Source organism: Leucopleurus acutus (genome assembly GCF_964270905.1).
Source record: "Leucopleurus acutus genome assembly, chromosome: 4".
Taxonomy (NCBI): Eukaryota; Metazoa; Chordata; class Mammalia; order Artiodactyla; family Delphinidae; genus Leucopleurus; species Leucopleurus acutus.
In genome coordinates, this window is record NC_139146.1 from 52,628,411 (window position 1) to 52,771,686 (window position 143,276).

Here is a 143,276-nt window from a genome sequence, read left to right on the forward strand (position 1 = left end):
TTTTTTCTTCTTGCACATTTATTCCTTTTCTTTCTTTCCCCCCTTTTAATTAAAATGTTTTAAATTTTGAACAGGCAGTACATGTGCTTGGTACAAAATTCAAAGGATCCAAGATAAGCCACCTCTTCACCTACATCCTCCAACAATTGAGTCCCTTACAGTGAACCAGTCACTGTTACAGTTTGTCCTGTGTACTTCCAGAACCCTTTTAGATACATATAGGCAAATAAGTATACATTTATCTATCACTATTTTGCACCTTTTTTTAAAAAAAAATATTTATTTGGTTGCACCAGGTCTTAGTTGCAGCAGGCAGGGTCCTTAGTTGCAGCACGTGGGCTCCTTAGTTGTGGCTTGTGAACTCTTAGTTGTGGCATGCCAACTCTTAGTTGCAGCATGCATATGGGGTCTAGTTCCCTGACCAGGGATCGAACCCAGGCCCCCTGCATTGGGAGTGTGGAGTCTTATCCACTGCACCACCAGGGAAGTCCCTTGCACCTTGTTTTTTTAAACTTTGTGATCCTTCCACATAAGCACATAAAAAGCAGCCTCTGCTTATTAACAGATGCATACTATTCAATTCTATGAATATATCAGGGTGGTTTTCTTTTTTTAATTAAATTAAATTAATTTATTTTTGGCTGCATTGGGTCTTCATTGCTGTGCAAGGGCTCTTCTGTAGTTGTGGTAAGCGGGGGCAACTCTTCGTTGTGGTGTGCGGGCTTCTCACTGTGGTGGGTTCTCTTGTTGCAGAGCACAGGCTGTAGGCGCGTGGGCTTGCTTCAGCAGTTGTGACATGTGGGCTCAGTAGTTGTGGCTCATGGGCTCTAGAGCGCAGGCTCAGCAGTTGTGGTGCACAGGCTTAGTTGCTCCACGGCATGTGGGATCTTCCTGGACCAGGGCTCAAACCCGTGTCCCCTGTATTGGCAAGAGGATTCTTAACCACTGTGCCACCAGGGAAGCCTGGTGGTTTTCTTTTAATAAGACATCTCTTCATCGACATTTAGGTTGTTACCAGTATTCTCTACTATCAATAATGCTACAATATACGTACAGGTTGTTTCACACACTATGAGTTTATTTGTAGGATAGATGTCTAGAAACGGAATTGTAGGATTAACAGGTAGTGATAAGTTTTATCACAATGGTTTTCATAAAGATTATACACGTTTTCACTCCATTAGCAACACATGAGAATACCTGTTTCTTTATATTCTGCCAATAGTGTTTTGTTTCCTGAGGTTCTAGGATGGAGAGTAAAGGAAACCCTTCAAGTTAAGTATAGGTTCATCTACTGGTCTAACTCAGGAGTAAGAATATTTTTTGCAAAAAGTCAACACAGGTGTTTGCTTTGTAGGCTCATTTCTCCTCTGCAGGCAAGCTGGCATTGGGATATTCATTACTGCTCTAACCTCGGTATTGTTCTGAACCCTAGAATGCTTCGTGAGTCTTCAGAATCATTTCTACTCTGTTCTAGAAGTGGAAGACATCCCATTCATTCTACAAATACTTACTGAGCGTATATCCTGCACCAGGCATTGTTCTGGTGGCTGAGGCGTGGACAATGAACAAAATAGAAGTCCCTGCCCTCATTAAGATTGCATTATAATGGGGGGAGGCAGAGAGTAAACACAATACACAGATATGATATATGGTATGTTAGTTTACGATAAGTGCCATGGGAAAAATGAAGGAGGGAACAGGGGGTATGAGGAGTTACTTTCGTGAAGGGTGGTCAGGAAAGGCCTTGCTGAGAAGGTGACATTTAAGCAAAGACCGGAAAGCAGTGAAGGAAGGATCTTTAAGGCATCCGGGGGAAAGAGCAAAGGTAGGAGTTGAGGGGGTGCCTGGTATGTCTAGGAACAGCAAGGCAGGCTGCTGCTTAGGGCTCAGTGAGCAAGGGGAAGAGGTGAGATCAAGGAGTTCAGGAGGTCTGGGCGGCAGGCCTCATAGGAAAATAGGAAAACCACTGGAGGGTTCTAGAGGTGACTCTGAATGCTCTACTGAGAACAGACTGAGGGAAGGCAATAATGGATGAAGGCAGAATGAGTTAGGAGACTTCCTGAAAACCAGGTAAGAAATGAGATGGGTTAGGCTGGGCTGGTTGCCATGGAGGTGTGGATGTGTTTGGACTGTGGGTCAATTTTGATGGTGGACCCAGCAAGATTTTGTTAGATTGGATGTTGGATGTGAGACAGAAAGGAGATGAGAATGATTCCAAGGTTCTTAGCTTAAATAAGTGGAAGAATGGAATTATTTACTGGGATGGGGAAAGAATGCAGGTAGAGCAGGTATTAGGGTGAAGGTGAGTTGTGATTTGACTTGTGGTTACCATGGCTCTCTGTGGCTGGGGCTCTCAGATGGCCATGGTTCCAGATGCAATTAATGGCCTAGACAAGGCCATGACTGAAATGCCTTCTTGGCATGAAGGCTCAAAGGAATGTGTGCCCATGGGCATCATTCTCCTCCTGGTGCTAGCCTATTCCAAATCAGCCTTGCAGTGAGATACTGCATTAAATGTTCTTGCATCTTCTTTTTGTGAAATACTTAATCAAAGGGATATGCAAATGCACGCGCACACACACACAACTAACCTTGGAAACAACTAAAAAACTTGATTTCTTGTCCACTACATAACTAGCAGAACATGAACCCTTATTAAAGGACTCACTGTTCTCCGAAAATAAAAAACTCAATTCAACTCTACATTTGTGGGTCTACGATATCATCAAGACACCAGTTCCTAGACAATGCCAGGCTAGGCTGGTTACAGAAACCACACCAAGGCAATCTGAAATGTGCCTGGTTGAAGAATGCAAACCGGAATTCACTGGACAGATAAATAAACCAAGAAGGAATGCACTTAAAACAGCTGTCACTAAAGCATCTGATGAAACAATACCTAAAATTTGGAATGAATATTTCAACGAACACATAAAAAGGTGAAGGAAAGCAAAACCAGTATTTTAAGTTAAATTAGGGGAAAGGAAAAAAAAAAACAAAAAAACCCCGCAGAAACTGATATATACGGATTACTTCAAAAGGCTAAAAAGAGATTAAGGGGGAGAAATTAAAAAAATGTGTCCGAGTGGGAGGCGGAATCTATGCAAGTCTACAACGCAAGAGCGCACAGAGCACAATTTTTTCCCTACCCAACTCTTGAGACCAGCGGGTACCTCAGAAAGAAAACAACCATTCGCTAGAAGAGAGTAGCTAAGGGAATCCAAACTTGTCTTAAAGCAAGTAAAGTGGTGGCCAGACTGGGTGACTCAGAGGCATGACTCAAACCCGACACTGGGGGCCGTCAGCTCCCGGAGGCCGGGGGCGCGGCGTCAAAAACATTTTAGGAAAGTACCAGGCGCGTGGAGGGCGACAGGAAACCTCCCCGGGGACCGGCCTGGGGCTCCTCCTGCCCTAGAGTCTGACCTCTTACCATCCACACCAGGAGGAGTTTCTAATCTCCAGGCTTCCCCTTCTTCTTTCCGAAGCTGCCTCTCCACCACCCCCATTTTCCTTCCCCAAAGCGTCACGCAGCGTGTGTGTGCTAGACGTCGGGCCCCTCCCAGCAGCCCTCCGCCCCCCGCCCCGCGCTCCCAGCCACGCGCACCCCTCCAGCCCGGCCACGCGCACCCCTCCAGCCCGACCCCGCGCCTCCTCCAAGAGCCGCTCCCTTCCCACCCCGCCCGCGCCCGCCGCCCGGGCACGCGCGGCACAAACAGCGCCGGGAGCTGCTGTAGACAAACACCTGTCCCTCCTGGGCTCCGCGAGATTTGGAGCGAAAGCATAGGCAACAGTGGGAGGGTTCTCGCGAGGTTTAAGAAATTTCCCACGGCCCGTGTTGTGTCTGAATCGAGTAGTGGAAGGCGGTGGGAAGGAGGTGTAGCGTGAGACTGGGCTGCCCGCATTGGGCACATGCGCAGTGCCGCTCGCTCGTGCCGCGCCAATCCTGCAGCGCCTTCAGCAGGTTTCGGGCTCTGGATTCCAGTTCTCCGGGTTTTGGGACTCCCTGCGGGAGGCAGTGCTGGATCTGGGAACCTCTAGGAATTGAAAGGGCAAGGGTGGGGGGAAGAAAGGGGTGCTGCAGGTAGGGAGGAAGAGGTAGGGCTCGGGTCCTGCACCTTTCTAGTAAGTGCCCAGACGGGCCAAGTTTGCTCGGGGGCTTCCAGGTTTAGATTGTCTGAGATGCACTTCGGGCAACGAGCAGCGTCCTCGACTGTGCCAGGCCCACGGGAGGACCTTGTCAGTCTGTCCCCGTATACATCTGGGTTCACACAAGTCTGGGGGCTGCGATGAGGTCCTAGGGAGATTTACACGACAGGCAGCTCTCTGCCCAAGCAAAACCTTTGGCTTGAGTGCGGGGTGGGGGAGTGGTGGCTTTCAATTACAACGCAGTTTTCACTTATGGAGAAAGCTTCGCGGTGCTCTGGCGTGTGTATGCGAAGTGGACACAGTAGGGGTGTCTTTGCCAGAGGCCTTGGCCTGACCTCATTTCACACCCAAGGAGAAGAAAGCTAAGGCTCTAATAGAGCTCAACTGCAAAAGTTGTTCATTTACAGAGTTCTGGAGGGTCGGACCACGATGTAATATTGTCTGTCTCTCTGTTAGCAAGGGGGTCGAATGAACTAAGATAGTTCTTGGTATGTCACTCGTCCGAACTCCAGGCATCTTTGTAGCTCCAGCACCTAACGCTGACATTACCGTAATGGAGGCGTCCAATGAACGTTTGTATGAATGAAAAGGGCTGGGAACTAGAGTGAGCGGGAAGCCACTTGGAAAACACCCATTTGAGGAGGTGTTTCATCTAGGCCTGTGAAACGCGGCAGATTTTCCCAGGACCCCTCCGCTCTTCCCCTCGGCTCCGCCTCCTGACCCCTCCATTCTCCGTCCCCGTTGTAATCCCCTCCGGTTTTCCTCAGTCTCCACGTACGTCCCTCAGGGCGCGTCCCAAAACCCGGATAACCGGAGCGCTCCCCATGTACCAGATGGAGGGCTCGCCCGCGGAGGAGCCGCCTGCGCATGCTCCATCTCTTGGGTAGGTTTCCAGGGAAGGCAGTGAGCTGTATCCCTTACTCCGCTGGCGGCGCGAGGCGTCTGGCTCTTCGCGGCTGCTGCGAGGGAAAAGGGAGCGCGGGGGCTGGGTGGAATCGAGGAGTGAGGAAAAAGGGAAGGGGCGGGGGAGAGGGACCAGGGAAGGCGTCAGGGGGAATCTCGCGAGGGTTGGAGTTTTGGCGAGAGTTTGTGGAAGATGGCGCCTGTTGTGACAGGGTAAGTCTGGGGGAATCGGAGCGCTGGGAACCGGGAAAGTTGCGGGCGTCTCGCAGCCCGCGGCTGGTGGCGGGTTCGAGGGCCGCGGCACGCTTGGCGTCCGGGGGCCGCGGGGGCGGTGTAGCGTGCGCCGAGCGCGGCGGCGGCGTGTGGTCGTGCGCTGCCCGCTCTGCGCTGCTGTGGCTCGGGCTCCGGCGCGTGAGGGCGGGTGGCGACGGCGGCGAGGCCGGTGGGTGCGGGCGTGAGTGCGGCCCGGCGCGCGGGGCCCGCGGGCTCCGTGCCCGCAGCGCGCCTTCCGCGCTGCCGCTCGCTGGCCCTGCCTCCCGGCCCCGCGCAGCTTTGTTCCTTGAGGCCGTCGTCGCCTTCTCGCCGGGCGGGTGCCCCCGGCCCCGGGCGCTTTGTCTCTCCCCGCTGCCCCCCGCGACTCTCTACCCCCGGCCCTTTGTTTCGCTGCCTTGGGCGCTTTGTCCGACCCGTCGCGCCCCGCATCCCTTCTTCATCTCCTCCCCTCAGCTGTCCTTCCTCCCGTGCCCCTTTGTTGTGCCCCTCTCTATTCGGTAGCTCAGTGACCTGCCACAGCCCAGGTACCACATTTCTGTTTTTCTTCTAATTTTTCTCCCATTATTTCTCTCTTGCGTTTCCCTCTCACCTTTCTGCTTGGCCCTTGATCACCCCCGGAGGCTTTGTCTCCCCCGTCCAGTGGTTTATTCGTTTGGTACCCCCTTCACCTCCCATCATCGGTTGGTTTATCCACTATCCACGGTGTTTGTCGGCTGAACTGTCCCAGCCCCGGGGACTCCATCTGGTGCTCCTAAGTACAGACAGACCCTAGGGTTTGTTGTTGTTTTTGTGCGTCTGAAAGATGCGTGGGGATACTTGGTTTCCTCCTCAGCGCTCCTCGTCTCCGCACCCTTTTCTCTCGGGATTGCGTGCACACCTCCCCACCACCCCTTTCTCTCGGGATTACAGTGTCTCCAGTTTTCTTCGCGGTCTCTTTGGGCCCCTGGTTGTTTTGCTTGGCAACAGTAGCCCTGGAAAAAGGTCTCTTGGTTATTCGCCCCCCCCCCAACCCCAGTACCCGCCCTCCCGCCCCTTGGTTTCTGATGGCCTAGGCCAAGGGCAGCTGTCGTAGCTTTGCATCTGGGTTACCTGAGGGTGTTGTAGAGATGAAAGGTGTTTTTTTTCTGTTGGCGTGCGAGAATAGTTTAAATTGTTACGTTGGATATTCATTTGGTACGTGCATAGCAGTTGAGTATTTGGTGTTAAAAAACTTGTGAATGTTGGTTTGGGGTGGAGAATTTCAGCATTTTCAAGAGTTCAGTTATTTTACCAGTAACTGCTGCTTTGCAAGGAAAAAGGGAGGGCATCCTGCTTGGAAATTTGATATAAATATTTTACTTTTTCTTAATTTTTAGATAGTTTACAGTTATGTGCTTTTGCTCTGTAGATTTATGACAGCTCTTCTGCCCCATCTTCGAAGTTGAAACGAGGAAAAAGCACTTAAGAGTGCAGTTTGGGTTGATGACTACTGCTTCTGGAATCTTTGTGGAATGCATTAATCAAATGCAATTAAAAGACATTTAAGTAATAGTCTTTTAAGGAAGGTAAAGGCACTTCTAGTGTTAAAGGAGCTTTAATTTGTTCAGAGTGCTTATTGTTATGGAAATGTTAAAAGCTTCGAGTTTGGTGTGGGAGTTGGGGGACGGTGGTATGGTGCGTTTAAATGGCCTGGATGTTCTGGTGCTGGAAAAAGAGGTATTAGATTTACCAGTATTACTAGGCTGAGTAGACTGTTCAGGAGGTACACCCCCGCCCCAACTAGCTGATCACTACTTTTAGAAGATACGTTATCCATAAAATCACTTGGAGTGTCATTTCATTTGTAAACCACATGAAGTGCTACTAGTAGAGGATATACAAATGTGAGGAATGTTGGTGGAGAAGAAAGCATTTTTTTATAAGGCTGTGATTAGAATTAGTATGAATTAGTTTGAATTTTACTTAATGGAAAATCATCTTTCATGATTGATATGTGAGGCTTCTGTGAAAATTAGCAGTCTGGGTTCCATGAGTGGATTCCACCTATAATCGTTTGTCTTCCTTACTTGTTCCTAGGGCATAATCATTCTTTTTGAAGGTGAAATCTTGAGCACACACTGTTGTTTCTGACTGTAAGCAAATACCTTGTAATAATGGAAGGTATTTTGCTCTGATGTGTGCAGATAAGAATGATCACACAAACCTCATAAAAGCAACTTTTAAAAATCAAGTTGTGTTTTTTTGTTTATAAATCGTGTAAGACCTTTACTTCATGACCAAATAAAACTACCTTTATTAAATCATATTAAATAGCAGCATATTTAGAAACATACAGCATTAGTTGTAATTGGGAAACTTTCATTTTGAGTATTGACTATTAAAGCTTTAAATGTATTGTCCATGCGTATTGCAGATGGATCTGCAGAGGGTATACTTTCAGGAAAAAATATAAGAGGCTTACTTGGGGTATTTTGACTCCTGTTCTAATATATGCTTCTTAAATAGGTTTGTTTAAAACTTACCTATTCTATACCCACAGATTTCTATCAGTGTCTTAAGTGGCTAAGATAAAAAACGTTTTGGGGGTGGGAGGGAAGCTACTCTTGCCAGATGTAATTCATTAAATAATCTTTGGCTCTCTGGATGGATAAAGTATTAGGGAAAAAAATGGTGTGTTTGAAAGTTCTTACAAATCTTTAGTATTCGGTCATTTAAAAAAATATATTTAAAAAACCCAGGACTTGGCTTTAAAACATTATTCACATTTTGTTTCCTCCTAATACTAAATTTCATGTTATTTCAACTAGGGGCAGTATTTTCTCATGGATTGGCTAAAAGTTGTTATTTTTGGCATCTGGCTTTGTGATTATTTCCAAGTTACTCTACTTCCCCTGGGCCAATTTCCTAACTATGTAGTAAAATGGGAATTGTAACTTGCCACATCTGCACAGGATTGCTGTGCCTTAGGATTTGCACAGAGCATCCTTGGATGAAAGGTGTGGTTAAAAAATCTAGGAATTGTTACTGAATTAAGCCAATGTGAAGTAGGTCATATTTTATAGGAAATCAAGTAGGATGTTATGAACTAAGTTCTTGGCAAATCACAGTGGTGATAGTGGGATAAAAAATCTCCAAATATGTATTATAGTTAGGGTAATAAAATTGATACTGTTTTTAAGAGGGAGAGGGATAAGTAAAACACATTACAGGGTGGGGTGTGTGTGTGTGTGTGTTTGTGTTGTGTAAGAGAGTGAAGATCTGTCAAACTCAAATGTAATAACATTTTAAAATTGTGGGATGCCTTTCCTCTGTTGATTTGTTTTCTGCATGTGGTACTCTTTTGTTTTAAATGGTAGCACAAAATGTTTTCACTAGACTCTAGGCCAAGTCTGTTAATAGTAGTTAATTTTCAATATACCTTATATTTTTTAATGCTTTGTCATTTACTCTCAATATTTTCTAACAACCAGTACCATAATTTCAGACTTGACCTTTGGCCTAGAAAAGTGTTTCGCATTTGGGAGATACTCTGTAGATATTTATTGAAAAAACAAAACCAGTTGTTTCTCTATTCCTGGTAGATTATGTCATGTCCCAATAGTTCCCCAAGCCAGGTTTTCTCTCTCACACATAACTCTTTATGTTTAATCACTAAGAACTGATAATTTTCCATCCTGAAAAACTCTTGAATCTGTCTCCTCTATCCTCACTGCCACAATTCATGCTCTCATCGTTTCTCACCTGGATTGCTACAGACATTGGCAGCTTCCTCTTTCTGCTTCTAGACTCACCCCCTTTGTCCAACTTCCACATAGTCGTTCTAAAGAGCAAATCCGATCACTTCACTCCTTATTTTAAAAACCTTTCAATGGCTCCCCCTAGCAGCCTTCATTAAGAGAGGCAGTGGAGTGGAGAGTTTATGAGCTCACTTTTAGGATTTAATCTGAACTGGGTTCCAGTTCTGTCTCTGCCACTTAAAACCTCTATAAGATTGACAAACGATCTAACCTCTCCTTGCCTCCTCCATCAGTTGCAAGGTAATTATTCTTAGCTCAGTGGTTCTCTGTGAGGATTAAATGCAAGAGAACATTTGAGGATGCCTGGCATATAGCAAGTGCTCAAAAAATGTTAGCTAGCACGGCATATAGGGTCCTGTATAACTATTTCATTTACCTTTTCTCCAGCTGAACTGTTTTGCCTTTCTCTCCCTTCATATTCAGTTCTCCAGCCATATTCAAGAACTTGGAGTTCCTTGTATGGGCTCCACAGTTTAATGTATCCCTGTGCTTGAAAAGTGCTGGTGTTAGGTAGGTTATTATTCAAGATTTTGGTCTGAGGATATTCTACCCTGATCCACCAGGCTGGGTTCAGTACCCCTCCTGTGTGTTCTTAAAGGACTGGGTATAATTCACTTGGAAGTGTCATACTGAATTGTAATTGTCTGTCATACCCAAAGGCTGTTGGTCACTTGATGACAGATAACGTTAAAAAAAATTATATATTCTTAGAAGAGTGTCTAGAACATGATGGGGACTCAGTAAAAAGTTTTTTGAACAAAGGACTCAGAGAACTTTGAAACCATGATGCAACATGGTTCGTGTAAGCAGAATTTGATGTGTACAGGGAATATATTGATTCTATAGGGTATTTAATTGCTGAAGTACCCAAAGGAATTGATATTTTCAGTCAAAGACAGTCTTATAGCCCCTGACAACATTGTAGTAAAATTCTTAGGCAAAAGTTCCTTTGGATTTTTAGAAAGTAGTGTATTTGTACAAACTGACAAGCTTAAATACCATATTTTGTTTTTTTGTATGGTTGACTATTCAGTGTTTTTCAAAAGGTTTCATTATTTTTAAGTGTTTTAAGTACTTCTTAGATGCATAGGGACATGCATTAAACCTTAAGACACTGTAGGCTGCTTTTTTGGGGGGATCCACACGATTGAACCAAATAAGTTTATAATCTTCAGGAAGGCTCAGGTTTTGTGGACAGATTACTTATAGATAATTTCTTTAAGCTTCAGTTTCTACCTCTATAAAATAAGTAATGATAATTTTGTTGTGTTTATCTGCTGGATACATTGTGACTATCAAGTAAGGTAAAATGTGTGTCAAAACAATGGATGTGTAAGTGATTTGTAAATAGTAAAGCACTGTATACAAATACTTTAATTTTAATAATCAGTTTCTTTTGGTAACCTTTCACAGGCAGGATTCAAGATGAACTTTCTTATATTGCAACCTGTGGTTTGTGGCTCATGTCTTAGGAAGGCAGCAGTGTATTTAGTGCAGAGGACTGCAGCCCTTTGAATATATGCCTTGGCATTTTGAGCAGACATATTTGATACATTACTGCTTGACCACACATGTTGTCATTGAGTCGCCCCCAACTTTTTGGGGTCTGCTTCTTCCTGCTCTCTTCTCTGCTTGGACAGCCATAATGATGTAGGAATGTTGAATGCCCAGCTGCTACCATCTCTCAGGACACCTTGCCCATAGTTCTGGATGCCCGTTAGGCCTGGTACAACATCAAGATGTCACTTATGTCTCATCAGGCCTGATTCTGCTTCAGGGAGTGAAATGATATCCTAATGGTGTGAAAAGGGTAATGCATTTCCTGAACACAACTTACTACTGGGGAAAAAGCAAGCATTGGAGGCACTCTGGCTTGGTTTGTATAATTGGTAGTAATTACTTATCTGTATAAATATTTGTGTAGGTTTGTTGTGTTGAGACAATGAAGAGTGATAAGCATGACAGCTTTTCAGTCACATTGGTAAGTTCATGGCAGTTTTGGGAATATTTAAATTTACAAAAACGAAAAGAAAGAAACCACTGCATCTTGGGTATCCTAAGTTGCCTTGCAATGAAAATGCCTTGCAATGAAAAAGCCTTGCAATGAAAATGCTGTGCTGATTGGATGTGAGATGGAATACACTAGAAAATCAAGTTGACCCTTTTTAATTCCCCTCCCATGCTTTCTTTTCTATATTCAGTATTTTAATTAATTAATGAATTGTGGCTGTGCCAGGTCTTAGTTGCGGCAGGCTGGATCTGTAGTTGCGGCGTGCGGACTCTTATTTGTGGCATGCATGCGGGATCTAGTTCCCTGACCAGGGATCGAACCCTGGCCCCCTGCATTGGGAGCGTGGAATCCTATCCACTGGACCACCAGGGAAGTCCCATCTATATTCCATATTTTTAATTTGGCCTTAGAACTAACATTTTTTGTGCACTTGTTAATTAGATGATAGAGTTGTAAATGAATAAGAATAGTTTCTCATAAACAGTTTATATAACTAGGAAAAATGTTCATCACTTTATGAAACCCTGTTACTTTTTACTAGTGTTGTAAAGATTGTGTTATATAACTGCAGTATCAGTTGCCTTATAAAATAGAGAATCAGTGTTATATATTTTTTCTTTAAACAACTTCTTTTGGAACAGTGGTATTCCGTGTTTGGAAAACTGCAGATCCACTAAGATCTTGCTTTTTTATCCAGAATACTTTTTTTTTTGGCCGTGCCACATGGCTTCAAGGATCTTAGTTCCTCGGCCAGGGATCAAACCCGGGCCCCAGCAGTGAAAGCGCCGAGTCCTAGCAACTGGACTGCCAGGGAATTCCTTTTTTTTTTTCTTTTAATTGGAACTTATTTTTTAGAGCAGTTTTAGTTTCACAGCAAAATTGAGGGGACGGTACAGATATTTCCTGTGTACTCCTTGCCCTCCCACAAATAGCCTCCTGTATTACCAACATCCCCCAACAGAGTGGTACATTTGTTATAACTGATGAACTTACACTGACACATTATTATCTCCCCAAGTCCATAGTTTACGTTAGGGTTCACTCTTGGTGTGCATTCTGTGGGTTTGGACAAAATGTATAACGTATCTACAAATGTATGTGCCGTTGTAGTATCAAACAGTAGCTTCATTGCCCTAGAAAATCCTCTGTGCTCTGCCTGTCCATTGCTCTCTCCTGCCTTATCCCATCCTGCAACCACTGAACTTTTTATTGTCACCATTGTTTCCAGCATACTTTTTCAAATCATTTAACTTTCGGTTTGAGTATGAGGAACTTTTTCATGGAAAAAATTATGTAGTTCTGTACAGAGCTCCTGATCCATACACCAAGTGGAAGAGGTAGAAATATTGAGATCCCCAGACATGAAGGAATGGTTAAGGGAAATGAAGAGTATAACCATGCTTTAGTGGTTCTTTGTAATTGTTTTAATAATGTATTTATTAAAGTTATTGAGCACTTAATAGGTATAAGACCGCTGTATAAAACCTTTTAAAGATGGCTAAAAAATGGTCCAGTGAAGCTCATGATTTAGTGGAAAGTACACAGATAATAAGGGAGATTATATGTGTTTAACAGATGTATAATGTTGATGGGAACATGGGTGCAAATGATTATCTTTTAATTCGAGAGGAGAGATCATAGGGAGTGGTAGAAAATAAAGCTAGAAAAGTGGTTGGGGCCTCTTAGAGGACCTTGAGTGCTAAGCCAAGGATTTGAACATCAAACAGGCATGGGGGGGGCACTGACCGAGTTTTGAAGAGGTGAGGCTGGGTGTAGATACAGTTGACACTTGAATAACACAGGTGTGGGGGGGTGGGTTGGGGCGAATAGCTTGTAGTAGGACCTTCAGGTACCTGAGGTTCCTCTGTACCCATGGTTCCCCATCCTCAGATTCAATGAGCCTGAGTCACGTGGTACTTAGTATTCATTACTGAAAAAAATCTTCATGTAAGTGGACCAGTGCTGCTCGAGGGTCAATTGTAGTGTAAAATAGATTGGAGTTGATGGAGAACATAAGAGAAATATATATGAGCAAAGTCTGATCTTGGAAAGCCTAGGAATGGAAGGAACAAAGCAACACTTTTGGGGGCAGGGTGGTAATAGGGAGCTTTGGAATCGATGCAGTAGATAAAATCTGTGGCTGTGAGCATGTCACTTAATCTAAGTCTTGCCCTTGTCTAAAAAGTGGGAGAAAATAATACTTCATGGTATCAATATGAGGATTAAATGAGATACAGGATATAAAATGCCTAACTCAGTTCTGGGAGTAGTAGGTGCTCAAAAAATAGGTTCTCCTCTTCCCCCTTTCTGGAATAGAATTTAAAGGATATTAGATGGGGGTGGGAAGAAGCATGGAAGAGAAGGTGGGACGGGGTGGGGGGACACTGAACGATTGAAACCTGGGTGATGAAGTATTTACAGGTGGGAAAGTCTGAGTGAGGTGAACAGGTGTAAGAGAACCTACCTAACACTGTTTGTTTCTTTTAAATAAATACTGAATATTTTTGCATGCTTCTGATATAACATTTAACGTTTTTCTGCAGTTGTGTAAATATACCTGTATTATCTTTTTTTTTTCTTCTGTCTATATCCATTTATCTAATCTATCAGCGAGCTTTGTAAAGACTGGGCCAATATTTTACTTTTGTTGCATGATTGTGGAGCAACTGCTATTGGCCAGTTTGTACTTGCTGGATGAACATGGCTTGAATGGATTTAATAAAATACAATACTTGCCACTAGGTGGCACTTAGTCTAAGTGATAAAGCTGAAATTCAGCATAGATTGGCTTTTGTATGTAGAGCCCACTGATAAACTGATCCCCTGGATTATTGTTTAGCTTTCTGCCAGTTCTGGACTATACTTTTTGAAGTGGGATATGAAACATACAGCAAATAGAAACCTCAGAGTATTGAAAAACAGAAAAGTGTAATGGCATTAGAATATGTCCTGTAAAAAGGAGCTGAAGTGAAGCTTAGTTAAAATTCACATCACAGTGACTAAATTACCCATCTCTGAGTGTATTTAAAGTGAAGCCTGGTGCCTAGATTTTAGGCCTTGTTTTTTCTTAAGACTTTGTGGATTGCTTTAAAGGAGAAGATTGGGAATTTGTTTGTTCCTGGATTTAATGAAAGATGATGATGAAGTGTGGTCTGTAGGGATACTGGACACGGTTCTGTATTCTCTTATTTATATTCTGGTGTACTGTGCTCTCCCTGTTGTGGAGTAACAAACATACCATAGAAAGAAACTACATCCTGTGTGACAAATGTTACAGGTTGTTAAATCCGTTAGATTCAGGAAACTTCAGACCTGGAAAAGACCTTGTTAATCATATGTTCTAAAGTAACCACTCATTTAAACGTAGGCAGAGACAGAGTAAATAATTTACAATTAGTTAATGGCTGAGACACGTTCAGTGCCTGAGCTGAGACTTGTTCTGTTTTTTTTTTTTTTTTTTTTTGCCGTACACGGCCCTCTCACTGTTGTGGCCTCTCCCGTTGCGGAGCACAGCCTCCGGACGCGCAGGCTCAGCGGCCATGGCTCACGGGCCCAGCTGCTCCGCTTCATGTGGGATCTTCCCGGACCAGGGCACGAACCCGTGTCCCCTGCATCGGCAGGCGGACTCTCACCCACTGCGCCACCAGGGAAGCCCCTGGTTTGTTTTTTAAGGGGAGAGATTTATGCTGGGCTTTCACTCTTTTGTATTTATACCGCTAAGCTGCCTTTTAATGTTACATGCACTTTGTTGTTTAAAATACTTTCTTCCCCCTATTTTTGTGGGCTTAGATCAAGAATACAAATTTCTCAGCCCCAAACCCGGGAGTACTGCTGCCAGTGTTGCTTAATAAGAGGTCAGCTCTGAGCCTGCCTGTTCTTTTTTCCTTTGCTGTTTTCCTGTTCTTGATGCTGCTTGCCTTCTTTATCTTGTACTGTACTTGTGACTGACCAGGGTGGCTACACACTTGTTCTCACTGCACACCTCCTCACCCAGTCTGCTTTAGTTGCCCCTGTGCAAGAACTGCCTGGGTTCACTTACCCCTGGTTCACTCCAGTCTCTGCTTCTTGCCTCCTTAGCTTCTTAGTTTTGCCACCTGCACTAAATTGCAGCTGGCTATTTCCAAGAAAATGGACAGGAGGGGAGATTGAGAAAAAAGAAGACTGTTATATAGGGAAGGAGGCCACAACTTGAAATCATATACTGAAAGATGGGCTTGTTTATGAACCTTATGATTTTCATAGAGTGATTTTTTAGTGTATTTATGTCAAAACAATATGATACTCTTGACTATGGAATTCATTAAATCTGTTGTGTCTGTCATCTGTGCTTATCCAAATGTCAAGGAAGTGAATTGAATCCATTTCAGCATTCCAAAGATAGTAGTGGTAGTTTTGGTTTGGTACTCTACTTACAGCTTACAGTAATGAGTGTCATTATTTGATTAAATGGATTGTACTGAATTAGTGGGGGTTGTTGCTTCACTGTTGTAATGTTAAAAAAACAAACCTGGAGAGCCATAGCTTTCAAAGATGATTTCATAATTATTGGTAACAAGTATTTTTCATTCTGGCCTTCCCCTATGCTATCGTGTCATAGGTACATTTTAATACAGAATTTAGTGGCATGTTATTCATTTAATCCTAGTTTCTTAGCTGTAAGTCCTGGAAGTTGTCAGTTGGTACATTAAATATCGTTTAAATTACATTACAATTTAAGTTCACATGGTAGCTTAGGTGTGCAGTTGATTTAGTTTTTCATTGTATTTTACCTTGTTTCTAAAATTATTTCAGGGAAGTGACTATCCAGTGGAAGTTTTCCTTAAGGGCTAGTTAGTGTCATCTGTAAACACTCATCTTGATTATTTTTCTTGTTGGAAAAATGTTTGTTATAAGAAACTCAAAAGTTATTTAAATATGTCATGTAAAGTGAGCCACTGTAGTCTTCCACCAGGAAATTAACTACTGTTATCAATTTGGGAGCATATTCTTCAACTTTTTTTGTTTTAAATGGAAATGCTAACACTCTATTTTATTGATATATTAAAAGATGTCAGTAGTTTAGCAAACAGAATATTTAAGGGGATTAGGGAACTGACATTTTGTTGAATATCTACTGAGTCCTCAACTACATTGTGAAGGGAGATAGTATCTCCATTTTATAGATGTCCGAGGGTCAGGGATTTAGTGATTTAACCCAAGTTCACACAGCTTCCCTTCTGCCTTTGTCATTGCACTACCATGTACTCAGAGAGCTTATGTTTATCTCTCCACCTAAATGTTAATCATTTGAAAGCTTCCAAGCTCTCTACTAGGTGGCAAGACAGTCCCAGACATAGGTAAGCCTAACACAGGGCTTTAAGGAAAAGGAGATTATTATATTCTTCTCTATTACATTACTTTAAAAATAAATATATATTCTTGACTAGTGTTTGAACTCAGAAGGTTCTCTGAAGTAGCATCGTTTATCTTTAAGTAAAATTTTGTATCATTTAAAAAATAATCTTGTCAGGTACTCCTGGGTTGATGTTAAATCAGTTAATCCTCTTTCTCCTATTTGTGTTTTTAGTTTTTATCTATGTCTTATTCCTTTTCTTCCTAAAGACCAATTTTCAGGTCATTTAATTATTTTGTATACACATTGTTTGGCTTTGGACAAGTTACCTAATTGTGTTGTAACTTAAGTTTCTCCATTTGTAAAGTGGGGAGCATATGTCAGAATTCTTGTGAGGATCAAATGTATGTATGCAAGGGGCTGCCAGACTAGGCTGTTCTGTAACAATTGCTTACTGTTGATTTCCTTCCTTATTTCTCATTCAAGCCAGGGCCAGATCTTTTCTTTACCACTTATCTTTTTTGTTAAATGTTAAAATCTGGTTTTTCATCCCAGGCCATCAATAAATAACCCTTCAACTGGATCCCAAAACCTTGTTTAATTTTTCTGCCTCCTTTGTTTTTATTGACCATGGTGTCTTTATTCATGACTAATAAGACACTTTCTTTATCTCTTGGACATTCCATCTTTTCTACCTGTTCCTCCTCTAGTCTTAAATATTGTGGTCTGCAATCTTTGTCTTTCTCTTTTTGTCTTATCTATTCTTTGACTTGATATGTGTATCATCACCTCAGATGTTTAGATACATATTTCTAAAACTACTACTGGTTGTTTTGTAGGCCCACCAAACTTGTTTTCTCCAAAGCAACATGTTTTTTCCACCGAATAGACCTGTTATACCATCTTATAAAATAGGCTTGATATCTGTTATTAATGCCATTGTTCATCCAGCAGGTAAAAATGAACTTCCGTATTTTCCTCATTTCCTCCTGCTTTTGTATTTTCTTATTTTGTTGATGACCAATCATTCCCTTTCTGCTTCCAGATTACTTGTCTCATATTCTGGGCTCTCCTCTCCTTGTTCACTGCCATTGCTTTATTCTCCAGGTCAGCTTCATCTCCTGGTTGGACCACTGTCATAGCCTTGTCAGTTCCTTCTTCAGTCTATGGCAGTTGGTGGTTTGCTAGTGTACAGTTGTTAGTATTTAGAGGTGTGGGGTTACTTGGCAACCTAATTTTGTTGTAAATGGTGTCCATAGATTTTGATTTTGTTGTCTAGGTGCTCTTTTATGTGGAGAGATTGAAAACCTGCCGCTGCCACCACCATCCTAAAATCCTGTCTTGAGTTTTTTAAAAAGTAATTTAGACAAATACATGTTACTTGTAAACTGAAATTAGTATAGAGTGAATAAGACAGTTCCTCTTCACACTTAAATCCCAACCCCCAGAGATAATGCACTGCTTACAGTGGGGTGAGTATACTTCCAAACTTTAGGGCAAACTCTCTACTTGTGCCCTAGATCCCTTCCCTTCTCAGCTACTCTAGGACATTGGTTAGCCCTCTAGCCTTTCCTCTGGTCTCAATTTTTACCTTTCTAGTGAAGCATTCTTTTCTTTTTTTTAATAAATTTATTGATTTTTTATTTTTAGCTGCGTTGGGTCTTCACTGCTGTGCACAGACTTTCTCTAGTTGCGGCGAGCGGGGGCTGCTCTTCGTTGTGGTGCGCGGGCTTCTCATTGCGGTGGCTTCTCTCTTTTTTTTTTTTTTTTAACATCTTTATTGGGGCACAATTGGGTGGCTTCTCTTGTTGCAGAGCATGGGCTCTAGGTGCACGGGCTTCAGTAGTTGTGGCTCGCGGGCTCTAGAGTGCAGGCTCAGTAGTTGTAGCGCACGGGCTTAGTTGCTCCGAGGCATGTGGGATCTTCCTGGACCAGCGCTCGAACCCGTGTCCCCTGCATTGGCAGGCGGATTCTTAACCACTGCTGCCACCAGGGAAGCCCTAGTGAAACATTCTTGACAATACAAACATGCTGTTATTTCTTCTCTGGATTCAGCCCTCGCCTCTAGTTCCTATTTCTCTATTCCTCTTTGCAACAAACTTCGTATGAAGAGTTCTTTCTATCTCCAGTTACTCTTACTCCATTTCCCCTAAACCTTTTCCAACCAGGCTTTTTGTCTGGACCACTTCAGCAAAACTGCTTTTCTCATGGTTACCAGTTCCCTTCACACAGTTGAATGTAGTAGTTTTTTTTTTTTTTTCAAATGTTATTTGACTTGACTTGATCAGTGGCATTTGATGTCTTGTTCAGACATTTTTTTGCCTTCTAGAATACCACACTTCTAGTTTCCCACCTCACTGGCACCTTTTTCTTGGTCTCCTTTCTAGTGCTTTCTGATTTTACTACATTTATCCTACTTTTTATCCCACATTATGTGCTCCTTCCCTGTTTTATTTTTCTCACTGGCATGTGTCAGCTTCTAACAATATATGTTATTTGCCTTTTATTTATTTCTCTTCCCTGCTAGAATATAGTGCTTGGCATGTAGTGGCTACTCAGTATGTATTTGTTGAATGAATGAACGGAGTGTTCTGACAGCATCACTTTTTGAATGGTCTGTTGTTTTCTCCTTGATTTGAAGTCCTACTTTTAGGACTTTTAGTCCTACTTTTAGTCCTACTTTTACTACTATGTGTTATACTTATAAAATTGTATAAGCCCCCTGGTATAAATACTGATTCATCTAATGTGTTCAATACCTGAATATGGTGTTCAGTAGTCCTGAGGTCTGTTGCATTTAGCCCTTGCCATCCTCTAGTGAGGAAGATAGTGTTCCTCTGTTTTACAGAAACTTAAGCAAGCTTACCTGTTGGTTGGTGGGAGAGTTGAAATTCAAACTCATGTCTCTGGATTCCAGTTCCATTGCCATGAACGTCTTCTAGTGATTGTGCAGTCTAATATGTGATAATGCTTCCCCACATGTAGTTACTGCTTAGTCATCCATCAACACATGATTGGCTGTGCTCACTAACCAGAAGCGCCCCTTCCCTCAGTCCAGGCAGAGAATAGATCTGAGGCAGGAGGGTAAAGTTGAGTAGGGAATTGGTTTATGCAGGATTTTTGTTTTTAATAGACTTTTTTTAATAGATATTTTTTTAGAACAGTTTTATGTGGGATTTTTGCCTCTGAATTTTAGAATATGATTTTGAAAGGAAGGTTGTGGAAAGAACACAGGCTGGTGGTCATGAAATAGATTCTCTTCACCACTAACTAATTTGGTAATATCCCTGCTTTGCTTATTTTCTGTGTAAATGATATCTTTGATCTAGGCTTTAAGTTAGAAATGATACTATATGTGCCAGAGAGCTTAGAGAGTAATTCTCACACCATGTAAATGAGAGGTATCACTATTAAAAATGACTCAAGTCTCATGTTTTTGGTACTCTAGATACATTCATTCTTTTTATTATACTGGAGTACTTTTAATTTTGTTTTATGTAAATCTTTTATTTTAAGGTTTCTGCTGTCAAATTTTGTTGTTTTTCTAACTAAGACAGCGGCTGTGGATGTGGCTTAAAAACTGATGAACTTCTACAATGATGAGCCTTTATGGAGCAATGAAAGGCTGCTTACAAATTGTAGCCACAGTTGCAATGAATTCTGTGTTTGTTCCCTAAGGGTGAATGTGTTTTGAGGGGAGTGAGTTAGGATAGTACAAATTGAGAGAGTGTTTCTATTCTGGGAATCTTTGGAGCAGTCATTTCTGCTACTGCTCTTTATTTCTTATGACTTTGAAGGAATTTGGAATGTTTTGCTTGACTTTTTGATGATCTTTAAGTGTATTACTTGGATATGTGTAAAGGTAAATTGTAATTTTAGTTGTTTTATGGACATGGTTTCTGTCATCAAATATTTTTGCCCTCAGCAATTACTGTGTGTAATAGCACTTATGGATGATGCTTTACCTGTGTCTGCTGTTTAAATGTTGGATTGTTTGGAACTAAATATTTTCCATTTGGTATGATTAGCTCATACATATAGTTTTAGGCACAGTGCGTATACCTGTTTTCATTTCAAAAGTATATGGTTTTAATACGTTGTTGAGCAGATCCAAATAGTTAACTATAAATTATTAAAAGTAGTTTTACTCTGAGATACTAAAGCTCACACCTGGAGCTGAGTTACAAGAAATAAGGTGAGCCTTGGTATTCTCTATCAAAATATCTAGAAGATAAATTTCTCCAGTGAAAAGAATTCTAGGAAATATTTATTTCAAAAAAAGAAAAAAAAAGGGGAAGAGTGGTAGAGTGATAGTTGAAACAAATGAGGCTCCCTGACCAAAGAAAACAAAAACAAAAAAAACCCATAACTGTATATGTGAGATTATAGTGAGTATTTAGGAAGTTATTAGAGTATATATTTGCAAACCTATAAACTATTTATGTATTTATTTATTTTTATAAATTTATTTATTTTTGGATGCATTGGGTCTTTCTTGCTGCTTGCAGGCTTTCTCTAGTTGCAGCGAGCAGGGGCTCCTCTTCATTATGGTGCACGGGCTTCTCATTGCAGTGGCTTCTCTTGTTGCAGAGCAGGGACGCCGGCTCTAGGCATGCGGGCTCAGTAGTTGTGGCACGCGGGCTCAGTAGTTGTGGCACGCGGGCTCAGTAGTTGTAGCACGTGGGCTCTAGCGCGCAGGTTCAGTAGTTGTGGCATACGGGCTTAGTTGCTTCGTGGCATGTGGGATCCTTCCGGACCAGGGTTCGAACCCATGTCCCCTGCATTGGCAGGCGGGTTCTTAACCACTGTGCCACCATGGAAGCCCAAATTGCTTAGTATTGAAGATATTCAAAAAGTACAGGTTGAATATGCTGTTAAAATGAACTTTTTTGTTGTTAAATTGCCTCATTTTTCCTCGTAGTTAAGAGAGTTTAAACCTTGACAGTAACTTCTTTTATTGTGTGGGACAGGATTTTATGCACATTAAAAATAACAGTTTTTGTGAATTGTAGTTATTATCCACAATTACTTTTAGATATAAAAGCATTCCCAGCGCCTGAGGTGCACGTGGCTCCGGTGGGAGCAGAGCATGTCTTTTCGAGGCAGAGGTTGCGGCTGCAGAGGAGGATTTGGATGAGGGGCGGCCGCGGAGGTTTTAACAAAGGCCAGGACCAAGGACCTCCAGAGCAAGTAGTTTTATTAGGAGAGTTCATGCATCTCTGTGAAGATGACATAGTTTGTAAATGTTCCATAGATGAGAATAAGGTGCCTTATTTCAGTGCTCGAGTTTATTTAGAAAACAAAGAACAAATTGGAAAATGGATGAAATATTTGGACAGCTTAGAGATTTTGTTTTTCAGTTAAATTGTCAGAGAACATGAAGGCATCTTCCTTTAAAAAACTACAGAAGTTTTATATAGATCCATGTAAGCTGCTGCCGTTGCAGAGGTTTCTACCTCAGCCTCAGGTGAGAAGGGATCTCCAGGAGGCGGTGGCCGGGGAGGTCGGAGGAGGAAGAGGACATGAAGTGTAACAGTTGACAGAAACTTCGCCAGTTGACTTCTGCATTAACCTCATGATCTACTTCTGTGGATCAGAAACTTGTTTCTTGATCAAATCTTAAAGAACTGGTCATTTTATGACAATGGAGCTAAAACGTCAATGTCAACAAAAAACAAGTGAGGCAGAACAGGCAATTTTCCTCCAAAAGAGTATGAACAAGTATTCTAATATTCTGTACAAAGCTTGAAACTTGTGGGTGTTTAATAAAGGGGCAGCTTTCATTTGAAGCGTATTCGAATTTTTAAAATAAAGTGTTTTATTCCTTTAAGTTTAAAAAAAAAAAAAGCATTCCCAGTGAGTTACTTCTGATTCATAATCAGATTTTAGCAGAGCAGATGTGGGCTACCAAAGGAAAAATTAGCCAAAAATATTAGGAGGTTAGAGAGCACTTTGTGTAACATTTAACTTTAGTTTCTTGGCTAATTTATATGAATAATTAAAGTTTCGAGGCAGTTAAATTTTCTTTTCTTCTCTTGGGATCTTACAGTTGTCACTGGTAGCTATAATCACTAGGGAAATGGAAGTATTATTTCCATAAACAGATGGCTTTTCCAGCACTGGTCCCTAACAGTGCTACTGAGGTTCCTGTTTATGTTGGATGATTTCCTAATCACACCAACTTGGTATACTTTTGAAAGATGACACCTGACAATAGAATATGATGTAGTTATTAAAATGACTTAGTGAACTTGAGAATTTACAAAAGTTGAGAGTATATATAATTCCCACGTTCCTGGGGGAAGATAGTCTGTTCCTGTGAGAGGAATCACCTAGTAATGGATACTGATGCCTCAGCTATCCTCTCAGGGATTCCTTAGCTACCTCTTCCACTTTTTGACTTTCATTAGCTCTGACATCAGTGCTTTTTTCATTTCTGCTTGGTCAGATGACTAGCCCATCCAGTGGTTTGAGGCATTGGTAGGTTTTTGTTAGGATTAAGGATAGGTTTCTGTTGTGTACAAGGAAGATATTCAGAGAATACAGTGATACAATTACTTAAAATGACAAAATCACGTATTTTTTCTGCTCTAATGTGAGCTTTTATTTGCTATTAATAGGATTATCTTCTCCCTTTTAATGTGTCTGTTTTCCTTTTCCTGTTGGACATTTTGTTTTGTTTTGTTTTGTTTTTGGCTCTGCCACGCTGCGTGGCTTGCGGGATCTTAGTTCCCTGACCAGGGATTGAACCTGTGCAGTGAAAGTGCAGGGTCCTAACCACTGGACCACCAGGGAATTCCCCTGTTGGACATTTTAAAACAAACACATATTGGGGATTCACTTGTATACTTACGCTCCTAAAATTTCAAAAACATGAGTCAACTATTAGGATTCTAAAAACTTTGCATTTGTAAGCTGTATTTACTCTGTAGCAAGAATTATCTGTATTTTTGAGGTCATTTTTAAATATATGAAAGGAATCTAGTGACAAAATTTGTGAAGACAGGTTGCCTTTTGAAAAGACAGGGTAGTGCTTTATTTCTTTAGTATAACTGGTTGGGGTAAGTTGTAAGAGTGAATAGAGGCTTGGCATATATATCTCGATTTTGGAGCTATTAAAAATTTGTCAAGGGACTTACCTGGTGGTCCAGTGGGTAAGACTCTGAGTTCCCAGTGAAGGGTGCCCGGGTTCGATCCCTGGTCGGAGAACTAGATCCCGCATACATTCCACAGCTAAGAAGTCTGCATGCTGCCACTAAGACCTGGCACAGCCAAAATAAATAAACACTAAATAAATAAATATTTTAAAAAATTGTAAAGAAGGAAAAAAAAACTCTGGTGCTTTACACATTTTGTTGGGGTGGGGGATGGTGGTGCCATTTGTTAAAATTAGATGGCACTGTGACAAATGGCATAGTAGAAGAGTAGAGTTAGTGTTGGTGGGGAGTTCTTGGTTTTGAACATGTTTTGTTTGAGGCCATTGTGAGAAAGTTAGATGAAGATATCCAGTGGCCAGTTACATATATAAATTGTGTGTGGTTCCTGGAGCTCAGGAGAGAGAGGTCAAGGTTGTACACACATACTTGAAGACTGTTAGATGTTAATTAAAACCTTGGGAGTGGGCAAAATCTCAGGGAGAGGTGGAGTTAAGCAGAGACAAACCACTGGTGAGCATCAATACTTCAGGAGTGGGTAGAGGTGTAAAAACTAGTAAAGGAAAACTAGTACTAGAAGAGGTGGGACAAAAACCTAGACAGTGTAGTATCACAAAAATGAAGAGAGTCCTTCTAGGAGGAGGGAAACTTGTCAGTTGTGTCACATGCTACAAAGAGGGCAAATGGGATAAACACAAATGCTCACTAGTTTAGCACTTTAGGACTTCAAGTTGGTAAGACTTTAGGACTTCAAATTGGTAAGAACTGGTGGGAGCTAAAATGTGGTTTGACACAGGTTGAGGAAGTGGAGACAGGTCTTTCAAGAGCAGTGGTTCAGAACTTGGTGGGAATGGAACCTAGGTGTTGTGATGGAGGAATAGGCTTGACATGTTTAGATGCTTATTGGAAGGAACACAAAGAGGGAAGGGGATGAAATTTATATGGGAACTCCTGTTGGTGCCTTTTCTGTAACATTGTGCAGCTTCTCATGTATTAATGGAAAGTCAACATTAAAGGGGGTTTTGTTGGGGACAGGGGCACACATTCAGTAATGTGACAATGAAGACATTCATGAACTTGATTTTCTTAACTTTTCAGAGTCTTTCCACATTGACTATCTCATTTAAAAAAAAAATTTTTTTTTTGGTCACACTATGTGGCATGTAGAACTTCCCTGACCAGGAATTGAACCCGTACCCCCTGCAGTGGAAGCGTGGAGTCTTAACCACTGGACCATCAGGGAAGTCCTGACTATCTCATTTTAATGAGGGAAAATATTCTGTATTTTTCTCCTCAAGGGTTGATGTTTATTCGTTGATTCTTTCATATATTTTTGCTTGGTGTCCCTAGTGACTGAGGTGGTGGATTTAATTAATTCATACGAAGCCAAAGAAGATTGCCTGTCTTTGGGGTCTTGATCCATATACTACAAGAGCTGTGTGGCCTGTGCAGCACTTTGTTTTGCTTTGTACTGTACTATAGTCTCTAGACTTTTGGTTGTTTACCTATATCAGTAGAAAGTTAATGTGTACCCCAGTATATGTGATTGTGTATTAAAAAATTATAATGAAGTGTTGTACTTTACTAATATACACATTGAAGTATCTATAGAAATTTCAAATGTTAAAAAATTTTGTGATAAAAATGAGGTAAACAAAATTTTGAAGATACTTTTAATAGAATGGTAGAACCCCTTTTTATCTTCACAAGTATTTTTTGAGAGTAGTGTATTTAAGGTTACTTTGTTATTTTTTAATTGTGGTATATATAATATGCATCATTTTTTAAAAATCTTGGTTAATACTTTGAGAGTCATTCAAAGGGCTAGTTTTAAGTTAGTTCTATACAAATCAGGTGATTTTCATAGTTGAAAAGCCATTGTTTAAAATGCCATGCTTACCTTAAGTGTTTTTAATTTTACAGAAGTAACTGCTAGATCACATACTACAGGAAGCTGCATGTCTTCACAGGAAAAGTAATCAATTTGGGGACCTTTTTGTGTAAGAAAAATGAGTAACTCGTCAAGTTTCAAAACCTTTTAAGTGCTTTGCCACAAGATGAAGAGCAAACCTCTATGTGGTACAAAAGGTTTTCAAGGTTACTCCCTGTTTCATGAAGATATAGTGTAACTAACCATATCCATGACATCTGGTAGTACTTTGTGTCATTCTGTTGTCATTTTCTTTGCTTCCTAATTGAAAGATTAAATGAATGAGTTTCTTGTGTGATGGGATCTCAGTAAGCTTTTTATAGAAATCTTGTTTTATTTTGCTTAAAGCAGCCACTCTCATAGCAGATAATACTCTTACTGATTTTCCATAAAAAGCTTTAATTAAAATAGGTCAAAGAAGCTCCCTCCTGAAGACATTGTGTCTTTTTGTTCAGTTTTCTATCCCTTGTACCTATAAGAGTTCCTGTCATGTAAAAGGCACTCAGTAAATATTTAACTGTAGAATGAATTTGCAGTTGAGAATATGTTTTCCTATAGATATTTTCTTAGAAAACTTTGCATTTCATTAAGAAGCCAGCAAAGACTAAATAAACTGAGGCATATCAGAAAAAACATAACTACCTACTGTATGACAAATTTCCCGCACTATGTAGTTTTTTCTAATACCAATTCCCCCCCCATAATCTTCAACGGTGTTTTCTGTGCATATTTATATAGTAATTTACTGACAGAAAAATACATTTTGGTTTATGTTCATGTTATTCCCCAAGTCATACTTCAGCCTTTTCTACCATGACAGGAAGAATAAGTCTTTCCCATGATATGTGGCTTCCTTTTTTTTTTTTGACCGCGGCACGCGGGATTTTAGTTCCCCAACCAGGGATCGAACCTGTGCCCTCTGAAGTGGAAGTGTGAAGTCTTAATCACTGGACTGCCAGCGAAGTCCCTGTGGCTTTTTATCTTACACTGTTTTATAAGAAGTCACAAAAGAAGCATGTAAACTCAATGACATTTTCCAAAGTACTGAATTGAAAATCATGACTTTAAACCTTGCCAGAGAGAAAAAACTCACAACCTATAGAGACCTGTTATGTTTTAAGTACTTAAAATTTTAAGTATTTTACTAATTGTGATTGCTTTGCACTGTCATTTGCTAATATTTTGGGGCAAAATTTATATATACAGTGAAGTTACTGTTGATAATAGATGTAAATCTATATTTTAAAAAATTATCTTGGTTATTATTATCTTCTTTTTGACTGTCTTGTTATATCTGATTAATCATTATTTTTACTTGGTAAAGAGGGAATACTAGGAGGAAGAGGTACCCTTCTGCCATTTATTTATTTAGTGTGCTTAAATTATTAGTACTATCTCCAATACCTCTTTTGTTGCAGAAATTATCTTAAGTCCCTCACCTGTTTTTTTGAGGGCTCAGGTCATTAAACTAGGAAATTTGTGATGTGCTGAAACAGATCAGTCAGTGAGGGCACCATTATCAACCTTTCACATTGTGGAACACCTTTTATTCCCTCAGGTTGGGATCATCCGACATAGACTGAGCCCTAGTGATGTATTCAAAGGATTTTGAGTGCCAACTATGTCCCAGGCACTAGGATATACCAGTGGACAAAACAGACCAAAATATATATATAAAAATATGTATAATCTGCCAGTGTATAGAGGTTGCATTTTAGTGAGAGAGACAAAAACCAAATAAGTTAAATATTTATTGAGATTAGGGCTTCAGAAGAGAAAGAGTATTGGAAATAGGATAGGGAGTATCAGAAAGAGGTTGCAACAAGATAAAGTGGGTCTCTGAGGTGGTGACACTTGAGCAAAGGACCTTAAGGGTAAGTTGAGAATGTGAGGCATGTTTTATGTGGGGACAGAACATTCCAGCAAGCAGGAACAGCAAATGTAAAGACCCTGAGGCAAAGCGTGCCTAGATTAGATATGGTATGTGAAGTAAAGACAAGAATCAAAGCTAACCTCATGTTCTGGTTTGAGCAATGGTAATTACAGGGTTGCTATCATTTGATATGGGAAACAGGTTTTGGGTGTGAGATTGGGAGATGAGGATGTATGTACAGGAATAATTTGCTGGCATGGCTTCTGGATTTTGCATGGTGATGGATCAAAAACTGTCCCTCAGGCAAGAAATGTGATTTTGAATAACTTTCACTCTAAATTGATGACACTTAGGGAAGATAAACTAATTTATTTGCTCAAGCCAAAGGTAATTAATAAAGGAAGGGAACTTTCCTGGAGTAAATGAGTGTTTACACACTAATTTTGGAATTCTTAAATGATTACTTGAAATTTTCTTGCTTTATTCTATTAAAATGCAAAACGTTTCTCCCAACCCTGTTTTTTAAAAATTAATTGATTTAATTTATTTTTGGCTGCATTGGGTCTTCGTTGCTGCATGTGGGCTTTTCTCTAGTTGCGGCGAGCGGGGGCTACTCTTCATTGTGTGTATGGGCTTATTGCTGTGGCTTCTTTCTCTTGTTGTGGAGCATGGGCTCCAGGCGCGTGGGCTTCAGTAGTTGTGGCACGTGGGCTCAGTAGTTGTGGCTCACGGGCTGTAGAGTGCAGGCTCAGTAGTTGTGGCGCATGGGCTTAGTTTCTCTGTGGCATGTGGGATCTTCCCAGACCAGGGCTCGAACCCCTGTCTCCTGCATTGGCAGGCAGGTTCTTAACCACTGCGCCACCAGGGAAGCCCCCAACCCTGTTGATTTAAACAATACATGTGGTAATATTGTATAGATTGGTATGTAATCTCTGACATATGAGGATCATAATTCTGAGACTGTTTAGATAGAAACAGGGAAATAGGGAGGTATAATATTAAGACTAATGGGAAGAAGAAACAAATTTTTTACCACTGTGATGTTGTGATTTGTAAATCTGGTCATCAGATGACCAGAATATATTTCTCATACGTATTTGGTGTTGTCCACGGTTCCTGGCTCACAGCTCCTAAAACCCATGGAATTTCCTGAGTGATAAAGGTGTCTTTTGTTATGTTAATGTGGTAACATGTGGCCCTTTCCCCATACCTAGCCCATTGCATCTCTTCCAGTTGGCTATTCCTGAGTTATATCCTTTTATAAGAAACCGGTAATGTAGTAAGTGTGAGCCACTCTAGCAAATTAATCGAACCCAAGGAGGGGGTCATGGGAACCTCTGATCTATATAGCTGGCTGGTCAGAAACACACGTAATAAGTTGGGCTTGAGACTGGCTTCTGAAACCCAAGTTGGAGGTCATTGGAACCTCGGAGATCTATCTCCCGGTAGATAGTGTCAGAATTGAGTTGAATTGTAGGACACCTTTCTGCTGTCCAGGGAACTGCTTGTTGGTATGAGAAGTCCCCTTTCCATGTTGGAATTAGTACCAGAACCTGAACCTACATTTAACCACATACTTCGGTCTCAAGGCATCACTTGAATGATTTTTTTTTCTGAGAATGCTTTATGTTATAAACAATTAATTCTGGGCAACTGTGTATCAAAATATCTGCATTATATGGCCTGTTTTCTATACAAACTATGTTTATCTTTCTATATGAGCTTTCTGTTTTGATGCTGTATTTATAAATTTGGAAATACATGCATGCTGGGTAGGCTCCATTGCCTTAGTTTATATAATAGATTATTCAGTAGAATCACTCCCCATAGGATCATCTTCTCTAGTTGATATGTTAAGAAATGAAGTATATTAAGGGCTGCTTTGGGGTGTGTGTGTGTGTGTGTGTGTGTGTGTGTGTGTGCGCGCGCGCGCGCGCTTCATGTCTACTTTAGGATCACAATTAGTTGACGTTGATCTTTGTTTAAAGATCAACAACAGGGACTTCCCTGGTGGTGCAGTGGTTAAGACTCTGTGCTCCCAATGTAGGGGGCCCGGGTTCGATCCCTGTTCAGGGAACTAGATCCCACCTGCATGCCGCAACTCAGAGTTTGAGTGCTGCAACTAAGAGTTTGAATGCCACAACTAAGGAACCCTCGAGCTGCAACTAAGGAGCCCACCTGCTGCAACTAAGACCCAGCACAACCAAATAAGTAAATAAATATTAAAAAAAAGATCAACAGCAAATCATCAAAATATCATTAATCACTACTACTGCATTTTTGTCCTAATGGTAGCAGTTTTAACACACTTTTATTATTTTCTCTGTAGCATTGACATTTACGTCACACTTTTACTTTTTTTTTTTTTTTTGCGGTACGCGGGCCTCTCACTGCTGTGGCCTCTCCCATTGTGGAGCACAGGCTCTGGATGCACAGGCTCAGCGGCCATGGCTCACGGGCCTAGCCGCTCCATGGCATGTGGGATCTTCCTGGACCGGGGCATGAACCCGTGTCCCCTGCATCAGCAGGCGGACTCTCAACCATTGCGCCACCAGGGAAGCCACGTCACACTTTTAAAAGCCAGAACCAAAGCCAAACAAAAAGCTAACCGTGGCATTTTGATAAATCCATGTACTAAAGATTCATAGGGATTGTTTTGTCTAATGCACACAGGGGTTTCTGCCATAATGCCATATACAGTTGGTCCTTTGTATCCGTAGATTCTGCATCTGAGAAGTCAACCAACTGTGGTTTGAAAATATTTGGGGAGAAAAAAAATCCAGAAAGTTCCAAAAAGCAAAATTTGAATTTGCAACTTGCTGGCAACTATTTACACAGCATTTATGGAACATTTACATTGTATTAAGTATTATAAGTAATCTAGAGATGAATTAAAGTATATGGGGGGGGGACTTCCCTGGTGGTCCAGTGGTAAAGAATCTGCCTTCCAATGCAGGGGATGCGGGTTCGATCCCTGGTCAGGGAACTAAGATCCCACATGCCGCGGGTCAACTAAACCCACGTGCCACAACTACTGAGCCCATGTGCCTCAACTAGAGAGCCTGCATGCCACGAACTACAGAGCTCATGCGCGCCACAACTAAAGAGAGAAAACCTGCACACCACAACTAGAGAGAAGCCTGTGCGCCGCAATGAAAGATCCCAGATGCCACAACTAAGACCCAACGCAGCCGAAAAAGAAAAAAAAAAGAATAACAATAATAAAACTATATATATGGGAGGATGTGCATAGGTTATATGCAAATACTATGTGATTTTATATAAGGGACTTGGGCATCTGCAGATTTTGGTATCCAGGGGGGTCCTGGAACTAATCACCTGCAAATACTGAGGGGTGAATATGTAGCTTGACAAAACTTGAGATTTGCAAAATTGTGCAGTGAAAGTAATAAGACTCATGGGGAAAAAAAGGTTTGGGACAGACTATTGAAATTCCATGAAACTGATCTTGGATACTAACTAAAAACAATAGCAATCCTAAAAAAACAAAGGACTAGCATTTGTACCTTGTGTTACCATCAATCTTTGGAATCTTGAACCTTGGATTCAGCCTCTTCTAGTTGTAGGTCCTGGAAGGACATTGCTTCTAAGAGACTATTTTCATTAAAATTAAAAATCTAATCCTATGTGTAGCTTTCTTCATTAATCCATTTTTTAAAAAAATATTTATTTGTTTATTTGGTTGTTCTGGGTCTTAGTTGCGGCTCGCCGGCTTCTTAGTTGCAGTATGCGGGCTCCTTAGTTGTGGCATGCGAATTCTTAGTTGCGGCCTGCATCTTGGATCTAGTTCTCTGACCAGGGATCGAATCCGGGTCCCCTGCATTGGGCTCATGGAGTCTTAACCACTGCACCACCAGGGAAGTCCCAATCCATTGTGTTAATACAGGGGGAATTTTTTGCAGCTTCTTCATCTGCACAGGCAGCTTTGTCAAATAGCTTAACCCAGTTAGCTGAAAGAGTAGCAATTCCTGAAGCCGCTAAACCAGCTACTACTCGTAAGAAAGAAAAGTACTTTTGTAGATTTTCAGGGCTTTTTCCTTAAAATATTCATCTGTTACTAAGCTTTCATCTTTATTTGTGGAAAAGCTTTCCCCTTTGCCTCAAAACATTAACATGCTAGGAAAAATAGTGTATGAAGCAACATAACTTCCTTTTACACTAGCATCATTCACCTATTTCTAGTTGCCTAAGAAGTAATTCACAGCAAAGAACATACATTATAGCAGAACAGACTTTACACTTGTTTTGATTTGATTTGTTAAATGCATAGGGTGAGTGGCAGGTGAGTTCAGCTGACGCTTGAACAACTTGGCAGTTAGGGACATCAGACCCCTGTGCAGTGGAAAATCCTCATGTAGCTTTACAGTCGGCCCTCTGTACCCACAGTTCCGCTTCCTTGGATTCACCCAACCATGGATTGCATGGTATTATAGTGTGTATTTATTGGAGAAAAAAAAAATCCGTGTGTAAGTGGACCTGCATAGTTTAAATTCATCGTGTGTAAGTGGACCTGCCTAGTTCAAATCCATGTTGTTCAAGGATCAACTGTATTAATTTTGGAATCGGGAAGACCAGGCTTTGAATTCTGGCTCTATCACTTAAATGTCACTTTCTGCAAGTTACTTGACTTCTTTAAGCCTCAATTTGTGTATCTGTAAAATGGAATTAATTATACCTGTCCATAGAGTTTGGTAGTAAATAAAGGAGATAATTCCTGACAATTTTTTTTACACACTGAATTTACTAAGTAAGTGTTAGCTCTTAATTTGCAGTTGTCATTTATAATTCATAGTACTCTTCAGAGCATAGCATAACATATACCACTGTCAAGAAATATTTTCAGCAAGTTTAACATTTTTCAAATAATTTTTAGATGCTTATCAATTTTATTTAATATAAAATATGAGAAGGCAGGATTTTGTTTTTACTGTCAAATGTAGGTCACAAGGAAAACAGACACAAAATGTGGTAAATGAGATTTATATTTTCATTTTTTGGCAAAATTTTATATAGGAAACTGGTAAAATAATCAGAAAGTGAAGAGGCTGTAATTGTATTTAGGCTCGTGTGATGTAAGGGGATACAAACAGGTTTTTTCCTTTAGGTTTCAAAGGAGATGAACTTTTTCCTGTTTGAACGCTGTTAAAAGTTCTATACTGCTTTTGCCTATGACATGTAGTGGTTTTTAAGGTTTATATTCTCTCTTCCAACTCAAAGCTTTCATTTAACCAAATAAGTTGAACAGGAACTCCATTTAAAACTTCTCATTGATCCTTCTTATTTGATTTGATATTTCCTATTGACATTTTTATTCTTAGTACTATGCACTGAACTATTTTCAACAAATTCTATTGAGGAGTCATTTCTTGAAAACCTGTTACAGGCAAGATCTTTGAACACCTTAAGTTTTATAAAAGATGAGTTAGGACAGTTTGGTCTTTGGCTGTTTGTACCTTAGTGCAGAATCCAGCTATGCTCAGAACTTTTACTGTAATATAAAGATGAACATAATGACTCCTGTAATAGAGACATTTCACAAATACAGAAGAAGAAGGAGTGATTAATTTGGACTGGGGATTTCAGCAAAGCCTTCATGAAGGATTTCTTATTCCTCTTCTTATTTTTAAACTTAAAAAAAATTTTTTTTTGACTGCGCTGTGTGGCTTGTGGGATCTTAGTTCCCTGACCAGGGATTGAACCCGGGCCCTCAGCAGTGAAAGCACTGAGTCCTAACCACTGGACCACCAGGGAATTCCCCTTAAACTTTTAAATTATGCTAGAGGAAGGTGAGTTCTGGAAATCGGGAGGCGAGATTTTGTTCAGGAATACCTGGGTATATGGAATCTTAAAAAAAAAAAAAGTGGTTCTGAAGAACCTAGGGGCAGGACAGGAATAAAGACGCAGATATAGAGAATGGACTTGAGGACACAGGGAGGGGGAAGGGTAAGCTGGAACAAAGTGAGAGTGGCATGGACATATATACTACCAAATGTAAAATCGATAGCTAGTGGGAAGCAGCCGCATAGCACAGGGAGATCAGCTTGGTGCTTTGTGACCACCTAGAGGGGTGGGATAGGGAGAGTGGGAGAGAGACTCAAGAGTGAGGAGATATGGGGATATATGTATATGTATAGCTGATTCACTTTGTTATACAGCAGAAACTAACACGCCATTGTAAAGCAATTATACTCCAATAAATATGTTAAAAAAAAAAAAAAAAGAATACCTGGGTACTCTCTGTCCTCTGTCCCTCCCAGTCAGGGTGTGGTTCTCATAGGAGACAGATGGATTAATTAAAAAACCATGAGTGCTCAGTTTGTAAACATTCCTTCAAATGGATGAAAACAAAGTCAGTCGAAGAGTAAGCCTGAGTAGTGGCGGAGTGAGAATGTGGCTGTTTTCTCCCTGGACCTGAGGCGTGTGTCACTGGCAGCTGTGAATGTCATTAGGGAGCCTGAGCCAAGATAAATCTGTGCCAAGATAGGCTGCTTGTGCTTCTGTTCTGTGTAGCCAGTGCCATTCAGTTAAGTTCTGTATCATTGGATAAATGGAGTAGGAGCCAGATCAGGCCAAATAGATCAGGAGTGAGAGAGATTGTCTGTATAAGCTCTTCCTTTTATATATATGTATATGTGTGTGTATATATATATATATATATATATATATATACACACACACACACACACACACATATATATTATATATACACACATATATATACGTATATATATATATATATATATATATAAAACATTTCTTCCTTGAAATGTTATACAATTAATACAGGAATATATTCTTGTATCATTATTATGATAGTTTAGAAGCCTCCAGTTCTACTTCTTTCCCCAGAGGTAACCAGTTTTAAAATTTTGAGATACATTCTTCCAGACAATTTTCCATATACTTTGGGCTTTCTAGAGGGCATATGGGCTCATATTATTGTATTTGTATGTTATATATTATGTTTACTTTAAAAAGTTAATCATTCTTGAGTTCTTAGCATGCATTTAGAATTATTTTTCTTGGGAATTCCCCGGTGATCCAGTGGTTAGAACTTGGTGCTTTCCCTGCCATGGGCCTGGGTTCCATCCCTGGTCAGGGAACTAAGATGCTGCAAGTTGCGTGGCGCGGTACCCCCCGCCCCGCCCCCCCCCCCCAAATTTTCTTTAAAAAAATCTGTGTAGGGCTTCCCTGGTGGTGCAGTGGTTGAGAGTCCACCTGCCGATGCAGGGGACGCGGGTTCGTGCCCGGTCCAGGAGGATCCCACATGCCGCTGAGCAACTGGACCCGTGAGCCATGGCCGCTGAGCCTGTGCGTCCGGAGCCTGTGCTCCGCGACGGGAGAGGCCACAGCAGTGAGAGGCCTGCGTACCGCAAAAAACAGAAAAAACTGTGTAGTATTCCATATCCATAATATAGATGTAACAGAATTTATTAGCCAGTTTGCATTTGGCATACAACTACCTGTGTTTCTCTTTTAGGAACAACGCTGTGTCGTAGCCACACATCTGTGAGTATTTTTGTAAGACATACACTTAGAAGTGGAACTGCTGGTGGCAGGGATATGTACATTTGTAGTTTTGATAGATACTGCCAGCTCCAGAACCTTATATTAACTCACACCCATATGTATAGCAGTGTGTGAGTTGATGACTGGATTTCAATAGGAATTGAGAAGAAGGGACTTCTGTACAGATGGAGAAGTGTGAGAAAAAGCATGGAGGCAGGACAGCCTAGTAAATACGGTGAGACAAAAGGGAGTAAAGAATCTGATGTGTAGAGTATAGGAAGCAAGAGGGGCTTGTGGACAAGTCTAGAAAGGTAGGTTGGATCAAGTAGCAAAGTATTTTTACTGTGTAGCTCAGAACTTTAAACTTGAATGGACAATGGGAGCCTTTGGAAAGGTTTTAACACATGAGCTTTATTTCAAAAGCAGTAACTGTGAAGGCTAGGTTTTTGAGATGGGAAATTGGCTATGAGACTGTTATAGTAATCAAATGCTGTAATGAAGACCGTGACATTAGAAATTAAAGAATCAGATTCAAGCAGTGGTACAGAGTTAAAACCAGTTTGTAAGCTTAGGATGACAACAGAGAAACTGAATGTTGTGGCTATCTGAGTGGGTAGGCGGCACCATTTACAAAAACAAAACTAGAATGAGAAATAGGTTTGGGGTAAAATAAGGGAAACTTTATGAAAATATAAGGAAGAAGATAATTCACTATCTGCTGTTGATGTATTTCCATGATGTGTGTTCAGTTTTTTTATTGTAGCAAAATATATGTAATGTAAGATTTATTATTTTAACCATTTTTAACTGTACTGTTCAGTGGTATTAGGTGCATTCATGTTGTTGTACAACTATCACCACCATCCATCTCCAGAACTTTTTCCATCTTCCTAACCTGAAACTCTGCACTCATTAAGCAATAACTCTGTTCCCTCTTACCCTGAGCCCTTGGTAACCACCATTCTCCTTTCTATCTCTATGAATTTGACTGTTCTAGTTACCTAGTCATACAGTATTGTCCTTTTGTGACTGGCTTATTTCACTTAGCATAATGTCTTCAAGGTTCATCCATGTTGTAGCATGTCAGAATTCCTACCTTTTTAAGGTAGAATAGTATTCCATTGTATGCATGTACCACATTTAAAAAATCTGTCCATCTTCTGGTGGACATTTGGGTTGCATTTGTTTGAGTTTTTTGTTTGTTTGTTTTTGTGTTTTTGTTTCTTTGGTGGGGGGAATCTTGGGTTTTTTGTTATTGAAGATTGCATATAATAAAATTGAGTTTGATAAAACTGTGCAAACCACTACAGTCTTGTAGAGACCCCCTGTTCGAAAATAGTGTTTGCTGCCACAAGGATGATTACAGAAGATCATATAAATACTTTGTACAACTCAAATATATTATGACTTTTGGAAAAATGACCTAAAATGCTTATCCTGCTAGTGGTAGACACCACAATGGAGGTATAGTATAAAGTTAACCGGACTTAGAAGACTTGCGGTTTTTAATATAATCATTGGATTATTGTGAGGATTAAGTAAAATGTACAAAATTATGTACACTTTGAAGTGCCCAAAACAGAGATGGTGTTGTACATGTTCTAGTCTGACTGAAGAACTGCTTGAAGACCTTCAACTATCAGATAGGTGAAATAAAACAGCCCCTGCATCTGATGAAAAAAGTTGTGATAAGGTTATCCTAAAATAGGGATGAATTGTCAAGTGTTACCTGTTAATTTTGAAAGTGTCTCTAAAATCTTGATACTTTGTGGCAGTAATTTTCTAATTGAAGTTAAAATAAGAACAGTGAGGTGAGAATAAGTATATCAGAGAGGTTCCTTTATCTTTTTATTCATTACTCCCTAGAAAACACATATTCACTTTCCAAGTTCTCTACAGTTCATTTCTATTTAGCAGAGTTGTAATTCTAAGCCCACAGCCTGAAATTGTGACTTCTGTTAATACATTTCAACACAGTTCCATCTCAGGAACATGTGTTGGAACTCTTTAATACATCATTTTCCTTCATGTTCCTTTCCTATCATTTGGCATTGGAAAATGAAAAGCCTGAAGAGAACACAAAATCTAGATGAAGCATGGTGATGGAAAATTAAAGCAACAGATCAAAAGAAGTCCTTAGAGACTTTTAAACTAGTTCTTTCTAGTATGGCTAAAGTTATAGGACAGTTCTTTAACTTTATTAATTTCTTTCAGCCTCATTGTAATAGGTAAGCTAATAGAAGGTAGTTGGTAATTTAAATGAGATGCTTAGCATGTGGAAAGCACTTCATATGTGTTGTCTGTTAAATTTATTGTTTCTAGTCTATGGGATTGAGACTGAGAAGCATTTTGGTGACTAGAGAGCATCAGATAATAGGTTCCTGTTCTTATCTGAGTTTGCCTTTATTATTTTACCTGTACAGTGTTTGAATATGGACTGTCTCCCTTAAATTAGTCTCTGTAATTAGAGATTTTAAAAAATATTTTTACCACATTATCATTTATTTAACACTGACAGATATAGATGGCAGAGGATGCATAATTAAAATGCTAAGATTATTAGAACACTTGTTTAGTAAATAATACATTTACCTCATTTTTTAAAAATTCCAACTACAAGCAAGAACTAAATAGACTAACTTGACTTGTCATACCTCCCTACTCTTTGCAGAAAGTTCTGATAAACTGTAATAAATTCTGTTAGAATATCTGAGCATATCTAATTTATTATATCCAAACTGAGCTACTGAAACCCCCTCTTTTTTTCCTAATGTATTTTTTCTTCCAGTTTTATTGAGATATAATTGACATACAGCATTGTATGTTTATGGTGTATAGCATAATGATAGCTTACATACATCACAATAAGTTTGGTGAACAACCACGATCTCATATAGATACAAAATTAAAAAATGAACCCTCCCCACCCCAGATCTTCTCCTTAAGTTTTCCCCATCTCATTAAGTAACTTTATCCTTTGGGTTGCTTAGGCTAGAAACCTTGGAGTCACCATTGCTCTCTTCCTCTTTTTTCTTCAACTCTACGATCCGGAGTGTCATCAGATGTTGTTAGTTTTGTCTTTAAAATATGCCCGGGCTTCCCTGGTGGCACAGTGGTTGAGAGTCCGCCTGCTGATGCAGGGGACACGGGTTCTTACCCCGGTCCAGGAAGATCCCACATGCCGCGGAGTAGCTGGGCCCGTGAGCCATGGCCGCTGAGCCTGCGCAGCCTGTGCTCCGCAACGGGAGAGGCCACAACAGTGAGAGGCCCGCGTACCGCAAAAAAAAAAAAAAAAAAAAAAAAAAAATGCCCATAGTTTCATCACCTGTGACACTTCCCACTGCTTCCACCCTGTGTGAGGCTTTTTCATCTTTAACCTACATAGTCACCATAGCCTCTTAACTGGTCTCTACTGCTTTTTCCCTTTATACCTTTTCTCTTTCCTTGCTCAGCAGCCAATTCATGCTGATCTTCCTCTGCTTAGATCTTGATCTTCCTTGACTCAAAATTTGGAGTAAAAAGCTCAAGACCTTCGTGATCTGTGGTGTCCCTTGAACATGTACATGCACACCGCCACCCGTACTCACACAAACTCACATAACCTCTCGTCTCCTGATACGCCTCTCCTGTAGTCTCTGTTCCTCGCTGAAACACTCCTGCTTTAGGGCTCTTGGACCTACTTTTTGTTACCTTTGCATGAAATCTTCCTCCTTTCATCACCTCCTTCAGATCTTTGCTCGAATATTACCTCACTGAGGGCTTATTTAAAATTGCACCTCACCTCCTGTCTTTCTTATCCTTTCCTTCTGTTTCTCTCCGTAGCATTTGCCACTATCTGACATTCTAGTTACACCGTAAACTGTGCTGCCAAGCGTTTTGGTCTTATCTGTACAGTGAGGTATCCTTAGTACTTAAAAAAGGGCTGACACATTGTAGATGTTCAAATATTTGTTGAACTAATGAATTTGTCAAGAGAAAGAATGCTTGAAGGCATGAATTAAGAGCTACAGATTGGATCATCATCCACATAATTGAAATAAACATAAGTGTGAAAAATTTAAAACTTAAACATAAGTATTTATTGAACATTAAATTTAAAAATTTTTAGGAAAATGTTTTATTTTGGCTTTAGAATTGTGACATTAGCAGTAACTGATTATCAGATTGTGCCTTCAGAGTCAGTAAATGTTTATGCCTGCTCTGGTGGGCAGTGTTCTAGGTACTTTCACATTTAAGCAGTATTTAAGCATTAATATTGTAGTTTATTATTCTCTTATTATCTACAGAGAAGTTGTGACTGGTCAGAAGTTACATATCCAGTGCGTTTCTAACCTATGACGCCTGACTCCCAAGCCCAGAACTCGATCAGCACATTCTTTATACTCATGACCACACTATTTTTCAAGCCACCAAAATTTACGTTTTATTTTAAACAAAAAGAGACCTAAGCAGTGAAACCAAAGGAGAAAGAAAATGGTATGGAGAAACTGAATTCACTCATAACCATTTTTATAAATATTTACATAAAAAAGAAAGTAGAGGTAAATTTGATTCAGACTCTTTAGCATTTCTTCCTTAGTTTCCTCTCAAATCCTAGAAAGGAAAGAAGCTTCTGTTGATTTGCTTGTTTTGAATAAATGTATAGTAGTTTTTATGAGCTGATTTACTGTATTACTACTTTTCCTTCCTTAACATCCTTTACTCAGCACTTTTGAACAGTGTAGTTCTTCCATCGCCCTTACCACGTTCCCCACCCTCCTAGCTTTGGTGAACTTGCTAACACTAATCTGTTTGAAAAAAGATAGTTGTGTGTGTATATGTGTGTGTGTATGCATGTGTGTATTTATATTCAAATTATACCTGTCTATACTGTGCCATCTAGAATTCTAGCAAAAAATTCAGGCATATGCCAATTGACACCCTGGATGTTTGCCACTTTAAGAGCAGCAGCAGCATCAGGCACTTTGATAGTTTTTATAACGCTGTTACTGAAAATTTTAGGATATACATTTTGAGAAAAGAGCTTCCCAGTTGGGAGTTCCTCAGAAATAAAATTAGCTGAATATTCCATCTTCCAGAATTGTTAGATGTCAAGCGTCTTTTAGTCAGTGGGTCTCATTGATCTTCAGTTAGCCTCTTAGGTGCTTGACTTTCCCTTGCCCCCAGTGTTTAGCTGGAAAAGGAGTTACAGCTTTACTATTACGATGGAATCAGAATAGTTTATGATTCTCAGAAAGATTCTTGGAAAGTTACTCAAACCAGATTTGAAACCTTTATTAGCACTGGCAAAAACAAGTTCAGAATTGAAATACCTGGAATATGTGATTTTCATACTTTAGATAATAGCAATGGTTAATTTTCTGTCATTATTTAACAAGACTGTTTCCAAGTACTTCGTTGACAAAATTCATTTAAAATTAAAGTGTCTGTAGAACACATTCCCTAAATTATGGTATCTAATTAAAAATACGTTACTTCATCAATTCAGTATTTAGTATTTTTCTTCTTAAAAATATCTTTATATAATAAGCCTGTGAGAATTTATGGAAAAACACTAACTTAGCTCAGCATGTAGAATGTCATCTATTGCAGGCACCAAAAACATTAAAAAATTTTGTTTCTCATTCCTAGTCTCACCTATTTCATTTTTTCCCTTCTTTATTCTTTTTTGTTGTTGGTGTTTTTTTTTTTTTTGCGGTACGCGGGCCTCTCACTGTTGTGGCCTCTCCCGTTGCGGAGCACAGGCTCCAGACACGCAGGCTTAGCGGTCATGGCTCACGGGCCCAGCCGCTCCGCGGCATGAACCCGTGTCCCCTGCATTGGCAGGCGAACTCTCAACCACTGTGCCACCAGGGAAGCCCCCCTCCTTTATTCTTATATTCTCCTTTTAAACAATATCATGTGACGTTAAATTCTATTTTACCCACTGCTCCTGCAGTTTTTGCATGTGGGAGGGTGGGGCGAAGGTCCAGAGATCTGAAACACCATGGTGTCCTCTGAGAGATGTACAAATTTCCAGTGTGGCCAGAACATATGTTTTATTTGTATGGCTAGGAGGAGACCAGAAGCTGGATCAGGAAGGATCCAGCAGTTGTCCAATTAAACCATACCCAGCAACCTTTTTTCTTTCATACCTCTTAATGTTGCGTTCTCCCTTTGTCAAAACTTCACGAGTAAGTCTACCTAGGTATATTTTAAAAGGGGGCAAATTTTTATATCACCTTTTGATGATCTTTTAAAGTTTTCTATTGAGATTTCTGGTGGTTTAAGAGTAAATAAGGGCTTCCCTGGTGGCACAGTGGTTAGGAATCCGCCTGCCAGTGCAGGGGACACAGATTCGAGCCCTGGTCCGGGAAGATCCCACATGCCGCAGAGCAACTAAGCCTGTGTGCCACAACTACTGAGCCCGCGTGTCTAGAGCCCGTGCTTGGCAACAAGAGAAGCCACCACAATGAGAAGCCCGCACACCACAACGAAGAGTAGCCCCCGCTCACCACAACTAGAGAAAGGCCGTGCGCAGCAACAGAGACCCAATGCAGCCAAAAATAAATAAATAAATTTAAAAAAAAAGTAAATAAATTTGGAAGACTATAAAACAAAACTAAAAATATATAACAGATTAAAGCCTTTTCTGGAGTTTTTAAAAAATTTTTTTATTATTTTTAAAATTTTTATTTTATACGGGAGTATAGTTGATTTACAGTGTTGTGTTAGTTTCAGGTGTACAGCAAAGTGGGTCAGTTATACATATACATGTATCTATTCTTTTTCAGATTCTTTTCCCATTTAGTTTATTACAGAATATTGAGTGGAGTTCCCTGTGCTATATAGCAGGTCCTTGTTGTTTATCTGCTGTATACATAGTAGTGTGTATATGTTAATCCCAAACTTCTGATTTATCCCTCCCCTCCACCTTTCCCCAGTCTGGAGTATTTTCTGACCTTAGATTCTTTTTTTTTTCCCCATTTTATTTTTACTTATTTATTTATTTTACTTTTTATTTTATATTGGAATATAGCCAATTAATAATGTTGTGATAGTTTCAGGTGCACAGCAAAGTGACTCAGCCATACATATACATGTATCCATTCCCTCCCAGACTCCCCTCCCATCCAGGCTGCCACATAACATTGAACAGAGTTCCTTGTGCTATACAGTAGGTCTTTATTGGTTATCTATTGTATATATAATAGTGTGTATATGTTAATCCTGAACTCCTAATTTATCCCTCCCCTGCACCTTTCCCCAACCTGGAGTATTTTCTGACCTTAGGTTCTTGATATAATAGTTAATTTTTCTTGCTCCTTGTTAAGAAAAGTTAAAGTGGCAGGATAAAAATAAAGGAGAAATTATTTGTGAGTCCATCATTTAGAAAGTGATTCACTAATTGTGAAATCCATTTATTGGGTTACAACCAGCATTTTAAGTAAATTCATGATATAAAATAGAATAGATTTTATCTACCAGAATGTGTGTGTGGCTGTTACGTTAAAACCTACTTTTGGTTGCGGTTAGCAAAGTTTGAAAAACCCTGTTTAATGTTTGCATATGCCTACTAACATTTCTGTGTATGTTTTAAAAATAATGTCTATTCATTTACTTGGGTATTTGAGAATCTACTGTTTCTCCTCCATACCTCCCCAATCCCATTCATTGAGTCATCACTATGTGCCAGATACTGTTCTAAGGGATTTACATATAGTAGATCCCTTGTCTCCTATTACATGAAATTTTTATCTCAATTTCTCAAAAGGAGAAACTAAGTTACCTAGTGATTAATTAACTTGCTCAGAGTTATATATTGGTAAGTTATGGATCTGGGATTCAAACCCAAGCCTATTCAGAGTCCATTCTTCTAACCACCAAGCTTTATTGCCGGCTGTGTGAAGTCACTGTGATAAATGCTGGCGATACATTTGAAATGGTTCTTGATCTTATGGAACTTAACATATTTATATTTATAAATATATTTATAATTTTCTATACTTTATATATATATACACACACACACAACATGTAATGTGAGAAAACACCATTTATCTATCTATCTATCTTATCTATCTGGCTGTGCCAGGTTTTAGTCTCGGCACGTGGGATCTTCATTGCCACTTGTGAGATCTTTTAGTTGCGGCATGCAGGATCTAGTTCCCTGATCGGGGGTCGAACCCGGGCCCCTTGCATTGGGAGCGTGGAGTCTTAACCACTGGACCACCAGGGAAGTCCCAACACTATATATAGTTAACTAACCATGTTTATAATTAGAATATTACAATGTTATAAATGTCAACATTACTGACTTATTGCCATCATATGGATGTGCCATGATTTAATTATTCCTGTGTTGTTGGAAATTACCAGTCCTTGCTTGGTAATATTGCAGTGAGCCTCGGAATGCATTCATTATTGTCATTTCAGCTTTCTATGTGAGACTGTTTATAAAAGCATAGAAGTTTGAAGTTGCTGGCATTTGTTTCTAATTACATTCCTGAAGCTTATGTTTTAGCAGCAGTGCTGATCTTAGACCTTAATAATCATTGTGTATTATAAATTCAGTAGTCAGAAACAAAACAAACAAAATTCAGTAGTCAAAAAATGGTGTCCATGTTAAATCATCTTCTTTCAAAGTCTCTGTTGTCCTTGATATTGTTGCAGCATGTATAAGCCATTTCTAAATAATTTCTTCAAATCACTCGAATATTTGTGTGCCTAACATATTTCAGAGCACATGAGACAAGCACTCCATCACAAACGTTCTGTATTTAGCTGTCAGTTGTGTGTCCCAAATGGGGTTTATAACATTTTCACATGCTTAAGTCCTGAGTGCCAATTGTGTTCCACGCTTTGGTGGTTAGATAATAGTTTTACAGAGATGAAAGACAAAAGCTACCCACTTTGGACACAACATAGTGAAGGAGGCCGTAACAACTGTCATGAAAATGTATTTCTGTCTCTTCCAAAAGAAGTGAAATGTTTTGTAGACAATTGCATAGAGTTTTTTTTTTTGCATAGAGTTTTAATACACATTAATTTTGAAATTAAAGTTATGTAGTTGGGGGACTTCCCTGGTGGTACGGTGGTTAAGACTCCGCCTGCCAATGCAGGGGACACGGGTTCCAGACCTGGTCCGGGGAGATCCCACATGCTGCGGAGCAACTAAGCCCTTGCACCACAACTGATGAGCCTGTGCTCTAAAGTCCGCGAGCCACAACTACTGAGCCCAGGCACCACAACTACTACTGAAGCCCGCGTGCCTAGAGCCCATGCTCCACAATAAGAGAAGCCACCTCAATGAGAAGTCTGCAGACCGCAACGAAGAGTAGCCCCTGCTCGCCGCAACTAGAGAAAGCCTGTGCACAGCAATGAAGACTCAACACAGCCAAACATAAGTAAATAAAAAATAAATATATTTATTAAAAAAAAGGTATGTAGTTGGGCATCAGAATTTCTCGTTTTTTTTTCCGGCCGCATTGGGTCTTTGTTGCTGCGTGTGGGCTTTCTCTAGTTGCAGCGAACAGGAGCTACCCTTCGTTTTGGCACTCGGGCTTCTCATTGCGGTGGCTTCTCTTGTGGCGGAGCACGGGCTCTAGGCACGGGGCTTCAGTAGTTGCAGCACGCGGGCTTCAGTAGTTGCAGTGTGTAGGCTTCAGTAGTTGTGGCTCGTGGGCTCTGGCGCTCAGGCTCAGTAGTTGTGGTGCACGGGTTTAGTTGCTCCACAGCATGTGGGATCTTCCCAGACCAGGGATCAAACCCACGTCCCCTGCATTGTGAGGCGGATTCTTAACCACTGCGCCACCAGGAAAGTCCCTGATGAAGATTTGTTAAATGACTATTTAATTTCTTCCTGTAACAGTTTTGAACCCTTAAATATGGTAATTCTGCAAAATTCTGTTTCAGCAATTAAAAAAATGGTTTCTTTGAGTCATCTAACTTGTTACCAAAAACACTGGTATAGTAGTTCTGTTGATCGCTTCTGCAGGCAGTTTTGGAATGCAACGTGAGTGCTGGATTCTGTTCAAATTTGAAGTTACTTAGGAGTTTCCTGTCCTTAATTTGGGGAATTTTTCCAGTGCTTTTTGTTACTCTTAGTTTAACATGGTTTGAAGCATTGTAGAGAGCTGACCATCTGCTTGCTCTCTCTCTCTCTTTTTTTTTTAATTACTGATAATCTGACTGAATGGCCTCACCTCCCTCACCTAATAAATGGTTTGCTTTCCATGAGGCTAAGGACTGGTAACAGCAGTCCATGGGAAACATGGTAGTGCACCCTCTTAAGGAAAATAACTTCTATGCTTATTTTTGTTTTGTCAACTAAAATTTATATTGATAACTAACATGATTTACAAGTCAGTTTTAAAAGATCTTCAAGTGCATAACTTCATGAAAAAACTGAATCTCATTTGTAAGAATCAAATGAACTTTCTGATTTGAGTTATTAAATATGATTCTAAGCCTTCTTAGTGGCTTTAGTGAATGTGCATATAATCTCTTGTTAAACCATAGCTAAAAAATCTGGTTATATACACTGACTACATTTTGAGTCAGCAACATTTATAAAATTAGATTATTGTTAGATCAGCCAGGTTGAAAAATAAAACTTAAGTTTGGATTTGATTTCTTCTGATTGCTTCTGGGAGATAGATTGGCAAAGCAACGTGAGTGTGAGTTTTAGGGTTGGACATATGAGACAATATCTGACCAACCTCTTTCAGTCTCAGATGCATTATGTTGAACAGATTAATGCTTAAATGTCTATGAGCCTCAATCTCCTCACCTGTAAAAGGAGGCAACTAGTCAGTCTTATGAGTGGTAAATCAGGATGAAATAAAATACCATTAAGTCCCTAGCATGATTCTTGGCATATTGGCAACAAATGTTAGCCCAATACCACCTCCTTCCTCCAGCAATATTTTACAACAATGTTGCATAGAACAAGTGTTGAAATTCCAGCTAGAGGGTCTAGATTGAAGGCCTAGTTCTTTTCTCATATTGCGTGTTTTCTTTGGTCAGTCACTTGACCACAGAGTGTCAGTTTTCTCCTCTGTAAAATGGCGTTATGAAAAATTAAATGAGATAATGAGTAAGTGTTACAGACCTAGGCTTTTATTCTTTCCTTTATTATCTAATGTATTTATATCCTGCCTTGTTTCCCAGTGATTAACATCATTCTTTATGTGCAAGGGAGGAACTGTACTTCAGGAACATTAACCTGATAGTCCAGAGTTTATTTGGAGGAACAGAGTGTAGGAAACATGGAGGAACAGAGTGTAGGAAACAATGTGTGTTTCCTCCCAGGAGGTTGTAACACATATAGAGCCTTTGAAAGGTTTTAAGCTGGAGGGGGAAGGGTCGGGGAGTTGCACTAAAGCGGTAAAATGATCAGTTTTAAAGATGGTTGTGGCTACAGTGATTTCATTGGACCAGGGCCCTTGTTTCTGTTCTTCATTAGTATTTTCCCAATTATGCCACTATTACCAGCTTTCTGAAGAGTGACCTACATTTTGTAGTCTGTATTCCCTACAACCTGCAATAAATCTAAATCTCAGGAATATGTAATTTTTCTGACAGTGGACCTGAAATGTTTTCATCAGTTGAATCTACCCTTTCAAACAGGAAATAATTTCTCTTTCTCTTTAGCACGTACTTTTTAGCTCTAGCTGGGAAACTTTGTTGTCTGCCATTCCTTGTCTATTAACCTTTGCACGAGCTGCCCCATAAACCCAGAGTATAACAGACCTCTCCCAGCTACTTTCTTTCCTTGGAAGCCCCTTTTATTGCTTGCTTTTATTAAAAGTTTCCTATCAGTCATCCTAAAGTAATGTTAACTGCTTTATGACATAAATGTATGTGTATTACTGATAATTTATCAGTTTTACTTCCTTTGTGTAGGTTGAGTATTAGTTCGTTCTTGTAACTATAGAGTGCCAAACTTGAAGTAGAAGTAGAATGAATTCTTAGATTTAAAATGTGATACATAGACTTCTTACTGTATCATTTAAGTAATGAAGTGTTTTTAATGTTTTTATGTAAGAAAGGTGGAGTGGGGTGAGGAGGAAGGAGGAATCAGGTAACCTGTCAAGGCAATCACAGAGAAACACTAAAACCTGATAGTTAGCCATGAATCTGTTCATTTATCTGCATGCTCTTCATAGAAGTAAGCTTTAGAAACTGTAACTTTTTACAGTTTAATGACTTCCATGGAATTAAAATGATTCAGTAATATTAACACCAGAAGGGGCATTGTTTGAAGGAATCCCTGTTGTGTCTATTAATGAGTTCCCTTTTATGCAGGTGTGTGGGTGATTTCCAGCTCTCATTCAACACAGAATAGTTGGTCAGAGGTGAACCTGGCACCTACCAAGTATTCAGACCTGTCTTTTAGGTTATTTTCATTCCTTGAGAAGAAAACTGAAGAATCAGTTGGGATAAAGAGATTTGTGGGCTTTGGATAGATCTCTATAAAGCAAGGGCTGTCACTCTGACCACTAAGCATGTACTCCTCCTCATTCACATCAGGGTCATATTAAAAATGTTACGTGGTAGTAGCAGTAGCTGCTTTGTTTTTCTTAGCCGTGGCAGCAATTAACACAGTGCACTCACTAGTGGCTTAACATACCAACACTTAAGTTCTTATTTTTTGTTTTTGTTTTTAAGTCATTGAAATTATGAAACTGTCATTCCAATGGAAGCATTATAGTTCTTCGGAACCATTATGATCTCAAAAGGAAAGGAGAATGATACAGATAAACTGGCTGAGGTGTTTTGAGGTGCATCGAAGTGTTCCAGCCTGTGGCTTGCCTTAACATGTTCTTGAAGTACCATGGCGTGGATTAAAAGGTATGCTTTAGAAATCTTCCAGTGGCCCCAAGGTCATGCGTAGAGTGAACACTCATGGTTCTATATTTAATTATTGCATATTTTAAGATATTTTAATATTTAGATTGCAGATGTGGTTATGGAGTTATGGCAAAAGTATTTTTTGTTGTAAAAAAACCATGTATCACAAGCTTGTTGAGTGATTCCCCACCCCCCTTTGAGATATGGTTATAGGAGACACTAGGGTAGATATTTTTGTTAGATTTTAATAGTAATGGGCTATAGTTTCTTTCACGAAATAGTTTAGTGATTATTCATATGTTAGTCTGTAATTATCTTTCTGGTTTACATCATAGACTAGTTCTCTGTAGTGCTGTCATTTCATGGTAGCCTGAACAGGAAATAATTGGATACAGTTCTTCAGTTGGAGTATTAATTTGACCAAACGAAATAATTTTTACTTGGACCATTTATAGTTTGTGCTTGTTTTTGTCTTTTACAAAGAATTTTTACTGAGAGGAAAATGAGTAATTCTTTACTAATACTGTGATTGTTGTCTCTTCACCACCATATGTATACAGTTAATCTTTCATGTGTTTGTGGTATGTAGTCCCACTGTTACTTGTGGTTGCTAGTAGTGGTAATTCTAGGCTTCATATTACCCACTTAACCATCAAAAATCTTTAAAGTTTTTATGTTCATAACATTTTATTTGAGTGATGTAGTCAAAACCATTTCTTAATTATTGGAAACCTTGGAAACCTAATTTTGTACTGTTTGCTTGCTACTGGATGTTTTCTTGGGGTAGTGGAAGTGAATCAACCCAGGGAGAATGCTGAGTTCATAAAGTTACATCGGGTTCAAAATTCTTTTATCTTTTAGGTAATGAAGGAAAACATGTTGGGAAGATAGATGTTTAAATCATGGATATATAAGTGTAATAGAAATACTTTGGTGCAGCCTGTAATTTTTATCAGTCTACCTTATGTTAAGATCCTCTTGACATGTCAGCAGTTAAATTATTAATGGAATTTAGTTATTAAACCTAAGACAAAACTGCTTTATATTAAATTCTGGTCTATAATGACAGTGAATCAAGTTTCAAGGTGAAGTCAGCTGCCTGTTAACCAAGTTCAACCAGGTATTTTATGTCCAATACAACAGTGTCTACTCTCCAAAAAGATGGTTTCTTTGGTTGGAGACGGTATTTGATACATTGTTTACAAAATATATTTCTCCATAATATTTGCTACTTCAACTTAAAAAGAAAATCTCTTTTTAGGGTAGTACTTGGGCATCTGTTTGTTTTGTTTTAATGCCACAGAGGATTCTTGATGCACAGCCAGATTTGGGAACTCCTTTCTCTTTGGAAGAGTTTATAGCTTGGTGGTTAAGAGCTTAGATTCTGCGGCCAGCTGATCTGTGTTTCAAATCTGGCACTACTTTTTTTGTTTTGACAGGTTGAAAGAATGATCTGGAAAAAAAATAAACTTGTGTATTAAAAATATAATACCGTAATTATATATTGCATTATATGTGTGTGTGTATATGTATGTATATATACACACACATATATATAAATAAATTCCATACACATTTAGTGTAGGATTGAGCATGCAAGAAGCCAGTGTTAGATTAACAGTGATGATTATTTTTATTTATTTATTTTTTAATTTATTTTATTTTATTTATTTTTGGCTGCGTTAGGTCTTTGTTGCTGCCTGCGGGCTTTCTCTAGTTGCGGCGAGTGACTTCGTTGTGGTGCACGAGCTTCTCATTGCAGTGGCTTCTCTTGTTGCAGAGCACGGGCTCTAGGCGCGTGGGCTTCAGTAGTTGTGGCTTGTGGGCTCTAGAGCACAGGCTCAGTAGTTGTGGCACACGGGCTTAGTTGCTCCGCAGCATGTGGGATCTTCCTGGACCAGGGCTCGAACCCATGTCCCTCGCATTGGCAGGTGGATTCCCAACCACTGCGCCACCAGGGAAGCCTGATGATGATTATTAAATGCCAGATCAGGAACCTCTTTTCTGCGGGATGAGATGCTATTACATTATTTATTTTCTTGAATCTTATACTTTCTTCTGTGATCTTCCTATAGTTAAATAAACAATCACTCTGACTAATGTTTTCAATTCTTTGAGCTTTTTTCTCATCAGTGAAAGAAGGTGGCCACTGGAGACTGGTAATTTATCTCTGGTCCTCTTATCCTGCTAGGTCGATTTGTGTGTCCTTTAAAGCTGTGTTTTTCAAATTGCAGGTTTCAGCCCATTCACTAGTGGGTCAAGAACTCGATTTAGTTGGTTAAGAACTCGATTTAGTGGGGGTTATGATCAGCATTAAGACATGTATTGTAATAGAAAATAAAATCAGTGCAGTGAATGTAGAAAAGAGCATTTTTTAAAAAAACTTGTTTCATTTTTTTAAAAAAGCTGAAATAAACAAGATATATGCACATTTATGTGTATGTTGCTTGGATCGTTTTGGTTCCACTCAGTGTATGCCTCCCATAGTCACGGATGTCCCTGAGATGTGGTATTAGGTTTATGTTGTTTTTCCTTGCTGAGAAAAAGCGACCAGGATAGGTTCCAGTCTGTGGCTTCTAATGGTATGCCATATTCTCTATATCATCTTCAAGGATCTTCCTACCATGCTTTGCGTTCCAGGAGAATATCTAAGGAGCAGGGAGAAAAGGGGAACATAATAGCAGCAGCTGATGAGTGGCATTAACTAAGGATATTTTATCAAGTAGAGTAATCTAGTAAACTGCCCCTTGGCATGCATTCTGTTAATGTGTTAATCAACTCATAGATCAGTGGTTTTCAAACTGCCAGTGGTAGCCCATTCTGGAGTCAATTCAATAAGTTGCTATCCTCCCCTACTCCCCCCCACCCTGCAAATTATATGAAGCAGAAAAGAACAGGATAGGAAATGCCATGAATGGATCATATGATATAGTTCTGTAAAACTCTTGTTTTGAGGGTATGTATGTGTACTGTATTGCAGACCTAAGTTCTGTTAATGATCATCTGGGAAACTGTATGGCACTCAGTCTTATAAATCCATATTGCCAAACTGACCTCAGCCAGAGAAGACTTCAGATATCTAAAACAGGATTGTTAGCTCAGTAGTTTTCTCTCTGACAGTAGGAAACAGTTAGCTATGAAACCTTGTTTTTTGTTGTGTTATTTGGGGTGTGTGTATGTGTGTGTGTTTTCTTGCTTGCTTGCCCTCGTAAATATTTAAAGGCTCATAGGTAAGAAATTTATAATATTTCCTAGTTGTGAAGGAATTTACTTTCTTTGCATTGATGAAAATGACCCATGCAATTAAAAAGTACCAAAAAACTGATGATACATACTAAAATCCACCCACTTCATTTTCCCATTCCTTGTATCTTAGGACTTTTTCATATACCAGGTACTTTTTTACTTCAGGAGGTAAATATAAAAGTTTAATGTTGCCAAAAAAATTAACCTTAAATTAGATACGTCACAAATATTTAAGGTAGTCAAATGTTAGAACTTCTGTTTTTGTGAGGATTTTGATAATATTTAAAATTTTATTTTTCTTGGATTAGTGCCTCTGCCTATTCCAGTATCCTCATAACAGCAGATATTTGCTTTACAGATATATTGAAGATGATCACAGAGTTTCTGGTGAATATTTTTTAAAAAGTAAAGCTTCAGAGTAGTACAGTATCAGCATATTCATGTTTTAAGATTGTGTTTGAAATACAGTTTCCTCCTTCCTAGAAAACAATACGAGAATGAAGATTTCTGGTAAATTGTTTCACAACAATGGAATTTGTACATTAGTTTTCTACACTCGGGAGTTGAACAATGGAGAAAAATCTTTGCCAAAATAAGAGGCCAAAAGATAATAAGTACAATTCATGTTTCTCTGCAAGTTCTTGGAAATTGAGTCAAAAACATATATGTTCCTGCTTTGAATTGGGTATGATGTATTAAACCTAGAAATTATCTTTTGGAATTACAGAAGATAGGTAAAGAAATCCCACCTCCCTCCCGCCCCGTGGGTTAACTGCCTTCACGTTGGTGGCTTGTCTTTGCGTCAGTGCGTAAAGACATACTGTTGCTAGTGATGCGGGCAGGGAACAAGAACCTGTGGGTTCAGAGAATGGGAGAGTTGAATCCCTTTTTTCTATTACTGTTTCCCCAAGTGTCCCCCCACCCCACCCCCAACCTGGTCTTCTCCCAGACTGTCCAACCTTTTCTCCTCTTATCAGTAGCATTGCTTAGCTTTTCATCATTATTTCAGTCATATTTACTTCCAACGTCATCACTTTCTGCCTCATGCTGCTTATCCTGTTGAGTGCAAGGTTTCATGTTGTCACTTCGTGGCATTTGTTTGTGCACAACCGTGTTCCTTTTACTTTGGTTATCATAACGCACAAGAGCAGCTTGTCATCTTTTTCTTTCAAAGATTTTTCCTCCTAAAGCGTAGTTTTTTTTTTTATTTTAAAAAATATTTATTGCTTTATTTGGCTGTGCCGGGTCTTAGTTGTGGCAGGCAGGATCTTAGTTGTTGCAAGTGGGATCTTTTGTTAGTTGCAGCATGCGGGATCTTTAGTTGCGGCACATGGGATCTAGTTCCCTGACCAGGGATTGAACCTGGGCCCCCTGCACTGGGAGCACGGAGTCTTAGCCACTGGACCACCAGGGAAGTCCCTGAAGTGTAGTTTAGGAAGAAACTAAACTACCTTCTAGTTTAGTTGGCCAAGAACTGAGAGAACTGACCGGAGGCAGCACCCCAACCGCAGGTCTAGGATTAGAAGAAAGAGCATGTTATAAATTACTGGGTCAGCTGTTAGATATGGCTCCAGTATACTTTTGGTTACCGAAAACAAGTCAAAAACACTCTCTAAGAATGAAGGTTAGATTCTTTGAGAGTATTTAAAAAGATGTTTTCGGGCTTCCTTGGTGGCGCAGTGGTTGAGAGTCCGCCTGCCGATGCAGGGGACACGGGTTCGTGCCCCAGTCCAGGAAGATCCCACATGCGGCGGAGAGGCTGGGTCCGTGAGCCATGGCCGCTGAGCCTGCGCGTCCAGAGCCTGTGCTCTGCAACGGGAGAGGCCACAACAGTGAGAGGCCCGCGTACCACAGAAAAACAATAAAAAAATTGCCTGCGTGAAATTGCTGAAGACTTACACCTGGTGTATGTAAGTTTTCCTAGCAATTAGTTTTAGACTCAACAAAATTACATGAAAGAACATAAACTTCTAAGGACCTCTTTTCGGCTGTATTGTTTGTAGCCCCATTTAGATCTTGATACCACTTCCTAATAGAATCTGCCAACAACATGGATTATCACTTTTTTTAAGTGTCAGCATACCACATTAAACTACATTGCTGTTGTAGTGCGAGTAACAGTAATTACCTATAGCATGGTGTCTTTGCAGGGCATTCTTTATGGGAAAAGTAGACAGTTTCATTAGGGTGAGGAAATTAATCATCGTTTTAGCTCTTTGGACTTGGTAAAATAGTTAATTCCTTTTTCTCTTATAAAATTTGTGAAGTTAGTATGAACTCGTTTGGTGGACCATTTATAATTTTTTCCTCCACTGTAGAAAATAACTTATTAGACATTTCAGATCAGTTTGTTCATAATCATTTGTTAATTCAAAATAGTTGGTGTAAATAATATTATAGTTTAAGAGCTACGATTTCATGACTTTTTTGTTATCCTTTTAGCAAGATGACTTGCTATTATTATGGTTCATTCGCTTAGTGAGCACACACTGTGTACAGAATTGCATTTGAAAACTTAATATTTTATGCAGTTGAGTCAATTTTAATTATGAACAATACATGCTTATAGTATTGGGCATATTTCTCTAATGTACACTAATGCCATTAAAACAAATTTGTCCAGCATAAAAGTTACAGCCTAAAAAAATCCCCTGTGCATCTTCAGTTTATTATGGAAACAGGTTGGCATTTTCTTCGTTACTGGGATACTTATAATTCTTTAAAGGCTCTAGATTTGACTAATTCCTAGAGCTGTTAACACAGTCAGATTTTCCTGGTTTATTTAAATGTGGCATCGTTCCGTTTTCCCTAGTTGGATTACTACAGCGTTTCATCCTTGAGAATCAGCAGTTCTGGTTTGCTGAGAAATAGTTTACAAGTTAAGAAGTGATTTTTCTGAAACATTTAAATAAATTTTCATATGATAGGTGGTTTGTTTAATGGATAAAAGCAAATAGAAGTTAAAATTGGGGAAAAAACAATTATTTTGCGAAGGCAAAGTAAAGTGGTTTAAAGACTAGACTATGGCTTCCTTATATATTTATATGTAATCTTCAATCCTAGTGTGATCAGTGTGTAATCAGAAACAGAGGAAAGTCCTACCTTGTGACTTTGAGCTTCAGTTTTCCCTTCTAAGTTTGAAATAATGCCTATCAGAATTGTTAATGAGAGTTAAATGAGAGCATATATAAGTGGATATATTCTGTTTGTTTTTATGTGCTTGTCTGTTTTACTGCATGAGGCCAGTTTAGGATGCTATGGATATAAAAGTTGTAATAAGAGCTTCATCTAACCTTATGGAATCAGGGAGTGGAGATATAGAAGATAATTTGGGAATGCAGCTGATAGCATTTGTCAGTGAATTGCTTGTGATGGAAGGCAAGAATGAGGGGAAGAGGTCAATAATACTAGTACTGTAGAGAAGAGAGACCACAGTGTCTTTAGGGAACATGCATGTGTAGAAGTTGGTTAGAAAGGAATGTTAAGAATTAGCTGCTGCAATGGAGCAACTCATCTTTTTTTTTTTTTTTTGCGGTACGCGGGCCTCTCACTGTTGTGTGGCCCCTCCCGTTGCGGAACACAGGCTCCGGACGCGCAGGCTCAGCGGCCATGGCTCACGGGCCCAGCCGCTCCGCGGCATGTGGGATCTTCCTGGACCGGGGCACGAACCCGTGTCCCCTGCATCGGCAGGCGGACTCTCAACCACTGCGCCACCAGGGAAGCCCGAGCAGCTCATCTTTAAAGAAAAACTGTGCCCTCATATTTTCTAGTTAGACAGCTGATGTTAGGGGCAGTTGACTAGCCAGTTAACTAGTAAATTTGTAACACAACAGCTTTACATAATTTGAACTCATAGCACAGCAAAATACCAAGTAAGTATATAGCATGAATGGCCCAAACTGTGACAGTTAAATCTACACCTGCTAAGAGTATAGACTTGTTTTCCTCATTGCTGCTATCAAATCCCAAGGCTTTTGCCTCCTGTTCTAGTGTTTTACTACTATAATTTACTCATGGTCTATACTTTTAATCACTTTATGGTGATTCTCAATTCAGAATCTTTCTTTTGCCTGTGCCGAGCCAAGGCTCCTCAGATGTTGTTGAAGTATTAGGCTGCCTATTGTACCACCCAAGGCAAAGCAGTTTGCTGCCAGATTTTGTACCATCAACCTCCGTGCCCGTGTTGTGTATTCCCCTTGCAGAGCCCCATGGCCCCTCCTTGTGAGGCTTGCCTGAGCAGATGCTAGCTGCTGGGCCTGCCTTTTTGGTCCTAGCAGTGTATGAAAGCACGACAGGTTAATGGCTCAGATAAGGTTTGGCAGAAAAGCCATTCTTTAAGCTTTGAATTGTGGTTAAGACCACTTCTTCAGAGTGGTTTTTGGCTTTACCACAAAAATTAGGTTTGATCGTTATAACATGACGTGATAACAGAAAGTTAAGTTACGGTTCAAAAGAAATGTATTGTTTTGGGTATAAACACTCAAGCAGAAAGGCATTTCCTTATTCATGCAGTGGTGTTATAAAAAACGGTCTGGAAATCTTTTCTTCCCTATTCTGAATATACGAATTTTGACCACCTTATTATTTTTGTTTATTGAATAGTCTCCCTTCACTGTCCTATTTTGCATGTTTTAAAATGATAATTGCCATCTTTTATTTTTTTTCCTTAGGGACAGGCTTCTTTGAAAAGGTTTAACTCCTTGTAAACCTGAATCGTAGTCTTTCCTTTATGAATTAGACCTTATTTTGGTTACACATCCATAAATGTTCTGGTCTGTGTTATTTAAAAGGGAAATAGGGGCTTCCCTGGTGGCACAGTGGCTGAGAGTCCGCCTGCCGATGCAGGGGACACGGGTTCGTGCCCCAGTCCGGAAGGATCCTACATGCCGCGGAGCGGCTGAGCCCGTGAGCCATGGCCGCTGAACCTGCGCGTCCGGAGCCTGTGCTGCGCAACGGGAGGGGCCACAAGGGTGAGAGGCCTGCGTACAGCAAAAAAAATAATAATAAAAGGCAGATGCACTGCAGAATTCAAATATTTTAGAATACCAAACTGTATCCTAGAGGTTTGGCTATTTAAGAAATTGGCCAAAAAATGGTTTGATAGAGGTTGGGCTGGTACTGTCTTTATAATTTTTAGAAAATTGAATTTTCTACGTATTCTTGGTCCTTTTCAACTCAGAAAAAAAATGTACTTTGTGAAATTATGATTGATAGGGTAGACACTATCACATGAACAATATAACATATTGTCTTTGTGCAGGGAATACGAAAGAGTAATCATCAAAAATTTGACCTACAGATATGCGTGAACATGTGTGTCTGTTTATGCAATAGCTAAGATATGCTCCCACAGCAGATGTCTTTAGACTTCCTCAATTATATGCATTTATAGCTTTAGAAAATATTTTTTCACTTTCTAGTAATCAAAGAAAAAATTATCCTTTACAATTATAAAATTTAGTCAGTAGCGGAAGTATTGGGAGTGTAATGAAAGGTTTCCTTTCAGGTTTTTTGTTGACCCCTCACTGAAGCAAAACGGGTCTATACTATAGCATAGAAACTTTTAGGGTCAGTTAGTACATTTAATAATCTTTTCATAATTTTTATATTCATACCTCTGCATATGTTAGTATCCAGAATTGAAGTGTAATTAAATTCTATCTTACTGCAGACTACATGGAAAATCATGGACATTATACTCTAGTTACATTTTTTTTTGAATTTTATTATTTTTTTTTTTATACAGTAGGTTCTTATTAGTCATCCATTTTATATACATCAATGTATACATGCCAATCCCAATCTCCCAGTTCATCACACCACCATCCCCAACCCCCTGCTTTCCCCCCTTGGTGTCCATACGTTTGTTCTCTACATCTGTGTCTCTGTTTCTGCCCTGCAAACTGGTTCATCTGTACCATTTTTCTGGGTTCCACATATATGCGTTAATATATGATATTTGTTTTCCTCTTCCTGACTTACTTCACTCTGTATGACAGTCTCTAGATGCATCCAGTCTCTACAAATGACCCAATTTCGTTCCTTTTTATGGCTGAGTTATATTCTATTGTATATATGTACCACATCTTGTTCATCCATTCATCTGTCGATAGGCATTTATGTTGCTTCCATGACCTGGCTATTGTAAATAGTGCTGCAGTGAACATTGAGGTGCATGTGTCTTTTTGAATTATGGTTTTCTCTGGGTATATGCCTAGTAGTGGGATTGCTGGGTGATATGGTAATTCTGTTTTTAGTTTTTTAAGGAACCTCCATACTGCTCTCCATAGTGGCTGTATCAATTTACATTCTCACCAACACTGCAAGAGGGTTCCCTTTTCTCCACACCCTCTCCAGCATTTGTTGTTTGTAGATTTTCTGATGATGCCCATTCTAACTGGTGTGAGGTGATACCTCATTGTACTTTTGATTTGCATTTCTCTAATAATTAGTGATGTCGAGCAGCTTTTCATGTGCTTCTTGGCCATCTGTATGTCTTCTTTGGAGAAATGTCTATTTAAGTCTTCTGCCCATTTTTTGATTGGGTTGTTTGTTTTTTTAATATTGAGCTGCATGAGCTGTTTGTATATTTTGGAGATTAACCCTTTGTCTGTTGATTCGTTTGCCAATATTTTCTCCCATTCTGAGGGTTGTCTTTTCGTCTTGTTTGTAGTTTCCTTTGCTTTGCAAAAGCTTTTATGTTTCCTTAGGTCCCATTTGTTTATTTTTATTTCCATTACTCTCGGAGGTGGATCAAAAAAGATCTTGCTGTTATTTAAGTCAAAGAGTGTTCTTCCTATGTTTTTCTCTAAGACTTTTATAGTGTCTGGTCTTGCATTTAGGTCTCTAATCCATTTTGAGTTTGTTTTTGTGTATGGTGTTAGGGAGTGTTCTAATTTCATTCTTTTACATGTAGCTCTCCAGTTTTCCCAGTACCACTTATTGAAGAGACTGTCTTTTCTCCATTATATATCCTTGCCTCCTTTGTCATAGATTAGTTGACCATAGGTGCATAGGTTTATCTCTGGGCTTTCTATCCTGATCCATTGATCTATATTTCTGTTTTTGTGCCAGTACCATATTGTCTTGATTACAGTAGCTTTGGAGTATAGTCTGAAGTCAGGGAGTCTGATTCCTCCAGCTCCCTTTTATTCCCTCAAGACTGCTTTGGCTATTCGGGGTCTTTTGTGTCTCCATACAAGTTTTAAGAATTTTTTGTTCTAGTTCTGTAAAAAATGCCATTGGTGATTTGATAGGGATTGCATTGAATCTGTAGATTGCTTTGAGTAGTATAGTCATTTTCACAATATTGATTCTTCCAATCCAAGAACATGGTATATGTCTCCATCTGTTGGTATCATCTTTAATTTCTTTCAACAGTGTCTTATAGTTTTCTGCCTACAGGTCTTTTGCCTCCTTAGGTAGATTTATTCTTAGGTATTTTATTCTTTTTGTTGCAATGGTAAATGGGAGTGTTTCCTTCATTTCTCTTTCAGATTTTTCATCATTAGTGTATAGGAATGCAAGAGATTTCTGTGCATTAATTTTGTATCCTGCAGCTTTACCAAATTCATTGATTAGCTCTAGTAGTTTTCTGGTGGCATCTTTAGGATTCTCTGTATAGTATCATGTCATCTGCAATCAGTGACAGTTTTACTTCTCCTTTTCCAATTTGTATTCCTTTTATTTCTTTTTCTTCTCTGATTGCCGTGGCTAGGACTTCCAAAACTGTGTTGAATAATAGTGGCGAGGGTGGACGTCCTTGTCTTGTTCCTGATCTTAGAGGAAATGCTTTCAGTTTTTCACCATTGAGAATGATGTTTGCTGTGGATTTGTCGTATATGACCTTTATTATGTTGAGTTGGGAGTTTTCCTCCCTCTGCAGTTTTTTGGAAGAGTTTGAGAAGGATGGGTGTTAGCTCTTCTCTAAATGTTTGATAGAATTCACCTGTGAAGCCATCTGGTCCTGGACTTCTGTTTGTTGGGAAGATTTTTTTTTTTTTTTTTTTTCCGGTACGCGGGCCTCTCACTGTTGTGGCCTCTCCCGTTGTGGAGCACAGGCTCCGGATGCGCAGGCTCAGCGGCCATGGCTCACGGGCCCAGCCGCTCCGCGGCATGTGGGATCCTTCCGGACTGGGGCACGAACCCGTGTCCCCTGCATCGGCAGGTGGACTCTCAACCACTGCACCACCAGGGAAGCCCTGTTGGAAGATTTCTAATCACAGTTTCAATTTCATTACTTGTGATTGGTCTGTTCATATTTTCTCTTTCTTCCTCGTTCAGTCTTGGAAGGTTGTACCTTTCTAAGAATTTGTTGATTTCTTCCAGGTTGTCCATTTTATTGGCATATAATTGTTTGTAGTAATCTCTTAAAATCCTTTGTATTTCTGCAGTATCAGTTGTGATTTCTTCTTTCATTTCTAATTTTGTTGATTTGAGTCCTCTCCCTCTTTTTCTTGATGAGTCTGGCTAATGGTTTATCAATTTTGTTTATCTTCTCAAAGAACCAGCTTTTGGTTTTATTGATCTTTGCTATTGTTTTCTTTGTTTCTATTTCATTTATTTTTGCTCTGATCTTTATGATTTCTTTCCTTCTGCTAACTTTGGGTTTTGATTGTTCTTCTTTCTCTAGTTCCTTTAAGTGTAACATTATATTGTTTATTTGAGATTTTTCTTGTTTCTTGAGGTAGGCTTGTATAGCTATAAGCTTCCCTCTTAGACCTGCTTTTGCTGCATCCCATAGGTTTTGGATCGTCGTGTTTTCATTATCATTTGTCTCTAGGTATTTTTTGATTTCCTCTTGGATTTCTTCAGTTATTTAGTAACGTATTGTTTAGCCTCCTTGTGTTTGTGTTTTTTACGGTTTTTTTCCCTGTAATTGATTTCTAATCTCATAGCGTTGTGGTCAGAAAAGACGCTTGATATGATTTCAGTTTTCTTAAATTTACTGAGGCTTGATTTGTGACCCAAGACGTGATCTATCCTGGAGAATGCTCCGTGCGCACTTGAGAAGAAAGTGTAATCTGTGGTTTTTGGATAGAATGTTCTATAAATATCAGTTAAATCTATCTGGTCTGTTGTTGCATTTAAAGCTTGTGTTTCCTTAATAATTTTCTGTTTGGATGATCTGTCCATTGGTATAAGTGAGGTGTTATGGTCCCCCACTATTGTGTTACTGTCCATTTCCTCTTTTAGAGCTGTTAGCAGTTGCCTTATGTGTTGAGGTGCTCCTATGTTGGGTGCATATATATTTATAATTGTTATATCTTCTTCTTGGATTGATCCCTCGATCATTGTGTAGTGTCCTTCCTTGTCTCTTGTAACATTCTTTATTTTAAAGTCTATTTTATCTGATATGAGTATTGCTACTCCAGCTTTCTTTTGATTTCTTTTTGCATGGAATATATTTTTCCATCCCCTCACTTTCAGTCTGTATGTGTCCCTAGGTCTGAAGTGGGTCTCTTGTAGACAGCATATATATGGGTCTTGTTTTTGTATCCATTCAGCAAGCCTTTGTCTTTTGGTTGGAGCATTTAATCCATTCACGTTTAAGGTAATTATCTGTATGTATGTTCCTATTACCATTTTCTTAATTGTTTTGGGTTTGTTTTTGTAGGTCCTTTTCTTCTCTTGTGTTTCCCACTTAGAGAAGTTCCTTTAGCATTTGTTGTAGAGCTGGTTTGTTGGTGCTGAATTATCTTCGCTTTTGCTTGTCTGTAACCCTTTTGATTTCTCCATCGGCTCTGAATGAGATCCTTGCCGGGTAGAGTAATCTTGGTTGTAGGTTCTTCCTTTTCATCACCTTAAATATGTCCTGCCACTCCCTTCTGGCTTGTAGAGTTTCTGCTGAGAAATCAGCTGTTAACCTTATGGGAGTTCCCTTGTATGTTATTTGTCGTTTTTCCCTTGCTGCTTTCAATAATTTTTCTTTGTCTTTAATTTTTGCCAATTTGATTACTGTGTGTCTCGGCATGTTTTTTCTTGGGTTTATCCTATATGGGAGTCTGCACTTCCTGGACTTGGGTGGCTGTTTCCTTTCCCATGTTAGGGAAGTTTTCGACTATAATCTCTTCAAATATTTTCTCGGGTCCTCTCTCTCTCTCTTCCCTTCTTGTATCCCTATAATGTGAATGTTGTTGTGTTTAATGTCCCAGAGGTCTCTTAGGCTGTCTTTATTTCTTTTAATTCTTTTTTCTTTATTCTGTTCTGCAGCAGTTAATTCCACCATCTGTCTTCCAGGTCACTTATCCGTTCTTCTGCCTCAGTTATTCTGCTATTGATTCCTTCTAGTGTATTTTTCATTTCAGTTATTGTATTGTTCATCTCTGTTTGTTTGTTCTTTAATTCTTCTAGACCTTTGTTAAACATTTCTTGCATCTTCTCGATCTTTGCCTCCATTCTTTTTCTGAGGTCCTGGATCATCTTCACTATCATTATTCTGAATTCTTTTTCTGGAAGGTTTCTTATCTCCACTTCATTTAGTTGTTTTTCTGGGGTTTTATCTTCTTCCTTCATCTGGTACATAGCCCTCTGCCTTTTCATCTTGTCTATCTTTCTGTGAATGTGGTTTTTGTTCCACAGGCTGCAGGATTGTAGTTCTTGCTTCTGCTATCTGCTCTGTGGTGGATGAGGCTATCTCTCTAGTTACATTTTAAACCAAATTTATCATTGTGTCAATTTGGGCAAGGTGGTTTCTAAGCTGATCTTGTAATGCGGATAATAGCACCTACCTTAATAAGATTGACGTGTGTGTGTGTGTGTGTGTGTGTGTGTGTGTGTGTGTGTGTGTGTGAAGTGAGATATGCATGCACAGTGCATAGCCTGATCCTGCTGTTGTAGTGTATTCTGTCTGCATAGGGATCATGTTTCTTATTTGCTGTTGTATGTTCCAAGTGTCTACTACAGTGCCTAACATACAGTAGGCACTTTAATATGTTAAATGTTAATGAAAGAACAAAGGAGTGAGACTGTAGGAAAACAATTAATTATGCCACTCTCTCTGTCCTTCTTCTTCTTCTTGGTTTTAGTTGAGGGAGACATAGGAAGCCAGTTTAAAAATTAACAAATAGGAAGATTCTAATCCTAGTACACATTCAACCTTTTTCTGTGACACTGCATAATTAGTGATTTTTTTTTTTTTAAGTGCCTACTCTGGAATAGGTTTGCCCCAACAGAGGACCATAGTTGATCCTGATTTTTTGCCTACTAATTAGGAGAGGAGATTGTAAATTCTGATCTGCAATTTGGATGGAGAGAAGAAGACCAATTTTGTCAGGACTTATACCCTTATACTAACCTTTCTTGATATGAAATACATACATTCGGGAATGGTATAGCCGAGGACTAGAAATCACTGGCTTCTAAATTTTGATGTTAAAATACAATTTGAAGACAAGAGGAATAAAGTCTAGGAAAGAACTTTTTTTCAAAACCATCCATTCATTCAAGAAACTTAGATATTTATATATCTAGAAATATATTTATCAATTAAAGTAATATACCTACAGAAAAGCAAAGCACACAAATCATAAATGTACAATAAAGTAAATTTTCACAAAGTGAATATACATGGGTGACCATCGCACAGATGAAGTTACAGGATATTACTAGCTCTTCAGGGACCCTTCTTATAGCTCCTCCTAGTGTCTGTACCTCCCTCTCAAAGGTAACCTGTACTCTTGTGAGTACAGTAGATTAGTTTTGCTTTTTTTGTTTTGAATTTCATATAAATAGAACCATACAATTCTTGTACCTTTTTGAATCTGACTTGTTTTGCTAGTAATCAACATTATTGCATATGTAATGATAATTTGTTCACTTTCATTACTGAATAGCACTCTATTGTATGATTATTCTATAATTTATTTGATCCTTTGACAGTGGTCATTTGAGTTTCTGATTGTGGTTATTATGTCTGATGATGCTGTGGACATTGTTGTAGATGTCTTTTGGTACCCATGTATACACATTTGGAGGGGTATAGCATTCTTACTACTTTTGAACATGTGCAGTAATAATCTCAAGTCAACAAGCATGTATTTTAAACTGTTGTCAATGGTTTATCAGTATCACTATATTCTCAGGTGTACTTTCATTAAGGAAAAGTCTTGGGCCTTCATGTACCACCTCATTGCATGATGTTGCTTCTGAGGCTATTCCATTCCACAGGCTGAATCAATTAATTTAGAGAGAGGTCCACTGGACCTAACTTTTACAGGGAAATATTTTTTTCTACTCATACTTTCCGTGTGATGGGAGCTAAGTAGTACAATGCCTGGTTTCTCTCTACCAAGTTTAATCCTTTGATTCCTCAACAGTTACTTGGAAATTTTTATTTCTAGGGTGTTAGGAATCAATATAGAGCCCAGCTTTAAAATTGCAGTCTTTTGACTTAGTAGCTTTCTTTTTTAACTGAAAATCACCTATTTTTCCATAGTTTGTTTATTCCATGGAGGCAAGAACTTACTTTGAGAGGTCTCCTGAAATGTAACTTATTCATCTTCCTTATATCCTTCCCCACTAAAAATCTCTTTGGCCCTTTCTCCTATAGTCAAGCTTCCCTTCCAGAAACCATTGATGGTCACTTCTTGGGGATCTGATCTCTCAGTGCCAAACACCTGTCCTGAACAGTGGTTAGCATATAGGTAACTGGATCCCTTCCTAGATAAATGAACTACACACTAAATGTTGCATACCTTTTCAAGAATAGGACCCAAGGAGAACAGAGAAGAAATCCTATTATGGATAGTTATTATCTATGGCTTTCTAAATTTCATTTTAGATAAGGGGATAAGGGGGGAAAAGCCCCATTTACTTTTATTGGCTTTTTTTTCCTTCCTTTTTTTTAAAAAGTCTCACTAGGATTGGAAAGAGCATTTCAAAAGATGAGAGAAAATTAATAACTTCTGATTAATATCAGATTTCTTTCTTCCTGCAAAGAATTTTCAAATGACTTCAGAGAACTGACACCCTTAACATCTTTGGCAGAAGTTTTGTGGAGAAAAAAGATCTTCACTGCTTATAATTTGAGGTAGGGGTGAGAAGTAATGAGGGGGTGCAAGGACAAAAACTATGTGATTTCATCTCATGTACAAGCTGCTTTCCATGATCACTTGGCATTTTCCATGGGAGATGTTCAGCTCCAAACAGTCTTCGATGGATTGTTTGCATGCTTTCTGGGCTGCGCTACCTTGGGAGGTGTAGATTCTAGGACAGATTTCTCTCTTTCCTTTTGTATCTTTGCCTTGATGGTAGTAGGAACCATTTTTATATATGTACATATACTCCTCATGGTTTTCTTTTGTTTGTTGTGGCACCCACTTGTTTGTTTTTTTCTAAGTTACTGGACAGCTGCCGCCACCTAACCAGGCAGTAACATAGGATACCCCTCAAAGCTGAGCTATTATCCCTCACTAAGCCATAGTTTAAGCAAAACTAAATGTACTACTTGAGTGGTAGAATATATATAAAACATAAAATTTACCATTTTAAACATTTTTAAGTATGCAGTTCAGTTGCATTAAGTACATTCATATTATTGCACAACCACCATCACCATCCATCTCCAAAACTTTTTTATCGTCCCAAACTGTACCCATTAGACAATAACTTTCCATGCTCCCTTACCCTCACCCCTGGCATCAGTCCGTGGCAACCACCATTCTACTGAATTTGAATACTCTAGGTCCCTCATATAAGTGGAATCATAGGATATTTGTCCTTTTGTGTGTGTCTTATTTTATTTAGCACAGTGTATTCAAGGTTCATCCATATTGTACGTAGCGTATGTCAGAATTTTTTTTAAGGTGGAATAATATTTAATTGTATGTGTATACCACATCTGTCCATCCATCGGTGGGCATTTGGGTTATTTCCACCTTTTGCCTATTGTGAATAATGCTGTTCTGAACATTGGTGTACAAGTATCTATTTGAAATTCTGCTTTTACTTCTTTTGGGTATATACCCAGAAGTGGAATTGGTAGATCATGTAGTAATTGTACATTTAATTTTGGAGATATTGCCGTACTGTTTTCCACAGTGGCTGCACCATTTTATATTTCCACCAGCAACATACAAGGGTTCAAATTTTCCCACATCCTCACCAACACTTGTTATTTTTTGTTTTTTTTTGATAATAGGCATCCTGATGGGTGTGAAGTGGTATCATTACGGTTTTGATTTGCATTTCCCTAATGATTAGTAACGTTGAGCTGCTTTTATGTGCTTATAGGCTATTTGTATATCTTCTTGGAGATACGTATCTTCTTATCTCTTCAAGTCCTTTGCCTATTTGTAAATCAGATGTTTTGTTGTTGAGTTATAGTTCTTTATGTATTCTGGATATTAATCTCTTTGTGAGATGTATGATTATATATATTTTAAAGCAATATAAATATGTATTTGTCTTGAAGGGCCTATTTCAGTTTTACCATGTTTCTTAGGGTAAATATTCAGTAATCCACTCTTGAAGCAGTAGTGGTGTTTTGTCCATATTTGTTAGGGCAAATAGTCAGTAATCCACTCTTGAAGCAGTAGTGGTGTTTTGTCTAGTGCTTACTCAGGGCCTAGAACTCTTTTTGGTGCTGTACACTTACGAACTTTTAAAATTCTTGCAAGAATCCTACATGGACATACTTTCATCTGTGTTTTCAGCTGAGAAAAATGAGACACAGAGAGTTTAAGTAACTTCCACTAGTTTGCTTTAAAGGTGGAATGTGAGCTTAAGCAATCTAGCTCCTGAGTCCATGCCCTTACCGCAATATGTGGCTGCCTGTCCCATGACTTGCATTGGTGACAAACTGTGTGTGTGCTCTCATCAGATGATGCTTTTCACCTCTTAAACACTGTCTTAAAAGGCAGTGCATAAGATCAAGTGAGGTGTCTGAAGAAGTTCTTAGCAAAAAGTAAACAGACGGTTAAGATTGGAGCCTCTTTAAAATTCTTTATGTTGCGTTATGTTTTCTTTTTTTGGAAGTATGTTTTCCATAAAGGTGTGTTCTTTATTTGGGTCTGGAATACTTTTTTCTAAAATGTTTCCCCTAGTGAAATTTGCTTACTGAGAACATTTTGGGGGTACATTTTTTTTTTAACATCTTTATTGGAGTATAATAGCTTTACAATGGTGTGTTAGTTTCTTCTGCTTTATAACAAAGTGAATCAATTATACATATACATATGTCCCCATGGGGGTAAATTTTTAACTTACATGTTTTTCTCTGTTTCTATTTTTTTTTTTTTTTTTTTTTTGGCGGTACGCGGGCCTCTCACTGTTGTGGCCTCTCCCGTTGTGGAGCACAGGCTCCGGATGCGCAGGCTCAGCGGCCATGGCTCACGGGCCCAGCCGCTCCGTGGCATGTGGGATCTTCCCGGACCGGGGCACGAACCCGTGTCCCCTGCATCGGCAGGCGGACTCTCAACCACCGCGCCACCAGGGAAGCCCTCTGTTTCTATTTTAAGCCATCTGTATTCTAGACTTGGTGTATGAGTGGCTTTAACTGATGTCTAGATACTGAAATTTTATTTTGCTGTTTACCTAAGCCAAACTTAGTTATTAATGAATAAAACATCTGTCAAATTGTATAATACATTCTAGAGCAAAATGGAATTTTTGCTGCTGCCCACCATTATCACTAATACTGGGCGTAGCAGGGTGTATGTATTTGTGTCTTGTTTTATATATGCACTTGGGGAAAGGGGATGAAAATGTAGATCTCATTTCCTCATTCAAAATTAATGTTACTCGGAATTCCCTGGTGGTCCAGTGGTAAGGACTCCTTCCTTCCACTGCAGGGTGCACAGGTTCGATCCTTGGTCGGGGAACTAAGATCCCGCATGCCGCACGGCATGGCCAGGGGTGGGTGGGGTGGGGGGAAGAAAAAGATCAATGCTACTAATTGGATAGCTTTCCCCCCCTTTTCTTTCTCTCTTTTTTCTCTCCTTGTGTGTGTGTGGCGGGGGGGGGGGGGCGGGCACGACTGGGAGGTGCTATGTGTAACCAGCAGTCTATTCCTAATTGTACACATGGATTTAAAAAATTTTTTGTTAATAGAAATGATGCTTTTTTAAAATAAATTGGCTGCTTTGGGTCTTCATTGCTGCACACAGGCTTTCTCTAGTTGCGGTGAGTCGGGGCTACTCTTTGTTGCGGTGCAGGGGCTTCTCCTTGCGGTGGCTTCTCTTGTTGAGGAGCACGGGCTCTAGGAACGCGGACTTCAGTCGTTGCGGCATGCGGGCTCAGTAGTTGTGGCTCGCGGGCTTTAGAGTGCAGGCTCAGTACTTGTGGTGCATGGGCTTATTTGCTCCGCAGCATGTGGGATCTTCCTAGACCAGGGCTCGAACCCCGTGTCCTCTGCATTGGCAGGCGGATTCTTAACCACTGCGCCACCAGGGCAGCCCCAAATGATGTTTTATTGAATATCTTCGTATACAAATTTTTGCATAGTCACAGTTTATGTGTACCTATATAATAAATTTCCGGAATAGAAATGGCTAGGAATTCAAGGAAACGCACATCTTGAATTATAATAGACACTGCCAAATGTCTTCCCAAAAGATTTTACAAATTTAAACTCCCATCAGTGCATGAGAATTCCTGTTTCTCTACTTGTACGTCAACAACGGGTATTATCAAACTTTAAATCTACAGCAACGATTCTTTTTTTTAATATAAATTTACTTATTTATTTATTTTTGGCTGCGTTGGGTCTTTGTTGCTGCACGTGGGCTTTTTCTAGTTACAGCGAGCAGGGTCTACTCTTCCTTGCAGTGCGCGGGCTTCTCATTGTGGTGGTTTCTCTTGTTGCGGAGCACAGGCTCTAGGTGTGTGGGCTTCAGTAGTTGTGGCTGGCACGTGGGCTCAGTAGTTGTGGTGCACGGCCTTAGTTGCTCCGCGGCATGTGGGATCTTCCCAGACCAGGGATTGAACCCGTATCCCCTGCATGGGCAGGTGGACTCTTAACCACTGCACCACCAGGGAAGTCCTAACAATTCTTAAATGATTGTCGTAAGAACATAAGAGCTATGCCAGGAAGCTGGCCATAGAGTGTCTTATGTGCCAACTTCATTGAATGTTTTTTGATAGGTTTGTCACCACCAGGTTCTGTGGCAATTAGGGTCAGGCCAGCAACTTGATCAGGAGATTAGTGCTTCTCTGATTGTGGCCTTTTTTGTTTTGATATAATTTCAGTTTACAGAAGAATTGCAAGAATATTACAAAGAAGTTCAGCTAGATACGTCAATCATTAACATTTTACCACACTTGCATCATCCTTCTGTGTATCTACACATGCACGCACACACACACACACGCATACACATATATACTTATTTTCCCTGAACCCTTTGAAGGTAATTAGGCATCATGCCCTTTTCTCCCTAAACACTACAGTGTTTCTAAAAAGTAAGGACATTCTCTTATTGAACCCCTGTACAGCTGTCAAAACCAGAAATTAAAATTGATATCCTATTTTCTAATCTACCATTTTATGCAGATTTTGTTACTTGTCTAAATAATGTCCTTTTATAGCAGAGTAAATTCTGGATAGTCTGTTGTATTCAGTGATCATGTATCTTTAGTCCCTTCTAATCTGGGCCAGTTTCTCCGTTTTTTGCTTGTTTTTCACAACCTTGATGCTCTGAAAAGTATAGTCTACTTACTTTGTTGACTATTCCACAATTTAGGTATGTTATGTTTCCTCATGTTTAGATTCAAGTTCTGTGTTTTTTTTTGTCAGTGGTATCACAGAAGTGATATTGTGCTCTTATGCATCACGTTAGGAGGCATTTGATGTCAATTTGTCCTATTCAGTCTCTTGACATGAAATTGGAGTACTTTGCTCAGTGTCTCATTGCTCCCTCTTGTTGAGCCATAGGTTTTAAGACATATACTTTTCATATAAGATCTTTATATGTGATGTTAATGGATGCCAGTGTTCTCATAACTCAGTTGTGCTAACTGGGTGGTGAGGCTTATGGCTGTTGCAGATTTAATTGGGGGAAATCCCTCCTCAGGTATGGCTTTTAGAAAAGACATCTTTACCCTAACCTGGTAATAATAATATTGGAGATACCTAAAAAGCCAGATGCTGAGAATAGCTGGAAATGATGGTCCCAGTCACTCATTCTTTGTATCTTTCCACTCTTCCTGATTCTTTACACAAACTGCTGACAGACTGTTAAGTTTGTTGTTGTGGTGGTTTTAATTGAAAAAGAAAAGGTAGGATAAAGGGACTTTAAAAATTAAGGAAGCAGTGCTTTTCAAATGTTCTCTACCCAGTATACTAGTAAGAAGGGGAGCATGTTCTCCACCTGATGGGGTCAACTGCAAGTGTGGCATGTCTTTGAAGTCTACCCCATAGGATACTTGTTCTAATAGAAACATGCTTAATAAATGTGATGGTTTCGGAGACTACATCATGCCTTGATTGTCTTTGTTGCAGTATCCAGTCTCCTGCCTTGATTGTCTTTGTTACTAGTTACACTAGTTACACCCTGACAGGTTTTGAGCATTATTGCCATTAAATATGGTTCTTAAAGGAAGAGTAGTTTCAAAGCTAGAAGTTGAAATGCGACAAAGGGTGACATGTCTTGCTCAAAGTTATGTGACTTAATACGTAGGCTGTTTTCTGCCATAGGTATAGAATGAATAAGCTTTTAGAAGTAAAAATAAGTTACATATTTACTTTAAATATATTTTTTAGATTAGTCTAATATTAATCTTTTAAATCATATTCAATAAGTACAATATTTAAGTTGTTTCTTACATTTTTGTTTTATAAACTATATAGATAATATCTTTGAACATATGCCATTGTCCATTTGTCTTAGTAGCATGTAAGTTCCATAAGGACATGGATTTTGTGTTTCTTTTGTTCACTGATGTATACCAAGTACCTATATTTTGTACATACTAGGTGAATGAATGAATCTAGAGACAAAGACGGTATGTTATGTGTAGTCCTTTCTAACTAGCATCTTCTATTTTTGTGAGTAAATTACTAAACAGCTTCCTAGTACCACTTGCTTTGTTTTTCGTATTATATTTTAGCATAGTGATAGTGTATATCACCTATTCGTTTCTTTCTCCTGGTGGAATGATCAGGTATGGATTCTTGAGTATATGAATCAGGTTTCCTAATTTTCCCATCAAATGTTGTTTAATTTCAGTATCTTGAATCATGTTTCATGAATTCTAGTACTTTTTTGAACTGTATACTGTTTACAGCAGATTTGGTGCAGAGTTTGGCTTAATTATGAGTTTGAATTGTTCATGCTTTCTTTTCTACATTTTTCCTGCAAATACCACACCAGTGTGTCTTGAGTTAATTTATTGTAATATCGTTTCTGCATGAAGCAAAAAATTTGTGAAATACAAAAAAATAGAGGAAATTACTTTTAGTTCTACACCCAAGGGCAGAATAGTTTCCCACACTACTTGAGCTTGCTTTTCCATCTAGCTCTATGTTTTTAAACTCGAAGTTCTAATATCGTTACTAGACAGTAGTCTAGCAGTGTAATTACTAAGTTGTTCTATATTCAAAAAAGTTTTTTCTTGTCCTTCCACACCCGCCTTTTGCTTTTTGACTTGGTTTTTCTCGTGTAAAGCATCTGTTAGCTAGAAAAGGTGTTTTTCCCACATTACTTGAGCTTGCTTTTCCATCCAGCTCTATGTTTTTAAACTTGGAAGTTCTAATATTGTTACTAGACAGTATTCTAGCAGTGTACTTACTAAGTTGTTCTATATTCAAAAAAGTTGTTTCTTATCCTTCCACACCCGCCTTTTGATTTTTTTTTTTTTTTTGCGGTACGCAGGCCTCTCACTGTTGTGGCCTCTCCCGTTGCGGAGCACAGGCTCCGGACGCGCAGGCTCAGTAGCCTTGGCTCACGGGCCCAGCCGCTCCGTGGCATGTGGGATCTTCCCGGACCGGGGCACGAACCCATGTTCCCTGCATCGGCAGGTGGACTCTCAACCACTGTGCCACCAGAGAAGCCCCAACCATTAGTTTTTAATGGGATAGATATGAATGTGATGGCATATGCATTGAAGAGAGGATTGAGACTGCACACAATTGGAGGTGCTTTATTATATACTGAAGAACCAGTTGAATCTTATTAACATTTATAAGCTTTCTAGCCTTAGGATAGCACCTAGACAGAACACTGCATCATTTTGAAATGCTGTTTAGGCTTAGCAGGCAAATTGCTGAGTTCTCTTGCTCATGTTTTTTATTGGGGCAGGAGTGATATTGCACAATTATGCTATATGATTGTTGACTTCATCTAATGGGTAGCTCCAAAAAAGAATGTAGACACATATTTTAATCAGCATCAGTTGTTAATCTAATTTTGTAAGCATTTCACAGCACCAAGAAACAAAATTTGCATTTGTATTTTGAGTGCAGTGGATCTCTTACTAGCCATGTAATAAACTTATGTTAAATTCTGTGTTAGATCCCAAAGGATGCTTAATGGTTGGAGTTATTAGCTAGTTTGAAGGGTTAGTGGCATTGTGATTCTCACTGAAAAGTTTTATTTCATTTGTTAACTGTGTCTCTCTAAAATTTTCACCATTTTAAGCCCTTAGTTAGATTCTGGCCACACCTCACTTTGCTTCTTTTATAAAGTATAACTGCTCTTAAATACATATGTGAAGAAGTAATTTAAAGATTGTCTTAAACTTCCTGGTTTTTGTAAAATATTCTAGTGAGGCAGTTTTATTTTAATCATATGCTGCAGTGGTACATTTAGTCAATCTTAAAGGTTCAAAAGAAAATCTTTCCTGTGGAAAAAGATTCAGGAGTAGAGCCTTTAACTTCATAATTGGAGTTCACATCATAGATTAGCCAATAGTTCAGTGTTTTAAAACTACGGTCTTCAGCAGCCTTGCTTATATTACTACTAAATCATTGTATTTAAAATTGAACATCCTATAGGATAAAATCAATGAGAATTACTTGTTATTAATTCTTCTGACAGAAACTTGGATTATTTGCTCATTTTTAGTGCTATTTCAATTAAAGTCACTTTTCAATATTTTAGAGTTAACTAAAATACCAAAATATTCAAAGTCACAGATGCCCATTGTTTATAAATGGAGTTCATAAACAATGTCATATAGCATTAAATTACTCAACAAAAGGAAGTACATGGGATTCTAAGACTTCAGTCATCAAAGTTAATAATTATGTAAAATAGGACAAATATAGTAGAGAAATCTTAAGTCAAATTAGGCTTCACAAACCTATAACTGTGATTATGAACAAGTCACTTAAACTATAACTGCAATCTTGCTTTAAAAAGAAAACAAAATTCTATTGATCATTTTTCTTCAAGTGCTGTGTGCCTCCACCATGTCTTTCAGAAGATCTTATTTCAGAGGAAATAGGAGGTCATCACATAGGGATTTGTTTCTTCCTCTTATACTTATCTTTATTAATATCACACTTAATATCTTTAGTTATTTTGGCATAACCATTTATAACTAAAAAACAGTAATAATTACTAACATTTATTCGTCATTTATTGTATTCCAGGCATTGTTCTATGTATCTTCTATATGTTAATTAGCACATTTAATCCCTTCAGCAACTCCTTGAGGTCAGTACAACCACTGTGTCCTTTTTACAGATGAGGAAGGAAACTGAAGTGCAGAGAGTCAAATAATTTCAGGACTGCACAGAAAGTAAATATTGGGTTGGCCAAAAGGTTCGTTCAGTTTTGTCCGTAAGATGGCTTTAGTAGCGCTTAGTTGTCTAAAACTTCATTCGAGACAGTTTTGTTAGATTGTATGTGACAGCTGTCATATCAGCATGCATTTAAAAAAAGACTTATCAAAATTGGTGAATTTTGGGGCTTCCCTGGTGGCGCAGTGGTTGAGAGTCCGCCTGCCGATGCAGGGGACACGGGTTCGTGCCCCGGTCCGGGAAGATCCCACATGCCACGGAGCGGCTGGGCCCGTGAGCCATGGCCACTGAGCCTGCGCGTCCGGAGCCTGTGCTCCGCAACGGGAGAGGCCACGACAGTGAGAAGCTCACGTACCGCAAAAAAAAAAAAAAAAAATTGATGAATTTTTGTTTAGCCATTTTAATATTGAAGATGGAAGAAAAACAACATTTTCAGCATATTATGCTTTATTATTTCAAGAAAGACAAAAATGCAACTGAAATGCAAAAAAAGATTTGGGCAGTGTATGGAGAAGGTGCTGTGATTGATCGAACACGTCAAAAGTGGTTTGCATAGTTTTGTGCTGGAGATTTCTCGCTCGACGATGCTCCACGGTTGGGTAGACCACTTGAAGTTGATAGCAATCAAATCGAGACATTAACTGAGTACAGTCAATGTTCTACCACGTGGGAGACAGCAGACATACTCAAAATATCTGAATCAAGCCCTGAAAATAGTTTGTACCAGCTTGGTTATGTTAATCGCTTTCATGTTTGGGTTCCACATAGCGCGATAAAAACCTTCTTGACTGTATTTCCGTATGCGATTCTCTACTGAAATGTAATGAAAACGTTCCACTTTTAAAACAAATTATGACAAGCGATGAAAAGTGGATACTGTACAACAATGTGGAACGGAAGAGATCGTGGGGCAAGCGAAATCTTTATCCAAAGAAGGGGATGTCGTGTAATGGTGGGGTTGGAAGAGAGTCCTCTGTTATGAGCTCCTTCCGGAAAACCAAACGATTAATTCCAACGAGTACTGCTCCCAATTAGACCAACTGATAGCAACACTCGACAAAAAGCGTCCAGAATTAGTCAACAGAAAATGCATAATCTTCCACCAGGATAACGCAAGGCTGCACGTTTCTCTGATGACCAGGCAAAAACTGTTACAGCTTGGCTGGGAAGTTCTGATTCATTCGAGTATTCACCAGACATTGCACCTTTGGTTTTCCATTTATTTTGGTCTTTACAAAATTCTCTTAACCAAAAAAATTTCAATTCCTTGGAAGACTGTAAAAGGACCTGGAACAGTTCTTTGCTCAAAAAGATAAAAAGTTTTGGGAAAATGGAATTATGAAGTTGCCTGAAAAATAGCAGAAGGTAGTAGAACAAAACAGTGAATATGTTCAATAAAGTTCTTGGTGAAAATGAAAAATGTGTCTTTTATTTTTACGTAAGAAACAAAGGTACTTTTTGGCCAACCCAATACCAAATCATAGATTTGAATTCAGCTAATCTCACTCTGAGTCTTTCTCTTAACCTGCATGGTGTATGTATTTCTAATTCCAACCTAAATTGTGCTTATCCTTGCTCATGCTTTTCTCTTTGCCCTCTCCCAAACAACTGAAATGCTTCTATGCTAGTACATGTAGCATATTTATTTTTGAAGGGCCATATGCTATAAACTAATTAAGTAGTCAACATCTAGGTTTAAATCTTAACTCTGTCTGTCACTTAATTTACTCTGTGATATTGGGCAACTTGCTTTCTACATCTTTAAAATGGGCCAATATGTATCTTCCAGAATTATTTTATAATGATTAAAAAGGGGAAAAAATGTATAACATAGTGCCTGGCACATGGTAAACACTTGTGAGCTCTACACCACCTCTTGGGCTGTGAGGATTTTTTTGAGTGCTCCAGATTATGTGAGACTGGGGCAGGGGGGTCTTTGGTTAGATGTCTTTTAGCAAGGTGTCTCTGGAAGGTACCTGTCATCCTCATCTAATCAGCATGGTACATGCTTAGAGTGATGTGTCAGGCCTAGTTAGAGTTTGTTGTTTTGTTTAGGAATGGTTTTAAAGAATGTATTTTGTTATAACTGGGTATAGGTGTTTACTAGAGGATTTCTTTTTACACTGGACTTTAGTAGGGTTGAAGTATAAGTCATAAAGGAGATTTCATGGTGCCTAAAAAGCTTACTGTGGAGCATGTCATACAGCCTATTTAATTTTTTTTTCTTATTTTTTCTCTAGAAAATTTGGTGAGCGGCCTCCACCTAAACGACTTACTAGGTAAGCATTATGTTAGTCTTTCACCCAAACATTTCATAAAAGTGTTAGATCCTGTCATTTTAGAAGCTATATTAGGTGTTCTTTGCAAGAAGTTATTCACATAATGGTATCTAGATCATAAGCGTATTTCCACCTTCCCTTCCCCACATCTCCCCTTTTTCTCCCTTCAAAAAACAGGGTAAGAAAAAGAAAAACAAAACAGGGTAAGAGGATACAGTTCAAAGGGAAAAATGAAACCTTTCAAGAATTAATATTGAGTATTATATAGTTAATATAACAAGGGCTACAATGTAAAGATAGTTTCCTATATCTAGCTTCATTAGCCAGTCACAATTTGTTGATCACAACTGGAACTTGAAAGATACTTAAATGCTTTTAGAAAAGAATTTTAAAACAAAGATATTATCCATTTTTAATGAGACTATAAATATTATATTCTAATTATGTAATTTTTTACGGTATGCATTTTAATTACACATGTTAAATTTAAAAGTGTTAGTCTTGAAAATGATTTTAAAAATTTCTAACCATCAGTGATTGTAAAATAAAAATAAGTTCCACAGTTACAGTCCTAGAGTTAATGCTACCCTGTGTTGTTAGTATCTTTCAAGCAAATCGTATGTGTGTATAAACATATACCTGTCTTTTTTCTTTTTAAAGTCTGGCATCATACTCTACCATTGTTCTGTTAACTGTAGATCTTCTACCTTGTTCTCCTTAGTGTATCCATAGATTTTCCTTGTCTTCCCACTGCTCCTTATTTAATTCACACCGATAGCCATTTGGGTTATTTCCACATTATTACTATTATTAAAAAAGCTGTTTCACTCAAAGAATGACAGGGGCATGCCAGAAGTACACACAAAGGGAGCCAGTTTGAAGAGGCTTCTTTTAGCCAAATCATGGACACTTTGGTCATCAAAATAAATAATGATAGTAATAGATTAAAACCCATAAAATAGAAGGACAGTTTAGAGTCTACACTGAGTTAAATAAATAATTCGATAAATGGGGGAGAGGAGATAGCTTTTCTTCACAGAAGAATTCCACCTAATAAGTGTAGAAGGAATCATGGAACTAGGAAAGCACATTTTGGCAACCGTTACGGTGATAATCGTTTCAGGCCAACATCATCAGTGAATTCTTAAACTACTGGTTTAAAGTCTGATGAGAAACAAAGTGTTTTTATAGTGTCTAAGCATATCTTCACAAAGTATGGTTAATTATAAAGTGAAAAGCAGTAACATGACAGTGAAGAAACCTGGCAGATGCCACCTTAATTAAGCGTTCTAAATTAACATCACTAATAATGGACAACTAAGTATCATATGCATCCTGAGGACATACTATCACTTTTGTAGTGGTTCTTGCCAAAAATGCATAAGCTAAATCTAAGCATAAGGAAGCATCAGACAGACACAGATGGAAGGACATTTCTATAAAATAAACAGCATCTACTCTTCAAAATTTTCAAAATCACGAAAAACTAAGACTGAGGAGTACCAGAGTAAAGGAGACCAAAAAGACATGACAACTAAGTTAAACATGACAAATTCAACTGAACCTGGAGCAGGAATAAATTTTTCTTGTGCTCTGAAGCTGGAGTTGGCAAACGTTTTTTGTAATAGGCCAGATAATAAAAGTGTTAGGCTTTTTGGGGCACACTGAGTTTGTTTTGACTTTTCAGCTCTGTTCTTGCATCCCCAAATCAGCCGTAGACAATATGTAAATGAATGGTGTGTCTGTGTTCCAGCTCAAATTAATTAAAAAAACAAACAAACTGAAGGCTATTCTGATTTGGCCTGAGGACAGCTGTTTCTCAATACTGCTCCATACTCCCACCCCCAATAAAGGACATTAGAGGGACAGTTGGAGACATCTGAATAAAATCTATTACCAGTGATAATTGCATTGTGATTGTATAAGACACTGTCTTTTTAGGAAATAAACACAAGTAGCTTGGGAAAAAGGGACTTTATGTCTATAATGTGCTCTTAAATGGTTTTAAAAACATAATATATAGGGCTTCCCTGGTGGCACAGTGGTTGAGAGTCCGCCTGCCGATGCAGGGGACATGGGTTCGTGCCCCGGTCCGGGAAGATACCACATGCCGCGGAGCGGCTGGGCCCGTGAGCCATGGCCGCTGAGCCTGCGCGTCCGGAGCCTGTGCTCCGCAACGGGAGAGGCCACAACGGTGAGAGGCCCTCGTACCGCAAAAAACCCCCACAAAAACCCATAATATACAAATATGGTAAAATATTAACATTCGAGAGTCTGGGGGAAATGGGGACTAGGAATTGTTTGTGCTTTCGTAACTTTTCTGTATGCCTGAAATTCAAAATAAAAAAAAAATTTAAGGTGTATTTCAGATCAAGTGGGCTGGGAAAATATAACTTATCTCACAGGTCCATGTTAATGTATTTTCAATTATTTTTATATATCTTGAAATTCTAACTGGAATTGCTTAATTCACATATATAGGCATTTTGAAATTTAATAGATAAATATTTTAATTTCATTACCAGCAGCAATAGGTTCAAGTGACTCCTAACGATAAAATATTTATTCATTCATTCATTCATTTAGGCTGTGTCGGGTCTTTTTTTTTTTTTTTCTTGTGGTACGCGGGCCTCTCACTGTCGTGGCCTCTCCCGTTGCGGAGCACAGACTCCGGACGCGCAGGCTCACCGGCCATGGCTCACGGACCCAGCCGCTCCGCAGCATGTGGGATCTTCCTGGACCGGGGCACAAACCCGTGTCCTCTGCATCGGAAGGCGGACTCTCAACCACTGCGCCACCAGGGAAGCCCTGTGTCGGGTCTTAGTTGTGGCACGCAGGATCTTCGTTGAGGCATGCGGGATCTTTTGTTGTGGCACACGGGCTTCTCTCTAGTTGTGGCGTGCAGGTCTTCTCTTTTCTAGTTGTGGCACACAGGCTCCAGGGCGCATGGGCTCTGTAGTTGTGGCGCACGTGTTCTAGAGCACGTGGGCTCTGTAGTTTGTGGCACGCAGGCTCTCTGGTTGAGGTGCGTGAGCTCAGTAGTTGTGGCACGTGGGCTTAGTTGCCCCACGGCATGTGGATTGAACCCATGTCCCCTGCATTGGAAGGTGGATTCTTTTTTTTTTTTTTTTTGCTTTACAATGGTGTGTTAATTTCTGCTTTATAACAGAGTGAATCAGTTATACATATACATATGTTCCCATATCTCTTCCCTCTTGCGTCTCCCTCCCTCCCACCCTCCCTATCCCACCCCTCTAGGTGATCACAAAGCACCGAGCTGATCTCCCTGTGCTATGCTGATCTCCATGTGCTATGCGGCTGCTTCCCACTAGCTATCTGTTTTACGTTTGGTAGTGTATATATGTCCATGCCACTCTCTCACTTTGTCACAGCTTACCCTTCCCCCTCCCCATATCCTCAAGTCCATTCTGTAGTAGGTCTGTGTCTTTATTCCCGTCTTGCCCCTAGGTTCTTCATGAACTTTGTTTTTTTTTTCCTTAGATTCCATATATATGTGTTAGCATACGGTATTTGTTTTTCTCTTTCTGACTTACTTCACTCTGTATGACAGACTCTATGGAAGGTGGATTCTTTACCATTGGATCACCAGGGAAGTCCCTGATAAAATATATTTTGATGAATAGTTACCTGCATATGTAAAATTTCCTTTCCTTTCCTTAAATATAAACAATAATATAGTTAGGTCCCATCTACTTTATCATGATTTTCCATTTACCCTTTAAGCAGTTTTCCCTGTTTGGAAAATTTTAGTAGCTTTTAGGACTTCTGCTTCTAGCCAAGATGGAGTAACAGGGACTAGAATTACTCTTCGGCCTAAAACAACTAAAAACCTGGACAAAATATATGAAACAGTGGTTTTCAAGATATTGAATGGCAGGCAAGAAAGGACAGTGATCCTTGAGAGACAGGAGACAAATGAGGTGAGCCCTACAATTGCCTCAGCTTAGTGCCTGGAGAAAGTTTCCAGTACATGATGTAGGGAAGGGGAATCCAGGTGGAACCTAGTAAGCACCATGAGTTGTGGAGGTAGAGCTGGGACTATAAGGAGGCTAAGGTGGCCAGAACTCTTAGGGCAGAGAACTGGAGAGGAAAGAGCTATGCAGAGTTCCAGAGATCTACAGAGGGTCCTCTCTAGTCTTAAGCTGAGTATTGATTACCACCTGTGTGAGGAGACTACCGAAGGTTGGGAGGAAAAACAACCTAAACAATTAGAGGAAAGAATTCCTAGAGCTCCCTCAATACTATGAATTGTGCCTGTTCCCAATAGCCAAAGTGGAAAAAAATCTCATAATTCACAGCGCATCAACAAGAGTACTCAGAAGGGTTTTGTTTCAGTAGTGGTACAAAATTAGGCCTAGACTAAATGCTGCTCTGGTTTCACCTAACAAAACTTAAAAGCAAGGTTGAAAGGATAAAACATTTTCTAAGTAACTGTGTCCTAAAACAAAGCTCAAGAATATTTAAAGGAATAAAAAATGTGCAGCACTCAAAAAGGTGATGAAATTCATTGTGTCTTAACATCTAATCAAAATAACCAATTGTAAAAAGAAGTAGGGAAAATATAATTCATAATAAGAAAAATCAGTCAAAACCATCCCAGAAATGATACGGATGATAAAATTAGACAAAGACATTAAAACAGTTATTACATTTGTCTTCTTTATGTTTAAGAAGCTAAGATCACCTAGAGACTGTCATGTAGAGTGAAGTAAGTCAGAGAGAGAAAAACAAATACAGTATGCTAACACATATATATGGAATCGAAAAAAAAAAAGTGGTTCTGAAGAACCTAGGGGCAGGACAGGAATAAAGACACAGACATAGAGAATGGACTTGAGGACATGGGGAGGGGGAAGGGTAAGCTGGGACAAAGTGAGAGAGTGACATTGACATATATACACTACCAAATGTAAAATAAATAGTGGGAAGCAGATGCATAGCACAGGGAGATCAGCTCGGTGCTTTGTGTCCACTTAGAGGGGTGGGGTAGGGAGGGTGGGAGGGAGACGCAAGAGGGAGGGGATATGGGGATATATGTATATGTATAGCTGATTCACTTTGTTATAAAGCAGAAACTAACACACCATTGTAAAACAATTATATTCCAATAAAGATGTTTAAAAAAAAAAGAAGCTAAGACCAGGAGTGTATAAAATTTTTGTTAAAGGGTAAAATGGTAGGTATTTTTGTGACCCAAACAGCCTCTGTTGTAACTACTTAACTCTGTTGTAGCACAAAAGCAGCCTCAGACAATGTGTAAACCAATGGACATTTCTGTATACTGGAGTATAACTTTATTTCTAAAATAGGTGGTGGATTGTGTTCGACATGCAGGCTGTAATTGTAGATCCCTGAGCTAGAGGAGAGGTTGAACAACTTAAATAGAGGACCTGGAAGATAAAAAAGGGAAGATCAAAAGCAAATTCTAGAGATGAAAACTAAAGTATTTAAATGAAAAAATACACTTGGTGGGATTAATCACAGATATACACTGTTGAAGAAGAGATTAGCAAACTTGAAGGCATACCAATAGAAACTATCCAAAATGAAGCACACAGAGAAAATATCTGGAAAAAAAAAGATCATTAATGGGCTGTGGTTTATTTTCACATACACCAATATATATGTAATTGGAGTCATTTAAGGGAAAGGTATGACTAAAAGAATATATGAAGACATAATGGCTGAAAATTTTCTAAATTTGGTGAAAACTATAAAACCACAGTTCCAAGAAACTCAGTGAATCCCAAGTGCAAAAACTATCATTTTTTTTAAACCACATCATCATCAAATTGCTTGAAGTCAGTGATAAAGAGAAAATGTTAAACGCAACAGAGAAAAAAAGATAAATTATATACAGAGGAAAAAAAGATATAGATAAGGATGACAGAGGTTTCTCATCTGAAACCTTGTTAGGGAGAAGACAGTGGAACAAGAGCTTTAAAGTACTCAAGGGGGAAAAATATGGCAACCTAGAATTCTATACCTAGCAAAGGCAAAATAAAGACATTTTTAGACATAAGAAACTGAAAAGGAATTAATCATAAACAGGCCTGAGCTACAAAAAATGTTAAAGAAATCCTTCATGCAGAAGGATAATCATATCAAATAGAAATCTGTTTCTGTATAAATTACTAGCATCAAGAATGAGAAAGGTAATATCACTATAGATTCTACAGATATTTAAAGGATAACAAGCAAATACTAGAAATAACTTTCTGCCGATAAATTCAACAACTTTTGAAGAGATACACAAATTCCTTGAAACAGGCAAGCTACCAAAGCTTACTCAGGAAGAAACAGATAGATAACCTGAATAACCTTATATCTAAAGAAATTGAACTTGTAATTCTAAACCTTCCACATAGAAAGTTCCAGGCTTAGATGATTTTGCTATTGAATTCTACCAGACATTTAAGAAATACATCATGCCAGTTCTATACATACTCCTCCAGAAAACTGGAAAGCAGGACATTTCCCAGTTCATTCCGTTAGGACAGTGATGCCCTGTTACTAAAAGCAGACAAAGACATTAAAATAAAATAAAATTGTGGACTTATATTCCTTATGAGCACAGATGTAAAATGTTTTAACAGTTTTTCAAAATGAATCCAACAGTATTTTTTTTTGATCTGTTTATTTCTTTTTTAAATTTTATTTTTATTTTTGGCTGCATTGGGTCTTCATTGCTGTGCGCAGGATTTCCCTAATTTCGGCGAGCGGGGGCTACTCTTCGTTGTGGTGCATGGACTTCTCATTGCGGTGGCTTCTCTTGTTGTGGAGCAGGGGCTCTAGGCGTGTGGGCTTCAGTAGTTGTGGCTCACGGTCTCTAGAGCACAGGTTCAGTAGTTGTGGCGCATGGGCTTAATTGCTCCATGGCATGTGGGATCTTCCTGGACCAGGGCTCGAACCCGTGTCCCCTGCATTGGCAGGTGGATTCTTAACCACTGCACCACCAGGGAAGTCCCCCAACAATATATTAAAAGCATGATACATCGTGATCTAATGAGATTTATCTCAGAAATGGAAATCAATCAATGTCATTTTAATACATTAACAAAAAAGGAAAATCATTTGGTCAACTCAGGGATTTAGAAAAAGCTTTTGACATTTCATTCTTCGTCATAATTTTCATCAATCTAGGAATAGAAGGGAATTTCCTCATTATGATAAAGGTTACCTATAAACAAACTACATTTAACACCATACTTGTGAAAGACTGAATGTTTTCCCTCAAGATCAGGAACAATGCAGGGGTGTCCACTTTTAACCACTTCCATTTAACATTGTACTTGAGGTTCTAATTAGTACGGGTAAGGCCAGAAAAAGGAAGGCATCTAAATTGGAAAGAAGTAAAACTGACTTTATTTGTAGACATCAGTATTATCTCTATGGAATCTTCCAAAAAAAAAAAAAAGTTATTAGAACTAATAGGTGAGTTTAACAAGGTGGTAGGCTACACAGTCAACGTATAAAGCATACAAAAATGAATTGCGTTTTTTATACTAGTAATGAACAGTGGGAAATTGATATTTAAAAAACAGTAGCATCAAAAAATATGTGATTCTTAGGGGAAAATATCTGACACATGATGTGCAAAAACTATGTACTGAAAACTACAAAACATTGCTGAAAAGTCCTAAATAAATGTTCTTTGAGCAGAAGACTCAATAGTGTCAGTTCTTCCCAAATTCATCTATGGATTCAACATAATCCCAATCAAAATCCCAATGGGTTTTTTTATAGCAGTTGACAAGCTGTTTTTGAAATTTATGATGCAAATGCGAATGTCTTATACTAGCCAGAACAACCTTGAAAAAGGGCAGTAAGAACTTAACACTACCTGATTTCAAAGCTTGTTAGATAGCTACAGTAATAAAGGATGGTATTGGTTTAAAGATAGCAAGTAGATCATTGCGACAGAATAGTGGCCAGAAATTGTTCTTGATATAAGTTTTTCAGTCAAGGTACAAAGGCAGTTTAGTCAGCTAAAGGGTTTTTAACAAAGGATTCTGGAACAGTTGGATAACCATATGCACCCACCACTTACATAACATAAAATAACTATGATTCATACCTGGAACCATATACAAAAATTAGATCAAAATAGACCTAAATGTAAAATGTCAAATTATACAGCTTTTAGACGAAAACAGGCAAGACACACAAATTTTCTAGAGGCACCCTGTGGAGGGACTTCAGTCACATCAATGTAGAACTCAGTCTCCTTGGAAAGAAAAAGAAGACACTCTGGCTTCACAAATGGTGGGGAAATAGAAGGGAACTGGCGACTGTTTGCACTGTCTGTAGTTGTATACAGAACATGATCAAGGGTGTTACACTGGACTTCTGTTATGAGGTCTGTATATGCTCAGTTCCCCATCAATGTTGATATTCAGGAGAATGGTTCTCTTGTTGAAATCCAAAATTTTGGGGGTGAAAAATACATCCTCAGGGTTTGGATGAGGCCAGGCGTTGCTTGTTCAGTATCAGGTCCAGAAAGATGAGTTGATTCTTGAAGGAAACGACATTGAACTTGTGTCAAATTTAGCTGCTTTGATTCAGCAAGCCCCAACAGTTAAAAACAAGGATATCAGAAAATTTTTGGATGGTATCTATGTTTCTGAAAAAAGAAACAGTTCAGCAGGCTGATGAATAATATTTGAGTGGTCTGGCTACAGAAACAGCAAGATGCCAGATGATTCTTTGGACTCACTTGTGATATTTTAAAGATGCAATAAAAGCTCTTTTGATTTGGGGGGAAAAAGTCACAAATTTTTTTGTTTTCTGTTGCATGTAAAAGTTATGTTTACGCTATAATGTAATAGCATTATGTCTGGGGGAAAAAAGTACTTACCTTAATTAAAAAATAATGCTGTTGGGAAAATGGTGCTGAAAGACTTGCTTGATGCAGGGTTGCCACAGACCTCCAATTTGTTAAAAAAAAAAAAAAAAAGACAATATCTGTGAAGTGCAATAAAGTGAAGCGCAATAAAATGGTACTTAAGAAGTTAAAACTCCCCTACCATATGGCCTAGCCATTTCATTCTTACATATTCAGTTACGAAGAATGGAAACGTATTAATACAAAGACCTGAATACAGATGTTTGTGGAAGTGTTAGTTATAATAGCCATATAGGTATAACTCAAATACCCACCAACATGTGAATGGACCAACAAATCGTGGTATATTCTCCAATGGCTTTCTATTTAGCAATGAAAAGGAATGAACTATTGATACATGCAACAACATAGAGGAATCTTAGGATAATTATGTCCAATTTTCTAAAGAAGTCAGGAGAAAGTACAATTTTATATAAAATTGTAGAAAATGCAAACTAATCTATAATAACAGTAGATCAGTGGTTTCTTGGGGTTGGGGAGAGACAGAAACTGGGAATGATGACTGTCTTTCTGGATTGTGCTGATGGTGTATACATATGCCAAAACCTAGCAAATTGTACACTTGAAAATAAATGCATTTTTCTGTATTTCAATTAAACCTCAGTAAAGCTGTAAAAAATGTTAGTAGCATTTTACCCTTTAAAAATACCTTAAAAGAAATTAGTGTGTCTTCTAGGGGAGAATTTAGGTAAGCTTTATTTCTGTTTAAAGCTCTTAAAGAGGGCAAACTTAGATTTTTTACTCTTTATTATCAAAGCTAGTATAAAGCAATTTAGTAAAACAGTTGGAATAAAACAGAAAATTGGAATGTAAAATCAATTCCCAATTCTGTGATAAAAATTTAACCTTAATTTCAAAAGTCAGGACATTTTCCCTTCTGACAGTATAGCAAGTTTAGGTCCCATCGGCTCTTTTTCACCATATTTTCTCATTTCTCCTTTAAAGAGTTTTCCGTTTTAGGAAAATTTTAGGGTCTTGTATTTGATCAAAAATAATTTAGGGCTTCCCTGGTGGCACGGTGGTTAAGAATCCGCCTGCCAGGGCAGGGGACACGGGTTCGAGCCCTGGTCCGAGAAGATCCCACATGCTGCGAAACAGCTAAGCCCGTGCGCCACAACTGCTGAGCCTGTGCCCCAGAGCCTGCGAGCCACAACTCCTGAAGCCTGGACGCCTAGAGCCTGTGCTCTGCGACGGGAGAGGCCACCATGATGAGAGGCCCGCACACCACAGTGGAGAGTGGCCCCCACTGTCCACAACTAGACAAAGCCCGTGCACAGCAACAAAGACCCAACACAGCCATAAATGAATGAATGAATGAATAAATAAGGAATTTTATATCGCTTTTCGTTGGGGTGTATGGAGGTTGGACACTTCAATTCAGAGAGGGTTTCTTTCCCTTAAAAAAAATCTCTTAAACCTACCCTATTCTATCCTAACCCCCATCTTCCAACTTAAACAACAGTGAAAAAGTGTGTTGTTATTTAGAGGATGATCTTTTAGACAGTGTTCTAAAAGCACAGTTTTTCTGACACAGTTAAACAAAATTTTTTAAAATAAATTTATTTATGTTTGGCTGTTTGGTGTCTTTGTTGCTGTGTGTGGGCTTTCTGTAGTTGCGGCGAGCGGGGGTTACTCTTCGTTGCGGTGCGTGGGCTTCTCATTGCGGTGCTTCTCTTTGTTGTGGAGCATGGGCTCTAGGTGCATGGGCTTCAGGAGTTGTGGCTCGCAGGCTCAGTAGCTGTGGCACACGGGCTTAATTGCCCTGCAGCATGTGGGATCTTCCTGGACCAGGGATCAAACCTGTGTCCCATGCATTGGCAGGCGGATTCTTCACCACTGCACCACCAGGGAAATTCCAGTTTTGCAACTTTTCTTTTAAAATCATTTTATTTTTTATTGCTTATGAAGGGGTCAGCAAATGTTTTCTGTAAAGAGCCAAGTAGTACATATTTTAGGCTTTGAGGTCTGCATACTATCTCTGTTGCATAGACTTCTGTTCTTTTTTACAACCCTTTAAAAATGTAAAAGGCATTCTTAGCTCCTAGAGAGTACAAAAACAGGCTGCTAGTGTGGTTTGCTGACCTGTGGCCTGTAGTAGTATTCACTATACTGAATACTACTCAAAGTATACACTACAGCTCTCTAAAATGTTTGCAGGTACAGAGGTGTGTGTATGGAATTACTTTGGGCACACTTGATACAACAAAACTAGGTTTCTTTACCAGAAGACAGTTCACATTGGAACCTTTATTATTTGGATTTTACAAGTGACAAAATTCCAATTTGAGTAATACAGGGACTGATCCTATCTGTAAGGATGGCTGTCTGGACTTTCCAAGTTTGTGGGCCACTTCATTCCTTGAGTAGTTGGGACTGGCTATGTTTAGCTCCCAGCTCAAATGCTTTCCCCCCAGCCCCCAACGTGTGCACGCACATGTACATCTGGTTTAAATCACTTATGTGCCCCTTGGCCTAATCATGGCGGCGTACATGAATGTGGTGAGGAAGTAAGGGTTCTATTTTCAGAAGAATAGGGGTTAACACTGTTAAGGATGTTCTTTTTTGTGAATTTTGTTTGCGATATTAAAAAAAAAAAAAAGACGTTTATAAAGGAAAAAAGAGCCAGAAGTTTGACGAAGATGGTGATAGTTTAAACATGTCAAACTAGAATGGCATTTGCCATGCTTTCATGTGAGTAAAAATACTGGTAAAATTTTCTGATTTTCTAAACGTTTAAGCTAATGTGTTTTAAGTGAGTAAACTCTTTCAAAAATAGTTGCTCCATGGTGTTCTTCAAATAATTGTTAATTGGCTTTCATTCAGAATGAATATTTTATAAGGAATTATTAAATGAAATAACAAAGAATACATAAGCTTCAAAACTTGTTAGATAGTAACTGTTACAACAAATTATGAGTTTTAGCTTTGTTGTTACTGTTTTTTAACAATTCAGTAATACAAAGTAGTAATTCTACTGGTAACGTTTTTACAGCACCTATATTATGTTTTCAAATGACAAAATTTCCCTCATTCTTTCTTAAAAAGACTGAGTGATTTTCTCAACTTATTGTTGGAACATTTTTGGTTTTCTTTAATCCACTGGTTTTCAACCCAGGTGACCTCCCCCTTTACCCCTCTGACGTTTGGCAATATCTGGAGACATTTTTGGTTGTCACAACTGTAGGAAAGGTGCTATTGGTTTCTAATGGGTAGAAGTTAGAGATGTTGCTAAACACCTTCCAATGCACAGCACAGCTCCTTCACAACAAAGAATTGTTTAGCCCAGGATGTCAACACTGCTGAAATTGAAACCCTATTCAATTAACCAAACCCTAGACTAAATGAAGAGCACATGGGCTGTCATTCCATGGTCTTTACTTTTTAATTGTGTTTCTTTTGAGTATATTGCCTATATCTTTTTTAACGGCTCCTTAAGGTGCACAACAAAACTGTCAACCTTTAACTGCCAGATAACATAATTTTAATGTTTGATATTCTATTAACAAAGGAAAATTTTTTCTTGTTGAAAGAAGCTATTTGGCAAATTACTACTACAGGACAACTATTATTAATGGTTACTTAAGGTTCTAATTGCTTTTTTCAAGAATTTGTATTATAAATATGAAGGGAAAAGACAAGGAAAACTAGAGCTGTCATCTTGCATTCATCATAAATATCTTGAGATCTGTAATCTTTTGTCGTAATCATTATTGTGAACAGTTCAGCTAGCACGATAACCAGTGCCTGGGATGTAATAGGTTCTCAATAAATCTTTAATGGGAAGATGTATAAAAGTGCAGCTTACCTATTATGCTTGCAAAAACTTGTGCCTTGCAAGTCAGGTGAGATACCTCATGATTTACCTCCAGGTCATTTTCAAGTTTGCCCTTAAACTTCAGTGTAAGTCTTCCGACCTCCATCTTCCCCTCCCTCCTGCCATTGTTCTCAGAAAATAATAGGTAGAGTTTACTGACACTGGATATTTGTCAGTTTGTGGGGGTACTTAATTTAAAATATTTTTCACAATATGAGCTATTACTGTCTTTTTTTAAAAAAAAAAAAAACAGGTGAGAAAACTCAGGCTTAGTAATTGACAGGCGTCAAGAGTCAGACTTCTCCCTGTTTGTTTCATACCAAAGCTGTGCTCATAATACCAGTGCAAAAGTATCTGATAGTATTAATTTTGTCCTCCAAAGCCAGACTGCCTAAATTTGAATCCTGGGACTTCAGTATCATCTTGGGAAAGTTACTTAACCCCTCCTCCATTTCTAAAATGTACCTAATAGTGTGTCTTAAAGGCTCTGCATACTCTTTGGGAAGACAAGGAAAAAAGACATGAAATATGACCAACATATCAAGTAATTGCTAAATGATAAAACAGAGACTGTAAATGCAAATAGAATTCAGCGTGGGGAAATATATTTAAAATGGTTTCTTAAAAATTTTTTTTTCAAGTATATAGCAGCGTTTCACTTTTTATGCCAGTGACTGGGCTTCTGTGCCAGTTTTGTCAAGATATTGACCTTCTCCTAGCTTAGCTTTTGTTTTCTTATCTACCTTGAATGCTATGGTCAGTCACGTGACTTATTAACACCTCAAATCCCTTATTAATCGTTATCCTCTCCACGCTGCACCTCTTGTCCAGTACCCAGCAGGTTTGAGAATGTGCTGTCTCTATTCCCTTGGAATGTTAGTGGGACTTGACACTATCATTTATGGATTTCAACATTAGCCAGTCCTTCAATACCAATTTTCAATCATTGTACATAGTCAGCTTCTTTCTCCATTCCCTAGAGGGTATTTCCAGATCGTACCTATGGCTCTTTTCTTACTTGTTAGGCATCACAGTGGCCTCTCATTTTACAAATAACTTGTGAGGCTTTAGCTGGTGGCTGTTAGACTTCTTGCTAAAATTAAAGTGACCTTCACCTCTCCAGCATCTTACCTTTTGATTGTTCCCCTCTTTTGAGGTTGTCTCCTTCCATAGCATCTAATAGACAGTTTCAGTTCTACCCCTACCGGTTCTTCATTTCCTTTTATACATTTTCTTCTTGACTCTCCTATCACTGTGTTTTCTTTCTGGGAGACTTCATTGACTACCATGGCTTTATTTATGAACTGTGTATACCAATGAACCCTACTTTTCCAGTCCAGATCCCTCTCTGGAACTACAGATGGTTGTTTCCAACAACCTATTAAATACTTCCAGCTTGGAGTTCTGGGGCACTTCAGAGTTGACATTTGTCCAGTAGAACCTATTAACACTTGCTTCTCCTGAAACAAAAGACTTAAAACCTGTCTTCTCCTGTACTGTCTTCTATTACCTCTTTCTTGGTGTGTCAGCCTTTTTTCAAGTTTGTCTTTTCTCTATGATTTCTAAAACCCCTTCTCTATTTCACCACTAGAATTAACTATAAAGGAAAATTAACTGTATGTTTAAAAGAAACCTCAAGATCTTGCATTGCCTTTTGTGTAGATTGAAAATCCACTTTCCACAGCATGGTGTTTTTCTATAATGGAGTGGAGATAAAATTAAATGATGATCTTTTCCTAACTCTCAAAGAGATGGATTTTTTTATTTTAAGTTTTTTCTAGGTGTCTTAAAATTTTTATTACCTGCTACCACTTTTATCACCATCTTATCATAGGGTGATATTTGAATTAGCTTAAACTTTTATACTTAGTATTTAAGTTTACAAATGTCAGATTTTCAAGGGATTTGATAGGCTTTTCACAATTTGACTGTACCCAACTTCTCAATTTTATTCACTGCCATGGCTCACTTTAGAATTTTAGAGAATTTGTTTCAGTTTCCTGACTACCATTTATTAATTGCAAGACATTCACCATGGTATTAACAATACTTACCTTTTGGATTATGAGGATTAAGTGAAATAATGCATTTATTCAGGGCCTGGCACATAGTAAACACTCCAGAAATCTTAGCTACTATTGTTTTTTGTGGCTGGTTTACTCCTCAGCCTGAATCTCTTGCTGTACCCAAATTTGCAGGGTCATTCCTGCTCGTCCATACTTCTCTGCCTGGCCCTGGAATGCCTTACTCTTTCTTCCTCCCACTTACTGTGACTATTCCTTTTCCTTCAGAAGTTAGCTCTTCTAAGAAAATTTTCCTAGGAGTAGTCCTTTATCACCCCTCCCCTCCTTTGCATAGGCACTCCCTATTGGAGCTCTTTGGTCATACCTCTGTTTGGAACATGAATCTCATTACAATTTGTTTTCCAAACATTTTTTGCTGTCTTTACTGGACTTTGAGCTTTGTTACAGTGGTAAGGAATAATGTGCAGTCTGTTGGATTCCAGTGTTACCATTCCTGCTTTGAGCCAAAAGGTTTTCAGTCACTAAACATAAACGCTGTCATCTCATTTAATCCCCACAACCACTCTGTGTTATGTCAGCATTATTGTTATTATCAGATACAGAAACTCAAGCTAGATGAGGTTAAGAGATTTGCCCCAGGCCACTTAGTTTCAAAGTGCCAGAAGTCTAGAATTCCCCACGTTTAATAACTTACTACTATTCTGTAGCTATCCCCTATACATTTGTCTTTTACTTATAAATAAAAATAGCATTCACTTTATTAAAAGTTTCTTGATGATTGCCTTTGAAGCACTTTTGCTTTATTTTGTAATGTGTTAAACATCTCAAGAACTGGGATTCTACTGATTCAGAAATGTAAAGTTTGATCTGTGTAGACCTTGTGTTCTTCATACTCTATTATATTGCTTAGCAAAATAATTGGGTGAATATTTTTAAGACATTGAATTTTTTATACACTTGCATAGTAAATAGATAGTTGGAGTATTTTGTGCTTGAAATAATTAACATTGTATTTTTTCCAAAATTTAATTTTCACTAATTTGCATTAGCTTTTATTAACTTTATGTGTTTAGTAACATCCTTGAGAGTAATTATGTATCTGTATATAAATGGTAGCCCTTTCTTAGTCCTTTCGTAGGGTTGTTACTTTAAGAACATGTAATAATAAATTTGTATGACCTAAGGATTTCTTATGGCTTTGTATTCAGTAAAAAATACTCATTCTAATAGCTGGAGGAGAGGGGCTAGTGGTGGTAGTGAATCAGATTATTAAATACAAAAGTATTGCATGCATTAATTTTATAAAGGGTTTAAAGCCTAATTAGCAGTGTACACAGTGATTCTAGTTATTCTCTAAGTTGTAATTGTGGTTTAATTGAGTTATATCATAAATTCCAAGAGCGAGGGACAGCTTCTTTCAAAGAACAAAGAATAGAGTTGAAGATGAGCAGTATATATTTCCCCATTGTATAATATTCTTTAAATTTAGTCCATGGGTTTGTTTTGCTTTATTGTTTTCATTTTTGGAGTTGCTTGTTTGAAACATATTCTTAAGTATTCTCATTATAGAGCATAGTAATACTCTAAATCTTACCCCTGTAATGGTGATATTTATATTTTATTTTAGGGAAGCTATGCGAAATTATTTAAAAGAGCGAGGGGATCAAACAGTACTTATTCTTCATGCAAAAGTTGCACAGAAGTCATATGGAAATGAAAAAAGGTAAGATTGTTTTTCTGGTAGATAGTTAATTAATGGCTAATAATGGCTATCATGAATTTGCAAGTGATGTATTAATATACAAGTAAGAGGATGGTTTCTATTGGGTTAATTTGCAAGTACAAAATGAAAAATGGGGGATTTGTCTCTATTGAAGAGGGAGAAACAAAGTAAATTGTGGCTTATTTAGTAAAGATCCTCTGGTTAAATCCGTGATTTCACAAAATGAAATAATCCATAGTTTTTATTTGGGGCTGCATGGTGTTCTCTAAGTATTTCTGTGATACATTAGCTCATTCAAAAAGTAGCTTTCCTTTCGGTGGAAAATGTAGTTTTATAAAGAAATGTGACCCCAAAAGTACCATTTTAAAAAGAAAAAGGCTTAAACAAACCCCCAAGTTGAATTATGCAGTGATTGTGAAGAAAAGTACTCCCAGCCCTCTCCACCCTGACCCTGTGCCTATTCAGGTTAAAAAACCCAGCAAAGCTGAGCTGGTACTCATACCACATGAATGTGGCACTACAGAAATGACCTATAAATCAGATTAGCCAAAATTAAATTATAATAGGGATTTTAATATTTAGTGTTTGTCTTAGTATTTTTAAAATTTCAGCATTTTTGGTATATAATTGTGGATTTTTGTTATTTGTTTTTTCACTTGGTTCCTGGAATTTTCTTGTTAATAGTTTCTCAAGCCTTTGTCTTTCAGACAGCATTTTTGTGTTAAGCATTTTGTAGACAAAGGCTGCTTATGGGGGAAGATGAAAGATTTTTTTGGATTGGCTAGAAAGGCACCAAAACTGAATTGGGAGAAGGAATGAAAACTCAGGTTTGGGTGTTGGATTGAAAGGAATGAGTGGAATCTTAGAATTTGTGAGATAAAGGAGATCTTAGCATATGCATAAGAGAAGGGAAAGGTAGTATATTAATTTACAGGCTGGAAGAATTTTAAATCGTCTCTTTCTCAAAGTCCTCTAAATCTCAGCTGAAAAAAAGGTGAAACTGTTTCGTTGATAATGTTATCCTCAAAGAGGATGAACAGCTGAAAACAGCATTTAGGACTCATACTGCCAAGTGTTCTTTTTTAGTTATTCAAGTTTACTAAATTTCTGATTACTTTACTAATGGAACTTAAATCATCTGATTTAGAGTTAAATATGTGAAGAAGTTGGTGCCTGCAGTTTGGGACAAAGAAACCAAATCGAGATAGTGACCCCTTTTTATGAAGTTGGTACTGGAAATTCAGGTGTTCTGTCTGCTCTTCCCCCCCTCCCCCCCGCCAATAATGAAATCACGTGTATATAGGAGATTGTCTCCTTCCCCCCAACCAAGCAAAACAGCATAAGTCAATACCCTCATTACTTGAGATGGGTCTAAATGGTCAGCCTTGTATTTCATAGTGAATCTGAAGAAGGAACCCCTTTAACCAGTCACGAGCTAGACATTGTTCTGGAAGTGCCTTACAAATGTCTTTAAATTTTAATCCTCAGAATAATCTTGTAAAGTAGGCAAGCTTTAATCCCCATTCTGTGAGTGAGGAGACTAAAGATCAGAGACTTTAAATATGCCCAGATTCACTTTAGTTAGGAGTTGATAAAAACCAGGATTAGAACCCCTGGGTCTGTAATTCCAAATTTCATATTTTTTTCATTTCCCTAATTTTCATAGCCTTGCATTTTATGTTTGAGTGTTAATTATCTACAGCAAGGCTTGAAGATGGAAAAGGTACCTGAAGAACCTAAAGACGTCTACAAAACACAAACTTTTTAAACTTCACTTTGTCTGGGATTCTCTTTTTACCATTAGCAGAGTGAGATTGGGCTGGATCTAATGAAGATAGGAAAACATATGTTCATTGTATAAGCTGCCAACCTGGGCAGTGTTGCTCAGTTTAATACAATTGGATTCATTTATTAACTGATTTATTCTTTATTTCTCACAACCTGTAAGGTTCCAGGTACTGTGCAAAAGCATCTTGGATGGGAATTTTAAAAGTCACTAAGTCATTTAAATACTTCGGTGGATAACTGAGGCCCAGTGCAGATAACAGAAGGGGAAGAGCTACTCAAAAGATTAGTCCAGATAAGGTTCCTGTTTGTTAGTCACTGTTAAAAATACAAAGCTATAGTGGTTTATCAAGTTAAAATAGGTGATTTAATGGTTAACTGTTATTATGGTTGCCCTTATTTTCAATTTCTTTCTATTATTTGGGGTATAGCCTGGTGGGTCTAAAACCCCAGTCAGAGGAAAGCTCAAAGAATCTAAGCTTCTGACTCCAAAGAATGAAAAAAAAAAAAGATGAAAAAGCCAGAGTAACTACTTTCTATGTTTATTGTATTATTAAAATTTCCAGAAGAGACATACACTAGTTTCACAGTAAAGGTAAAAACCTATTAAAATTACTTGATTTTAAAAAGGCATTAGTCGTCAGGGGCTGCTAACACAGGTCAGCCTCCTGGATAACTGGCAGGGCTTCTTACTGGAAGAGTTCTTTTCCCTTACTCCTTAGTGGAGTGCAGCGGAAAGAGGAAGATCTGCTTTCTTTCTTGTATTAGGCATGAGGTAACCTGGGGACATGACCACAGTCATCTTGGCTTACAAAATAACTCCAGTGAATGATGCTAGAAATATTGGGGTAGGAAGTTTTATCCTAAAATCTTAAATCATTCTCAGGATTCACTTTTGTGCCTAATGATGAGTATTTATTTGCATAACATATTTGGTATCCCACTTAGTATGTTAGTGGCTAGTTTTACTTTTTAATCGAAGAAGGTCTTTTCAAATTGAAAAATAAACTTAAAGAAAAAATTATTTTGTCTAGAAGCAAATTTCTATTAAAGATATGGAAATGCCAGTAGATATATTAACATTTCTTCAACTTTGTGTTAGGGGAAGTATGAATAATCATCAAAGGGTAATGATTCTGCCAAAATAAAAAAATGTAAATGATGTGTTTGGATTTTGTCTAATCTTATATATTGGGCTAAATAAAAAGATTTCTTTGAATCTGTAAGGTATTTTCCAGACCTCATCTCAGGATATGAGGAAAAACTTGTTGAATCACTCTCTGAAAATAAAGGCTGACTGTTGAACTAGGAAATGAATGAAATCATAAATGTGTGCATATCGCCACCAAGTGGCAAATAAAAGCATAGTTGCTTAGATTAGAAAATAAAGGCACATTGTTTCATAAAGTGTCCTTTTATAGCAGCTGTTAAACTCCAAAAGCTAGCCACTTGGTCAGACTTTTCACTGAATGTTTGGTACATATTGACCAGCTGTCCAAATTCAAAGAATCATCGATTCACATACACCTTATAAAGGTGTATGGTAATTTTTCTTTTGTTAATTAGGTGGCATTTTTTCCTTACCCTCCTCCCTTTAATTTCCTTTCATTTGTCTGTAAATTTTTTTGTATTGATGCTTATCTTCTGTTTGATTATTATATTACTACTGAAGTTTCTGGAAATGAAGATTTGATTCATTAGCTGATTTTTAGGGAGTGACAATATTGGGATGTTTAAAATATGATTTCATCATCACATGGTAGAAATAATCTTAATGTTTATATTGGATTTGCAATTTTCTTGCATCACAGCTTTCTTGAATAGTTGTAGAGTTGATATAAAAATAAGGCTAGTTCAGAGGCAGTTGAAGAATCTTCATTTTTCTTACATTTATTACAAGATTGGAAAGCACTTTCAATATAGAACCTAGGTCAGTGTTTTGAGTGGTAAAGAATTTCTTGTCAACCTGTCTGATTTTTATGCCCTGTTGGTTTCATGCCATTTTATCATAGTACTCTTGAGAAAACCAGCACTACATTTGGTACACTATAGTAAAACAAAGCTTTTCGAATTTTATAGCTGATATACCAACTTACTAAGGAGGCTTAACATCTGTCAATAAAATACTAATAGTAGACAAGCTTCCAAAATTGATGCCTTCTCAACTTCCTGATAGTGTGCCAGCTAGATATTTGAATCTGTGCCTGGTAAGTATTGGGTGGTTCCCAGCATTAGAGGCCAGAAAGATCCGTGGTGCAGACTTGAACTGAGCCAACTCCTGAACTAGCCCAGCTAATCCAGGCATCCCTCCAAACTTGGAGTGACCTGGAACTGAGCCCACTGCCTCGGCTGTGACCTCTATGTCCATGGTGACAGAGAGTATGCAGGAACAAAGGCTGCTCTGCTTCCTTTCTGTTGGTTTAGATACATATGAGAAGACCCCAGAAGATTTTCATCCTAACTCAGCCTGACCCCTTCGACCTGCTAGGTCTACTTCCCCATTACTCCGGCTTCATCTCCTGTTGTTCTCGTCTCTGCTCCAGCCACACTGGTCTGTTGTTTCTCCGCCGTCCATTATAGTCCTTTCTACTTTGGAGCCATTGCACTTGCTATTTATTCCTTCTTCTGAAATGCTCTTACCCTAGAAACCCATGGCTTTAGGTCATGACTTAAAGTCATCTTCTTAAATAGGCTTTCTCTGGCCACCCAGGTCTTCTACATTTTTAAGTACCCCTTCCCTGCTTTATTATTTTCCCTCAGTACTTACCATCAGCTAACAGAGTATATATGTTATTTTAGTCATCTAGCTTTTTAAAATTGTCTTTCTTATTAGACTCTGAGTTCCATTAGGACAAGAATTTTTGTTTGTTTTAACTACTAATATATTCCCAGTATCTAGTATAGACTAGGGGTGTAATAAATTTTTGTGAATTAATGAAAATTAAAAACCCAGCTCACTTCCTATAAATTGTATGTAGATTGCCTCTAAAGTAGTCTTTGGTAGAGTTGAGCGAAAAGTAGGTGCCATGTATTTTGATTCAATTCAGTCAGTATTGTAGTAAGTGCTGAGGGGGAAGCAAACAAGTAGATACTACTCTACTACCTTTACTTAATTTATTTTTAAATTAATTTTTATTGGAGTATAGTTGCTTTACAGTGTTGTTAGTTTCTACTGTACAGGAAAATGAATCAGTTATATGTATACATATATCTACTCTTTCTTAGATTTCCTTCCCATTTAGGTGACCACAGGTCACTGAGTAGAGTTCCCTGTGCTACACAGTAGATTCTCATTAGTATACATAGTAGTATATATATGTTGACCTCAGCCTCCCAATTTACTACCTTTAGGGTGGCCTGAAAGCTAAATCCAGCATGATGGTATCTGTGTGTATGTATGTACACACACATGCCTGTGTACAGTTCTTTAGTTTTTTATTTTTTTAAGTCTGTACATTGTTGGCCTAAAAAGTGTTAAAAGGCATAAATTATTTGCAAAATTTTAAAATTAGGAATTTCATGTAAAACTTGATTTCAGGCAACTATTGGGAAGTTGGAGGATGTGGCCAGCACTAGGCCTCCACGCCCATAGTTCAGCCCTGTGAGTGGGTGGGTGAGTGTATACTCACATGCTTGCTGATCCCAATTGTTTCCTTGTCATCAGAGCCACACAGCATTGGCTGATGCTCTTTGCAGTTAAGCTCTTTTTTTTTTTCTTTCAGTGGGCTTAAAAGATTAAGAAAGAAATTTCTATACTTATAGCTATACAAAAAGTTGAAATTACCATGAGGGCTGTGTGTTTCAAGAAAGAAGGGAGGGAACCTACTTCTTGGGGTAATTAAAGGATATTTCTACTTATTTATTGTACAGCTGGCCCACCCATTTATATTGCTTACCTGGCTGCTATTTGAATTTACTTGGCTACTATTTGAGTAGGTATTTGAGTTTTCAGGCCCCTTGACGAGACATGACATAAATGTTTTTTAAACTTTATTTTATTTATTTATTTTTTAAATTTTTAGCTGCATTGGTTCTTCGTTGCTGCGCACGGGCGGCTTTCCCTAGTTGCGGTGAGCGGGGGCTACTCTTCATTGCAGTGCGAGGGCTTCTCATTGCAGATGGCTTCTCTTTGTTGTGGAGCACGGGCTTCGCACAGGCTTAATTGCTCCGCGGCATGTGGGATCTTCCTGGACCAGGGATTAAACCCGTGTCCCCTGCATTGGCAGGTGGATTCTTAACCACTGCGCCACTAGGGAAGTCCCGACATAAATGTTTTAAAGTATGTGTAAGTCAGTGTGTGATTGAGCAAAGGAATTACACCCTACACAAGGACTGGATTGATGGTCTGAACTATGTAAAATGTGGGGCCTGCCTGAGCTAGGATTTGAAGTAGATATTTTGTAATTACTAAGAGAAGATTATAAGGAAATTATTCTAGGTGGGAAGAATTTGTGAGGGTGGGTTTTTGGCAACTAGCGAAACAAATCTCTTGGTTGTCTGTGAGTTGAAAGGATACAGTATATTTTTCTTTCAGTCATCCACATACAGCAGGTGTTCAGGATATAAGATATATAGTAATCCAATGATTCATTTTGCTTTTAATTCTTTTACTTAGTTGTATTAGTATTTCGAAATTTTCTACTTTGGGCATTGCTCTAATTCTGTTTTCCAGGTTAATTACCAAATGAAGTTAAGAGTAATATCCATACCAAGAATGTCATTAATTAATGATACATTATTTTGAGTAGACGTTAATCAGTAACTGCAGATTCTGTGATGGTATACCATGTTTTGTATATGTTAAAGTACTTTGGATTTGTTGAACTGCAGTAGTTCAACACTCTGAGCTATGTGAAAAGAGATGTTCCCTGCTCTAAAAAATATCTAGGCTAAGTGAATGCATAACATCAATATAGATGAACCTTACCTGAACAAATGCAAGTGGAAGTCTTGATTTCTGTGCTGTGGATATGATTATTTGCATTACAAAAGACTTCACCAAAATGTTTCATTAGGAGCTAACTTTGTGCAGTTCAGCATGATTTTGTATTCATGTGTTTAAGAAAAGGAAATGCTTTCTTGAATGTAATTGCATTGTGTTTTTTCCCCCTCATTGTTTCAGGTTCTTTTGCCCTCCTCCTTGTGTATATCTTATGGGCAGTGGATGGAAGAAAAAAAAAGAACAAATGGAACGCGATGGTTGTTCTGAACAAGAGTCTCAACCGTGTGCATTTATTGGAATAGGAAATAGTGACCAAGAAATGCAGCAGCTGAACTTGGAAGGAAAGGTAAAGAGAACCATGGTACCAGAATGCAATTTTCTTACTTGTTTTTGTAGTGGTGATTTTTTTTTTTTCCTTTTATGGCTATTGGTAGCACTCTTTTGAATATATAAATCAGAACCAGAAATAAACTTCTCAAGTAGCTGTGGTTTAGTCGTGACTGATGGAGCTTGAGCTGTTGACATCTAAAGGTGGCACACAATAAGCTTCCTCAGCTTGCTAGCAGTTTTAGCAGGCTGTGAATCAGATTTCTGTTGGGGGCCAGTATAGGAGGCTAATTGCTCATCCATCTGACAGGGGCATGATAGTCAAACAACAATGAAAATACATAGTTCAATAATGTTTTATTCTACTCATTTAATCTTAGTCTTACACTAGAAACAAAGTATTATGGGTTATAAACATCATAAATGTTTTACTTAGCTTCAGTGTAGAACAGAAATATGCTGTGTAGACAGGAACAGCCATGGTTACCTTTACTCAAACTTTTAGGTATTTTCTTTGATTACTTTACTAGGGAATAAAATTTATGAGTTAGTTTTACTAATTGTATTTTATCGATTTAGAAAGCAGTTATTTCAGTCTGTACCTTTAGTTTTCAAAAGTAGTTCTTCAGTGACTTGGCATTAGTTATTACTTTGTTTTCTCTTGATATTAAAATTTGAAAAATGGTTATTTCTGATTTCAGTGACTACATGAATGTCTTTTAAAGTACTGCATAAATAGCTGTTTTCTCATTCAGTAAGTCTTTGTTGAATGTCTTAGTGTTTGCTGTATTGTAGCCGACACTAAGAATGGGAGTTTGGAGGGCAAGGTTGAGGGTGGTGAGCTAGCGGATTTGTACTCTCATTCAATTTTAGTCATTTTACAGATAATGAGCACTGAGAATAAGGAGCCTTCAACCTCCTTCAAATTTGAGTATGTTTATGTCATTTGTATCTTTATATTTTTATCATTAAGGCTTGTCAACTGTGTATTTTAAATTAGGTTTGGGATAAAACTTACTACAGTAAAGGTTGTTTCATCTTAAAATAGAGCAGTGTAAAATATTTCTGAATTATGACCCTTGAGCCAAGGTAAAAGATATATTTAAGTAGTGGGTTGAACAAATAGGCCTTAGTCATGTCTCATCTATTTTTCTGTTATATAGAAAGTCTTAGTGATATGTCTCTAAGCTGTACATCTAGACATTTGGAACTGTGAATGGTAATTAGATCAGATAGGTAGTAAGAAGCCAGGGATTCTAGCTACCATTGTATATAATTGTGTTAATTGAACTTCATTGCTTGCTTTAACACTTCCAGCTTCCAGCAATTTTAAGGGAGGTAATAACAAACAAACAGCACCGCCACTTGCTTTTCTCAGCATAATGGCTTAGTACATCTTTCTTCAACTTCTGCCATTATATCCTTTCCCCAAGCCCTAGAAATTTGCAGAAGAGAATACCTGAGAGCTTGAGCATTAAATAGTGCTTAAAACACCTACTTACAGGGTAGTACAGTGTCTGTATGCCAAAATTATGTGTTAATATTTAGTTATAATGAAAAATGCTATTAGAGAAGTCTATAGAGAATAAGACTGGTTGAGAGTCAGCAGAAGTCATTCCAGGCAGAAAGAACAGCATAATCATATGCTTGGACCATCAAGGTACAGGAACAAGGTAAGTTTGGGTCCAGGTAGGCAAAGATGGACCAAGCAGTGGATAGATGCTGAGCTTCAGAAAGAGGCACTTTGGTCCTATCTCACTTAACCTCCGTTCATTTAAGGTAATGTTATTTTCTTTCAACAGCCTGTTCATTGAATGGTACAATTAGTCATTATTGAAAAAGGAGGGATTTTATTTTGCATTTTTGGGTATTTGTCCTTATTTTACTCTTCATTACAACAAAGTTCTAGTATATGCAGCCCTTATTTTATGGTCATGACATTTAACTATATGTTGGTAATATTTTGGATCTGATGTTTTTAATTTGTTAACTATTCATTTCCTCAGTTTTTGTCTTACATAGTTGGAGCTAAGTAAGCTATGCAACATGAATTACTTCCCTAATTAGCACACTTGTATTTTTATTTTAAAGAATTACATCCCCTACACCTATGTTGCTAGTATTGTTTTGTTTATATAGTTCAAATTCTACAATTCAGATATTTCTATAAACTTTTGTAGCATTATATTTGGTATTTTTTATTTCAGGGCAGATTTTTTCTCTTTCCTGAAGATCTTGTCTTCAGAAAGATGTTTTTTAAGTTAAACTCTTCATTGTTTATAGACAGATTTATTATATGCCATTTTCTGTTTTAGAATTTTATTAGCTAATTTAGCCTTTTGGTATGATGAAGCAAATGTAACTTCAGTTTTTATTTACTTAGCGTCTTAAAGCTGTAATACTCTTTCTGAATCAGTGACTTGTCCTTTTTTTTTTTTTTTCTTGTGAAATTTGAGTAGTTTGTGGTCAGTAGCTTTATAGCTTTTAAAAAATAATAAATTGTATCTGAGATAGCTTTATTAGAATTTTTTTGTGGATTCAAACTACTCACTTTTGTAATTAGGGGTATATTTCCTTTCCTTCCAAGGAGATATATATGTATGTTTGCTTTTTCCAAACAAAATAAAGCCCTTTGAGTGTCTGTGTTATGACCCAATTTTCTCTGCTCTTTTTTCCTTTCCTGTTTGCCAGTCTACCTTACCATTTATGCTAGATTTCAGTATTTTCTCTTTTCTGATATAGATCATATCCCCTAATGTTAACACTCAAATTAAGTGATCTCATCATTTTTAAGTTTTGCCATTAGAATTTAATTGCTTTCATTTAGATACACATTTTATTTTTGTTACATGGGAGTACTCTTCTTTAGTGTATCAATACCTATCTTCCTAGACTTTGTCTTACGTTGTAGAATAATTCCATAGTGCAGGCTTTATTTGACTTTCAGAGCTTTTTAAAGTACGGCAGGGCCATGGTTCAGCATCCCTGAACACTTAGAGATCCTGGAGTGAAAGGAGCTGAGTGAGTGCAAAGGCTGTTGTTTTAATTTTTCTTATTACTATTATGAGCTTTATCTTAACTTTGCCTTGTGCAGAACAAAGCCTCTCAAAGCTTTTCTCTCCCTTTTGAATTTATAAAAACTTAATTGAGTAAAATATTCAAGACGGCACCTAAATTTTCTTATATAACTTTGCTGTTGAGAAATGCAATAAAGTATGGCATGATTTTTGTTCTGGTACTAAAATTGGCTGTGAGTAATATTTTTAAAGATTAAACACCTAGAGCCCATTAGTTATTTTCGAAATGAGTGGCATTTGCACTGCTTTCTAAAAGGAACACACAGCAGAGGTAGTCAAGAAACTTGTTTAGCCTAATTTTAAAGTAGAGCAATGATTTAAAAATATATATATATATATATATATATTTCAGAATTTTAAATACTTAAGCTGTACTTGAGCATTATTTACCCAATCTGGAAAAATAGATCAATAATTTAGCCTCTTCCCTCATTCACAGGGATCAAGGGAATAGGAAAGATTTTAGAATTGTCATATGTAATTGAAATAGTAGCATTTCAAAGTATCTTTGTTGTTTTGCAAGTGCTATAATTCTTTAATACTATGCTTTCAGTTACCAGAATTTAATTTCTGGTAAACTGACATAGTACTTTGCTGCGTTTGTTTTCTCTAGTACCTTTAAATTCAGTTCTTTTGGTGATGCAATAGGAATTATCCCATTGGGCAAAGTGTTAGCTATTTCAAAAAATATTGTTTTCCTCAGACTCATGGGTGGTTACTCTAGTGTTCGGCTATATAAGAAAAAACGTTGTATGCACTATTTTGAGAAGGATCAGTGCTAAAATCTTTTACATAATTTAATTGAGTTCTGATAGCCTTCTTTATATCTTATTTGCAGAAAGACAGTCATGGAATTTTTTAACTGTAAAATTTTATTTTAAAAAATTACTGCTATAACATTGGTAATTCTGTGAAATAGATGTAGAGCTGTATAAAACAAGAAAAGACTATTTTTTAAAAGCCTTTTTGAGAGGGGAAAACAACACAGTGTTAGTATTTCGTAGACTTGATAAGGAAGACTTTGTACTTTGTTTTCAGAGATCAGTACTTTTCACAGTTGGTTTTATCAGCGCTTCTGTGGAGTTACTGCCTTTAAGTCTGATCAAACTTAGACGTGGCCATACTGAGTTGTAGGTACATAGCTGACAGGGTTTTGGTGCTATTAAAACTTGCCTTTTCTTTCACAGAACTATTGCACGGCCAAAACATTGTATATATCTGATTCAGACAAGAGAAAGCACTTCATGCTCTCTGTAAAGATGTTCTATGGCAATAGTGATGACATTGGTGTGTTCCTCAGCAAGCGGATAAAAGTCATCTCCAAACCTTCCAAAAAGAAGCAGTCATTGAAAAATGCTGACTGTATGTATACTTGTTTTCTTTTTTGTCCTCAACTCCCAACATGAACTAATAAGACAAATTCAGCTATTTTTTAAATTAAAAATTGCTTTTCAGTAGCCAGTTCCTTTTTTTCAAATATTTTTGTGGTCTTCACTTTATCTGAAAAAATCATATTCAGTTATTACTGCTGCTTTATTGTCTTTTTCTTTAATTAAAAATGGGCAATACCTGGGGTAGGGAAGTGGTTTTTAAACAGAATTGGTTCATCACTGCCACCCAGAGTCATTTGGAGAAATGGGAGTTTCCTTTTGCTGTCACAGTGACTGGAGGGAGTAATGTTAGCATTAGGGTGTCTAAATGTCCTGCAGTGCCCAAGAAGGTTCCCATTCCATAAAGAATTGATTCACTTAGAATATCAAAAGCACCCCTTTGAGAAACACTGTTATATCAAATGGGCTTTGGAAGGCTGTCCTGAGAACCTGAACAAAAATTTTGATGTAGTTGCACTGGCAGAGACTGCTGCCTCATCAGCACATTTTTAGACTATAGCAGATAAATGCTGTTTGAATTTTACACTTCAACCTCTGTACCCAGTTTTCTTTATTTTAACTTTTTATTATGAAAACTTTCAAACTTACATAAAAGGGAGAAAGTAGTATAAGGTGACCACCTGGCCTCAACAGGTTTTACCAATTCTGTTTTATCATCTCTATCACCACCACGCCTTCCTTCCTCCTCCAACTGCTGGAATTTTTTAATGTACATCTCAGACATCCTATCCTTTCAACCATTTCTGCAGTAGTGACTCTAACAGATAATTTTCTTTTAAACATCATTATACCCAACAACAGTTGATGGTAGTTCGTTAATGCCATCTAATGGTAGTCCGTGTGCAGATTTATCACATTGTCTCAGAAATATCTTTTTACGGTTGTGTTGTTGTTTTTAACAGTTGGCTTGTTCAAACTTGGATCCAAACAAGGTTCATACATTTTAATCTGTAATGGTTTCTTCTCTTTCCACCAGCCTGTTTTTCCTTCTGTGTTATTTATTCGTTGAAACTGGGTCATTTTTCCTGTGGAATTTCCATATTCTGGATCTGGCTGATTACGTGTTCCTCTGTCTCTCATATTTTCTACAAACTGTTGGTTAAACTTTTATTTTAGAATTAGCTGCTCCTATGTATGTTCATTTCTATCAGATCAGAAGTCATGTAATATCTGGTTATCCCACTTCTTGTTATGTTAAGATTGGTTATAGTAATTTGAGCTGTTGTTAGTCTAATCCACCAGTTATAAAGTTCCTCAGCGACCTTTAACCTAATGATTTTAGTAGCCCTTCATGATGGCTGCTTAAATCTAGTATTTCATTAAGGGCTGCAAAATGATGATTTTTCTAATTCTTTTATTCTTAACTTTTGCATTTGTTAGCTGTTTGCTTTAAGTATAGTCTATGGAGAAAAGCCAGGATAGGTTCTTATTTACTAATTTGCAGAATAACAATAGTATTCTTTGAAGGTGACCAGTGAGGTTTTAGGATTTTGGTTTATTTGCTTGTTTTTATTTTGTTTTGTTTTATTATGAACTTAATGGGATTTTATGTAGTGGATGGTTTTTAGTCTGCTTGGTCATTATTATCATCATCATTTACTTTATATTATGGAAATTTTCTAACATACTAAAGTAGACAGTTGCATTAATGACATGAAACCTCTTGTGTTCATCCTCTAACTTGCAGCAGTGATCTTAACTTCAAGCCAGTCTTGATTTATCTTCATCTGTAACCCTACCCCCTACACACACTTTCCTCTGCCCTCATTTTAGTTTGATGCAAATCCAAGACACTATATCATCTGTAAATATTTCTGTGTATCTCTGAAAGATAGGGTCTCTTGTTTTCTAATATAATTACAATACCATGATCACATAAAAGTAAACATAAAACAACTATAAAAAGAAATAGTTTCTTAGTATCATTAAATACCTAGCTAGTGCTCAAATTTAAAATTATCTAAAATGTGGGTTTTTTTTTTAGCCCTTTGGTTGAATCAAAATTCAAATAAGATCCACCAGATATTATTCTGTATATTGTGTTGACATGTCCTTGAGTTTTTTTTAATCTGTGGATTTTCTCTACATCTCTCTGTTTCTCTCTCTCTTCTTGTAGTTTATTTATTCAAGAGAGTGAGTCAGTTGACCATGAGAGATTTCCACATACTGGAATTTGCTAATTATATTTCCTTGGTGTAGTTTAATGTATTTTCTGTAAATTGTAGTGTCAGAGAGAAACAGAGCTGGACACTAAAGATGGTTAGAAACAGATTTTATTCACTACCGTTGCAGTAGGGAAAAGAGATTTCAGTAAAGAACTGAGCTCAACTCCAAATACAACAAGGAGAAGTGGGGATTTATAGCCAAGGAACAGAGTCGAGGGGATCAGTGGATGGAAAGTTACTATGAGGAGAGAGACATGAAGGGAAGGGGGATTCTTGACAAACTAGCTTACCAGAATTTTTATGAAGACAGGCCTAGATGATCAGATATAAAAGTGGAGGGGAGGAACTTGAACAGATATCAAGGATGGGAGGATGGTTTAGCAGGATTCTTGGCAATAACCAGGCTAGATAGGCCAATGCCAGGGCCCAAGGAAGAGTCCCGGTGGAAAAAGGGCTCAGAGGAGCCTGTCTAAAGTTTGGTCAAGGAGAGAGTCTTTGTCAGTAAATTTAGAAACTTGATCAGATTTAAGGTGGTTGTTCTTTGGTTCTTTTTTGTTGTTTGTTACTAGAGGGCAAGCCTACTTCACAGCGATGTAGTGTTCTTGCATCAGGAGGTATAATGTCATGTATTTAGGCTGTTTCCAATTCAAATTACAGGATTACCTCTTTAATTTTATATTTCTATTGACTCTAAGTTACTTGATGGCAGAGAACATATTTCATTTTCAGAGTATTTTCTTGCTTACATAGATGTGGTTGCTTTTTCAAGAAATTTCATGCAGTGCTATACTATAAGGTATTTAGAAGGAAGCAAAATCTCTAAAATCACAGTATCCAGAAGCATTTGCCATCAACTTTGGTAAACATCCTTCCACACCCCTCTCTATGAATGTATTCCATAGAAATAGATGTGAGCACATGGAGACACATGCTGTCACATAAAAATATATATGTTTACCTAATGAAACCACAGTATAAAGAATGTGCTTTCCATTCAGTGATATATCAGGGAGATATTTTCTTACCAATGCATTTAAATACACATCATTCAAATAGGTGAATGATATTATAATTTATTTAATCAATTTCCTACTGTTGGACACTTATTATTTTAAAAGTAACTTCCTTTTTAAAAACAGCACCGCATTAAACATACTGTGTAACTCTCATTTAAAAAAGATTTTTATGGGGCTTCCCTGGTGGCACAGTGGTTGAGAGTCCGCCTGCCGATGCAGGGGACACGGGTTCGTGCCCCGGTCCGGGAAGATCCCACACGCTGCGGAGCGGCTAGGCCCGTGAGCCATGGCCGCTGAGCCTGCGCATCCGGAGCCTGTGCTCCGCAATGGGAGAGGCCGCAACAGTGAGAGGCCCGAGTACCGCAAAAAAAAAAAAAAGATTTTTATGGACATATTATATATCTTTAGCTTGACATTATTGATAAAGAGTTACCTTGATTTTTGGGGGTATCATCTGTATTTTCTTAGAGGGTTAAAAAAATTGTTAGCAGAATCCATTAATTATTAAATGATAGTAATGCATAGTCCTCATTCACTGGGTACTGGTCCCTTCTTGCTCTCCACTGTTGCCCCGCCCCCAAACCCCACTCACATAAATAGGAGCTGTGTTTTCTTTGCAGTATGCATTGCCTCAGGAACAAAGGTGGCTCTGTTTAATCGACTTCGATCCCAGACAGTTAGTACCAGATACTTGCATGTAGAAGGAGGTAATTTCCATGCCAGTTCTCAGCAGTGGGGAGCATTTTACATTCATCTCTGTGAGTATAAAAATATGCATTTGATTTTTTTCGTGTGAAATTGTTAAATTCTTTTTACTAATAAGACATACAGATATATTAAGTTTTGTCATTTTTATAAGCAGATTAATAAGTTCTAAAAGATGATAATTTGATCTGTTTCCATTGCACTGCAGTGGATGACGATGAATCAGAAGGAGAAGAATTCACAGTCCGCGATGGATACATCCATTATGGACAAACAGTCAAACTTGTGTGTTCAGTTACTGGCATGGCACTCCCAAGATTGGTATGGCCTTAATGACTTCATGACTGTTTCTAATAAATGTTGGTGGCCTTTTCCCTTTTTGGTTGTATATCTGGATATGTTCAATAGAGGGCACTATAAAGTTACATTAGGATTTATTTTCTTAACTAATGTAGATACATTATTCATTCTTTGTGGTACCTGCTTCATCCCAACACAGGACCAAGTTTTCAAAAGCATAGAATTTCAAATTTCTTTAAAAATATAAGCATAATTTTTATTATTTTATTCTCCCAAAGGAAGATGGATTTAAAAATTAAATAAAATTGGTGTTTCTTACTCTGGTAGAGAGGCATAGTGTTTGGGGCTTTTTAAAACTGTAAAAAACTGCTTTTCTTAGCAGAATGAAGCAAAAGCCCCTCATATACCCTTTGTCATCTTCCCCCTCCTTTTCTGAAGCAGAACACAATTTAGTTATATTAAAGATGGAGGGGGTTTATGAGTAAGTTTGATTCAAGGTCAGGTTGGGGGAGGGGGTTAAGTGAATGGAAGAACTTTTAGTATTACTTGCCTGAATATGCTTTGTATCTCTTTGATGAAGTATTTCATTGGCTGATATTTTCTGGGACTATTTCAGCAGGAGCTGGGTTGATCTATAACTATCTAAGTAAATGCATCATATTATTGTTTTTGTTTTATATTTTTCTGTGTCATCGTTGTACAAGGTGATTTTATTTCCCATTTCAACTTCGTAAGCCAAAATATGTGAAACATAGTAATATAAATTTACAAAACCTTGAACCTGAGGCAAATTATAAAAAGGGGAAAGGTAGGGAAAGAAGGGTACATAAATTAGAAAGAAAGACACACCAAAAAACAAGCTGAATCAACATTTACTCAGGTTCTTCTCTTTTCATTCATTATGTGTCACTGTATTCCAAGGATAATGTTTATTTGCTTTGGTATTAAATGCTTGTACTGTAGAATCACTATTCAGAGGCCTTTGCCTCTGATCAGCAACAGCTTATATATGGGCCACTTAGAAGACAGACTCAAATCTTAAAATAGTGTTTTCACTTAGTTTCATGTAAAGTACCGGTCTGCCTTGCTTGAAGGTCATCTTTTTTAATAAATTTATTTATTTTTGGCTGTGTTGGGTCTTCGCTGCTGCACGTGGGCTTTCTCTAGTTGTGGTGAGCGGGAGCTACTCTTTGTTGCAGTGAGCGGGCTTCTCATTGCAGTGGCTTCTCTCGTCGTGGAGCATGGGCTCTAGGCGCATGGGCTCTAGGCGCATGGGCTTCAGTAGTTGCAGCACACGGGCTCAGTAGTTGTGGCTCACAGGCTGTAGAGCACAGGCTCAGTAGTTGTGGTGCACGGGTTTAGTTGCTTTGCGGCACGTGGGATCTTTCTGGACCGTGTCCCCTGCATTGGCAGGCGGATTCTCAACCACTGCGCCACCAGGGAAGCCCCTTGAACATCATCTTTAATTGAATATTTTCAACATGTAAAAGTATGGGGCTCTGATTATAAAAATGCTGCAATAAAAAACCTGATCCAGAGAATGCCTTAGGAAAAGTTGCAGTACCATCGTTAACAATGTACCGATAAATACCTCTTTCTAGAGGTTGTGTGACTGAGGAATTAGATTCCTCAGAGACATAGCTAGGCTTTATATGGTCTGCACTACTTCATGCCCTCCTATACCTCCACTTACGTGCAGTTTTCAACAAAGGCACGTTTTTCAGAGGAGGCTTTCATGTGCTTTCAAGAAGGATGACACTGTCTTAATATCTGAACATTGCATGCTATGCTTCCTAGAATATTAGCCTTATTGGAGATCTTTGCTTGGAAAACACTCTCCCTCCAAGACCAAGTTTCAATGGGATGAATGTTCTAATGAGAAATCCTGGTTTTTAGGATACTTTAAAAACAGGCATAGTCTATGTAGGTCTAGCCAACTAACAAGAAACACTGGTTAGTATTTATCCCACTTCCTCAAGGCTGTCAGATGTCCCAGAGGTTTGGGACATCTAAAATCTGTTAGGTAAACTAATCAGCGACATGAATTCAGCCTGGGCATTTACCAGGTATAGTCTAGGAATATGAATAAGATATGTTTTCTGTCCTTAAGAGCTGTATCCTGTTTACCTCAGAAATATGGAAAATACTGTACCAGTAACCTACAAAGCCAGCGTAGAAGAGAGAGCTGGTTGGAGTAACATCTGGTGTTTTATGAATGTAGAATTCATCACACATAGCTTGTTAGAACATTCGTACTATCTGGTTTCTCAGATTTCTTTCCTGTTCTTAATAATTAGAAATGATCACAGCAAGTTTGATACCAAATAGTAGGGGACATATTTGGTTTCTTTATTGGTGAGACTAGGTCATTCAGCAGTGTCTATGTCCAGAGAACTATTATGGGAAATAAAATTGAACCAAACATGGCCCATGTTCTCAATATGCTTATTGTTACTAGGTAGTGGAGAAACAGTGGATTACAGAAATGACAGTGTCATAGGCAAATGTTGACTCTTACGTGGTGAAGTCATAGTTGAGTGTGGTAGACTTACAGTAAGTTTTAAATTTACATCATTCAAAATTCACTTATTTCCCTAAAATCCAAACATCATTAAATTTAAATAAACCTTTAAGACTAGCATTGAATGGAAACATTTTGCTTGAGTTTAATTAGTCTCACAGAATATCTTAGAAACTGTAATTGCTAAAAGTGTAGTGTCTCCCTTTAAACTCAAAAATTAGTGGTGATGTGAGTAGAATGACAAATATTCTGACTAATAAACTGCAGAGCTAAAAATATGTAAATATGAAGAATGTTGACTTTAAAAGATTGGGATTTTTAATAGCTGTGGCTTAAGTAAAGAAAAATCATCTTGGAATATGTCCGGTGTGAATCAAGTAATAAAAACCCAATAATATTGCATAATATTAATAGCACTGTTCTGAGCACTTTTACATATATTGATTCATTTAGTCCTCACAATATCTTGTGAGTAGCTACTGTTAAGGGTGTTCATTGTAGAGCAAAGTATTACAGTCCTACATGCATACGTGCATTCTACAAATAGCCCTGAACCCATGGGCCAGGAACTGTCTAGATGCTGGAGATACATTGGTGAACAAGGTAGACTTTCTTTCCTTTTGGAGCTTACATTTTTTTTTAATTAATTAATTTTATTTTATTATTTATTTTTGGCCACATTGGGTCTTTGTTGCTACGTGTGGGCTTTCTCTAGTTGCGGCGAGCAGGCTTCTCATTGCGGTGGCTTCTCTTGTGGCAGAGCACAGGCTCTAGGCACGTGAGGCACGTGGGCTTCAGTAGTTGTGGCATGCGGGCTCATTAGTTGTGGCTTGTGGGCTCTAGAGCACAGGCTCAGTAGTTGCACGGGCTTAGTTGCTCCGCGGCATGCGGGATCTTCCCGGACCAGGGTTCGAACCTGTGTCCCCTGCATTGGCAGGCAGATTCTTAACCACTGCGCCACCCGGGAAGCCCGGAGCTTACATTTTGGAAGGGATGTCAACGAAAACCAGCTAAAGAAATACCCATATAATGTGTTAAAAGGTTAATGTAAGTGATAAGACATTAAAACAGGATAAAGGGATAGGGAAAAGGGAGTGCTTAGAGTGGTCAGAGAAGTCTTTTTGAAGTGGGGCTATTTGAACAGAGACCAGAATGAAGTTGGAAAAGCAGAAACTGGGTGAGGAGCATTTCAGGCTGACAGAATGAGGGCAAAAAGAACTTAAGACAGGAATGTGTGAGGACTAGCAAGGAAGCCATTGTAGCTAGAGCCAAGTCGGGGTGCGGGGGGGAAGTGCCAGGACATGATTCTGCAAGGTTAGCCATGGGCAACATCTTGTCAAGTCCCTCTCTCTATCTACACTACGGACTTTCTGTTATCTGTGTAAGATAGGAGGCCATTGGAGGGTTTTGTGTGTGTGTGTGTTTTTTTTTTTGGGCTGCATTGGGTCTTCATTGCTGTGCGCCGGCTTTTCTCTAGTTGTAGCGAGTGGGGGCTACTCTTCATTGTGGTGCACGGGCTTCTCGTTGCAGTGGCTTCTCTTGTTGTGGAGCACGGGCTCTAGGTGCGTGGGCTTCAGTAGTTGCGGCATGCAGGCTCAGTAGTTGAGGTACACAGGCCCTAGAGCATGTGGGCTTCAGTAGTTGCAGTGCACGGGCTCAGTAGTTGTGGCTTGTGGGCTGTAGAGCCCCGGCTCAGTAGTTGTGGCACACAGGCTTAGTTGCTTGTGGCATGTGGCATCTTCCTGGGCCAGGGATCAAACCCGTGTCCTCTGCGTTGGCAGGCGGCTTCTTAACCACTGCGCCACCAGGGACATCCCCACTGGAGAGTTTTAAACAGGGAATGATGGCTGGTTTATGTTTGGAAGAATAATTCTGGCTGCTTTGTGGATAAGCGAGCATAGGGACATAGCTGTGGAAACAAAGAGAAAGGTGGTTGGGCTTTTGTCAAAATTCGGGCAAGAAGTTGATGATGGTACCTTAGACTAGGATGGTACTGGAAAGGTGATGAGAGGTGACCGATTTGTTTGAAGGTAGACCTAACAGTTTGTTGACAGCTTGGGTATAAGAGAAAGCAAGGAGTCAAGGATGACTCCACGGTTTTAGGATTGAGTGAACGTGGTGTCATTTATTGAGCTGTGAGTTGAGGGAGGATCACATTTAGGAAGAAATAAAAAATTCTGTTTTTGATTAAGATTGAGATGCCTATTAATAGACATTTTCAGTGTAACTGTTGAATAGGTAGTTAAATATACATGTCGAGTGCCTGAGAAAGGCTATGGCCGGAAATACAAATTTAGGAGTTGCCAACTTCTAAATAGTATAGAAAGTATAGAGTATGGATAGAGAAGAGATTTGGGGACTCGGCTGTGGAGACTAAAGGCCGGTTAGAGCAGGTGTATCCCCGAAGGAAGAATGTGTGGGTCGGATGCCTCTGAGAAAGCTAATAAGATGAGGACAGAGAAGTGCTTATGGGATTCAACTGTCTTGAAGTCCTTAGTGGCCTCACCAAGAGCAATTTTGAGAGAAAAGGCTGGAGAGATTTCAGGAGTTGGGGTGGTGAGGAAGAGGAGTTTTGATGTAAAGGAGAGCAGAGAAACAGGGTGGTGAGAGGGAAGGACAGGGATGTGTAGTCAAGGAAGGGGTTTCTTCTGATTTTCGATGAGAAATAGTTCTAACATGTTTGTATGCTGTTGGGAGTGATTTTCATAGTCCTCAAACACTTAGTGATTACCTTCCATGTGATAAGTAACGTCTAAGGTTTGATAGGATTATCTTTCAGATATCCATATGTGTTTTGTGGAATATTTGGATTATAAGGTCATAGTGTGTGATGGAAAGAGTTCAGGCTGGACAAGCAGCCTGCCTTGGAATCATATTCTGGTCTCTGAGCTCCTAACCAAGTGATTTTGAGGAACTTAACCTGACCTCTGAGCCTGTTTCCTAATCTGCAAAATGATAACCTCTTTTAGGTTAAAATTAAAACAACGTATAAGTATGATACTGGACTTAGGTACTGACTAGCACACCCATAGTGGCCTTTAGAGATAATTTCCCCTTTGATGTTGGAATATTTGTCGTTGTATATTATTGGAAAGGTCAGGATTAACATCAGCTGGAAATTTGCTAGAATGCAGAATATCAGGCCCCGTATGTGATCTGTGGGATCAGAACAGATGTGTGTTTAACAGGAACCCCAGATGATTTGTATGGACATTAAAGTTTGAAAACGACTGATCTAGAAAACAGGTGCCAGTCTGCCCTGTTTTTTTAGGAGTTCAAGGAAAAAGGTAACATCTCTACATTCTTAACATGCTTGCAATCTAAAAGTATTCTTATACCTAGCTTTATTGTGTGTAAATTCTTTTGTGTATGTGACAAATACCTGTGATGTATTATTATATAGCAGATTCTTTCTGTGTACTCTTGACAGTGTACGAAATGAAAACTCCATATGTGATGATCTTTTCTTTTTTAATTGTTGAAATACAGATAATTAGGAAAGTTGATAAGCAGACCGCATTACTGGATGCAGATGATCCTGTGTCACAGCTCCATAAATGTGCATTTTACCTTAAGGATACAGAAAGAATGTACTTGTGCCTTTCTCAAGAAAGAATAATTCAGTTTCAGGTATGTTTTTTAATTACTGGTAAAATCTAAAATGTGCAAACTATTAGGTTAGCAGCATTTAGAAACATGAAACTCTCGCTTAATGTTAATTGTATCCAAATACATGAAGCTGTGTGTTCAGATATTTATCTCAAGTTCAGGGGTCCTTAGCCCACATGTTCCTCGGATATAGCAGTCATCCTACATCAAGGAAGAACTCAAAACTATGAAAATGTTCTAAGAGAAGCAGTTAACATCTAGTTCTGAGGAACAAAGAGCCCCTCAGATTATCCAAAACTAGATGTTGGGTATTCAGTAAATCACCTGAAATTATGTGCAGACAACATTGTATATGATACATGCCTATTTTGGAGGAGCGTTCATAATTCTCATCAGATTTATATTGGGGTCTTCTAAGATAGTAATGATGACACATTTCAAAAGCTAATTTTTAACTATATTTACTCAGAAGGCTTTCATGAGGACATTTATGACATGAACAGATGACTTAATAGAATAGTTATAGTTTCACATGAAACTCATTTCTGAACATCTGGAGACTTTCCAGAGAGATGCACACACAGCCAGTCTCCTCAACCCAGCACTGATGGTCTGGCCTAGGTGTTTCGAGATAGGGGTAGGGGATTGTCAGTCAATATCTCGGTTCCTTCCAGCTGAAAGTACGTAAGTTTCTAGCTGTTCTCTGAGCAGGAGGGGGCTCCCATTCTCTCTCTCTCAGGGATCCCTAAAGAGTTTTAAACAGCTATTTACATCACAGATACTGATCTTTTATTAAAGAAATTATACAGGTACTGGTATACTCTTACTTAAATGGTATTCTGAAGGTATTATTAGTTTTTAGTATGTCACCGAAATATTTTGTATTAAAATAAAACCTGCCATATGTGAGGTTTCCATGCTAGTATTCTGTTTGTTTAGGGATTGGCGAAGCATCGTGCTTGGGAAGTTTATAAATTTGTACTAAATTCTCTTCATGTTAATGCCAGTCTATGAGTGTTACTTTGTTAAAGTGTCTTATACTGCAGTGTATATAAAACTCAATTTCTAACCAATTTTTTCATAAGGCCACTCCATGCCCAAAAGAACCAAATAAAGAGATGATAAATGATGGCGCTTCCTGGACAATCATTAGTACGGATAAGGCAGAGTATACATTTTACGAGGGGATGGGCCCTGTCCTTGCCCCAGTCACACCGGTGCCTGTTGTAGAAAGTCTTCAGGTGAGACCACTTACAAGTTGACTTTTAGCTCTTTGCAACTGATCTCAGCTATGACATGGCATAATTTTATTTCACAATAAATTTGATTTTTCTCCAAATCTTGTGATTTGGAGGTTTTTTTTTTTGGAGGTTTTGTTACACATCATTTGTTGATTTTTTAAAAAAAGAAAATGAGAGGAACATAATTTTATGCAAGAAAATTTAAATGTAAATCAGTTTGTATATTAGCTTGCGATATTTTTAGTTCACTTTGTCTTTATAATCATGTCATTTAAAAGAAGCATTTTATTTATCCATTTTTTTGCACATGATAGTCGAATGAGAAACTGTACTTTAATGAAAAATGAAAAGTTTTCTCAACATTGTTCTGATTTTCTGTGAATTGCAGTTGAATGGCGGTGGGGACGTAGCAATGCTTGAACTTACAGGACAGAATTTCACTCCAAATTTACGAGTGTGGTTTGGGGATGTAGAAGCTGAAACTATGTACAGGTACTTAATATAATTTTTTACATCATCTAGAGTTTTTGATGGGGGTGTGGGTACATGAGACTCTTTCCTGATATTGGTTGTCCTGTATTTAAGCAACCTTGTTTTAAGTTTCAGTTCTAAAATTTTCTGTGCTTTTAAGTGATTTCTGTTTCCTCCTCAGATGTGGAGAGAGTATGCTCTGTGTTGTCCCAGACATTTCTGCATTCCGAGAAGGTTGGAGATGGGTCCGGCAGCCAGTCCAGGTTCCAGTAACTTTGGTCCGTAATGATGGAATCATTTATTCCACCAGCCTTACCTTTACCTACACCCCAGAACCGGGGCCACGGCCACATTGCAGTGCGGCGGGAGCAATCCTTCGAGCCAACTCTAGCCAAGTGCCCCCTAATGAGTCAAACACAAACAGCGAGGGGAGTTACACAAATGTCAGCACAAATTCAACCAATGTCACGTCATCTACAGCAACAGTTGTGTCCTAACTACCGTCTTTTTGCTAGGACTTACACTGACTTGAGTGCGGCAAAATGTTGACAAAAAAAGAAAGAAAAAAATGAACAATCTTTTGTGGTTTCTTGGGAAAACTTTTCGTACCCGGTGATACTATTCAAAAACCCCATTACCTGCAAGTGCTGATTTGAAGTGCAGAAGCCACAGTAAAACAAACAAAAAAACATCAAAATGTGCAAACTTTTGGAAATTGATTTTTTTCAGCTGTTATTTTTGTTCGGTTGGTTTTTGTTTGGTTTTGTTTAAATGGGCAAGAAATAGAGATGTGGCTGGAGTAAAAGGTAATCAAACTAGAAGACGAAAATCTAACATAGTTTTTATGGACCAAGGAACTTGTATAAGCTTTAGTAAAAGGTACATTTTCACCATACCTTTTTTATATCGCAGTATATATAGTACACCTTTGTTACCAAATAGGTTGTTCTCCTCCCCACCCCCTTTGAGCTTTTGCTCTTAAGTACATTCAGGTTCCAAGCCTGACCATGCTTGTTTAATCTAATTACCATACTCCTCCAGGTCTTTTTGGTCTAAGGCTGGAACTGTTCTTTTTATTTTATTATTTTCTTTAAAAGCTGAAGTCTTATGACTTTTCATGAGTGGAAGGTGTTTTGATTTCAGCAAGTCAAATCTTGTAAAGGCCTGCATATTTCTTTTAAGATTATTTGAAGTCTGTGCAAAAGCTTTAAAAAAAATGCCTCTGCCTTGCCTGCAATACATGCAACGTACGTTGACTTAGTCTCTATTCTCAGACACCGTTGATAGTTATTTCTGTGTTCCTTTTTTTAAAAAAATGTATTTATAGTTGTAATCCAAGAGGTTCTAACATTTACCTGGAATTAAATGTGGCCATTTAGCCATTAATGAGTTAATGGCGTGGAACATGTTGGTTTTTACAGTGTTCCCTTCCCTTTTCCTGTGCAGAAATGTATCTATGCGGTCCAGGATTTGTTCAGGTTTTCCCTCCTCCTAATCTTGTACATAACTTGTATTATGTGTAAGTTAAACATTTTATTTTGAAGCTAGAATATTCCCAGTGATTTCATTCAGCAGGGTGTTTTTCTGCCTTGTTGGCATATGACAAAAAAATATCATCAGAAGTATTTGCTACCAGTTGGTAGATGGTGCCCTTATTGTATAATGAGGAAAATCTCAGCAAAAGCATGTTTTTACTTACTTTCTTTTGTGGGGGGTAGCCTAGGCCAAAATATCATTGTAACCTTGAAACAAGATGCTTTTACTAGATGACCAACTAAAATAGCTGGAAGACAGTACTTTAGGAACAGATAGCTGTAAGATTATAAAAATGCAAATGTACTTTATCTTTCCATTTCTCTCCCTGCCTTTTTTTGTTTTCTCTTCCCCAGTACTGAGCATCTTCACAAATGTCTCCTACTCGGAAAGCATTTCTTCTCCATTCAGTTAAGATTTGGCTGCATTCAGGGTTGTGTGCTGGCTGTGTGTGCTGGGCTCACCGGTTTCACGTTGGTTTTGTTCCTGCACTTTGGGCACGCCTATGTTCGGTGTCTTAGAAATTGCAGCAGCCTCATTGGGCTACGTTTTCTACAGGAACTATGTGTGTGATGTTACAGGACATGGTCTAGTAATACAGTCATCTTTCTTTGAGTAAAAACTACCTCTAGATTGTGGTAAGCTTTTACTGTCCCATAAAACAGGAGCCACAAGTACCTTAAGAATGCAAAACTAACTTCCTGCAGTTTCCATACAGAAATTGTCTTTCTGGTGTCCTGGGCTATTTTGAAAAGTTTCCGTCAGTAGACTTTTTAAAACATCATTGTTAGTAGCTTCCCCCCACTCCCCTCCACCCCCAGCTTTGATATCTTCATTACTCATTCTTCTGCTCAGACTCTGCCATTGTAAATACAATTCCTAACATCTTTACATCACTTTTTCCTCAGTTTTCAAGGGGGAAGTCATTTGTAAAACATGTTAGTGGTTAAATAAAAGTTATTGTGGTCTTCTCTTTACTGCAAGCCTTTTTAATTACTCACAGGCTGCATTATACTATATATAGCCTTTCTCTCTTTAAGTCTGCTCCCGTCACTAGCTTCTCTTGTAAGCTAATCCTGCCTCACACTTTAAATCTGTTTCAGTGACCAAGGGCAGAATTCATTGTGGCCTTATCTTTCTTTGTTTTAACTGTTTACTGGCTTTTTCTTGCAAACTTGCTTGTTTATGAGTAGTATTTATTCTTCTCTCTGTTGAGTCTGGAAGTAGTCTTTACACAGTGCTTTTTGTTCAGAGCGCCGAAATGTTTTCAGTGCTGCCTTACTTTGAATGGGCCACAAGTTTCCTCCACTTCCCAGGTTTGGTATTTAGTTACCAGTATATTAAATTAACTGATAACAGATGAGATGCTTTTGAAGAACAAACTATTCCTACCCAGCATTGCAACTCAAAATAATTGTTTCAAGTTTATGGCTTTATTAAAATTAACTTTTGCTTTTTTACTGTTTAGCTATATCTAATTTTGGCTCTTTGTTTATTTTAATAAGATAATTGAAATATTAGACTGTAAACCCTTTTCCTCTTTTTTTTTGAAAAGTCCAAGAATATGCTTATACAGGCATTCTCCCCCCCACTATTTTATGACATTCTACATACCACAAACTAAAGACTGAAATGATTTGTCTGTTGTGGCTTATTGTTTACTAGTAGTTCTTTTATCAGCTGATTAAAATTTTTTTGTGAATTATTTTCAGTGTTTAATTTTCAGGAGCCTTGTCCTCTGGTTATGGTAGAACACGGCCCCTCCTCCAATGGTGGCATTGTTAGAGATGCTGGTCATTTTCCCTTATAAAGACTCTCAGAATGGTAACCACTTCAGTTAAAGTATAGTACATTCAAGCTTTTTTTTTTTAATTCTGTATTAGAAGTGTAGCCTATGCTCTTATGATTCTATGCAGTTTCTGAAAATATGCATACAAGCTGAGTCTGTTATCCAGTATGTTTTTATTCTGTTGAATTTGATCACGTAGATTGGGATGGCAAGCTAAAGGCTTTAAATATAAAATGCCCTTTTTATTTTAAATGATTTCAGAGTTGAACACTAGTATAAAATTTACCCTGCTGCTGACTTTTCTTAAACTGTGGCAACTAAAGGCATCCTCATATATATATTAATTAGTGAAATATTTGTCACTCGTACTGCACAGACTTATTTGCAGTTGTAACTGGTTAGTTTTTTGTTTTGGGGGGGTTTTTTGTTTTTGTTTTTTTTAATGAAACGAGTACCATCTGTGCCCTCAATTTCCAACACAGGTTTTAAGAACTAAACTAACTAGTCATGTTTAATCAGATAATCCATGCAGGGGGTGGGGGGGGTGTTCCTTTTTGAAACAAAATGTTATTCAATTATTAACCAAGTTACTTATTTTTGATTTCAAAAGCAGCTGTGTTTCTGATGAGTACTGAACAAATGTGTGTAATTTTCTGTGCCAGACTTTCGACTTTGTTTTCAAGCACTGTAATGTGGGATGATGGTTAGAAACAATAATATATTAGGGTTTCTATTTAACCCTTTCAGGACTGAACTGTATTTCCTTTTATTAATTTTTCCATGTGTTGTGATAAATGTTTGCCAGCATTCAGTACTGTGTTGGTCCAGATGTAGGTTTATATGCTCATTTTTAGCTTATTTCTTGTACCTTGCAGCATGCTCTATGCATTCAGTCCTTAAGGGGTTTATTTTACAAACTGTGCACCTGTAAGGTTTATTAGCAATAAGATAGAAAATTGAGCAAGTTTATACCATAATTTTGTAGAAAAAAGAATCTGCTCAGTTCCATATTTCATCCGTGAGAAACCTGCAATATGGGCAGTTTCAAGAAATAAATAAAAAGGAAATGTAAACCATTGTAAAAGTCTTCTGTTGGATGTGCCTGATGCATGTATTATCGTCTTTGATTTCAGAATACTTCATAGAGATAAAATTAAATTCCATATTACTGTTGGTATATTTACAGTCTTACCTTGCTATCTAATCTACATCACATCAACGTGATGGCTGTGCTGATGTTTTTTTTTTTAATGTTTTAAACTACACAGTGCTTTAAAAAGAGAAAGTTTTTTTTGCGGGGGGTGGTTCGCTCTTCACGGGGAAATGGGCTTCGCCACTCAAGGGTTGTCTCCCAATTCAGGAACTTTTCGAGCTAATCTCAACAAGATTGGAGAGCATTATTTAACAGTAGCTTGCTTTTCCAGTGTAAGGTTGTCATTTGGTTTGGTGTATGAAAGAACATAGAATGTTTTTTCCTTTTTGGTGGGAGCTCCTCGTTGGAGAGAAAGCGTACTTTGTTTAATAGGGAAACAGAAAGTAAAGGGGAGAAGTTGTTACGTATTTTTTCAGTCATAACAAGTTCATTTATCTGATCTCCCCCAAAAGAAAAAAATATAAGCAAAGTTATCAGGATTTTTGCTAAATACATCTAAAAATAGTGATCGTTAAATAATTTAGAAACAATATAGTTGGAATTTGAGTTGTGAGGCTTTAATGGCTAGGATTGGTAATAGCTTCTTTTAAAAAAAACCAATTTATTTATTTTACAGTAGGTCTTTGTTAGTTACCTATTTTAAATATAGCTGTGTGTGCATGTCAGTTCCAAACTCCCAGTCTACGTATAGATTGGGTAATAGCTTCTTGGTTTAGAATTTAGATGGGAATAATATGTTTTCTACCCCTTGTCATAAATAGTATATGATCACTTTCTAAGCAACCTAATGAAAGGTCCATTAAGTATATATATGTGTATAGTTTTTGTCCTTGAACCCGAAGATGGTTGCCAGTTAAAAACATGCAGAGGGCAAGCTGCATCAGGTGCTAGTGGTGAGGGATCACAGAAGCAAGTCCTCTCCTTAAACAAACAAAAATCTAGAAAGATACAGTACAAAAAAACCCTGAAAAACCCTAGTTTAGCGCTAGACAGCAATGAGGATGACAAATTAAGTTGATGTATGTAAAGTACAAATGAGGTGCTTCATCTTGACCTACAGGTTAGACCCTAAAGCTTACGGCTGGTGCCACAGCTCCCATAGGACCTGCAAGACTGGACAGTTATCCACAGTTCTTTGTGTTAAGGATAAGGTTTTTTGTGTGCCTGGCACACAGGTGTTCAATAAATAGTGTAAGGTGTCCTGCACACATATGTAAGAACTCATGACTCATCTTGGTTTAAAGAAAAGGCAAAAAAATAAAAAAATAAATCAAAAAAAAGCAAAAAAAAAAAAAGGCAAAAAAAAAAGAAAAGGCAAGTAAGTATTATCTAATACAGAAAAGGAACAAGGTTTTAACTCTATAACAAAAAACATTCATGATGAACACAGCTAGGTTGTTTTATAATGGAATTTATAGAATGTTTTGCTTTGCGGAAGTAGCACTTTATTTTTTAAATTTTTATTCTTATTGTTTTTTTACATTGGGCCACTTGTTTTACTGGATCTTTGCTGGTGGACCACTTTCTTACACCCGGGGGACTTAGGCCTTTGAGGGACAAGACTGGGCTACAAATGCAGCCTCGTGTCAGTGCCCTTCAGGTGTTTTTACCCATATGCCCGAGCCAAAACCCCCCTCAAGTCTCGACTGCCCAGGGGAGAGCAAAATCCTTTTACTGACACAGTGAAATCTAAAGGTATCTGGAACCAAGCATGCAGTAAGGGCAAGCCTGAGAAGGCCGAAGAGGGATGGTCCTCCCCTTCCTGTGGGATGAAAACAGGCCAGGCGGGTCCAGCACGATGGACGGGGTTGGGGGCTCGGCCAGGTGGTTCGTGGTCAGGGGCTGGCGCCACACCAGCCGCAGCATCCTGCATCCTCCAGCCCGGCTTTGGGGGTCCCAGTCCCAAGGCTCCAGATCATGTGGAACAGCCACTGCGTCAACTCAACCAGCCCCGCATGAGGACGCGCGTCAGGCTCGTGGCCGTGAGGCGCGTCTCCAGCTGGATGAGGGTCTGGTTGTGCGCCTCGACGTGGGCCAGGTGCGGGGCCAGGTGCGAGTCCAGGTGGCCAAAGAGGGGCTCCTCCTGGTCCTCTTCTATGTAAAATTCTAAAGGAAAGGTAAAGTTTTCAGGCACCATCCACCACGGCTTGATCTCCGTGTCCTACCGCTCCCAGCCAATTCTGAATAGGGCCAAGTCCAGGAACTTATCCCAACAGGACCTAGAGCAATCTTGGAAGTAGCACTTTAAAATGTGGAATTCTGTGACAAGTTTTTTAAAAGGTAAGTATGAGGTTTAGGTGTGTATCAGGTTCTTTCTGGCATGATTGATTGTAGTCCCTGCTTTTCACCTCCTTGTATTCTACTACCCTGCGCATTGAGTACAGTCAACATGCAGGTCCATCATTTCTGGCACCTCTGCCTGGTCGATCATTTCCACTGGTGCTGAAATCCCAGACTCTCAATCCAGAACGCCGCCCCCGCCCCATCTTCTTCATATAAAGGAGGAAAGAGTGTGACGAGGTCATTCCCAGCAGCCTCTTGGGCCGTTTTGGGCAGCTGTTCTTTTATCGTGAAACGAAGTTTTCTCCCCACAAGGCTGCTCTTTGTCCTTGCTCACAACACAACACAAAATCGGTGATCGTGGTTTTCCCCTGCTTAAACGTTCACAACTGAGTTTTTTTTTGTTTTGTTTTGTTTTGTTTTTTCTTGCGGTACGCGGACCTCTCACTGTTGCTGCCTCTCCCGTTGCGGAGCACAGGCTCCAGACGCGCAGGCTCCGGACGCGCAGGCCCAGCGGCCATGGCTCACGGACCCAGCTGCTCCGCGGCCTGTGGGATCTTCCCAGACCGGGGCACGAACCCGTGTCCTCTGCATCCGCAGGCGGACTCTCAACCACTGCGCCACCAGGGAAGGCCCCGTCATTCTCTGTTTCTTGACTTAATTTAAACATTATCTGTCAACTTTCCTGAGGTGGCAGCTGAGGATTTTGCTTGCCTCCACCCTGATTCCCATTCCTCTCTTACTTTCTTTCCTCCAAATATAATACAGTTTTTATTTAAATCATTGGTCAGTGCTTACATTACTATGGTTGTTTAATTATTCACTCTTGAGAGTATACAGTAATATAGATAGGATACTATAATTATGTTTCCTCTTTAGTATAACTTTTTGTTTTTCCTGAAGTTAATACAAGTATCATTTTTCTCCCCCACTACCCCTACTCAGTTTTCTATACACCTACTCTCTCTTTATTTCCAAATGTTCCATAAGATTCATTAAGTCTAAATTTTCACTATGTGCCAGGCACTGTTCTTGGCACTGAAGATCAGCAGTGAGCAAACTAGTTAAATCCCTGCCTTCGTGGAGCTTATATTTGTTTAAATAAACATCATTGTTATTTTCCAAATACACAAACATGTCAGATAATCATTAAAACCATTATTTTTCCTTAGAAAGTCATCCTTCCAGAGACCTCTAACTGCTGTTTGTCCTATGGGCCTTTTCCTTTTTAAACTGTCTTTCCTTACAGTTGATTTGTGTGGTTCTATTTGTTTGTTCGTTTTCCACCTCTCTGGAAGATTTTAGGATTTTTTTTTTTTTTTTTGTACGCAGTCCTCTCACTGTTGTGGCCTCTCCTGCTGCGGAGCACAGGCTCCGGACGCGCAGGCTCAGCGGCCACGTCTCACGGGCCCAGCCGCTCCGCGGCATGTGGGATCTTCGTGGACCGGGGCATGAACCCGTGTCCCCTGCATCGGCAGGCAGACTCTCAACCACTGTGGCACCAGGCAAGCCCTAGGATTTTTGTCAATCCTTGGTTTCTAAAATTGTGCACTGACATACATATGTTGCTGTACACTTTTTTTTTTCAAACACATGCTAGACATTCACTGGGTGCTTTCAAAATGGATATTTATGATGCCGCGGAGCAACTAAGCCCATGCACCACAACTGAGCCTGCGCTCTAGAGCCCGCGAGCCACAACTACTGAGCCCGTGTGCCACAACTACTGAAGTCTGTGTGCCTAGATCCCATGATCCACAACAACAGAAGCCACCACAATGAGAAGCCCACGCACCGCAAGGAAGAGTAGCCCCCGCTCGCCGCAACTAGAGAAAGCCTGCGCGCAGCAACAAAGACCCAACCCAGACAAAAATAAATAAATAAATAATAGATATTTATGAACTTTGCTGGAGTTTTCTTGTGTTATGTCTTTGAAAGATTGTTCTCCTCCATTATCTCTGTTCTCTCTTTCTGGAATTCCTACCAGTCAGATGACCCTCCCAAACTGCCACCCTGATTGCTTCTTTAATTTTCTTATCTTTATCCTGTTTTCCATTTCTTTGTCTTTTTATTTCATTTTTCAGAGAGATTTCCTCTAGTTTTCCTTTCAGCCCTTCTTTGGATTTTTTCACTTTGGCTCTCATTTTTTGTTTAAGTTTTCAAAAACTCTTTCTTGTTCTTTTTTTTCATAACATTCTGTTCTTGGTGTATTTTATGGATACAATATTTTCAAATGAAGTATTTATTGTAAGATCCATTTTAAGAGAGGTTTTTTTTTTTTTTTAAATATTTATTTATTTGGCTGCACCGGGTCTCAGTTGCAGCACACAGGATCTTCTTTGTGGCACGTGGGGTCTTTCTAGTTGCAGCATGCAAACTCTTTGTTGCAGCATGTGGGCTCTAGTTCCCTGATCAGGGATCGAACCTGGGCCCCTGCATTGGGAGCATGGAGTCTTAGCCACTGGACCAGTAGGGAAGTCCCTAAGAGAGTTTCTGACTCAAGAGATCTGGGTTGGAGCCCAAGAAATTGCATTTCTAACAAGCTTCTAGATGATGCTGACCCAGGGATCTCACATGGGTCAAGAAGTGTTGACCCATATTGGCTTTTCCTTTACAATTTTTCCTCAACTGTGATTTGCTACAAAACAAAAACAGAAACTACTCCCCATCCCCCATCCCCACACCAAATAGCCTGGAATGCAGCTAAGAAGTTCAAAGGGCAAGATACAAACATTCCTTTCTTCCAAAAGCCAGTTTTGAAGAACTTGAACCTGTACTTGAATGACCATGAACATGGCCTCAGATTTTCACTAACACATTGTCTGACCACAGGAAGTTCACGTAAACTCTCTGGCCTCTATCTCCTCATCTGTAAAGTGAGGGGACTGTAAAAGATGGTCTTAAAGGTGCTTCTAGCTGGAAGATTCTATGATCTGACTCTACCATCAAAAGCTTGAATGCTGTTACTAGAAAATAGAAGTTGGTGCTACTTGCTGAACATTTATGTGCCAGGAATATGCTAAATAGTTTACCTGCTTGATCCCATTCTTAAAGCTCTCAAGAACACTGGGGAGCAGGACTTACTATTCCCATTTCATAGACAAGGACACTGAGGCTCAGAGAGGCTGAGTAACTTGTTCAAAGGCACATTGTGAATTATGTCATATTGGAGAAGGCAGCATGGACAGGGAAAGACCATGAGCATTAGAGACACAGAGACGTGGGCTTAGGTTCAGGTTTCCTCTTTCACTACTAGCTAGCTTTGGGGTCTTAGACACCTCACTCTATTTCTCTAAAACTCAGTTTCCTCATCTGTAAAATGAAGGGAAGGAAGGATATCTGCTTCACTGAGGTTTTTGATAAACATAAAAATGCAATTAAATATGTAAAGTGGTTGGCATAAAGTAGGCATTCATGTAATGCTGAGTTTGATTTGGGTCACGTGGAAACCAAGCTACACATTTAGGTGGGAGCCAGTGGCTTGGAAGAGAAGAGGCAGACCTGCCTTATGTTTGAAGCCACCTGGATTTTCACCTCACTGAGATTTCACCTGTGGGAAACCTGAGGGCGGTTTCACCTGTGTCTGAGCAGTCATCTGAATTCTCTAGTAAGAAGGGTGAATGCTCCCTGTTTTCAGCCTCCCAGGAACCATGTTTGTCACTGTGAATAGGGCTGCACAAAATTCAGGAGGCCCTCGGAGTAGCAGAGAAAAGAAAAGTTGAACTGGGAGGAAATTAGGCAGATTTCTCCATCTCTGCCGTAGAAGCGGACACTCTGTTAGGATTTTGAATTCCGGCAAAAAAAAACACAACCCAGGCATTTCAACCCATAGAAGGCTGGAAAGGGTGTTTTTTGTTTGTTTTAATGGAGGGAATGAATCCTGGGGGGAACTATACTCTGTGCCGCAGTGACAGGCTCAGTTAGTGTTGCAGTACAGCCGAAGGTCAAGGACACAGAATTCAACCAGGAGGTGGAGACTGAATCCGGGCTTCGCAGCTCCCCAGCAAGAACCTTCTCCCCCTGCAGGTTAGGAGGCAGACTTTCCTGGGGAGCAGGTGAGGTCACCAGCAAGCCTTTTTTCTAAACAACTCCATTGGCGCTTTCATCTCAGGGAGTTTGAAGGTGTCCTAGTCAGCGTGAGATAAGCAGGTGGGTGAGGGTCACACAGGTGTGCAGGATCTCACAGGGGCGGAGTGCCTTAGAATAGAAGGGCCCAGCATCCGGGTGTTCCCACACTGGGCAAGGACAAGCAGAAACAAACAATGAAAAAATAAATAAATGAAAAGGGTTCAAAAGCAAATGTAGATGTTAAACAGAAGACTCCTTTGAACCCCCAGGAGGACATGTGTAACCAAACACAAGCCAGGCTCAGCTGGGGAGCCCGAGGGGATTAGCAAGATCGACTGTTCATTTATTTTTGGAGATAACGCAGTTACAGGTTGATGATAAAATGGCACCCCAGGGGGGCCCCGTCAGCCCGTCTGGGTCAGTGCGCCCTGGTCCCCGGGGGGTGTGGGGTGGCAGAGGGACTCACAGCCGCAGCACCCGGTATCTGGCTTCCCGAGCCTGCCCTGGACTCACGTGCCAGGGACACTGACAGGAAGAGAAACTGCCACGTCTGAAGCTGGAGCCTGGCGCTCGAGGAAGCTGTCCGGGGAAATGAGATTCAGTCCCTGACCCTGCTGGAGCTCTTCCTCTCCAAGAGCCCATTTATATAAATGTTCTTGACTCTCCAAGTGCAGGGGCCTGGAACCAGGGAGCGGAGGACACGCAGGCCTCAGGGCACAGCCGCTTAGATGTGGACCGAAAGGGACAGGCCACTGCCTTGTTTTGAAGTGCCTCTTGTGTCACCAAGTAGGGGAATGACACCCTCATCCCACACGCAGGAGAAAGGAGAGCGTGGGTCAGTGCAAAGACCGGCGGGTGTTTAGAGCAGGGGTATTTATACTGTCCTCAAACTGGAAACAACCCAGATGCTCATCGGCTAGCGAGAGAAGAGACAGACTGTGATCTATCCATACGTAATAGGGTGCATGGCAGCCCCCAGAGGTCGTATCTGTGTGCTGATCCTTGAACCGGTGAAGGTGACCTTTTTCGGAAAAAGGGTCTTTGCAGATGTAATTAAGGATCTTGAGATGAGATCACCCTGGATTATCAAGTGGGCCCCAAATCTGAGGACAAGAGGGAAAGAGGAGAAGGCCATGTGAGGACGGAAGCAGAAACTGCAGTGATGCAGCTACCAGCCATGGGACCCCTGGCGCCTCCAGAACCTGGAGAAGATAAGGAAATGAACCTCCCAGAGAGCCTCTGGAGGGCGTGCAAGCCTGGCCTCCAGAATTGCGGGAGAATAAATTTCTGTAAATAAATTTACAAAAAATAAACAAGTTCATGGTAATACATCATACAGTGAACTGCTACTTAGCAGCAAAAAGCAACAAACCATTGATACGTGCAAAATTAGATTGATCTCACGTGCACATGCTGAGTGAAAGAAGCCAGGCATAGAAGGCTCCATGCTCTGTGATTCCATCAGAAGACCTCAAAAAGGCAAGACCCTGGGGACGGACATCACACCAGTGGTTGCCAGGGAATGAGGGGAAGGGAGAGGACTGAATACAAAAGGGGATCCAGGGAAATGTTGGGGGTGAGGAAAATATTCCCTATTTTGACTGTGGTCACAGTTACACAACTATAGATATTCGTCAAACCCATAGAATTATGCACATAAAAAGACTGAATTTTACTGGATGTAAATGGTACCCCAGTAAATCTAATTATTTTCAGGTGAAGAAATGCCAAAAGAGGGTTCTCAAAATTATGGCATATTGTATAAATCAACACTATTGACACACCCAGAATAAAAACAATGACAGCCTCTGCCCTAGGCGGAGGTCACGTTCAAAGTTCTAAATTTGTGGACTGTGTGAAGGTGTTGACCTAATTTATCATCCAGAGTAACATTTTTGGTTATATTTGGAAACAGTTTGTAGTTTGGATTTTCTCCCTTGGATAGGATTTTGGGGTATGCCTGATGATTGCCAAGAAACTGTGACCATTTGCAAATTCAATGTATTAATTATACACGTAGCTAGATAATCTGAAAAGCAAAATGATTAAAATATTTTCAATTTAAAAAAACCCTACAAAACCATGTTTGACATGGGCTGTGGGTATTTTATATGAATGTGGGGCCTGGCCTCCAAGGACAAGTGTCTAGGGCCCATGGAGTCTTACGATTGTCCTGGTTGGGAGGGGTGAGTAGGAAACACATTTCTGAATCTGCTTTGGTCCCAGAGCTGTCTTGTTGACTTGTGTCCTAAACATTTCTTGACTCTGTCCATGCTACCTCTTTCCACGGCCATCAGTCTTGTCCAAACCTCCACCATCTCTTCTGTGGATTCCTCCAGTAGCCTCTTAATGGTTCTCCCCTTATCCATTCTGGTTTCCCCCACAATAGCCAGTGGGACTTTCTAACATAGAAACTGAATCACAGCTCTTTCTCGTAAACCCATACCCAGGACTAGATTTTCAGTGTCCTCTAGTGAAAGACAAAATTCCCAACAAATCCTACAAAGTCCTGCAAGGTCAGGCCCTTCCTCCCTCTCCGGCCGCATCTCTCCTTCCTCCCCTGATCTCTGCAACACCCGCACTGCCTCTGTCAGTCCTTCTTCACCACCTCGGCCCTGACTCTTCCTTCTTGCCTGACTGCCTTTCGCCTCAACCCACTTCACCTTGAACTCCCCCTTGCTCAGCTGAGCTCAGCTCAAATATCACTTCTTCTGGGAGCTGCTTGCTGTCACTCCCTCCTCCACTGCCAGCCCTACCTCTGCCAGCTGCCTCGGCACATGCTCTCTTAGCTCCTGGTCATTTCAGTGATGTGTGTGATTATTTGGTCAATGCTGGATCCCCCAAGAGTCTCAGCTTCACAGGAGAATGAACAGGTGTCTTTTGGGAGGAGGGTATCAGGGAGGAATCTTGGTCTTCCTCTTTTTAATGCCCCAGCAACTGAAAGAGCGATTAGAACTTGGTTAGTGTTCAAATAAGTATCGGTAGAAGGATGGATAAGGGAGTGAGTGGGTGAGTGAATGCTGTATGTTTTACTCCCATCCCTTGGTGGTCCACTTCAGACCCTAGCACAGGGCCTATTCAGAGAAGAAGCACCAGCCTGCAGAGCTGAGAATTCTAAGCTGGACCCCACAGACACCCTGGCCAGGGGAGGGGCTGGCTCCAGACCGCGGGCTTTCTCTGTCCCCACCATCCCCAGGATCCAGGCTCTTTACCTGGGCTCTGTTGGGAAGATGCCTGCTTAGATCTACGAGTCTGCAGCACGTGGAACCCCTCAGCCCCTGTCCACTGACAAATAGCTTAGATATGGTCTCTGAAGGAAGCTTTCCCAGAAGAGCGGAGATGAGAATTGGTATCAAGACCACCCAGAAAAGTCATTTCTGGAAGTGCTGCGCAGGGTAAAAATGTAAGGTGGATGAAAGAATAGGAATCCTCCCTAAGGTGGGGTGGAGAGGATATGTCTTCCAATCACGATTGCTTCTTCATTTTCTCCTAAAAATAAAAATTGTTAGCACCCACTATGGAACTCCAGCTTAGGAGGATATAGAAACAGTATAAAGTATTTTCCCAGAAATCACGTCACTTGCATCTGAGGATGTCAAATGCACATGGGTGAGACCAGGGCACCATTTATTCATTTGACAAATAGAGTTTATTATGGGTCAGGGCTCTGCTTGGCACTGGGTATCAGCTGAAATGCTGCCCACTAATTTGTCCCCGTTCTGGGCTTTCTCAGCAGTTTTTTACATAGGCTGTGGTTGAGTGCATGGACTTTGTAGCTGGATACCTGGGTCTGATTCCTGGTTCTGCCATTTTATAGCTGTGTGAACTTGGGCAAGTTAATTAATTTCTCTAAGCTGCTTCTTCTGTGACGTAAGGACTATTGATACCACCTACCCATCCCATTGTTACCAGAATTGCATTAACACTTGTAAAGTGCTTAGAATGGAACCCAGTAGAAGTTAGCCCTCTATAAATGTTGGTCATTATAATTGCTATTATTTCCATCTCCCTGTCTCTGATGGTACAGATCATTTGTATTTCCACCCAATATAAGGGGCTCATAGGGGATCTTCCTCTCCCTCTCTGCTCATCCTTGAGGTCAGTGTGGGGCTGTCATTCAGGAATCTGGGGTGAAGCACATGACCCAGATTGAGGCCAATCAAGACACTGCATTTCGCTGCCCATGACGATTGGCTCAGGGCTGGTAATATGATGTAAGCTGGCCCAATCAGAGTGATTCCCAGGACCCTGTCTTTCTCTTGGGAGGTTGGGTGGGGACTGAAGCTGCTGCAACCATCTTACCTGAGAATGAAACAAATATGGTGAAAGGCTGAGCTCAGACCTGGCAAACTCAGAGTTCTGAGTTCACCATAGAAGCCCCGTGTCCACTGGGTGGAAAGCCCAATCTAGTTCCCATTTTTTTCATTACCAGGTTAAGAAATTTTCTTTCTTTTGGAAACCAGAAATTTTCTGCCCCTTGCAGCAGAAGGTCCCAATAGACATATCACACGTCCATATTACACCTATTTATTGAGTGCCTTCTACCTGCCAGGACCTGTGCTAGGTGCTGGGGGCCTGGGGGTTGGTGTGTGACATAGACGACACTGCTCTTCTCAGGAACCTTGGGTTCTAGGATGAGACAGTAAGACCCAGGCACCACCCTCCCCCTAAGGGCTACGATCTCTCAGAGCATTTGGGAAGGAAAGCCTTTGCCTTACATTCTCAGCCAGCTTAGCTGCAGACCACAGGGCTCTCTCTGTTCTCCCTCTGGACCCTCAGCCTTGACCTTCTCACCTGCCCAGGGGAGGCAGGGGTGTGGGTACTCCGCTCTCCCATGACAATGTCCCGTGCAGCTGCACAAACCCTCGGACTTCACAGAGGGACCGGGTCGTTAGGGCGTGTGGGTCTAAGTGGAGAGAAATTTAAAATGACATGCTTAGTGTAACTGTCCCCGTAGTCGTACAAGAGAAGACACACACACACACAAACACACTTCACTGGGGACCCCATAGGCACACCCTAGGTGTTCCTTTTCCTTTCCTGTCAACTGATACACCCTCTTCTAAAAGATTCTCTTCTATAAGTCTCCCCAGGAGGAAAGGAAAGCACCATTTATTCCCGAAGACTGGTTTGGTCCTGGGTTCTATCTTCCACCCCTACTCACCACCCATACCCCTCAGCTCTTCCAGGTAATACCCGGCACTTGTTTCTTCTCATATCAATTCAAATTCTTTAAGAGCTTGGGTTCTACAGCCAGATACCTGGTTTCCTTGCCTAGCTCCACCATTTGCCGGCTGGATGACCTTGGGCAAGGTACTTAACCTCTCTGAGCCTCAGTTTCATCTGTAAAATGGGGATAATAATAGTACTTATTTCTTAGGGTCTTTGGAAAGATTATTTGAAGTTATGTATGTGACGTGCATTTGGTTTTTTTTTTTTTTTTTTAGTTCCTTGAACATACCAAGAGATTCCCACCTCTGGGCTTTTGAACCTACTGTTCCTTCTGTCTAGATCACTCTTCCCAGAGCTCCCCATGGCTGTCTCACTCACTTCATTCAGGTGTCTGCTTTTTGAGAAAAAGATGGCCATCCTAATAAGTCTCTCTCCTCCAGCTCCCCAGCTCATTCACTCTTCATCTCATTCCCTGTTTTATTTTCTGTGTAACATTTACTGCTCCTGAGTTTCTGCACTTGTCTATTGCCTTTTTCTCCTGCTAGAAGGCAAGAGCCAAGAGAAGGGAAGCACTGTTTGCCTTGTTCAATGCTGTGTCCCCAGAGCCTAGAACAGTGTCTGTAAAGGCTCCATAAATATTTATTGGACGAGTTTGAGTCCATCTTCTCAGCTCCATAAATATTTATTGGATGAGAACCGCACTCTGTGGCGGTTTCCTGGCAAATCACTGGGCAAGGGAGACGTTGGTGAGCCCTGCCAGTGAGAAGCTGTGCAAGAGGCAGGTCTTAGCTCACACACACACACACACACACACACACACACACACACACACACACACACACACACACCACTCTTCTGTTCTCTAGGACAAACAATTCTCAGAGATGCTAAATCTATTTTCAAGGAAGGAGAATGTTTCCTGGACTACAGTGTAGTCTCCCTGCCTGCCCCTGGCCAGAGGCATCTCTCTGTGGTCCTGTGGGGCACTGGTGGCTTGGAACAGTCTAAAGAATCACCAGCAAGGGGCTTCTCTGGTGGCACAGTGCTAATGCATAGGACACGGGTTCAAGCCCTGGTCTGGGAAGATCCCACATGCCGCAGAGCAACTAAGCCCGTGCGCCACAACTACTGAAGCCCGTATGCCATAACTACTGAAGCCTGCATGCCCCAACTACTGAAGCCCACATGCCACAACTACTGAAGCCCGTGAGCCACAACTACTGAAGCCCACGAGCCACAACTACTGAAACCTGCGTGCCACAACTACTGAAACCCGTGAGTCTAGAGCCCATGCTCCGCAACAAGAGAAGCCACCACAATGAGAAGCCCGCACACCACAATGAAGAGTAGTCCCCACTCGGCGCAACTAGAGAAAGCCCACGCACAGCAACAAAGACCCAACACAGACATAAATAAATAAATTTATTTAAAAAAAAAAAAGAAAAGAAAATCACCAGGCAGACTTTGGATCCCATTCCAGAACCATCAGCTTCTCAATGGCCAGTCTTGAGCCACATTGAGTCTCAGAAAAATCTTTGAAATTAGAGGTGTATGTGTGTGTGTCTGTGTGCTTTCTTTCTGGGGGAGTTTTATTTATGGACCCGACTTACCTTTCATATGTACCACGGAGCAATGTGAGATCTATTGTTTTCCAATGCTTGCAGTTCAGATATTTAAAAAGTATATCAAACACACACACGCACACACACACACACACTTTTTTTTTTTTTCACACACACTTTCTTGGTGGGGAGTTGGGAAGATGGACTTCCTAGCATCTTCTACTGAGTGGGCAGCTCTACACGCCGAAGTTTTCTGAATGTGTACATTCTGGGCCTGAGTAACTTCAGGAGACATTCTTTGACTTTCAGACTCAATATGCTTTTTTCCCAAACTCACAGACTATGAAGGAGGAGCCTTAAAATCCAGAAAAACAATATACCCATCCTTTGAGGATATAACAATTTATTGATTGGAAATTTCATTGCGCTCTAATTTATAATCTAAGATTTTAAAACACGTAATCCAAAACAGTTTATTCTCCTGAAATGGGATATTACTTCCAGATCCTTATAATAGATCACGTTTCCGTAACTTTCTGCAAATGTTTTCAGTTACACGTGGGCTTAGTTAAAATTTAAATGTACGCAGGTAAATATAATGTCAAGGGTTGGCCAGTAGATGGCAGCAAGTTTGAACTTGGCTTGGGAAAGATTTTCTCTAGTTTGCTGGAACAGGATATGAAAGTCAGCCTGAGCACAGTAAAGGTTTAAAAGCTAACAGCTCTGGATAAAAATGAGAGCCCAATGTGCCCTCCAGTCCTCATCTTGATGAGCAACTTTGTAAAGTCCATTTACATCTCTATGCTTTTTGGCATTTATTAAGAAATATACATCGAAACCCCACTTTGTGCCAGGCGGAGCCGTCATGGCTGACAGGATCACCGCCATCCTGAAGTTATGTTTTAGCACCATCATTTGGGTTATCATCCCAACAGAGGTGGTCTCTAAACAATGTTTAAAGCAGTGTGCTGAGGGGCAAAACAAGGAGTTACAAGGTGGAGTGGAAGGCATTCTTATTTCAACTCCCTGAAAACCCCAAATGAGTCCAGTCACCAAGACTGAACAACAGGTTCCACACCTCACTTAAGTGAGTTCTGCAGCAGCTAAGAAGAAAATTTAGTTTCTGGAAGGTCTGATCATATCCTAAACATGAAGAAACCAGTTTTTGTGACACCCTAAGATCAGAGTTGATTAATGAGCAATTAACATAGACAGGCCTGGAGAATGTTTGACAGGGGAGTAAGAACTGGTCCTCTCTTTCGCCTCCGTCTTTAGGGTTTGTTGATGTGGCTGATGATTCACAAACAAGGCCGCCTCCCAGTTACACAGAATCCTGTTCCATTCTATTTCCTAAGGTACAGCAGGTGGGCCAGGAGGATTGCAAAGGAGAGAAGGCACCTCTCACAGGGGACTCTGACACTGGTCAGCGAGCCAGGCTCCGGCTCTTCTTTTGCGCGATGCTACTGGACCCTCCCGAGCCCAACTGATTCGTCCGGTGTGGACATCCAGTGGGGTGGCTGTCAATCTGCTGGGGGCCCAGCTAGGAGTGGCAGGTATCTGAGTCATGGCAGCCGGGAAACGGGTTAGCAGCAATGTTTGGAAGCCCAGGCAGCAAGCGCCAGGGTAGTGGGCTGGGGTCCATGTGTTTGGAACAGTATGAAGACTTGAGCAGGCTTCATCTATCTCGACTTTCTCTTTGATGATAGGAATCACCTGGGGTGGAGAGGGGCACTTATGAAATACACAAATAAGCAGTTCTCTCCTCTAGAAAGTCTAATTCAGTAGGTCTGGAGTACGGCCTGAGCTTATTTACTTCTAGCAAGTTCCCATGGAATTCTGATGGGCTAGTCCTTGGACCACGCTTCAAGTAACAAGGGCTTAGAGTCCCTTTCAACTCTAGATTCTACAGTGGGTTCATGTCACTAGAACAACTCTGATTCTGTATGTAGTGGGGAAAGAAATTTGGACACAAGCATTCCTGTAGGACCTATCCGATGGCGACCTTGCTCTTGACTCCTTACAAAAGCTATTTCTTGAGAACGAAAGAAGGAACTGGAGGAATCAGGCTCCCTGACTTCAGACTATACTACAAAGCTACAGTTATCAAGACGGTATGGTACTGGCACAAAAACAGAAAGATAGATCAATGGAACAGGATAGAAAGCCCAGAGATAAACCCATGCACATATGGACACCTTATCTTTGATAAAGGTGGCAGTAATGTACAGTGGAGAAAGGACAGCCTGTTCAATAAGTGGTGCTGGGAAAACTGGACAGGTACATGTAAAAGTATGAGATTAGATCACTCCCTAACACCGTACACAAAAATAAGCTCAAAATGGATTAAAGACCTAAATGTAAGGCCAGAAACTATCAAACTCTTAGAGGAAAACATAGGCAGAACACTCTATGACATAAATCACAGCAAGATCCTTTCTGACCCACCTCCTAGAGTAATGGAAATAAAAACAAAAATAAACAAATGGGACCTAATGAAACTTCAAAGCTTTTGCACAGCAAAGGAAACCATAAACAAGACCAAAAGACAACCCTCAGAATGGGAGAAAATATTTGCAAATGAAGCAACTGACAAAGGATTAATCTCCAAAATTTACAAGCAGCTCATGCAGCTCAATAACAAGAAAACAAACAACCCAATCCAAAAATGGGCAGAAGACCTAAATAGACATTTCTCCAAAGAAGATATACAGACTGCCAACAAACACATGAAAGAATGCTCAACATCGTTAATCATTAGAGAAATGCAAATCAAAACTACAATGAGATATCATCTCACACCAGTCAGAATGGCCATCATGAAAAAATCTAGAAACAATAAATGCTGGAGAGGGTGTGGAGAAAAGGGAACACTCTTGCACTGCTGGTGGGAATGTGAATTGGTTCAGCCACTATGGAGAACAGTATGGAGGTTCCTTAAAAAACTACAAATAGAACTACCATATGACCCAGCAATCCCACTACTGGGCATATACCCTGAGAAAACCAAAATTCAAAAAGAGTCATGTACCAAAATGTTCATTGCAGCTCTATTTACAATAGCCCGGAGATGGAAACAACCTAAGTGCCCATCATCGGATGAATGGATAAAGAAGATGTGGCACATATATACAATGGAATATTACTCAGCCATAAAAAGAAACGAAATTGAGCTATTTGTAATGAGGTGGATAGACCTAGAGTCTGTCATACAGAGTGAAGTAAGTCAGAAAGAAAAAGACAAATACCATATGCTAACACATATATATGGAATTTAAGAAAAAAAATATCATGAAGAACTTAGGGGTAAAGCAGGCATAAAGACGCAGACCTCCTAGAGAACGGACTTGAGGTTATGGGGAGGGGGAAGGGCGAGAGAGAGTCATGGGCATATACACACTAACAAACGTAGTAAGGTAGATAGCTAGTGGGAAGCAGCCGCATGGCACAGGGATATTGGCTCAGTGCTTTGTGACAGCCTGGAAGGGTGGGATGGGGAGGGTGGGAGGGAGCGAGACGCAGGAGGGAAGACATATGGGAACATGTGTTTATGTGTGACTGATTCACTTTGTTATAAAGCAGAAACTAACACACCATTGTAAAGCAATTATACCCCAATAAAGATGTTAAAAAAAAAAACAACAAACTTAAAAACAAAAAACAAAAACAAACAAACAAACAAACAAAAAAAGCTATTTCATTTAACCCTCTCAATACCCAACCTGGTGATTGTCTCATTATCCTCATCGTACAGAAAAGGGAAATGAGAATCAGAGAAGTTAAGTAACTTGCCCAAGGTTGAACAGTTAACAGGTGAAGGATTTAGAATTCAAACCGACATCAGATTGGTCCAGTGCTCATTAATTAATTAGTCAACATGTTCATTGATCCAAAAAAGAATTATTAATATATCTATGGATTAAGTACTGTATGAGGTATTAGGACATAAGGTTAGAAAAACAGATGATGCACAAGGCCTCATGAAGCTTTAGCAGGAAAAGTGGCTTTTGAATGAGAAATAACACCACAGAGTGGAAACAGACCCCAAAGCTTTTCACTGCATCCAGAGCTGCCACTCTGGTTCCAGAGGACTGCGCTGGTCTCCTTGCCCGCCCGAGGAGGACACTTTTCCCCAGATCTTGATATGGCTGGTCCCTTCCTATCACCCAGACTTCAGCTCCACCGTCTCCTGCTCCGTGAGGCAGTATGTCGCATAGCAGGTGAGAGTGCGGACTGTGGCACGGCACCTGAGCCTGCATCCAGCTCCTCCACGTATTGGCTGTGTGATATAGAGCAAGTTACCTCACCTCTCTGTGCATCAGTTTCTTCATCTGTTAAAGGGCAGTAATAGTACCTACCCCATACAGTGGCTGTGAACATTAAATGAGTTAATATACACAAAGAACTTAAAATAGCACCTGTCAAAGGGTAAGCAGCATGGAAAATTCCACTTCTGTTATTCCCTGAGCACCCTACCTTTTATTCGCACATATCCTATCACCCTGTTCTTTCATCCTACTCCTTGTGACCAAAGCACTCTGTGTTTACTCGTGTGTGGTCTGTGTCTCCACCTCCAGAGTCTAAACAGGGGACCTGGGCATTGTCTACACTCCACGCGCCTCCAGGCCCTGGGGCCAGGCCTGGCACCCAGCAGGTTCTCCGTAACTCTTTTTTTTTTTTTTAAGGTATATATTTATTTACTTTATTTATTTATTTTTGGCAGCGTTGGGTCTTCACTGCTGCGCGCGGGCTTTCTCTAGTTGTGGCGAGCGGGGGCTACTCTTCGTTGCGGTGCGCGGGCTTCTCATTGCGGTGGCTTCTCTTGTCGTGGAGCACGGGCTTTAGGTGCCCGGACTTCAGGAGGTGTGGCACATGGGCTCAGTAGTTGTGGCTCGCGGGCTCTAGAGCACAGACACAGTAGCTGTGGCGCATGGACTTAGTTGCTCCGCGGCATGTGCAATCTTTCTGGACCAGGGCTCAAACCCGTGTTCCCTGCATTGGCAGGTGGATTCTTAACCACTGTGCCACCAGGGAAGCCCTATAACTCTTTATTAAAGGAGTGGACGAGAGAACATGAAGTCTGGGCTCCATGGAAAACAGAGCTGTGTTCTCTAGCCCAGCCCAAGCAATCAGGAACAGCTGCCTTCCACGGAAATTAACTTAGACTCAACTACGTACTATATCCCAACATGAAAGCCATAGCCTCTGCCATTAAGAACAGATGATGGAAAGAAATAGATGGGCTTTTTTGGCCTCCACTGACTTCTCTGGTGAGTTGTTTGAGCCTTCCTGGAAAATCGTTAGAGGTTTTAAGCCCAGAAGCCAGAACATGAAGAACGTCTCTTTGTTGAAGATTAGAGGCAGCAGTCTGTCTTAGCTAATGCTGGTCTGTGTCATACTTTTGACATTATATTTAAACATGGATTTTTATATTTAATAAATAAAAGTTCCCTGAGAGAGTCTCCAGAGCCTTCTGCTAACATTAGTCATCTTCCTGAACACATGCTGCCATGTGCACTGGGGAGCTGGCCAAACTTGAAGGGAGGGGTGGGCAGCTAGAATCGCCAGCCCATGTTGCCACTTCTTGTGAGCAAATGATAGAATGAAGCAGATGTGTGGCTTCTGTTGAGCCCTTCTTTCAGTATTTTGAGCCTTCTTGAAAAATCAGCTATTTGATGGGGTGTGCCTCACCCTGGCTATTAGGAGTGTGAAATCAGGAGACATAAAAAAGTGTGCCCAGTCTGTAAATGCCTTTTTCACCTGCTTGGTGATTTCTGAAATCCTAATAGAAAAGCCTTTCTTTTGGCAAAGAGACAATGACTTGGGAAGCATATATATATTTGGGAGGGGAAAGTCTGTAATTAAAATTTAGTTTAAGTGTTAAGAAGTTGACCTCAGGCCTTTTAGGTTGAAATATATATATATATATAAAACAAATTCACTTTGCTGTACACCTGAAACTGACACAACATTATAAATCAACTATACTCGAATAAAAATTAAAATAAAAGAAATACTCTGATTGGGAGAAGACCTAGGAGAAAGGATAGGAGACATATAGAGTGAGGTGGTAGGAAACAGGGAAAGGGCAATGCATCAGTCAGGTATTGCTACAGTAATGCTGCATAACAAATCATCCAAAACCTCAGTGATATATAATAAGGGTTTATTTCTTGCTCAAGTGTCCATTGGTCAACTTGGGTTCAGCTGATCTGTGCTAGGCTGGGCTCGGCTCCAAGCTGTGGGTAGAGTCCAGATCTGCTCCATGTGTCTCTCATCCTTCTTGGACCAGCTGCAAACTGAGGAATAAATGGAAACCCTCAACGCTTCTTCAGTCATAGGCTCAAAACTTGCTCACTGTCACTACCCTGTCTGCAAATTCTTTTGGCCAAAGCAAGTCACATGGCCAATCCCAATATCCGTAGGGCAGGGATAGGCCTCCTGCAGAGGAGGTGGCAGTGTCAAGAGAAAGAATATTGGCTGAATATTGGCTGTGTGTCTCACAGGCCTGGGTATCAAAGGCCACTTTACCAACCTCACAGTGAGCCTCCCATTGCACTAAGCCTTCTCATGTTTATTGGGTCCTGGCAGGATTAGGACAGTGAATTGCAAATGGGCCTCAGGGTCTTTAAGTCATGTTACCCTCTCATGCACCCTAATTTTATTCTGCAAAGGACTCCCCTCTCCTCAGCGCTCCTCCCCTTGCTACCCCTCACTCCAAACTCTAGGACCGCATGCTCCACTGACTCTACTTTTTGGGCCCAAATTGATCAGATTCCATTTCTCTCTCCGGACCTTTTTATTCTTGTTTCAGATCCTCGGGGGACAACACTACCACCCTCCCCAATAAAAACCAGCCATTGTCCAGTATACCTGAATTTCTCAAAATGCCCCTTTTGTAAAAACAAGAGGTAAGGGGGCCAGGAGCTACAGTTTCAGACTCACCTCAAAGAGATTAGCTTTCCCACAGGAAATTCACTTATAACATTATTTTCATAGTTAATAAGTGTATGTTGTTAGTGCTGTGCTAAAAGTAAGAAATTGACAGATCAAGACTGACAACGGCCGACCTAAACCAATGTTTCTGGTTGCCCTGCAGTGCGCATGCACGGAGCCTCTCCCCTTTGGCTTTGATCTCATAGCAGCTGGCAGCTTGGTACCCACCTAGGTAAAGGGGAGGAAGGGGACCAGCCAGGGTGGCAAGCAGCAGAGTTTTTCTTCCTCTGGAGGTGCTGGTTCCTGACCACAGCGGGCAGGAGCAGTGTGCCTCCTGCCGTCCCAGACCCTAGGGAATCAGCAAGACCCAGTTCACACCCAGTGGGAGAGATGGGTGGCCCGGAAACCTGCCCAGCCCAATGCCCAGCAGGGACCAGGGGTTCACTCCCCCCACCCTTTGCTCCCCTCCCCACCTCCTCCTCTTGCAGTGAAACACTGAAGATTCAAGTTACATATTTAAATGAAGTGGCCCCATATTTAAATTGAGTTAATTTGAAATATATTTTTTCCAGTACTTGACATTTTTATAATCTGAACCCATATACAATGGCAGCCCGCTGTCTGGATCCACTCTGGTACCACTTGGGGTTTGGATGAGAAAGGAGGGGGAGGTCACGGGTGTTCATCAGTAAAGACACCAGGATAGTGAAGTAGCCTCAGAATGAACAATTAGCAACAAGACTTTCCAGTTTCATGGGCAATGAAGCCCTGGCGAGTCCGTTTTTCAAGTGTGAGAGGAAGGACTGGGGAAGATGATATAGTTGTCATGGGATCCATCTCCAACTGGGCTTCTGTTTATTGGTACCTATCTTGGGCAAGCCCTGTGTGAGGATCCTGGAGAAGATCAAAGGACACTGCCCTCCTGGTGCTTCGGATCTGGGGGTGGATACAGGAGCAGCATGCAAGCAGGCAAGGCTTATAAACGCGCACATAACTGATATTTATTGAGCATCTAGTATGTGCCCCTTTCCTCTTTATGGACTTGCCAGAAGCCAAAGTAACAGTTCCAACCAAGACTCATGGGTTAATAATTTTAGCTAACGCTTTTGAGCGCCTTTGATATGGTAAATGCTTTTTAAAAGGATGACCTCCTTCCTTCTCTGTAATTTCCTTAGAGGCAGACTCTTCCCCCCATTTCACAGACAATAGCACCGAGGCACAGAGAGGTTGTTGACCTGCCCTAGGAAGAATCCACAGCTAACACAGGGAAGAATCCAGAATGAACGCAGGTGGTCTGACCCTGGAGTCTTGCTTGCGGTTGCCGCACCACGCCCCCTTTCTCCTACTTCCCACCAGCATGCCTCTGCATTAGCTCAGATGGGGCCTCAGCTCGTGGGGCGTTGCACCAGCCACCCCCGCCATTACTTTGCAGTTCTTTCGGTCTAGCAGGGGGCCTCCTGGGTGCAGCCTGAAAGGGAGAATTGGAGAGCAGAGCTGGGAGAGCGAGGCGACATTGTGCACGTCCGTGTCACCACTCTCTCTGGCAGTGCCACAACCCTTCTGTATTCCATCACGGAAAAGAAGACCACCCTTGCTTCCTGGCTCGGACCACTTGACTTCTTGGTCAGTCCCAACCTGTGACTCAGTTGCCCCCCGAGTGGCTCATGGCAGGGGGACTGTGGTGAAATCTGTTGCCCCATAAATCCTTGTCTTGGGGAACAGGGACTCAAACCTTCTAAAGAATAGAAAGTTGCAGAACAAAGATTCTGAAAGTGCATCTCAGAACCACCTGTGTAAATACCACCCGGGGAGCTTGTTAATAATGCATATTCCCGAGCCCCACACCAGATTCTAAGGATGCGGCCCAGGATCTGAGGTTTTTGGGGGGTTTTTTTGAATTTTATTTTATTTATTTTTTTATACAGCGGGTTCTTATTAGTCATCCATTTTATACACTTCACTGTATACATGTCAATCCCAATCGCCCAATTCATCACACCCCCCCTCCCCCAACGCCGCTTTCCCCCTTGGTGTCCATATGTTTGTTCTCTACATCTGTGTCTCAATTTCTGCCCTGCAAACCCGTTCATCTGTACCATTTTTCTAGGTTCCACATATAGCATTAATATACGATATTTGTTTTTCTCTTTCTGACTTAACTTCACTCTGTATGACAGTCTCTAGATCCATCCATGTCCTTACAAATGACCCAATTTTGTTCCTTTTTATTGCTGAGTAATATTCCATTGTATATATGTACCAAATCTTCTTTACCCATTCGTATGTCGATGGGCATTTAGGTTGCTTCCATGACCTGGCTATTGTAAATAGTGCTGCAATGAACATTCGGGTGCATGTGTCATTTTGAATCATGGTTTTCTCTGGGTATATGTCTAGTAGTGGGATTATTGGGTCATATGGTAGTTCTATTTTTAGTTTTTTAAGGAACCTCCATACTGTTCTCCACAGTGGCTGTATCAATTTACATTCCCACCAACAGTGCAAGAGGGTTCCCTTTTCTCCACACCCTCTCCAGCATTTGTTGTTTGTAGATTATCTGATGATACCCATTCTAACTGGTGTGAGGTAATATCTCATTGTAGTTTTGGTTTCCATTTTTCTAATAATTAGCGATGTTGAGCAGCTTTTCATGTGCTTCTTGGCCACCTGTATGTCTTCTTTGGAGAAATGTCTATTTAAGTCTTCTGCTCATTTTTGGATTGGGTTGTTCGTTTTTTAATTATTGAGCTGCATGAGCTGTTTATATATTTTGGAGATTAATTCTTTGTTGATTTGTTTGCAAATATTTTCTCCCATTCTGAGGGCTGTATTTTTGTCTTGTTTGTAGTTTCCTTTGTTTTGAAAAAGATTTTAAGTTTCATTAGGTCCCATTTGTTTATTCTTGTTTTTATTTCCATTACTCTAGGAGGTGGATCAAAAAAGATCTTTCTGTGATTTGTGTCATAGAGTGTTTTGCCTATGTTTTCCTCTAAGAGTTTTATAGTGTCCAGTCTTATATTTAGGTCTCGAATCCATTTTGAGTTTATTTTTGTGTATGGTGTTAGGGAGTGTTCTAATTTCATTCTTTCACATGTAGCTGTCCAGTTTTCCCAAAACCACTTATTGAAGAGACTGTCTTTTCTCCATTGTATATCCTTGCCTCCTTTGTCATAGCTTAGTTGACCATAGGTGTGTGGGTTTATCTCTGGACTTTCTGTCCTGTTCCATTGATCTATATGTCTGTTTTTGTGCCAGTACCATATTGTCTTGATTACTGTAACTTTGTAGTATAGTCTGATGTCAGGGAGTCTGATTCCTCCAGCTCCATTTTTTTCCCTCAAGACTGCTTTGGCTATTAAGGGTCTTTTGTATCTCCATACAAATTTTAAGATGTTTTTGTTCTAGCTCTGTAAAAAAAAAAAAAAAAAAAAAAAAATGGCACTGGTAATTTGATAGGGATTGCATTGACTCTGTAGATAGCTTTGGGTAGTATAGTCATTTTCACAATGTTGACTCTTCCAATCCAAGAACATGCTATATCTCTCCATCTGTTTGTATCATCTTTAATTTCTTTCATCAGTGTCTTATAGTTTTCTGAGTACAGGTCTTTTACCTCCTTAGGTAGGTTTATTCCTAAGTATTTTATTACTTTATGTAATTTAAAAAAAGTACTTTTTGGGATTCCTGTAATGCTGCTCTGGGCTGGGGAAGGGGAACTGTTTATCTAGTTATAAGAATCTACCTTTTCAAAGGGCAGGGTGGAGTGGCCTCTGGGAG

General features: G+C 39.4%; 1 protein-coding gene and 2 pseudogenes across 4 annotated transcripts; all 3 read left to right on the forward strand.

Moving 5' to 3' along the window:
* Positions 1-5,224: 5,224 nt before the first annotated feature.
* Positions 5,225-117,287, forward strand: LOC309961460 (recombining binding protein suppressor of hairless). Of its 2 annotated transcripts, none has more exons than XM_082838741.1 (11): positions 5,225-5,265; positions 74,934-74,972; positions 91,364-91,459; positions 98,367-98,532; positions 102,778-102,952; positions 106,783-106,920; positions 107,076-107,188; positions 113,178-113,318; positions 114,383-114,538; positions 114,927-115,030; positions 115,191-117,287. In XM_082838741.1, the coding sequence occupies exons 1-11, from the start codon at positions 5,246-5,248 to the stop codon at positions 115,504-115,506; spliced, it is 1,464 nt and encodes a 487-aa protein (XP_082694867.1). In that variant the 5' UTR covers positions 5,225-5,245; the 3' UTR covers positions 115,507-117,287. The 2 variants fall into 2 exon arrangements, with proteins under 2 accessions (XP_082694867.1, XP_082694868.1); XM_082838742.1 differs by lacking the exon at positions 5,225-5,265 and adding an exon at positions 46,835-47,765.
* On the forward strand, positions 21,334-22,474 carry LOC309960894 (H/ACA ribonucleoprotein complex subunit 1-like; annotated as a pseudogene). Its single transcript has one exon. The product of its transcript is annotated as an H/ACA ribonucleoprotein complex subunit 1-like (transcript).
* On the forward strand, positions 82,781-83,652 carry LOC309960717 (large ribosomal subunit protein uL6-like; annotated as a pseudogene). The gene is made up of 2 exons: positions 82,781-82,818; positions 83,172-83,652. The product of its transcript is annotated as a large ribosomal subunit protein uL6-like (transcript).
* Positions 117,288-143,276: the final 25,989 nt, after the last annotated feature.

Excerpts from the sequence above, each read along its gene's own strand:
- LOC309961460 (XM_082838741.1), top strand. The coding sequence starts at position 5,246 with ATGGCGCCTGTTGTGACAGG. Across the intron at positions 98,533-102,777 it reads AGCTGAACTTGGAAGGAAAG|AACTATTGCACGGCCAAAAC; the intron begins GTAAAGAGAACC and ends TTTCTTTCACAG. Across the intron at positions 113,319-114,382 it reads AAAGAATAATTCAGTTTCAG|GCCACTCCATGCCCAAAAGA; the intron begins GTATGTTTTTTA and ends TTTTTTCATAAG.